Source organism: Hemitrygon akajei, chromosome 12 (assembly GCF_048418815.1).
Source record: "Hemitrygon akajei chromosome 12, sHemAka1.3, whole genome shotgun sequence".
NCBI lineage: Eukaryota > Metazoa > Chordata > Chondrichthyes > Myliobatiformes > Dasyatidae > Hemitrygon > Hemitrygon akajei.
In genome coordinates this window covers 77800033-77944211 of record NC_133135.1, presented here as the reverse complement: position 1 = coordinate 77944211, position 144179 = coordinate 77800033, and the positions used below count along the sequence as shown (strand labels likewise).

The window sequence follows — 144179 nt, the reverse complement described above, 5'->3', positions numbered from 1 at the left end:
CAGAGTGATCAAAAGGCAGGCAGCCAGAGCTCACTCCTTGCACTTGTCTCAATGTTTCAATCTCCCTCGTCCTTTAATCAGTGCACGATGGAAGCTTTAATCGGTGAAACTGAGTCTAACTGCCTCGCGGCCCATCCTGCAGCCTGCCCACTTTGAGATTCGCACACACTGTCTCTGTCTCTGTCTCCCAGAATCCTCCTGCAGACTGCAAAGCGCTGAGGCACCCAAACGAAAATCACAGGCTCCAGCAGATCCAGAATTACATCCACGAAGAAAAACAAACATAAAAGACATAAAAGAATTGAAATATGTGGTTTCATGATCTATCCAGAAGATATCGACCAAAGGAATGTTATTCGTAGGCGCCATCTTGACCTCTCCTCAAGTCAGAATTTGCGCACACGTGCATGCACACACACACACACACACACACACACACACACACACACACACACACACACACGCACACACTCACACACACACACGCACACGCACACACACACACACACGCTCACACGCACACACACACACTCACACGCACACACGCACACACTCACACGCACACACTCACACACACAACACACACACGCACACACACACACACACTCACACTCACACACGTACACACACACTCACACGCGCACACACACTCACACGCACACACTCACACGCACACACACACGCACACACTCACACACACAACACACACACGCACACACACACACACACTCACACTCACACACGTACACACACTCACACGCGCACACACACACTCACACGCACACACACACACGCACACACTCACACACACACAACACACACACTCACGCACACACACACTCACTCGCCCACACACACACACACACACACACACACACACACACAAATAAACTCACGCAAGCCACACCTCATGCAACATTTTTCAAACTCAAGCCATTCATGGGGATGTGGATGCAGGGCAAACGACCCCTCCCTCTTCGGCCTGGCTCTGTGCTTTCCCCACGGTACAGTGCAGTTGTAGCACCTCCATCTCATTCTTGGGACTTGCTGTCTCCTGCTCACTCTGGGTGATCATCATGTGCTGGTGCTTCACAATGACTGCCAGCAGCCAGAAAGCATCCCTGAGGCTCTCCTACCTCTTGGGGAACCCTACCTTATTAAGCACGGACAATACATGGTGCCTGATTTTCACCCTGCTGACATCCAACTTGTCTGACCAGTCTTCAAGCATCATGTAGTCCGCCAGTAGGTTAGTGGGAGTCCCAATTTCCGCACTGTTGTCAATCCACCCCTGGGACTCAACGAGGCTCACGCGGGGTGGGGGGGGGGTGATTCTCTCTCTTATTCATCTTTTAAAGATCCTCATCTTCTGTTCAATCACCGAGTCCTGCTGACTACACCAAACACTACAGAGAAGCAGGTTCATGGCTTTGGTGTATGGGATAGACGACACTGATTGTGAGTAAGCACGTTAACTACTCATTTAGAGGACAAACAGTGAAACACTCAACCAAGCATATAAGTCAAACAAATACTTACCTAAACCACCTGAGTTACAAGATCACAACACTAAACATTCAATGGCCATTCAAGCTAAACTCGGTTACAGATTCTTAACCTAACTGAGAGCCTGAAGTGACAGGACCAAGCAGACGCTAAACGTACACACTGAGTACTGGCAAGTACTGAGCACATGGGCATTCTGTGCTGCAGCATACCCCACACGGCCTACCATTTCTTTGGCACCATCATCGACCTGGTCTATAGTGACCCCACAGCGAAAGGGAGGCTGAATGGTTACGGCATGAGCCTTGGTGTCATCAGCTGAACAGAAGATAGTGGGAGGGGCTCTGCATGCTCTTTGCAGGGGCCAGTCCTCACCTCCCACGGGGGGGAGTGGCTTCGATGAGCAGGTGAGCTGAGACACTACTTCAACACACGCCAGGCAATACGTGCCGGGTCTGCTTTCCCTGTGAACTTGAGCTCTCCCTCATTTGAAAAATGGCACGATTCACAACGTAACACTCCAGATTAATTAAACCTTCAAAATTCTGAAAGCCTACCTGGAATCCAATGATACTGCAAGGCACTTAGAATTGTTCAGATCGGTGTCGTTTCATAAATCATGTGGTAGTTTGACATAGCCTCAGGCTCCAGCGACAAACCAATCAAACAAGAGTAAATTTGAAACATCATCCTTGACAGATTTTTATTTTAAATAAGAATCACTCCAGTTTTGCTCTTTAGGGACTTGCTTATGTCTGTGCTGGATTAGAATAATGTTTTATCTATAGAATGGGGACAGTGTATTGCAGAGTCATGACATAAAGTTCTGAAAATATTGTTCAGTGATTTGGAGGCAGCTTCAAAGTCAAGAAGAGAATGCGGGTGCTGGATTTCTCTACTACTTTGCAGTCGGAGATGCTGCAGAACTGATATTCCCTCAGGGGTGTCTTCAACTGATTGCTCAGTGATCCTTGCCAGGGAGTTGTAGCTTCATGTTATATGACTAAATCTGGCTCCTGTATTATACACAGACTTTAAACAGAATTTGTTTAATTCAGAGTCAGAATCAATATGAGGTTTAAGATCACTGGCATAATTTGTGAAATCTGTTTGCTTTGCAGCAGCTGCACAGTTCAACCCATAACATAAACTATAAATTACAATAAGAAAAATATATGTAAAAAATAAATTAAATAAGTGATGCAAAAAGCGAGGAGATAAAAATATTGAGGTAGTGTACATGATTAGTCGGGGTGTGAAAGGCTATGGGGAGAAGGCATGATGAAATGGTGAAACAGTCTTAAAGGGCCAAATGGTCTAATTCTGCTCCTTTTATCTAATGGTTCATTGTCCATTCAGAACTCTGGTGGTGGAGGGGTAGAAGCAGTTGCTAAAATATTGTGTGTGTCTTCACACTTCTGTACCTCCTACTTGATGGTAGCAATGAGAAAAGGCCATGTTCTGGGTGATGGGGTCCTTAATGATGGATGCTGCCTGTTTAAGGAATCGTGTTTGAGATGTCCTCAATGTTGATGGGGATGCCCTTGTTGGAGCTGGCAGAGGTTGCAGCTTTCTACAGCTTTTTCCAAATCCTGTGCAGTGGCCCCTCCATACCAGACAGTGATGCAACCAGTTAGAATGCTCTCCACAGTATATCAGTAGAAAATTGCTGGAGTGACTTGTGATTGCATTGATGTGTTGGGCCTAGGATAGATCTTCAGAGATGTTGACCCCCATGAACTTGAAACTGCTCGCCCTTTCTACTGTAGATCCTTCAATGAGGACTGGTGTGTGTTCCATCAACTTCCCCTTCCAGAAGTCCACAATCAGTTCCTTGGTCTTACTGACATTGTGTCTTCTGTACACTTCCTTATCACCATTTGAAATTATGCCAACAATAGTTGAGTCTTGGCAAATTTATAGATGGTGTTTGAACTGTGCCTAGTCACACAATAGTGTGTGTAGAGAGAGTAGAGCAGTGGGCTAAGCACACATCATTGAGATGCACACACAAAATGCTGGAGGAACTCAGCAAGCCAGGAAGCATCTATGGAAAAAAGTACAGTTGATATTTTGGGCTGAAACTCTTCGGCAGGAGGTGTGCTGGTGTTGATTATCAGTGAGGAGAAGTTATTACCGATTTGCAATGATTGTAATCTCCCAATTAAGAAGTCAAGGATCCAGTTGCAGGAGGAGTCACAGAGGCCGAGGTTTTGGAGCTCGTTGATTAGTACTCTGGATATGATGGTGTTGAACGTTGAGTTGTACCATTTGTAATTAATAAATAGCAAGCCTGGAATCAATCTACAGTATTGCTATTGTTCAGGTAGTCCAAGGCCAAGTGGAGAGCCAGTGAGGTTGCATCCAATGTAGACCTATTGTGGTGATAGGCAAATTACAACAGGTCCAGGTCCTTGCTTTGATAGGAGTTGATTCTGGCCATGACCAATTTTTCAAAGCACATTATCACAGCAGATGTGGTGAGCAATGGTTATTGAGGCAGCTCACCCTGCTCTCCTTGGGCACTGAAAGATTGAAGATATCCTGGAACACTCCCGCCAGTTGGTTGGCACAGGTTTTCAGTGCCCTACCAGATACACCATCAGGGCCTGACGTCTTGTGAGGGTTCACCCTCTTGAAAGATGTTCTGACTTCAGCCTCCGAGACAGAGATCACAGGGTCACCAGATGCTGCAAGCATTTGCACAGGTGTAGATTCATTCTCCCTTGCAAAGCGTGCATAAGCGGCCTTGAGCTCATCTGGGACCGAAACATCACAACCATTCGTGATGTTAGGTTTCACCTTGTAGGAAGTAATGGCCTGCAAATTTTGCCAGAGCTGACGTACATCCGATTCCATCTCTAACCTTAATCTGAACCATTTTCTCGCCCTTAAAGTACCCTTAGAAATTCAGATTTCATATGCCACCTCTTAACAAGACTAATAGCAAGGGGTGGGGGAGTGAGGTGGAATAGTGCTGGTAAAGAAAAATAAATTTTACAAGGGTTTAGGCTGTGCAATGACATGGAGTGTTAAATATCAAAAGAGCAGATGGAATTAGGTTTGAATTGTTTAGATCCTGGCTCAGCTCCTGCACAAATCAGGATATCATTAATGGGGCAGTACTGAATTCCCAATGGGAGCATGAGTGTGAGCAAGACACTGGATAGGAGCATAAGGCCTGGTGTCAGAGCTATCAGGCTGGATAGGGTTCCAGCACAGTCTCAGTATAGTGATTTAGCATTACACGGAAGCATAAGAAGGGGAACAGATGTTTAGTCTGCCTCTCCTATAATAAGTGGAAATTACTACCTCTGAACATTAGTGCAGCTTATATTTACAAAATTAGAATAGCTCCCAGGGCAGATGCACCAAGTGCTGGCTGTGTCCTTGCTCGGTTTGAATTACAATTACAGGGAGTGAGAGAAGTCGCAGAAGCACATTTGCTTATTTTTGGACATGTTGGAGGAAGACTGCTGTTTTGAAAACTATTTAGCTTGCAATTCCTATTTGGCAGGTCTTTGCCCCAGCTGATGAGGCACAGCAGAAGGCTCACAAATGGATAATCAGATAAAGATTGTTTTGTTTAAAAGAAAGATTAGATTCACCTAGATCAGGAGAAACAGGTGTGCCACCTGGATCTTTGAAATGTGTGTGAAGCTTTCATTCATAAATGACAACAATAATTTGCAATTATTTGTCTTTTATTCATCTATGCGAGGTGGCTGTCACTGGGAAGGCTGCCATTATGTGTCCAATCCTAATTTCCCTTGATCTGAGTGACTTACCAGGCAATTGAAAGAGTCATACACATTGATATGGCTTTGGGATTGTCACAAGATACATCAAGGTTAGACAACATAGACTGAATGAACTTCGAGATGATGCCAGTAAACCATTGTGACGCTCTGTGGGTTGCTTACAGAACTTCTAAATATACCTCTTCTGAATTACTCTCACTGCAATCTGCAGCATGTAATTTCCCTTTGAGCAACATACTTTTAAATTGACTTAATGAAAAATAGATTCTGTGATCTTCTGAAGGACAGTGGACTTAACTAGCAAGCAGGTAGGTACTGCACCTTGAAGTGGGTGGTTTGTCGCCATGGCTGGAAACGAGGTGGGTGGCAGGGGGGTGGGGTGAGGGGGGTGGGTTTGGTGGCTGTCCAAGCCAGGCAGAAACACAGAGGAATGAGATATCTTCTATCCAGCACCTTGCTAACAAATGTGTAGTCGTAGTTGCTGGAGAACAAAATTGAGGACATGAGTGCTATATTGGAAGAAACGAGAGACTGTTGTATCCTATGTTTGACTGAGACATGGCTTACTTACAATCACACCTGAAGGCTTCTTGATTCACAGGATGAACTGAGCTGCTGATTTGGAATAGGCAAAAGGTGGAGGTGTGTGTTTCATGATAAGCTCTCAGTGGTGCTCTGGTATAGCAGAGTTTTTTGAACTCGTTTTTCCCTCGACCTTGAGCATGTAATGAACAAACGCAGTCTGTTCTATTTAACTATGGAGTTCTCATCCATGATCCTCACTGGAGTTTACATACAACCAGCAGACAACTATAATCAAGTGTTTGAGATACTGTCTCCAAACAAGAAACAATTCATCCCGACGCATTTCAAATCATAGTCATGGTCTTCAACCAGGCATGTTTGAAGAAAACCTTACCCAATTACCATCAACATTTAGCCTGTAGCACCAGAGATCCCAACACACTAGACCACTGTTATACTAAGATAAGGAATGCCTACCATTCCATGCCTAGACTACATTTTGGGAAGTCTGATCACTTGGCTTTCCTCTCCTACCGGCATACAGGCATAGGCTAAAGAGCAAGTCTCCAGAGGTAAGGACAGTAAAGGGGTGGTTGTGGGATTGCTTCCAGTGGTGGACTGGGCCGTATCAAAGGACTCATCTGTGGGTCTGAGTAAATACACCATGGTTGTCAGGGATTTTATAAAAGCAATTGTAGATAAGTGTGTCCCCAAAAAATAATTCAAGTCTTCCCCAACGAGAAGACCTGGATGAACCATGAGATCCACAATTTGCAGAGAGCCAAATCAGAGGCATTCAAGTACGGTGACTAAGAAAATTACAAGAGGTAACAGGATCTTGTTACAAGGTTACAAGATCTCAGAAAAGCCATTGCTTGGGTGAAGTGTCAATTCCAGACTAAACTTGAATCAATGAAGGAAGCTCAACAGTTGTGACAGGGCTTGAATGCTATCACCTCTTAAAATCAGGTGACAAAGGCGGCAACAGAGCTTCTCTTCCAGATGAGCTCAATGCCTTGACCCTGCTTTGTGCAGCTGGATCCTGGACTTCCTGTCAGATCGCTGGCAGGTGGTAAGTGTGGGCTCCCTCACCTCCACCCCTTTGATTCTCAACACGGGAGCCCCTCAGGGCTGTGTACTGTCCCTTCCTTTACTCTCTGTATACCATGACTGCGTCACCACCCACAGCTCTAATCTGTAATTAATTTAAACACTACATTGATTGGCCTAATCTCAAACAACAACGAGATGGCCTACAGGGAAGAAATCATCTCTCTGACACAATAGTGTCAAGAAAACAACCTTTCCCTCAATGTCACAAAAACAAAGGAGCTGGTTATGGATTACAAGAGGAATGGAGACGGGCTAACCCCTTTTGACATCAATGGATCTGGGATTGAGACAATAAAAAGCTTTAAGTTCCTCAGCATTCACATCACTGAGGACCTCACATGGTCTGTGTACACCAACTGTGAGGTGAAAAAGGCACAACAGTACCTCTTTCACCTCAGACAGTTGAGTAAGTTTGGTATGGGCCCCCAAATCCTAAGAACTTTGTACAGGGACACAACTGAGAGCATCCTGACTGGCTGCATCACTACCTGGTATGGGAACTGTATGTCCCTTAATCCCAGGGCTCTGCAGAGAGTGGTGCAGACAGCCCAGCGCATCTGTAGCTGTGAACTTCCCATGATTCAGGACACTTACAAATACCAGTGTGAGAAAATGGCCTGAAGGATCATTAGGGAACCAAGTCATCCCAACTACAATCTATTCCAGCTGCTACCGTCTGAGAAACGGTACCGCAGCATAAAAGCCAGGGCCAAAAGGCTCCGAGACAGCTTCTTCCACCAGGCCATCAGCGTGAGTTAATCAGTCTGATGTGACTGTATTTCTATGTTACATTAACTGTTCTATTTATTATAAATTACTATGATTGCACATTGCACATTTAGACGGAGACATTTGTAACAATTTTTACCTCTCGTGTGTGAAAGATGTAAGAAATAAAGTCAATTCAATGCTGTGCTTGCTTTGACTGCCAAAACATGGAGAAACCATCACAAACTCCCAAAGGCCCGATGATCCTGTGATTTCAGTCTGAGGCTGATTTGTGAGCGGCCTTCAGCAGCGTGAATCTATGAAAAGCATCCAGCCCAGATGTTCACTGAGATCTTTAATCCCTTGTTTGGCAATCTGAGGTGCCCAACTGCTTCAAGCAAGCTTCAATTATACCGGTGCCTAAGAAGAAAGTGGTAACCTGCCTCAATGGCTATTGTCCAGTTGCACTTAGATCCACTGTGATGAAGTGTTTGGAGAGGTTGGTGATGAAACATATCAACTCCTGCCTGAGAAGGGACTTAGAAATTCTCCAATTTGCCCCAGCGCAAGAAGTCCACAGCAGATACCATCTCATTTGTTCATCACTCAACCCTGGAACATATGGACAGCAAAGATGCATATATCAGGATGCTCTTTATCAAACACAGCTCAACATTCAACAGCATCAGCAGCTCAAAACGTATCAATCAGCTTCAAGACCATGGCCTCAATATTATCCTGTGCAATTTGATCCTCGCTTTCCCACCTACAGACCCCAGTCAGTTCAGATTGGCAACACCATCTCCTCCACAATCTCCATCAGCACAGGACTGTGTGCTTAGCCCCCTGCTCTACTCCCTTTACACTTATGAGAGTGTAGCTAAGCACAGCTCCAATGTTGCCGACACTTCTGTTGTAGGCCAAATCAAAGGTGATGATGAATCAGCATAAAAGGAAGATTGAAAACCTAGTTGAGTGTCAACCACTCACTCAGTGTCAGCAAGAACAAAGAGCTGGTTATTCACTTCAGGAGGAGGAAACCAAAGGTCTATGGGCTAGTCCTCATCAGTGGATGAAAGGTGAATAGGGTCAGCAGTTTTAAATTCCTCAGTGTTATCACGTTGGGGGACCTGTCCCGGGCCCAGCACATAAATGTGTCTTGGAACAGGACCCCCTCTCCTACGGCTGGCCCCTGACTGTCCTTGGCTGCTCAGAAAGACAGTGATGGTAATCGTGGGTAAGAGTTGGATCCAAGATATCTCTTTCAGGCACCCAACATCTTTCCTCAGGTCTGAATCCTTCGCAGTCCATGAGGTATTGCCAAACAAACCAAACAGTATGTGAGTCCAAAAGCCTTCTCACCTTGAAGACCTGCTCCCCATCGATAAACCTGTGGGGCTGATGGTGCTGGGACTAAGGGGCTGATGCAGACAGATTTTAACTTAGAGATATGGAAGGTGGGATTGATCTTTGGGGTATTGGGGCTGCAAGGTGTAAGCCACCGGGTTTACTTTCCTCAGGATTTTGAAGGGTCCAATGAACTTGGGCACCAACTTTCTAGACACCACCCGGAGTGGACAGCCAGACCTGTTGCCCAGGCTTCAAAGAGGGTCCCTGGCTTTTCTTTTGGTTTGCCTTGGTTTCTGCCTTCTGGGTGGAGGCCAGCAAAATGTCTCTTGCCCTAATCCATTTTGGCCTGCAGCGTTGGACAAGATCTTTCGGCACAGGGACTCCAATTTCGGCCTCCTGTTCTGGAAAGAGAGGTGGAGGATAACCAAACTGGCACTCGAACAGTGATATCCTGTGTGCTGGCTGCTGTAAGGTGTTGTGAGTGATCAAATGGTCACACCACTCATCAGGCCTTTCTTAGGCCCGGCATCTTAGGGTACATTCTAAATCTTGGTTGGTCAAATCCCTGAGGAAAAACTTGCTGTTGCCCTAATCTGCTTACAGAACGCCCTCCAGAAATGTGATGTGAATTGTGGACCACAATCCGAGACAACGTCCACTGGGAATCCGTGGATCCTGAAGGCCTGGTCCAGGAAAATTTCGGCCATCTCCACTACACATGGTAGCTTCTCCAAGGCAATGAACTTGCAGGTTTTCAAAAATCGATCAACAATTACCATGTTGACAGTCTCCCCCTTGGATGGCGGAAGACCTGTGACAAAGTCCATGCAGATGTGTGCCTAAGGTCTTTCTGGAACAGGTAGGGGGTGAAGGAGCCCTTGAGGTCGGTGCATTGAATGTGGCTTTCCATTTATCACCGTCTTTTATATGGACCAGATTGCATGCACTCTGCAGGTCTAGCTTTGTGAGTACTCTCGCTCGATGCTCCAAGGAGGCCATATTCATGAGTTGAAGGGGGTAACGATTCACGGCCGTTATGCAGCTTAATTCCCTATAATCAATGCATGACTGCAGGCTCCCTTCTTTCTTTCGTACAAAGATGAAGCCTGTGTTGACTGGTGATGTGGAGGGCTGAATGAAGCCCATGGCAAGAAACCTCCTTTATATACCTTTCCATCTGGCTTCTCTCTGGGCCTGAGAGGGCATACAATCGACAAGTACCAGGCTGCAGGTCTATAGCACAGTCGTAGAGTCGGTGCGGTGGAAGAGTCAAGGCTTTTTCTTAGCTGAAGACCTCCTCCACGTCCTTGTAGATGGAAGGGATTTCAACGAGTTTGGGCGTTGCTATCTCCTCTGGACCTTCCTTTGAGGATGACTCCTGAGGATTCTTAGATGGCAGGGGTGATTCGACATATCTCAGAGTCCCCTCCCTAAGCTCACAAAGCTCATTCATAGAAACTGTGGCCAAGTCAGAGACCAAATCCCCATTTGTATCCGCAGGTGACAGCAGTAAGGCATTACAGATGGTCCTTGTAACCCCCACCCCGCCCCTGGGAATAGACTTCAAGGATCTGCAATAGGTGTATTTCCTTTCCTCAAGACCTGGAAGATGGATTCCTTGGACTTAGCTGCAAGTCTTCCTGACTGCTTCAGGTATCTCCTTGGTCTTTTCCTGTACAGATTCCCTCTCTCTAGTTCCTGTGGAATCCCGACCCAAACAGTCCTGTAGGACAGAACCGGCTTGTCTGTCCTTGAGGGCAGGACTAGGTCTCCACAAGGCCTCAGGCCTCAGCCTGAAGGCTGCCCCCTTATTGGTTATTGTTCTCAGGAGATCTGGACGTTGGAACACCATATCGCAAACAAACCCTCTTACAATGACTGGACCAAGCAACGATTCTCCCCTCCCTCCAGTCCACGGATGGATTATGCAGGGACAGCTAAAGGTACCCAAGGATCAGGGGTATGAGTGGAGAGTCAATAATGTAGAACTAATGTCTTCCACATGATCCCCTATCCTCATCTCCAATTCCAAAGTCTGTTGCTGGATCTGCCAAGAACCTAGCGGGCAGCCATCCAAGACAATTGCAGGCAAGGACTGGCTCATCTCTCGCAGTGGAATGTTGAGCCGATGGGCAGTTCCAAAGTCCAGAAAATTATCTACTGCCCCAGAGTCCACAAAATCTTTCAGCTGTGTTGGGTTCATTCCCCGGGTGAACCCAGTTTTCAGCACAAAGCCAGAATCCATGCGATTGGGTGTAGTGACTGCTACCATCATGGTCCTCCTGACAATGGGCGGTCTTAGCAGTTTTCCTGATGGTTTCAGCCTGGGATATTCAGCCCGTAGGCGACCTGCTTCCCTGCAGTAAAAGCAGCTACCTTGACTCTGGTGCTGGGACTTCTCTTTGGCAGAGAGTCTAGTGCAACCAATCTACCTGAGCTGGACAGGATCTTGAGCAGGAGATGGGCTGGTCATAGTCTAAGGTTGGGGAGCGGAATGTGGTGGCCCAGGCCAGGGAGCTTCCAGTCAGAAGGAAGGATTCCCTTCCATGCCATGAAGGGATCCGGAATGGCTGGAGCTCAAACGCTAATGAGCATTGAACAAGGAAGCTCCAGCAATAACCCTGGTGACTGTCGAATCTCTCTGGGGTTGGACGATGTATTGGCTCTGCAGAATGATCAACTGGCTCTTCCAAGCGTCTCTGACTTTCTTCCAGCAAATGTTGACAAATGGTTACCTGGAGGTCGTGTATCTCCAGAGTCTGTTGGGAAATCCTCTTGCTGAGTTTGGCCACAGCAGATGAAAGACTTTTATACCTTGCTGGGTCCATACTGGCTCAATCATGCAGTGACTAGAGACCTTGGCAAGGATGGTTTGGACAGAAATGCTAGAGTATCCAAAGCAGGAATCAAGATACAGTATCAAACTGGATTGAGAACTGAGCACAAAACTAACACTAGACAATATAGTTAGTAGGCTTACGATTGAGCACCAAACCTCAGTTTAGGTACTCTTTAAATACTCAATTCTTGGCGTTCAAAACCTGATTGCCCATTAGTGGGAGCATGCTGAATCCTTAAAGGGGTCACAACAGCTATCCATACTCAGGAGAGTTAGAGCATCTAAATCCCAGAAGCTGGTGCAGTTGGGGGCGTTTCATAACAAATGGGATAACTTCACTCAACTTCATTTGCCCCATCATTAAAATGATCCTCCAACCTATGGACTCACTTTCAAGGACTCTTCATCTCATTTTCTCGATATCTATTGCTTATTTATTTATTATCATTTATCTCTTTTCATATTTCCACAGTTTGTTGTCTTTTGCACACTGGTTGAACGCCCAATTTGGTGTAGTCTTTCATTGTTTCTATTATGGTTATTATTCTATTATGGATTTATTGTGTATTCCCACAAGAAAATGAATCTCAGGGTTGTATATGGAGACCTATATGTACTTTGATAATATATTTACTTTGAACTTTGAATGCATTGGCAAAGAGGTACTATGGCAAGACAAGGATGTGACTTTTAAAGAGCACCTTGAAATTGGAGAAATGGTCAGAAGCAGCTAATGAAATATTTTTCTTGCTAAATCACCGATAACATTACTTCATATTACTTCAAGTATTGGGGATGTAGTGCAGTGTCATTATATTTCAAAGGAGTTGGCATGGAAGCAGAACTCTCATTGCCGTGTCCTACCCCATGTCTTTTTTTCTTCTTTAAATAACATACATCAAAATTTCTTGTGAACTTATTTCTGATGTTTAACAAATTTGTTTCACGAAGACATGGAAGCTAGTTGCTATGGCAACTCCCTACTTTAAATGTATAATGAGATTCTGCAAAACCTTACATCTGAACTGCACTGGCCACTCTGAGAATTTCCCTCATGATGGGTGACAATATGAAAGGTTTTTGGGGACATAGAGTTTCAGAGTCTCGTGCTGAGAAGTTAAGAATCTCACGGAGTGATGTGCCAAATTAGAAGTCAGGTGTTCCCAGGACTGTGAAATTGTAATTATGAGGGAAGATTGGATAAGCTGGGGCTGATTTCTTTGGAGCAGAAGAGGCTCAAAGGAGCCTTGATGGAAGTGTATAAAATCATGGACATCCTGGATAATTTCCTACACTTCAATTAATCAGAGAATGATAGAAAACTTACCACCCAGGAGGCCAATTAAATCTGTGGTGCATGTGCCAGTACTGTTTAAATGTGATGAGGGATGTACCTATTCCATTCTCTCAGTCAGTGAGTTCCATTCCTCTCTATCATCTGGGTGAAATATTTTCCCTCATCTCTTTACTAATCCTTCTACCATTTGTTCTGAATGTTTCTCGCTTGCCTCCTCAGTAAGATTGGTCCCTCTTAGTTACTTTGAGCCCTTCACAATGTTCTCCACAATTAAGTCTCCCTGCCAACGTACTGATGTAACATATCCAATATTTCCTTGTCGCTTCAATTTTCTCATTCTCAGCACCAACCCATGAGCATCGGAAATCTTCACAACCTAAAAGGTTAACCTGTTATCTCTCTCATTAGACAGACTACCTCTCCCACTGAGATTTTACCTAGCATTTTCTGTTTAATCATTTCAGATTTCCAGAAGTATTTTGCTTTTTCTTCGTTGCAGGGACCAAAATAGAAATCCTAAAACACGGATTCTGTAAAAAAAAAAATGCACTTTGCAACCTTTCTTTTCATGGTCTTTCTTATTGTCAACAACTCAGTGATCGAACCCAACACAGTCAATTTTCCATCCAGCTGCTGCTAAAACTGTAATTGGCATACTATAGCGAAATGATTGCAATGGCTAAAGTAGAGATTCACTAGAATGATGTCTGGGGTGAGACGTTTCAATTACAAGAGTAGATTGGACAGACTGGGTTTGCTTTTCTTGGAGCAGAGGACAGGCATTGTGGGAGGACCTGACTGAGGGTGTAGAAAATTATGAGAGGTGTACATAAGTTACAGTAATAGTGAAAACTTTTTCTCATGATGGAGGACTTAAGTTAAGGGCTAGCTGGTAGAGGGGATAAGAGGAATAGACTTTGAGACAGGGTGATTTAAATCTGGAGTGCACTGCCTGACCTGATGGTGCAAGCAGGTTATTTAAGAAGTTATTTGAATCACCTAGGATTAGAAGGCTACAGGCCAACTGCTGGTGAATGGGATTAGCATAGATGTGTGGACATGAACAGGCTAGGCTTCTGGGTTGTATGAATCTATGATTTATACCAATTTTCATATTAAAATCCTGAACTGGATAGTCTAAAGGAAACATTCTTTCAGGATGATAGACACTATACCCTGCTATAAATTTTGTTTACACAAAATGCCCAAGCTAACATCATAAATCACCTGAGTTTGGGTGGAGAGGGAAATCATATCGGAGAACAAGAGTACAGACAGAATCAATGGCAGATACTAAGTGATGTAACCTTCTGTCATCTAATATAATGTAGTAGTGAATGTGAGACAGTGATAGTCCCTATTTACTGGAGGAATGCAGACTGACTTAGCCATGGCACCCATTTGATATTACTGCAATTATTTATCCAGTGTATCCTGTTACTTCTCCAGCATGCCTTGAATGCAATGAAATAATATATTAGGGATATTGGAGCATTGGTGCTGGGATTTTTTCCACAGCTTAATGCTGGAAGCTTTCCCAAGTATCATCTCATTATTATGTGCCATGTCATTTGACGTGGGCAACCATGGTCTCATGACTATGAATGTTTTTGGCAAATATTTTCTACAGAAGTGGTATGCCATTGCCTTCTTCTGAGTGGTGTCTTTACAAGATGGGTGACCCCAGCCATTATCAATACTCTTCAGAGATTGTCTGCCTGGAGTCAGTGGTCTCATAACCAGGACTTGTGATATGCACCGACTGCTCAAACGACCATCCTCCACCTGCTCCCATGGCTTCACGTGACTCTGATCGGGGAGTTAAGCAGGTGCTGCACCCTCCCCTAGGGTGACCAGCAGCCTGGCGGAGGGAGGGGGCGCCTTACACCTCCTTTGATGTAGACATATCAACACCCTGCCAATAGAGAATTCAATAAGAACATCATTGCCTTGCTTCCTTAATTAATTTCCTTGGTTATCTACCAATCATAGTGTTTATTCTCATTAATTCTCAGTGTGAGTGAGGTATCCTGGATCATAAATCGCAATAGATCCTGAAGCTGATTCCTTTTACCGTGCAGTGCACTCCAGATTCCAGTCACACTCTGTGTCAAAGACCACTTCTACCTGAGTGGATAGTGCGGGTAGGACAGACCATGAATGCCTAAACTTCTCATGAATACCTTATTTGTCGCCAATTTTGATTCCTTCACCACGTTTTATTCTTAATACTCTCCTGAAAATGTTAACCCCTGCTGGAGTTTATTTCTATCAGCCATGCCCCACGCTGGGTAATTGGCTGCAAAAGTCTTTAATCAGACAACTAATCAAAATATGTCTGAATCCTTCTCCAGATTTTCCAATGTGGAAGGCTAAAAATTACAGTGAAAAGAGCAAGTTGAGACTTTGGTACACATGAAGAGTCAAGGAGTCTCGCCTGCCAATATCTTAATAATGATAGCTCTGTTGTACCAATACCACTGTTGCCCTTCCCTTTCTTTTCAACTTGAGCACTGGCTTTCCTTTTACTTGCCTCAATTAATTTTCCATCTGGGGATTTTGCAGTCTGGATTTTCATCCTTTTATGTGTGATTCTGACTGCCAGTTGCTTTTAGCTATCTTGTTTCAAATTCTAATGTTCCATCTTCTTCTTTAATATGTGAGCTTGCATGGGGAGCAGTGACTGAGCAAACTTCTCATCTGGTGGAGTGGGGGTGGAGGGGCAGGGAGTGAATTTCACTGCATTTTTACATCATTTGACACTTTTGCAAGAGTAGCCTTATACTCTACACTTGCCAGCCAAGCTTAATTTCAGGGCTAGGGGAGAAGGGTGGGGAGGAATAACCTTCATCTTTCTTCTCTCACTAGCGCCGGCTGCAGTGGTGACTTAATCCTTTTCAGAAAGCACTTTGATTTTAATAACAACTTGTATTTATCAGGCTTCTTTAACTTAGTAACACAGTCCATCAAAGGGATGTAAAACAAAACAGTGAACCATTTAATATTTGGGTAGACAACCAAAACATTGCTCAAAGGACGAGCTTCTAAGGAGGGCTTTAAAGGCAAAAGGAGATGAGGAGTGTTGGGGACGTTTGAGGAGAGAATTCCACCGCTTAGAGCATTGCCACTTAGAGCAAAGGCGGAACAATTAAAATTCAGGATGGTCATGAGGCCATAATAAGAGGTTAGTTACTTCAGTGGTTTTCAGGACTGAAGAATGATACAGAGTGAGGGAAGAGGTGTGTCATGTCGTGAAGAATGAGAATTTTAAAACTGAGCTTTTGCTTAATCAGGAACTATTCTGTGCCAGCAAACAAAGGTATAATGAGCCATGGGCTGCATTAGGAACAAATGTTTTAGCATCTCAGACTTACGAAGAATAGACCATGGGGGAGGTCTATTGGAATATGGAATAGTGTAGTCTTGATGTAATCTTTAACCCAGCCAATGCACAGACAATTATATTCACTAATGGGATAGATACTTGTGGGTAGGATCATAAATTATGGTTGAGTTTCCTTTTCCAGCTCAAGTTACATTAACTGTACACCAACGCTACTGCTGCTGTAACTAGGATCACTAGGACAGCAACAACTTGGAACTACAAAGGAGTTCTTGTGGCCTCCATGGTGTCAATTGGGATCTATTCTTTTAAATCAATTTTGCTATGGAGAACTGAAAAACAACACCCTAAAAGTGTTTCTTGGAGAGCTGTATTTCTTTTCAACCCTGAGTCAGAGTCAAGCAGCTTGAAAACAACCTCCTCAGCTTGCAGTTCTGTGGTGAACTACACATACCTGTCTGGACACGCCCCCCCCCCCCCCCCTGCTGACTGCTCCTGTGGCTCCTCCCACAGACCCCTGTATAAAGGCAATTGGAGGCACTGCTCCTCCCTCAGTCTCCAGGATGTTGTGTGGTGGGCTCTTGCTGCTGACGCTGCTGACGGTGCTTTCTTCCAGCTAATAAAAGCCTATCTCGACTCACATCTCCGAGAGTTATTGATGGTGCATCAAGTCCATAAGGACCAGCAAGTGCCCATTGTTTTGGAATTCTAAATCAATGACAAACAGGTTATTTCTGAAAGGTTTGGACATTCATGAGCTGTCAGCTAGTGCAGTTGCTCTTGTTCAGAGATACCTTCCAAAAATTGTGGGAGACGACGTGTAAAATGCATCTGAGGAACGACTAATCTGTTTTCCAGGTTCCCGAATGCTGGCGGGCTATTTGAGAGAAGTTTTTGTGAGCTGTTCCTGTATCCTGTCAGTCACAGGTTCAAGCAATGAAGAGTGCTGAGTGAAGGGGGGAAAAAATACATTAAAGAGTTTCCTGTAGCTCATGTGAACAAAAGAATCAATAGTAGAAGAACAGAAGAGGGAAGTGAGCACTGCTCCTGAGCCATTGTGCTCGTGTTCTCCATGAGGTCAAACTACAAATCTGATTTTAAGTTTTCCAGTACCACTGGTAGGGAAAAATAATTGGCCAGTCTTTTAGCTTGTCCTTGCTACCCATTTGCCCTAAGCTGGAAGAGCCCACATGAAACTTTTTGAATAAGGCAAGATTACTCATAACTGTCTTTGGACTATTGTGTAGCATATCATCTACCTAGGCTTGTGCAAATAGAGGCCACCGGGGATTGCAATGAAGAACTATCATGTTCCAGAAAGCAACTCCATAGTGAAATTCAGTGGATTCTGGTTAATTGGGCCATCCGTTAATCGGGGAAGCAGCATACCCGGGCCAACTCTTAAAGAACAAAAAACTAAGTTAGGAAATATCTGGGATTCCCCTCATTTATTTGGGACACCATGCAGCTTAATTGGGACAAGAAACTGTTGCCAAAGTTTCTAACTAGTGTCAGCCGCGTGCACTTGTGTGGCTGTTAAGCACTACTCTGTGCTTAGAGCGAACAGTTTTTTTAAAAAAGTAGTGCCAGCTGAGTTTGTTTGTGTTCAAAAAGCAGTGATTTTTGTCGTTGATAGCTGGCACGAAATAAGCATTAAGACAATTTGGAATTGTTTTTCTCATTGCAGTTTCAAGGCTTAGAGATGCCAGAAATGGCCGGAGTTGAAAGTGAAATGATTTCACTATTTCAGCAAGTGAGGAATTATGAAGAATTTGAAGGTATTGACAATCATCCTGAAGATTGGAATGCAAATGAAGATTTGGATGATGCAATTTTTGATGTGTTGTATGAAGGCAGTTCACGATCGGCACTAGGTGTCTGTGGTGATTTTGCTCATTCAGAGTCAATCAAAAGAACACGTCTGCATACACTGGATGAATTCCTAACTAATGGAACTACAGTTTTATAGTACTGTAGTAGTATTAGTAGTTTTCTAATTTGTCCTGCATTTCATTTAAATGTGTAATTTGTTACTTAGTTAAATGGTAGGTTTTTTTAATACACTTTAAACTATTTCCAACAAGCTTCAAGAATTGGTGCAGCCACTTAATTGGGCCAAAATGTAGTGGTCCCGATATGTCTCAATTAAGCAGAATCCTCTGTCTTTACTTTACTCGGAGGTACAGCACGGAACAAGCCCTTCCGGCCCAACAATCTGCACCGCACAGCAAACCATCTATTGAACCCGAGCCTAACCACAGGACAACTTACAATGATCAATTAACCTTCTAACCAGTATGCCTTTGGGCTGTGGGAGGAAACTGAAGCACCCGGAGGAAACTCACACCGTCACGGGACGAATGTAAACACTCCTTATAGACCGGGCTGAAGTTGAATTCCAACCGGAGACACTCCAAGCTGTAATAGCGTCGCGTCAACTGCTGAGCTACTGTGACACCCTAAGTGGTCAGTACAGACTGAGAACAGACTTTGTAAAACAGCAGGACCTAAGGATACACGTACTTAGTTCCCTGAAACAAGTGACACAATTAGCTAAGTTAGAGAAGAAGGCATGTGGCATGCTTGCCTTCGTCAGTTGGGAGAGTGCACACAAGAGCTGGGATGCCACGTTACAGCTGTATAGGATGCTAGGACTGCACCTGCCAAATAGTGAGAAGATCTAGTCACCATACTATGGATAACATGTGCTTAAGGTAGACGGGGTGCAGAAAAGATTCACAAGACCGACAAGGGAACTGGACAACTTGAATAGTAATAAGAGAATGGTGGATAGCAACACATACAAAATGCTGGCCAGGTATAATCTAGTTGACATTTTGGGCCGAGACCCTTCATCAGAACTGGAGAAAAAAAGATGAGGAGTCAGAGTAAGAAGGTGGGGGGGGGGGAGGGGAGGGAGAAACACAAGGTGAAAGGTGAAACCGGGAGGGGGAGGGGTGAAGTAAAGAGCTGGGAAGTTGATTGGTGAAAGAGATACCGGGCTGGAGAAGGAGGAATCTGACTGGTAGCCTGGTTCTGCTTTCTCTGAAGCAAAGGAGACTGTGGGATCATCTTATGGGAGTTTATAAAATCATGAAGATCATAGATACGATAGATTGTCACAGTCTTTTTGTCAAGGGAGGGAAATCTAGAGGCATAGGGTTAAAGTGAACGGGGAAAGATTTAAAGGGGACAAGAAAAGCAAGTTATCCACAGAGGCTGATGAGTACATGGAATGAGCTGCCTGAGGAAGAGCTAGAGGCAGGTACAATTACAATGTCTCAAAGATATTTGGTCAGGTATATAAAAGGATAGGATTGGTGACCTGTTGCATTCCAAGCATTGGCTTGACAAAGCAAATCAAGTCACTTCACTTTTGTGCTTCTCACCTGATCCAGCACTAATGCCTCAGGACATATTAAAGTGGGTCCCTCTCATCTTTTCCTTCTGCTTGGCTTAATGGTTTGTGGTTAACTCTCATCATTTACAGCAAATGAAGTTACCTCTAGATCACGTAAGGAGCAATACCCAATGTTTGGGCTCTTCTCACATTAACCCAACCTTCTGGAGAAAGCAACACAAGCCATCAGTTTAATGTCAAGTTTAAGAAGACTGATGCCTACTGTAGTGCACAGGAATAACAACGCAGATGACATGCTCAGCTTCTGTTGTGCTCGTGACTTGATTGTATTTGCAAAGGTGCAGCAAGGTACAACTAGAAAAGAGGTAGTCTTAAAATCCCTTTCTAAGTTCCCGGATTGTCTTATGTAAACCAAACACTCAGTTTTATTCCTTTTGTTAGCAATCTAAAATAAATGAATCTAGCCAATAACTGAATGAGTCTCCCTTCAATAAGCAGTAAAGCAATGGATGGTTTCAAAGTGCAGACCGAAGTTACGCTTCACTCCTGGTGCCCACTGTGGGTTAGGGCAGGAGCCTTCAACTCTTAACTGTACACTAAGGAAGTTGTTTGTGGTTGTTGAAAGGCATCATTTCAGGAGTTCCTCAGGTATGTGTTATAGAGTAATGGAGCCACACAAGAAATCAGACCTCTCAACCCAGTTCATTTGATTCTCCCCACCTATCCATTAACTTCCCTCCAGATTCCATCACCCAGCTACACAGTAACATCAACTCACGTTGGCCAATTGACCAACCAACCTGCACATCTTTGAGACGTGGGAGGAAACCAGAGCACCCTGGGAAACGACGGCAGTCACAGGAAGAACATACACTCTCCATGCTGTGAGCAGCTGAGGTGTGGATTGAACCCAGGTGACTGGAGCAGTGAGGGAGCAGCTCTACTAACTGTGTCACTGTGCCTCTGTGCTCAGTCTTCTTCAGCTGCTTGGTTAATGTCCTTCTCTCCATCTTAAGGATAGAAATGAGGAAGTATTTGGAGTTCCATTTCCCACTCCTCAGAAAATGAAGTAGCCTATGCCTCCACACGGTTACCAATTGTTTCTAACTTGCATCTGGGCAATATATCATTGGGCAACTCAATTAACAATTTTGGACTGAGCTGCCAAGAAATATCTGTGTCACACAAGAAACAATCAAAACCATCTACAGACCAGGAGCTAAATCTAAGTACCTCTCTTAACAGTAATATTCAATAGCATGACTGTTGCAGAACCTTGAACACCTTTTTGATCATAGAAAAAACACTGGAAACTATCAGCAGGTCAGGCAGCATCAGCTGAAAGAAAAACAGAGGCAACATTTCAGGTGAGTTCAAACAAAAGGTTATTGATCTGAAATGGCTCTGTTTATCTTTCCACAGATGATCAAACGAGATTCCAGTGGCCCAATCAGAGGCAGGAGCAGGCCGCAGTGACGAGGTTTCTCACAGGTCGGCAACACTTCTTTAAAAGTACAGAAATGACAAGTGGGTGGCTATTGTTGGGAGTAGGCCTTGGTGGGAGTAGGAGTGTCAGGCTTTGGCTCAAAAGAGGCGTTGGCTCTGGGTAAGTTTCTGTTAACGTTCCTTTTTTTTCTCTCTTACTGTACCTAGTGAGGTAAATGTCCACTGTGTGTTCTTCATGCTGGATGTTGGAGTCCTGGGACACCCAGAGCGCACCCAGCCACAGCTCTTTCAAGACCATGTTTGGGATCTGGAGCAGCAGCTGGATGACCTTCGGCTTGTATGGGAGAGTGAGGAGATAATCGATCGGAGTTACTGGGAAATAGTCACTCCTAAGTTGCAGGAGGTGAGTAGATGGGTGAGTCAGGAGAAATGGAAATGTGAATAGGCAGTTAGAGCAGGGCACCCCAGTAGTCATTCCCTTCAAAAATAAGTATATTGTTTTGGATACTGTTGTCAGAGATGATCTCCCAGGGGAATGCCACAGAGACTGGATTACTGGCACTGAGCATGGGTCCATGGTGCAGAAGGGAAAGAGGGAGACGAGTGGAGTGGTAGTGATAGTGGACTCAATAGTCAGGGGAACAGACAGGAGATTCTATGGACGTGAATGGGACACCCAAATGTATGTTGCCTCCCAGGTGCCGGGGTCAGGGACGTCTCAGATCAGGTCCACAGCACTTTGGAGAGGGAGGGAGAGCAGCCGGATGTCAGCCATATTGGTACCAATGACATAGGAAGGAAAAGCAAAGCAGTCATGAAGGAAGAATAGAGAGCTAGGTAGAAAGCTGAGAAGCAGGAACTCCAGGGTAGTAATTTCTGGATTGCTACCCGTGCCACATGCCAGTGAGGGTAGAAACAGGATAATTTGGCAGATAAGCGCATGGCCGAGAAGCTGATGGAGGGAGCAGGGCTTCAGTTCTTGGATCATTGGATCTCTTCTGAGGGAGGTGTGACCTGTTCAGAAGTGACGGGTTGCACCTGAACCTGAGGAGGACCAATAATCTTGTGGGCAGGTTTGTTAGAGCTGTTGGGGAGCATTTAAACTAATTGGGCTGAAGGGTGGGAATCACAGAGAAAGGATTCAGGATAGGACAGATGGTAAAAAAGCAAAGATAGCGTGCAGTCAGACTGTGAGGAAGGGCAGACAGATGATAGGAGAAATTGCAGCCAGCAGGATGAGTATCAGTGCATTAGGGACTTCAGAATTAAAAAGCTTAGCAAATGCAGTACTCAAAGTGTTATACCTCAATGCACGGAGTATAAAAAATAAGGTGGATGATCTCGTTGCACTATTACAGATTGTCAGGTATGATGTTGTGGCCATCTCTGAATCATGGCTGAAGGATGGTTGTAGTTGGGAGCTGAATGTCCAAGGTTACACGTTACATTGGAGGGATAGGAAGGTAGGCAGAGGGGGTGGTGTGGCTCTACTGGTAAAGAATGGCTTCAAATCTGCAGAAAGGTGTGACATAAAATCGGAAGATGTTAAATCCTTGTGGGTTGAGTTAAGAAACTGCAAGCTAAAAAGACCCTGTTATACACAGGCCTCCCAACAGAAGCTGGGATGTGGACCACAGATTACACAGGAAATAGAAAAGGTGTGTCAAAATGACAATGTTATGATAGTCATAGGAGATTTCAACATGCAAATCAATTAGGAAAATCAGGTTGGTAATGGATCTCAAAAGAATGAGTTTGTTGAACGCCTAGGAGATGGCTTTTTAGAGCAGTTTGTTGTTGAGCCTACTGGGGGATTAGCTATACTGGATTGGGTGTTATTTAATGAACCAGAGGTGATTAGGGAGCTTAAGGTAAAAGAACACTAAGAGGCAGTGATCACAATATGATTAAATTCAACTTGAAATTTGATAGGGAGGAATTAAAGTCTGACATAGCAATATTTCAGTGGAGTAAAGGAAATTACAGTGGTATGAGAGAGGAGCTGGCCAAAGTAGATTGGAAGTAGCTGCTACAGGGATGACAGCAGAGCAGCAATGGTGTGAGTTTCTGGGGAAAATGTGGAAGGTGCAGGATAGATGTACGTATTCCAAAAACAAAGAAATACTCAAATGGCAAAATAGTCACACTGTGGCCGACAAGGGAAGTCAAAGCTAATGTAAAAGCAAAAGAGAGGGCATATGACAACACAAAAATTAGTGGGAAGACGGAAGATTGGGAAGCTTTTAAAAACCAACAGAGAGCAACTAAAAGAAACATTAGGAGGGAAAAGATGAAATATGGAAGTAAGCTAACAAACAATAATAAAGTGGGTAGGTTTTCTCAAGTCTGTTAAAAATAAAAGAGAGATGAGAGTGGATATAGAACCGCTAGAAAATGAGATCGTAGAAATAATAACAGGGGCCAAGGAGATGGCAGATGAACTAAATTAGTATTTTACATCAGTCTTCTCTGTGAAAGACACCAGCAGTGGGCCAGATGTTGAAGGGTATGAGGGAAGAGAAGAGAGTGCAGTTACTATTACAAGGGAGAAGGTACTCAAAAAGCTGAAAGACCTAAGGGTACATAAGTCACCCAGACCAAATGAACTGCACCCTAGGATTCTGAAAGAGGTAGAGGTAGAGATTGTGGAGGCATTAGATTTTTGATCTTTCAAAAATCATTAGACTCTGGCATGGTGCCAAAGGGCTGAAAAATTGCAAATGTTACACCACTCTTTAAGAAAGGAGGAAGGCAGCAGAAAGGAAATTATAGACCAGTTAACCTGACCTTAGTGGTTAGGAAGATGTTGGAGTCAATTGTTATGGATGAGATTATGGAGTACTTGCTGGCACTGGACAAGATAGGACAAAGTTAGCATGGTTTCCTTAAGGGAAAATCTTGCCTGACAAACCTGTTGGAATTCTTTAAGGAGATTACAAGTAGGATAGATAAAAGGGATGTAGTAGATGTTGTATATTTGGACTTTCAGAAGGCCTTTGACAAGGTGTGACAAATGAGGCTGGTTACTGAGTTAAGAGCCCATGGTATTACAGGAAAGTTACTGTCATGGCTAGAGCATTTGCTGATTGCTAGGAAGCAATGACTGGGAATAAGAGGATCCTTTTCTGATAGGCTACCAGTGACTTTTGGTGTTCAGCAGGGGTTGGTGTTGGGACCGCTTCTTTTTATGCTGTATATCAATGATTTAGATGATGGAATAGATGGCTTTGTTACTAAATTTGCAGGTGATATGAAGATTGGTGGAGGAGCAGGTAGTGTTGAGGAAACAGATCGGCTGCAAAAGGACTTAGACAGATTAGGAGAATGGGCAACAAAGTGGCAAATGAATACAATGTTGGAAAATACATGGCCATGATCTTTGGTAGAAGATATAAGTGTACAGATAATTTTCTAAATGGGGAAAAAATCCAAAACTCTGAGATGCAAAAGGACTTGGGAGTCCTTGTGCAGAACACACTGAAAGGTTAACTTGCAGGTTGAGTTTGTGGTGGGGATTTTGGCATTCATTTTAAGAGGTCTAGAATACAAGAACAAGGATGTGATGCTGAGGCTTTATAAGGCACTAATGAGGCCTTGCTTTGAGAATTGTGAATGATTTTGGGCTCCTCATCGAAGAAAAGATGTGCTGGCATTGGAAAGTGTTCAGAGGAGGTTCACAAGGATGATTCTGGGAATGAAAGGGTTATTATACGAGGAACATTTCATAGCTCTGGCTCTGACCTCGCTGGAATTTAAAAGGATGATAGTGGTGGGTGAGGAGGGATGCTCATTGAAACCTTTTGAATGTTGAAAACATTCTAGACAGAGTCAATGTATAAAGGATGTTTCCCATGGTGGGTAAGTCTAGGCCAAGTGAGCATTACCTCAGCATAGAGGGATATCCATTTAAAACAGAGGTGCGACGAAATTTCTTTAGCCAGAGTGTGGTGAATTTGTGGAATTTATCACCACAAGTAGCTTTGGAGGCCAGGTTGTTGGATGTATTTAAGGCAGAGGTTGATAGGTTCTTGATTGGACATGGCATCAGAGGTTATGGTGAGAAGTTTAAGGAGTGCAGCTGAGGAGAGGAAAAAAAGGGATCAGCCATGAATGAATGGCAAAGCAGACTCGATGGGCCAAATAGCTTAATTCTGCTCCTATGTCTTATGGTCATATGGTCTTAAGATGGCGCCAGCAACCAGCTCAGCTAACAATGATGTCCTGCAAATAGTTCACAAAACTACTTCTTTTAAATATACCCTACTCATAATCTGTGCGCAATTGGAGACTATAATTAGCATTTTTGATAATGTGTGTTTTGGGCCAACTTTGCAACCTGCCGCTTTTGCTGTCTCCATGAGAATTCAGCAAGTAGAGAGCAAGGCTGAGAATGGAATATGCGGCCCAATGGTGGAGAAGGAGCCCATGACCGGCTCCATAACTCGCCAATCTGGCCAATTAAAGTGCCATTCAAGATTGAAATCAACGAGGATGAGAATGGAAGGTGAGTGGGTGTTCAGTGCCGTCTGCCTGCCTTTGACTGGTCCTCCTCTCCCTCTCAGTTGCTGCTGCCAGTGGAAGGTGCAGGAGTCTTTGGTCTTGGACAAGGCTTGATCAGTTCGGTCTGTGGATTGGACTCATGGTTAGAGGTCTTTGCAGTCCATGTTATATATGTTTCTGGTTTCTGGTTACACCTTTCTTTATTGCTATTTTGTGTGATTTTGTTCGAGATACTTTGGCACAGATTGGTGTTTGTTCAATGAACAACACAGTGCTAACTTGAACTAAACTGAATTGCACTGAACATTCCTAGACTGTTTCAAGGACTTTGAGGTTTGACATTTAATATTCTGTGTGTTATTCACTTATTTTTTGCCATTTGCACAATTTGTCCTTTTTTTGTGCCTTGGGTGTTTGACGTTCTCTTGGAACAGATTCCATGGTGTTTCTTTATTTCGTTGCTGCCTGTGGGAGACAAATCTCAGGGTTGTATACTAAATATGCATTTTGAATCTTTGAATCATGTCAAGTCCAATCAACTCAGGCTTTTGGCTATGGGCATAAGTACAATGAGATACAAGTACAATGAAAAACATGTTTACTGCAACATCGAGGCATGTCCGTATAAATAGTACACAGAATATAAAAACTATACTTCAATTTTCCATAAAATAATATTCAGTGAAAAGAAAGACGGTGCAAAAGTAAACCTTGGTGCAAAAAGAACTAGACACAATTGAAGAGAAGGTAAAGACAAGAATTCAAAAGCTACCGGACTTGTTGTATGGTTACAGCATTTTCTGTTTTTGTATTGGTTTCTGCATCCTGCACCTTTTGATTTGATTTTCATCCTGTGATCAACATTGATCAGAAACTTAAATGGACAAGCCATTTAGCCACAGGTTATATATAAGGGAATATTGTAGCTAATTGATTGCTTAAACTTTCATTCCCATCACCAGCAGTACATTACAGTGAGCCGCTGTCCTGAATTGATTTAGGCCACAAGGTGAAGGTGCTCCCCCCTAAACTGTTTGGTAGGAGATTCCAGGATTTGGACCTGGTGACCATGAAGAAGTGATGGGATAGTTACTATTCACGGCAGTAGCTTAATGGATGTGAAGTCCTGTTAGTCGTGGTGTTTATATGAACCTGCTACACTTTTCCTTTGCTGTGGAAGGGAGCGTGTGTTTGGGAGCTGCCTCTGGAGAACCTTGCTGTGTTGCTGCCGTGCATTTTGTATCTCTGCCATTGCTTGTTGCTGTGACTTTGAAATACTACAATTCTTTACTGAACCACACTGGGGGCATACCTTTAACACAGAGCCCTGCTTTGTTCAACAAGGTAACCACAACTCAGAAGGCTTCATTACACATTGGATTTGTCAGGGTTGTCCGCATTGTGTAGAAGGAGTAAAAGATGTTATTAACCTCTCTAGATCTAACAAAGATGCCTACTTTATCAACCACTTGCCTTTATTTGATATTTAATCTCATATTAGAACATACTTTCTGTTGCATTAATATGTAATGTTACTTGGCTATTAGCGTTTTAGCAATCATTTCACTGAATGATTCCTTCTTGAAGGATAAAGCACTAGTGATCCTCATCAATATGCCAATATCTCATTACAGCACTGATTTACAGTGAAGTTAGCAACTGAGGGAGATCCCAATTTCTCTGGTCCCATTTTAGCACCCCTATTATTGATCACTATTGATACTGGGAAGTGAAAATCTATACTTAAGGATGTGACTTCTCTCCTTCTCTTTCACTGCATTGAATGTTTGAGTGTACCTCCTCCACTATCATGGTGTGCTGGACTATTAGCGCATCAAGCTTGGTTTGAAGTATTACCATTAATCAATTTCAATCCCTTACAAAATTAGCCATTCAGAATTAAGAATTAGATCACTTATTTGTGAAGAAAATTGCAAGGGAAAGTTTTATTGATGAGGCTCAACATTACAGGGAATTTTGTCCACTTTTCTAATGCAGTGAAAAGATCCTGATTACGTAGCGTCTGCGCTTTCCATCAGAAAAAATACAGTACATCACTTGTTAGTATAATCCTATGGATGACGCTTCCACCTTTGTGGTTAATATCCTGTCAAAGATAGGGACCGATTTCCCCGCTGTGACGTATGGCTTTGCTGCATTTAACCATGGCCATTGACCAGTACTGACGCTCTGCAAGCTGGAATGAGTTTTATGCAACTGAAGCAAGTAGGGGTTGGCTAATGTTCCAGGATACATCAGCATTTTTCACTCAGATATGTTGTTATATTTTCTCCAGGCAATACATTTTACATAATGGCTTGACTTCAAATAATTTTAAGAAGATATTTTGAAAAGGAGATGAGGTCATAATTTGTACTCAGCTTTAAATGTAAAGCAGAATTTAGAAGAATGTGTGTGTGTGGGGGGGTGTTTATTCACATGGAAATTAGGAATATACACTCAGTGACCACTTTATTAGGTACACATGTGCGTTTGTTCATTAATGAAAATATCTAATCAGCCAATCATGTGACAGCAACTCAATGCATAAAAGCATGCAGACATGGTCAGAAGGTTCAGTTGTTGTTCAGACCAAACATCAGAATGGGGAAGAATTGTGATCTAAATGACTTTGACTGTGGAATGATTGTTGGTGCCAGAAGGGGTGATTTGAGTATCTCAGAAACTGCTGATCTCCTGTGATTTTCATGCACAACAGTCTACAGAGTTTACAGAGGATGGTTTGATAAACAAAAAGCATTCAGTGAGTAGCAATTCTGTGGATGAAAACACTTTATTAATAAGCAAGGTTGGTGGAGAATGCCCAGACCTGTTCAAGATGACAGGATGGTGACATTAACTCAAATAACCAAGCCTTACAACAATGGTGTGCAGAAGAGCATCACTGAATGCACAACACTTCGAATCTTGAAGTGAATGGGTTGCAGCAGCAGAAGATCACACAGTGTTCCAAGGTGTACCTAATAGAGCGGCCCACTAAGTGCATATTATATAACATTTCCTTATTTTCAATCAACTTTTAGTAACTTCCAGGAATTCTCCACCTCAGAGAGTTCTCTGGCCCTCTCAAAATATTTAAGGTAAGTTTCTGAAAGATCCAATCACAAACAAGAGAAAATCTGCAGATGCTGGATTTCCAATCACAAACATCTGCACTCCACTCGCCAGAAAAAGCAGGATCGCCCAGTGGCTACCCATTTTAATTCCACTTACCATTCCCATTCCAACATGTCTGCCCATGGCCTCCTCTGCTATCATGATGAGGCCACACTCAGGCTGGAGGAGCAACACTTTGTATTACGTCTAGGTAACCTCCAACTTGATGGCATGAACATCGATTTCTCGAATTTCAGGTAATGCCCCCTCCCCCCCTTCAGCATTCCCCATTCCCATTTCCCTCTCTCACATTATCTCCTTACCTGCCTATCACCTCCCTCTGGTGCTCCTCCCCCTTTTCTTTCTCCCATGGCTTTCTGTCGTCTCCTATCAGTTTTCCCTTTTCCAGCCCTGTATCTCTTTCGCCAATCAACTTCCCAGCTCTTTACTTCACCCCTCCCCCTCCTGGTTTCACCTATCACCTTGTGGTTCATCCTCCCCCTCCCCCCACCTTCTTCCTCATCTTCTTTTCCAAGTCCTGATGAAGGGTCTTTTCCTGAACCATTGAATGTACTCTTTTCCATAGATACATTGTTGACTAAACATTCTTTTTTTGATTAAATAATTCATTACTGGTCACACATAAAAGTAAGCAAATTGCTTACATCATCACACTACCAGGTGATATGTGCGTGCTTCACTTAATGTGAACATGGAGACGGACTCTCATTTCAGACTCCCATGTCTTGCTTTGAATACTTTGAGGTTACAAAACATAATATTGCCATCATGGTACTTTTAAAATGAACCTGAGACAACTACCCACCTATTGAAATGCATTGAGCCATTCAATCTAAAAAAACACACAGTGAGGAGAGCTGAGTAAACAGCGCAGCCCAGCTTGTAGAGAGGCAGTCGAGTTAAAAAAAGGCTGAAAACAGAAGAATTCGTGGGTTCTTAAAGAATGAGTACTAGGTAATAAACATTATTTAAATAAAGCAGAAATGGCTGACTACATTTTAGAAATTGACGTGTTTGATTACACAAAAGATAACTGGAATGTTTATACTGAGCTAACTGAACACTATTTTGAAGTAAATGAAATAGCCAACGAGAAAAAGAAACATTTTTTGCTGAGTGAATATGGCTTAAAGGCATACAGTTTGCTTCAAAGTAACTACTCCAACCAAACCATCTGAAATGAGCTTCAACAGGTTGTCAGAGAAAATGTATACACCATACATCCTGAAATTTATGTTTCTCTGTAATGCCCCAAAGAATGAATGACAGCTAAACATTAGAACTCCAAAGCCCTCCCCACCTCCCTCATCCCACACACAAACAGCAATGATCCCGACTACCAGCACCCTCTACCGAGCACTCGAGCATGCAACAAAGCATCAATAAAGACACAGGCTTGTAGTTCCCCAAAAACTACTCATTCACCCGGTAATTTGACATACCACAGTCTCTCTCTCTCTCTCTCTCTCTCTCTCTCTCTCTCTCTCTCTCTCTCTCTCTCTCTCTCTCTCTCTCTCTCTCTCCTCCTCCTCCTCCTCCTCCTCCTCCTCCTCCTCCTCCTCCCCCCCCCTCCCTAATAAGGGGAAAAAACAACCAACAAGCCACCCTGAGCTTCTCTTTGGTAAAGACAGGAGAACCAGCATTGTGGTGGTGTGATTAGCTGAGACAGCTACAACTTGATTAGTGATTCATTTACTATTTGCATGCCACATCCCCTGCAATGAGGCCAACTGAAAGTGAATTAAGGAAGGTACTGGATGATGCCACAGCAGAGTTCAAGGACGGTATTGGAAAACTCGAACATATCAATGGTAAAATAGTGTTAAATGAAAATGCTGCACCTACATTTTGCAAAGCCTGTCTGGTTCCTTATACCATCCATGATAAAGTATCCAAAATCTCAAGACAGTGTTAAAAAGATTAGAAGGTTATGGGCTCAGAGCATGATAAAACAAATGTGAAATCTTTAAACCAAACCTCAATTACTGTGGTCACACTATTGATGCAGAAGGATTACACAAGTATGCTGAGAGATTTCCAGTAGTGTTGGATGAATGTCACAGTTGTGATGCTTCCTAGGACTTGTCAACTACAAGACAGCTTCCTGCCAAAACTAGCTACTGTGCTTTAGCCCTTGTACACATTGCTGCAGATCGGGAACAGTAATGGAAAAGCAGGGTGAGGTGGCTTTCAGAAAGGTAAAGGAGATGGTGACATCAGACACTGTACTCACACATTATGATCCACTTCATCCAGTAAAGCTTGCCTGTGATGCCTCTCCTTATGGTATACAGTAGGTGCAGTCATGTCCCATGTTATGAGTGATGGAAGCGAACACCCCTTAGCCTTTGTATCACATTATCTTAACACTGCAGAGCAAAATTAGGCTCAGATTGACAAAGAGGCCTTGAGTCTGGTTTGAGGAGTAAAACGTTTTAAGCAGTACTTGTATAGGGGAGAGATTACCATTGCTACTGATCATCAACCACTAGTGCCCATTTTCAGTTCATAGAAGAGGGTTCTAGTATCAACAGCAGCACAAATATGGAGATGGACCCTGTTTGTTGGAGGACACAATTACGAGATTGAATTCAAAATGATGGCTAATCATGGAAATGCTGATTTACCCTCCGTAAAGGAAATACTGGAAACTCCAGTTCCCCAGTTGTCAGCGTAAGATGAACTTGCCCTTGCTGGAGGTTGCCTTGTGTGGGGATTGAGAATTGTTGTACTCACCAAGCTGAGAGCTAGAGTGTTGGAGGAGCTACAAGCCAGTCATCTGGGCATGGTTAAAATGAAAGCATTGGCTTGAAGCTTTGTCCGGTGCTGGGATAGAGCAGGGTGAACCAGCTCGCCATACACTGTGCTGGATGCCAGCACATCCAGAAGGTGCCAGGAGCAGCACCTCTGCATTCCAGGGAATGGCCTGAAGAATTTGTGTGAATTTTGCCAAATCATTCATTGGTACAAATGTCTTAGTAGTAATGGAAGCAGCTACAAATTGGCCAGAATCATGAAACACCCCCCCCCCCCCACCACCTTTTGCCTTCTGCAATTCAGCAGACTGGTCCACCTCAGTGTATTGATGAGCTCTCAGGTATTTCCAACATATCCAGCATACCCAGAGTGAGTCATGTCTCCATGAAACACAAAACACTGCAATTCTTCATTTCCCTCTGACACAGCAATCTTGCCCTTAGGCCCTTATCCTTGTTCTCCAGTGACTGTACGTTTGCTAACTAGATGCTGGGTTGAGGAAGTTTCACTCCTTGGCATCTCAGCCTGGCTTGGAGTACTCCCCCCCTCCCTCTCTTCTGGCCATAGCAATATTCTTTCATCTACTTAGAGGTGCCGTACCTGCATGTTTGAGAGATAAATCCTCCGAGACCTTCAGAAGATCGTGAAATTGCTAGTTCATTAAGGGTTCAAATGTACATTGCTTGAAGGGCAATTACGGGCTACAGATTGCAGTGAGAGTCATTCGGAAGAGGTATATTTAGAAGTTTTGGAAGCAGCCCACAACACTTCGCCATGATTCACCAGCGCCATCTTGGTGACAGTTTTCAAAAATAATCTTGGTACAATTTTCAAAAATAGAAGTTTCCTTTTGAAGCCCGTTATTTATTTTGCAGCATCTTGCTTACTATGGGAAGAGGTCATTGCTAATTTTGAAACAGAGATTCAAACAGACTATAATCTGTGAAACAGTAATGAAGACTGCTCAATACTCTTAAACCACTGATGTTTCACTGAAATGATATAATAGGACCTTTTATCTACTTACTTACGACACCTACACTGCACCTTCTCTGTAACACTTTATTCTGCATTCTGTTATCACTTGAACTACCTCAATGCAATGTTGTAATGAAATGCTCAGCACAAATCCATGCAAAACAAATGCTTTCACTGTACTTTGGTAGATGTGATAATAATAAACAAATTCTTTTTGGTTTCCAGTTATTCCCACCACATGCTACAGGGTGTTCCCACAGCATTTTAAAGATCATTTGCTGCTTGTGTTTACAAGTGCTGTTCTAATCTTTTAAATATACTTCTTAATATACGGCAAATCTTTGTTGATTTTATTGAAGACTCTTTTTGCACTGTCCATCACACACACCAAAACATTATTCTCATCCTAAGCCTGTTCATTTCCAGTTCCATTTACAGATGGTATTTCTCTCCGTATCCACAAAAGTACTTGCAGTTTTTATCCCCTCATCCTAGTCAAGTCTGCAATTAAAAAAAAATCAATGACTGTGCATTTCAATATGGTTTTGTTGTGTGGTGGCTCCCAACACTCCTTCATTTGGCTTGGTCCCTGGGGATCTACCCTGACCATTCACTGCCATAAATTGGGATTTCTTTTCTCTTGTAGCCAATGAGAGAGAGAGAGAGAGAGAGAGAGAGAGAGAGAGAGAGAGAGAGAGAGAGAGAGAGAGAGAGAGAGAGAGAGAGAGAGAGAGAGAGAGAGAGAGAGGAGAGAGAGAGAGAGAGATAATGAGGACAAAAAGAGACTTGTAATGGAAAAAGATATGGAGAGAGTTTAGAAATTAAAGAGATTGTCAAGGATCTAAACATAATGTAAGAGAAAATCATGAAAAAGAGAATAGATTTCAAGAGGATAGGGAAGCAGACATGTAGGAGCTTGAAGGGGAGACAAGTGCACGTGTGTGAAAGAGAGAGAGAAAGAAGAAATGGGAGTGATTGAGGGAGATAGAGGTATCAATGGAAGGCCACGATTTATGAAAAACAGAGTGACGGACTGTAAAAAGCAAGACAGAAGTACTGGAAGATTGCAGTAACAGAATTAAAAGCAGACAAAGGTCAGAGTGAGAAGGAGATTCATCTTGAGTAACACTAAGGGGAAATTACAGCTGTAACAATAACTCTAGACACGTTTCTTGGATATCATCCGCCTCAGGAAATGCACTGACACATGGATGACAAGGTGCTCAGTAGGGACTTCTCACAGATGTCTATATGTAGGATCCAGTGCGTTCATGCAAGGCGGGGCTCAAATTCCCCCACAGACTGAGGACCTATTGACAGTTTAATTCATCTCCCATCCATGCCCTTGGCTGCCTCAGCATGTGGTCATTTTGCTTCAAGCTGCAAAATCAATACTGCCTGATTTAGCTAAATTGGGTAAATCAAGCAATAAAATCATTAATGTCGCTGAAGGAACCACTAATGATGGCAAATGAAGCCCAGCAGTGGTGTTTGTCTGATCATACTCAGGAGAACGAGGGCTAAGAGCCAAAGTGTAAAGATGTCATCCAAGATGAATAGAAAGGATAAGATGAATGAAAAATCTGTGATTAAATAATGCCAAATTTGGACTTCCTTGCATATACTTCTTCTTGCATAATAAAGCAGAGCTACTTCAATATTCATGATTCTCTATTTTCATAGAATATGAATAAACCATGAATAGACGATTCTTCCCTGAGTGAAAGATACCATAAACTTGCTTCTATTTTTTGCTGAAAGGAGGTTCACCCGTGATGGAAGAGATAATGAAATCATTAAAAGAGGTGACAGACAAATCAGTGGATATATTTAATCATGCAACATGTAGCACAGTTAATATTTTTAAACAGTAATTTTTGATGCTGAGTATGTCAAAATCGCAGCAAGAGAACAAAATGGGAAAAGGTGCTGTGCAACTTGTGAGGATCCTGGACATGTTTTCCAATGAGAATTCCAAACAGGCAGACACATCCCTTGAAACCTGCAGCAGTCCCTGTGCCCTGCCCAACCCGACCTTCCAACAACTAGTACCAGGATTTGAAGGAGGCAGCTGCTTAATCTAGAATTGGGATCTGACATATCTAGATTTTCCAAAGATCTGTGAAGCCCCCCCCACTTCTTTTTTGAGCAGAGTGAAAGCATTTCTGCTAAATAAGGAATAAAACTAATAAGTTAGAGCTCCACTCCCTCAGTGACCACATTTGCCAATGATTAAACGCTCCAGCTTCCTCCCATTCCTTTCAAGGATGTATTTCCAGTTTATCTCCAAGGGAGAGCGGTCACATCTTACCCACTCCTCTCCCTTCAGACCTAGAAACCCCCAACATCAATTCCACCATCACAGCTGTGGTTAAGTTACCTGGCCAGTGTTCAAGATGCATGGACTCACAATCCTATGATCTGAATTCAACTCCTACCACAGAAGGAGCGGAGTTTAAATTCAGTTCACAATTTGGAAATTAGAGCAACAATGGGTCTGAATAATGATGACCACATACACACAAAAAATTGCCAGTTTATCTGGGGGTACATGTCCACAGATCCCTGAAAGTTGCCTCACAGGTAGTCAGGGTAGTTAAGAAAGCTTATGGGGTGTTAGCTTTCATAAGTCGAGGGATAAGAGTTTAAGAGTCGCGGGGTAATGATGCAGCTCTATAAAACTCTGGTTAGGCCACACTTGGAGTACTGTGTCCAGTTCTGGTCGCCTCAGTATAGGAAGGATGTGGAAGCGTTGTGAAGGGTACAGAGGAGAGTTACCAGGATGCTGCCTGGTTTAGAGAGTGCGCATTATGATCAGAGATTAAGAGAGCTAGGACTTTACTCTTTGGAGAGAAGGAGGATGAGAGGAGACATGATAAAGGTATACAAGATATTAAGAGGAATAGATAAAGTGGACAGCCAGCACCCAGTTCCCCAGGGCACCACTGCTCAATACAAGAGGACATGGCTTTAAGGTAAGGGGAGGGAAGTTCAAGGGGGATATTAGAAGAAGGTTTTTTTCACTCAGAGAGTGGTTGGTGCATGGAATGCACTGCCTGAGTCAGTGGTGGAGGCAGATACACTAGTGAAATTTAAGAGACTACTAGATAGGTATATGGAGGAATTTAAGGTGGAGGGTTATATGGGAGGCAGGATTTAAGGGTCAGCACAGCATTGTGGGCCAAAGGGCCCGTACTGTGCTGTATTGTTCTATGTTCTATGTTCTATGATACAGCAGCTCTGCAGACTGTGCCACTCTGGCGATCCTGAGGGATTAATTATTTAAAAAATGCAGGGTGTAGCCCGCCAGTGTTGGGAGAAAGGCTATCAGAAAGGGACTGCAGATGCAGGAACCTAGGTTAACGCATAAAATGCTGGAGAAGCCCTATGAGGAAGTGTAGTTGTTTTGCTAACTCAGCAGCAATAGACTGGGACCTGGGTTGAAATAATATTCTTAAACCTGAATGTTGGCATTTTGAAATGCTTGCTTTTTTCACTGTAGGATTCCTCATCCCAACAAAATAAGCTACTTCAAGACAGAACTCCAGCCAGGAAGAAGTTCAGATTGAAGACACAAGAGACTGCAGAAGTGGCACACTGGAGCGGAAAGAAAGAAAATGAGCCTAGAGGAAATCAGCAGGTTAGGCAGCAACGAGGAGGCGAAGGGAGAGTCAGCATTCCAGGTCACAACTGATCCAGGATCTCGAACAGAAACACGGACTATCCCTTTTCCTCCACCAGTTTGTTCTTCTGAAGTACAGACTCATTGGTGAGTCCACATAGGCATCTTTAGTCTCAATGCAGCAAATATTACATCAGCCAAACTGGAAGAAAATTATCCACAAGATCCATGACCATCAACTGGCTATAAAGCAGCCCTAACTCTCCCTAGTCTCTACCCATGAAGAACGAGAGGGGCACAAATTCAATTGGGCATCCAGGAAAGTCATGGCACTGTGCTCAAGAAAGTTCCTAGAAACGTGGCTTTCTGCAATTACCCAAGATAATTTCTAAGGCAAGGACATGTTTGGCACAGCTTCGTGGGCTGAAGAGCCTGTATTGTGCTGTAGGGTTTCTATGTTCCTAACTTTTTTTCTTCTTTTTCCAAAAATACTTCATTCAGAAATATTACAAAATAAAGTTATTTACATAGAAAAAAAATTTGTTGAATCTGAGTCCTTATACAATAAATAAAGTCATTTACAATAAATTATGCATTGACTCTCTGTTCCTATTCAAATTAAAGATGTTTACAATAAAACATTCATTGAGTCTCAAACTTTAGACAAGGATTAAAGACTTATTTACAATAAAATAAAATTATTAATGATAAACATCCAGACGTTGACTCTCATTCCTTTACTGAAGTTCCTTTACGGTCTATACATTTCCAGCCTCACCCTCAGTCCTATTTATAAGCCAATGCAGGCAAAATTCCAGACCACAAAGCGAAGAGCTCGCTACGCAACCAATCAGAGATGAGCCCCCCCCCCACCACGTCACAATTGGGTTTACATAACAACAACCAATCAGCTGATTGGTGAGTATATAAAGGCCAAGCAACCAGAGGATACACCACAAATGAACAGCACACTGATGATGATGTCTCCTCGTAGGGTGACAAAACACTTGCAAATGGATTACCAAGATTGGAGAACAACTCAACCCAGCCATCAACCACCCAAGCTACACATTTCCCAAGTTATTTCTATCTTCAGTCTCAGTAAGCTGGGTTAATGTTTATCAGTAAATAGCATTCATAGCATAGAAATACTGTTTCACTTAACTGGTTTATGCCGACTTACATGAGCCTTTGTTCCCCTCTTCAATTACACCTGCCTGTATACCCTCCCACTCCTTCACTTCCATGTTTAGCAAATTTCTCCTTCACTGCATCCATGGTAGTTACCCGAACTACAATGTATTATGTGAAAGGACGAGTTCCACATTCCAGCCATTTTTTGGGGAAAGATATTCCCGGTTTGGATTGATTAGTTGAATGTCATAAATGTATTGATATATTGAGAGTCACTGCAATTAAAAACAACTTTCTGGTAACGGATATGTCACAGTGAAACACTGTTGTCATGTTGTTTAGTAATGGTATTTTACAATCAAAGAGGTTAGATTTGAGCCACATTCAAACACTTCAAACAATAATCTCTGCTTTCCTTCACTTGTACTAAAGAGACTCATATTGGCTGCAATGTTATATAATTCTGCACTACCTGTGTTGTGTATGATGCCTCCTTGCATAACTAGTTCATCTATAATTGTGACAGAGTGCTTTTCTTTGGTTAAAGAGAACCAAACTGGAATTTTCTTCTGCCGCTGGGGCATTGATTGCAGTCCATCTTCTGCAGTAATGTCTCTGCTGTTATGACATTTTACTGGATGGAAAATTCCTTTTAGAGTTTAAGATTAAGCAATGCCATTTTCCTTTCTATAAATTGTGGATAAGCACTGGAAGTCATTTTTGTTACACGTAGGATAAATGCTACCGCTCTAATGATTACGATAGACAAAAGCAGCAGAAATGAGCGACAGGCAGAATGAACTGACGTCAGTCAAAAAGCTGATTAACCTTCACCTGAATAAAGTCATGGGCTGGTTTTTAAGAGGTTTATTCTTCATGTATTTGTCAAAAATATATCTCAATCCTTGTATTTAAAATGTCTTTATAGCATTTGCAGATTTCCAAGTCAAGTTTTTACTGAATTACACCTTTGCTATCTAACAATCTCTCTCGTGCAGTGAATTGTGGGGCAGTGAGATTGTTGTTAGCAAGGCCAGCATTTATTGCCCTTCACTAATTATCCTTGAGGAAGAGGTGGTGAATCCTTCTGGTGAGGGCATTCTCACAGCACTGTTGGGTAAGGAATCCTAGCACGTAGCAATGAAAAGGAATGGTGCTATACCTCCAAGATTGGGAGTTGGAGGCCGGGGTAGACACCTGCGTTCAGATGTGCCTGCCGCTTTTGTTTTCGTTGGTGGTAGAGGTCACAAATTAGGAGGTGCTCTCGGAATAGATCAGGTAACTAATTGCAAGGCAACTGCAAATAGCGTGCATTGAAACCTTTGTGTATGTCTACACACGTGTGTGGTAAGGGAACAAATATTGAGAATGGGAGAACGATGGGAGCCATCATGTCCTGGATGATGTTAATTTTTTTGAGTGCTTTGGGAGCTATCTTCTGGGCCAAGTGGCTAACATTCAACCATTCTGCCGATATGATGGCGGAAAGACTTTGGATTGATTGATTTATCATTTTATTTCCATCTCTCCTTATCTATTTATTTATTTGTTTGTCTGCTTGTTTGTCTGTTTATCTATTTATTCATTAGGATACAACATGGAATAGGCCCTTCTGGTCCTTTGAGCCATGCCACCCAGCAATCTCCCAATTTAATCCAAGCCTAATCCTGGGACAATTTACAATGACCTACCAACTGGTACACCTTTGGACTGTGGGAGGAAACCCATGCAGTCACAGGGAGAACATACAAAATCTTTACAGGCAGTGTCAGGAATTCTCAGGAGGTAAGTCACTAGTTACTAACTGCTCTTAAATGGCTGAGCTACTTGATTTTTCAGTCACTGGTGACTCACATTCCCCCCCCCCCCCAATGATGTGAGTGGCTTGTCTGTGGAAATAACATTGCATGTCAAACATAGGTTATCAGACTTCCACTTAACATGGACAATTATTACTGTGGTGCAAATATTTCTTATCACTCTCCAGCCCGTGTCTGCTTTTGCTTTTCCAATTACTCAGGTCATTGCAAAATTGAATGTTGACCATTGTGTAATCATCAGTGAAGTTTCCCCCTTCTGCCCATGTGATGGAAGGAAGGTCCTTGAGGAGCAGCTGAAGCTGGTTGGAACTAGGACACTGCTCTGAAGGAGTCTTGAACTGATGTATTCACTCTGGAAAAGGACCTTGGCAATTGTAGGGATGACTTACAACAGACTGAAAAGCTTGAGCATGTAGACATTAAGGAAGAGGATGTGCTGGAGTATTTGGAAAGCGTCAAGTTGGATAAGTCACCAGGACCGGATGAGATGTACCCCAGGCTACTGTGGGAGGTGAGGGAGGAGATTGCTGAGCTTCTGGCAATGATCTTTGTATGATTAATGGATATGGGAGAGGTTCTGGAAGATTGGAGGGTTGCAGATGTTGTTTCCTTACTCAAGAAAGGGAGTAGAGATAGCCCTGGAAAATATAGACCAGTGAGTCTTACTTCAGTAGTTAGTAAGTTGATGGAGAAGATCCTGAGAGGCACGATTTGTGAACATTTGGAGAGGCATAATATGATTAGGAATAGTCATCATGGCTTTGTGAAAGGCAGGTTATGCCTTACAAGCTTGAGTTTTTTGAGGATGTGACTAAACACATTGATGAAGGTAGAGTAGTAGATGTAGTGTATATGGATTTCAGCAAGGCATTTGATAAGGTACCCCATACAAGGTTCATTGAGAAAGTAAGGAGGCATGGGATCCAAGGGACCTTGCTTTGTGGATCCAGAAATGGCTTGCTCATATTCTGCATGGAGGTTGGTGACCAGTGGTGTGCCTCAGGGGTCTGTACTGGGACCAGTACACTTTGTGATTTTTATAAATGACCTGGATGAGGAAGTGGAAGGATGGGTTAATAAATTTGCTGATGACACAAAGGTTGGGGGTGTTGTGGATAGTGTGGAGGGCAGTCAGAGGTTACAGCAGGACATCGATAGGATGCAAAACTGGGCTGAGGAGTGGCAGACGGAGTTCAACCCAGATAGGTGTGAGGTGGTTCATTTTGGTAGGTCAAATATGATGGCAGAATACAGTATTAATAGACAATAGACAATAGGTGCAGAAGTAGACCATTCGGCCCTTTGAGCCTGCACCGCCATTTTGAGATCATGGCTGATCAACTACTATCAATACCCGGTTCCTGCCTTGTCCCCAGATCCCTTGATTCCCCTATCCATAAGATACCTATCTAGCTCCTTCTTGAAAGCATCCAGAAAATTGGCCTCCACTACCTTCCGAGGCAGTGCATTCCAGAGCCCCACAACTCTCTGGGAGAAGAAGTTTTTCCTTAACTCTGTCCTAAATGACCTACCCCTTATTCTCAAACCATGCCCTCTGGTACTGGACTCTCCCAGCATCTGGAACATATTTCCTGCCTCTATCTTGTCCAATCCCTTAATAATCTTATATGTTTCAATCAGATCCCCTCTCAATCTCCTTAATTCCAGCGTGTACAAGCCCAGTCTCTCTAACCTCTCTGCGTAAGACAGTCCAGACATCCCAGGAATTAACCTGGTGAATCTACGCTGCACTTCCTCTACAGCCAGGATGTCCTTCCTTAACCCTGGAGACCAAAACTGTACACAATACTCCAGGTGTGGTCTCACCAGGGCTCTGTACAAATGCAAGAGGATTTCCTTGCTCTTGTACTCAATTCCCTTTGTAATAAAGGCCAACATTCCATTAGCCTTCTTCATTGCCTGCTGCACTTGCTCATTCACCTTCAGTGACTGATGAACAAGGACTCCGAGATCTCTTTGTATTTCTCCCTTACCCAACTCTACACCGTTCAGATAATAATCTGCCTTCCTGTTCTTACTCCCAAAGTGGATAACCTCACACTTATTCACATTAAACACCTTCTGCCAAGTATCTGCCCACTCACCCGGCCTATCCAAGTCACCCTGAATTCTCCTAACATCCTCATCACATGTCACACTGCCACCCAGCTTAGTATCATCAGCAAATTTGCTGATGTTATTTTCTATGCCTTCATCCAAATTGTTAACGTAAATGGTAAACAGCTGTGGTCCCAATACCGAGCCCTGTGGCACCCCACTAGTCATCATCTGCCATTCCAAGAAACACCCATTCACCGCTACCCTTTGCTTTCTATCTGCCAACCAGTTTTCTATCCCTGTCAATGCCTTCCCCCCCGATGCCCTGAACTTTGATTTTACCCACCAATCTTCTATGTGGGACCTTATCAAATGCCTTCTGAAAATCGAGGTACACTACATCCACTGGATCTCCCCCATCTAACTTCCTGGTTACATCCTCGAAAAACTCCAACAGATTAGTCAAGCATGATTTACCCTTGGTAAATCCATGCTGGCTCAGCCCAATCCTATCACTGCTATCTAGATATGCCACTATTTCATCCTTAATAATGGACTCTAGCATCTTTCCCACCACCGATGTCAGGCTGACAGGTCGATAGTTCTCTGTTTTCTCCCTCCCTCCTTTCTTAAAAAGTGGGATAACTTTAGCCATTCTCCAATCCTCAGGAACTGATCCTGAATCTAAGGAACATTGGAAAATGATTACCAATGCATCCGCAATTTCCAGGGCCACCTCCTTTAGTACCCTAGGGTGCAGACCATCTGGACCTGGGGATTTGTCAGCCTTCAGTCCCATCAGTCTTCTCATCACCGTTTCCTTCTGAATGTCAATCTGTTTCATTTCCTCTATTACCCTATGTCCTTGGCCCATCCATACATCTGGGAGATTGCTTGTGTCTTCCTTCGTGAAAACAGATCTAAAGTACTCATTAAATTCTTCTGCCATTTCTCTGTTTCCCATAACAATTTCACCCAATTCATTCTTCAAGGGCCCAACATTGTTCTTAACTATCTTCTTTCTCTTCACATACCTAAAAAAGCTTTTGCTGTCTTCCTTTATATTCCTGGCTAGCTTGCGTTCGTACCTCATTTTTTCTCCCCGTATTGTCTTTTTAGTTAAGTTCTGTTGTTCCTTAAAAATTTCCCAATCATCTGTCCTCCCACTCACCTTAGCTCTGTCATATTTCCTTTTTTTTAATGCTATGCAATCTCTGACTTCCTTTGTCAACCACTGTGGTCCCTTTCCCCCCTTTGAATCCTTCCTTCTCTGGGGGATGAACTGATTTTGCACCTTGTGCATTATTCCCAAGAATACCTGCCATTGCTGTTCCACTGTCTTTTCTGCTAGGCTATCCGTCCAGTCAACTTTGGCCAGCTCCTCCCTCATGGCTCCATAGTTTCCCCTGTTCAGCTGCAACACTGACACCTCTGATCTGCCCTTATCCTTCTCAAATTGCAGATAAAAGCTTATCATATTATGATCACTACCTCCTAATGGCTCCTTTACTGCAAGATCGCTTATCAAATCCTGTTCATTACATAACACTAGATCCAGAATAGTCTTGTCCCTGGTCGGCTCTCGTACAAGCTGTTCCAAGAATGCATCCCGTAGGCACTCTACAAACTCCCTATCCTGTGGTCCAGCACCAACCTGATTCTCCCAGTTCACCTGCATGTTGAAATCCCCCATAACTACTGCGACATTACCTTTGCCACATGCCAATGTTAACTCCCTATTCAACTTGCACCCAATATCCATGCCACTGTTTGGTAAGACTCTTGGCAGTGTGGAGGATCAGAGGGATCTTAGGGTCCAAGTCCATAGGACACTCAAAGCTGCCACGCAGGTTGACTCTGTGGTTAAGAAGGCATACGGTGCATTGACCTTCATCAACCATGGGATTGAATTTAAAAGCCGAGAGGTAATATTACAGCTTTATAGGACCGTGGTCAGACCCCACTTGGAGTACTATGCTCGGTTCTGGTCGCCTTACTACAGGAAGGATGTGAAAACTATAGAAAAGGTGCAGAAGAGATCTACAAGGATGTTGCCTGGATTGGGGAGCATGCCTTATGAGAATAGGTTGAGTGAACTTGGCCTTTTCTCCTTGGAGTGGCGGAGGATGAGAGGTGACCTGATAGAGTGTACAAAATGATGAGAGGCATTGATCGTGTGGATAGTCAGAGGCTTTTTTCCAGGGCTGAAATGGCTAACACGAGAGGGCACAGTTTTAAGGCACTTGGAAGTAGGTACAGAGGAGATGTCAGGGGTAAGTTTTTTACACGGTGATGAGTGCGTGGAATGAGCTGCCGGCAACAGTGGTGGAGGTGGTTACAATAAGGTCTTTTAAGAGACTCTTGGATAAGTACATGGAGCTTAGAAAAATAGAGGGCAATGGGTAGCCCTAGGTAATTTCTAAATTAAGTTCATGTTTGGCAAGGCATTGTGGGCTGAAGGGCTGTAGGTTTTCTATGTTTCTATGATGTCATTAAGTTGTGATATTGACCAACAACTAATATAGGTGAAGAAAGAGGAATTTACTTTTATTTAAACAATTGAACGTCATGTAAAAGCTCTACCCTTAAGATTAGTCAGCTCCAGGCAAGTGGAAAGCACACTAAATTTTGATTAAGCACCTTTTGTGTATTTAATACTTCACTAATATTTGAGTAATATTGTAAATATATTGTTTGATCAGGCATTCTTTGTTGTTTACATAATGCATGATGGATTGTATGTAAAAGTACGTAAATGACATGTGTCATTATGCCACCGTGCCATATGTGCACACCTTGCTAAAAGTAAAAACAAACTGCGTACACATTTATCCCGGTCTCCCTGTGTTTTTCTTTCGATTAGTTTTAGGTTTTGGAGTTAAAATGCATAACAGCACATACTTTTTGTAAGCACATATGCCTTACAAGATGGCTGAAATCCACCAATGACATCTTCATTTTGGAGAAATTGCACAACCTTGCTGCATTTTTCATCGTAATGAAACCCAAATCAATATTATTGAGACCAAGAATTCTCAAGCTCTGGGCCATGGGTCAAATTTGACCTGTGCCAAACTCCTCCTGCCATGGCCCACTTCGGAAGGAGAGGTGCTGACCTTCCACCACACGCAAGATCCAAGGAAGTCAGCACACCTGAACGGGTCATCCCACTTAGGGGCATGAGCCACCGCTGAAAGTGGAAGTAAAGGCCATTGTTTTGTTTCGAGTAGAAACTCAATAAGTTGGTCCACTAGCTGATCTGGGAGGTATCAATCTGCTGCTTAAGTAGATTATTCAGAAAATTGACATGTTGACGTGGTGTTGGGACTGATTGGGAGTTGAAAATAGATATGTGGAAGAATATGATTGCCTTCACCTTGAAGCAGTGGCCATGGTGCGGTCATGTAGCACCAAACTGGGCCTCAGCTTCCTGTGTGATGTCAGTAGGTTGACAGGTTCTTGATTAGTAAGGGCATCAAAGGTAATGGGGTGAAGTCAGGTGAATGAGGTTGAGAGGATAATAAATCACCCACGATGGGATGGCAGAACAGACTCGATGGGCCAAATGGACTAATTTTGCTCCTCTGTCTTATGGCCATGGATCTTATCTGTTTTGTAGGCACGGTAGGACTTTGTTGAAGCTACATCCGGCAGTCTTTGCACATCATTTCACATGCACTCGAGCATTAACAAGAATTTCACTCTTGGTGCCACTGGGAAATCGCTGACTGGCTGGGCTTCCCTGATGCAAACTGTGCTTCAGTATTGCACAGAACTGGACAGCCGGTTCAGGGTCATGTAATTACTGTCATTTGGGGAAGGCGCCTCCTGAGCTAAGCAGCAGGGGAATAGGAGAGCCAGTGGATGTTAAGAGAGTTAATGCAATTGAATGTCATTTTTCCATCCGTACACAGACTTTGTGATTGTAACAAGCTCAGTTTATGCATTGCTCCAGGGTGATTTGTGTGTGGAAATCGCTATCACAGGAAGCAGTAGAGGTGAAAAGCAGAGATGATTTTAAAGGGACAATAGTAGAGAAAGGAATTGAAAGAAACACAGTGATCAATGAAGTGAGATGAGATGAATCTTGTGTATAGTACAGTATAGGTAATTAGGGCCAAATGGCCTGTTTCTGTATGTTAATTTTACGATTCAATTTTTGTTCTCGATAGGCACAGCACTGCCATCTGCTGGTGTGTCTGGTCATTGTCTATTCTGCACTAAACTTAAGTATCCTATTTATTTGAACAGCTATCCTATTTACATTCTGGGTGGCAGCAGGGTGGAGATACATCACTGCCAAAGGAGGTGTGAAGAGTTCTTTCCCTCTGCTGGCCTTCATGTCACCCTTGGGAAGGGTGTAGCACTTGCTTAGCCCCCTGAACAGGGTCACTTGAAACCATTGGAACAGGTGGTGCATATAATAAATCCTGGTTATATGACCACTGATGCCAGGCAGACAATCTCTGAAGAGTATTGATAATGGCTGGGGTCACATGTATTTTGAAGATGTTGTCCAGAAGAAGGCAATGGCAAACCACTTCTGTATTAAAATTTGCCAAGAACAATCATGGTCATAAGACCATGTTCGCTTACGTCATATGACACGGCACATAATGATGATGTTAATTAGCAATTTTCCTTGGATAAAATGTTTTTGAAAATACAGAAACCTTCCCCTAAAATTTAGAAAGACAGGAGCCTTTCATTCCCATCACAACCAGTTCTATTGATGGTGCTGCGGTGGAGCTGGGTATTTTAGGCCAGTGTACATTTGGAAATCAGTGCTGTGTCTTTAAGACCGTGTTACCAAGAGACAGAACGTAGATAAAAGCTGTCTGCACCTGAAATCAGAAGAGTTGCAACCGTGGTGTCATAAGGCATAGGAGCAGGAATAGGCCATTCGATCCATCGGACCTGCTCTGCCATTCACATGGGTTTCCACTGGTCTCCTCCCACATGTGCAGTCAGGGTTAGTAAGTTGTGGGCACGCTATGTTGGTGCTGGAAGCGCTGCGACATTTAGGGGCTGCCCAGCACCATCCTTGTTGATTGGATTTGACACTAACAATGTACTTCACTGTGTGTTTCAATGTATGTGTGAGAAATAAAGCTGGCCTTTAATTTCGCTAACTTCATTTTGTGAAGTGAAGAACAAACAAAAATGAGCTGATTTTCTGCTTGTAAAACTCCATCAGGATGTGGGGAACTCCCCCCAAGCCATTACAGGCAAATATACCTGGTAACCACTCCATTTTCTGGTGGTGCAAAGCTTTCTTTAACCAGCTGACAGTGCTCACATCTCCCTAATTTACACTTCCCCCAGCCACAAGGATTGCCCCAGTAATCAGGCAATTACAGCAACTGGCAACATGCTTCTGCCCCGTTTGCTGTTGGAATCCACCCTTCAGGACAAAGTTCACGTCAGTAGTTGACATAAGTAACCCTGACCTTCCCTGGATTCTCCTCCAAAGTATCGTTGTGCAAAATAAAAGTATTATTTGTCTATGAAACCACTGAAACCATGATTGTGGGGTGGAGGGAAGTCCCTGCTGACTAAACAGAATAAACCACTGACAATCCATGGCCATTGGAAGAAGATTGCACCAGTGACCAGCACAACCAAGGGTGATATCCTTCAGACGGTCATACAAATACTTCAATAACTTCTTCTACATCTTCTTTTCCTTTCAAACGTGGTTCTGCTACTGTTCGAACCTGTGATCTACATTTTGGTGATGTGGTGCTTTGCTATCTCCAAGGGGCCCTGGTGAGGTTTTCAGCAAAGCGTGTGGCCTTGAGATGGCCCTGGTGAGGTTTTCAGCAAAGCGTGTGGCCTTGAGATGGCCTTGAGATCGCCGATCTCGCTGTGTCGAGGAAGACTGGAATCAATGAGGGCGAGAGCAGAAGACTGGGGGTGGGGAGAGTTTAGCACTGTCTACCTGCGTGTGCCCAGTCTCTTCTTCTTGCTTGCTACTCCAGGAGGAAGGTGCTCACATGCGTTGGTCTCTCTCCCTCTCGCCTGCTACTCCAGGAGGAAGGTGTCTGCGTATGAATAGTCTCTCTCCCCTTTTGCTCAATGCTGCCAGAAGACGAAGCTTGAGTCCAGGGTCTTGGACAAGGTTCCAGTGTGGTTTGTGGTTTGGACTCTAGCTCATGCTATGACGTGTTTCTGGTTTCGGGCCGCTCCTTTTTTTGTTGCAATTTTGTGTGATTTTTGTGTGGGTTTGATGTTTTCTTTGAAAGGATTCCATCGTTTTCTTCGTTTTCTGGCTGTCTGTGGGAAGGCGAATCTCAGGGTTGAAAACTGCTTACATACTATGTTAATAAATGTATTTTGATAATAGTGAAACTGACCCATCTATGTCTTCAACTGGAGTTGGGGCCATCTCCACTGGCAGGTTGTTACGTAAAGGCACAAGATGGGCTAACAGGTGATAGTGAAAATAGAGGTTTTGACACATCAAACTCATCATTCTTTCTCCTGCTCCCTCTCTCATTACTCAACAACCCTTCTGATGTCCCTGTCCATTGCAGTGCAGCTGACAGTGGATTCAAATTGATCTGGAACATGTCCACATCTGTTTTGAGGAGTACCAGTGTGCTGCCTTTATGGCAGTTATTTAGTTTATAATATTTTCGCTTAGTAATTCGTTTGTTAGCATTTTTTAGTTAAAGTTAGGATTGTTTAAGTAAATTCATTTGTCTGTAATATATCGCAGCTGCGATGACGTCACATCCGGTTTCGCCGCGTCTTGTGGGAAAATACTGGTTTGGGATAAATGCAAGGGTGGGGGGGGCGCTCACATGTGGCGCCACAGCGCGAGCAGTTTTCTCTCTACGCACCAGAGACACAGTGAAAGCAACGCTGTAAGTCATTAGATAATCGATATGTTGAATTAAAATGTTAACGCTGATTCTGTTAAAAGTAACGACGGTCGATAAGGTTTATGTTTTCGTTAGTTAAAGAGTCGGGATAGTTTGTGTTGAAGTGTATTTAAAGCAGTCAATGGAGCAGGTAGATTCTGACTGTATGCTGCACTTTAATGTAATGTAGTTATTGTAGTTTTACCTTTGCAAGTATTCACGACGTAAATGTGATATTTAGAAGGAAACAAACACTGTACTAATCTTGTATTGTTTTATCAACAGTTTTCACCATACGTTAATGTGAAGAGTGAACAGTAAATGGTTAATCTTACTGCGACCTTGTTTTCATTGACTACGGTTTAACTCGACGTTTAGTTCGGCGTTCCGTTACACCCGAGCGAGAACATTACAACCAGCATGACACATATAGACAGTCCATAATTCAGGGGCATAGAGAGGATCTGCAAATGCAAGGGAGAGGGTTTATTCAGCTATAAGAGCAAATGGAAGTCATGTTCATTCAAGTTCAAGTTTATTGTTGACATAGGCATCCATACCCAGAGTATAAATGCAAGGAAATATTACATTTGCAACAGCAGCAAAGTGCAAGGGCAAACATAAGCTAACATGAACTTAAATTAACATAAGCTCTACACTTGCAAAATAAACAACAAAATAGACATGACAACACTAGAATGAATACGCCAAGTTAGCAGAAGCGTTTTTCAGGAAGATGGTGGCACTGGGGAAGAAGCTGTTGTCAGACCTTGAGCTGTTGGGCTTCAGGCTCCTGTACCTGGAGGCAGTATTGAGAAGAGGGCATGGCCATGTTACTGGGGTCCTCGTCAATGGGTGCCACCTTTCTGAGACATCACTTCTTGTTGATGACCCTGAAGGTGGAGAGAGCTGTATCCATGATGGAACTGATAGAAGTGCTTTTGTACGAAAGGGAAATGAGGTACAACTCATTCATTTTGTTGGTGTTCATTCTCAGATGGTGAGGACGCTATCTTTGCACATAGAATATTCAGTACGGCAGCAACAAGCAAGGAATGGACTTGATTGTATTCTCCATTGAGTAAGGGTTTACCTTAAAGGACCATGAACTGGTCTTTTGCAACAGTCCAGCAGTTTTCAGTTAAAAGGAAAACATAAGAAATCTGGAATTAAATCTGGACACATGCAGCAGGTTAGGCAACATCTACAGAAAGAGAAGCAGACCCATTGATTTGGGTCAGTGACTTGTCTTCAGAATTCCAATGTTACGTCGTCTGCTGCTAATTCACACACAGACAAATATATCAACTTTAATATTAACTCAAACACTTGCTTTAAAAAAGAGGGAAGGTAGGAAATGTGGGGAGAAAAGGCAGGGCATGGACTTTGTGAGGATTTTTTGATTTGTGACCTTGTGTTAGGGTCCGGTCTGGAGCCCGCCTTCCGGGTCTTGCTCCGGTCCACGGACTCCGGACTCCGGGCCTTGCAGCCAGCCCTCCAGTCACCCGGAGCCATTGGATCATCTTGGCTTAAGGAGGTACACCTGTCACCTATTAGGGGGCAGGTGTTTATAAGGGGCTCGGGGACTGAACCTGGGTGGGTGCTCTGCTCCTGTCCAGGTTTGTCTTGGTTTTCTGCTTCTTGCGCACGTGCTGGTCCTGCTGTTTTCCCCTCTCCCCTCTCCCCTCTCCCCTCTCCCCTCTCCCCTCTCCCCTCTCCCCTCTCCCCTCTCCCCTCTCCCCTCTCCCCTCTTACTGGTGTATCCTGGTTGTCCTGCTGCTCACCCTGGACCCAGCTCCCTTCTGTTCCCTTGCCTCTGTTGGGTAAGCTAGGCTGTCTGCTGTTGCCTGGTGGGGGGACTTGGTCCCCTTCCTACCCTTCACCTCAGATGGATTGTGCCTGGTACCTGCCCAGATGTCTGTGCCTTGCTCAGGCCTCTGTGTCTCTGCCTGGGAGGTGGCCCTGCCCAGGATGTGGCCTGCCCTGAGGACTCCTACCCTTTCCTCACCTTGTTTCTGATGGGTTGTGCCCTGTACCTGCCCAGGTGTCTGTGCCTTGCCCAGGCCTCTGTGTCTCTGCCTGGGAGGTGGTCCTGCCCAGGAAGTGGCCTACCCCGGGGGATCCTTCTGCCTCGCCTGAACTCTGGAATCCTGCTCTGCCTGCCTGATGTTGGGGATCCAGCCCTGCCTGCATTACCCCTTTACATGCCATGGCATCCCCATCCTGTCCTACCCCTAGTACTTCAGTGCCTGTGTCCTGCATTTGGGTCCATTCCATGTCTGCTCATGACACCTTGACTAGAAGCTGCCAAGATTTAGCCCTAAGGATACCTGGAAGGTTCTCCTGGAAGGCTAAGGATCTGTTGTATGAAAATGTGTCTGATGTAAGATAGGTGTACAGATTGGAAACCACAGGGATTTGTGTTAAGTGCTGGATTTCAAGGCCAGGGGAGTTGTCAGAACATTGGACTCTAATGCAAGAGTGTGGTGGATTAAGGTGTAAATTGTTACTTAAAATGTTATTTTTCTGTAATTTGAATTTCTTTATGCTTGCTTGTGTATTTGTATAATCACCTGTTGGTACATTTTAGTAGACTGTTAAGTTTCTTTGTAAGCCTGAGATGTCATGGCAGCATAAATCAAAACTGCTTTTGTTGTTCACAGATTGTTTCTCTGAGGGAACTCCTTATCCAACCAACTTCAACTCGTTTTCGGTATTAAGGGAGAACATGAGGTCTCCGGTCATTTGTTACTTTCCTTTCTTGCTTTGCTTGTTGTTTTTGTTACTTCCAAGAAGACACAGCTTGATCTGTACTTTGATAACATCTAGTAAAATGTCTGTAACCATAAGATTTTGTACCTCATCCTTGACTTCCAAAGCACTTTCTGGATGATATCATCTCCAGATCCAGCAACTTGGCTTTGTTGGCAGGATAGCTGAGAAGATTAGGGACATGGGAGAATCCCAGACAAAGCGGAAAGCTTCAATGCATATATCTAACAGGAGATAAGACCTTCCTCCTTACACTCCTGATCACCAAAGCAGCATCTAGTTCTTACTTCAATACACTATGTAAAGAATGTCGAAGAGAGACGTTAAAACTCATTTTCTATTCTACTCTGTTCTATCCTTTAAGTAAAGTTAATTCATATTCATCAGCTGTGCATAGTTGATTTATTAGGATATGATGAGGTGTAACCTGATTAACTGTGCATGGTATGTTTGATGTTTGGCTGTGCATTCTAGTGATGCTGACCAAGGGAACTCCAGTAAGTGGGAAATTAATAGCCCTACGTATAGCAGGAGGAGAATTAATGCCGTGGCCAAATTGGAGAAGAATCCTATTAGGAAAAGGAACAACTGAGCCTCCATTTGTAATGTGTGAGCAGATGACTGAGTTTTTATCCAAACATGGAATTCCAACTGGATAAGATTAGTGAAGAAATCAGATCAGAAATTAGTGAAGAAGTCAAAAAGAAATGTATCATCGATGCTGAGCCTGATGGAATTGGCTGCTAGATGAAAGGGCACAGGAAGACCTCCAGAGAAGGTCTGGGAGGAAGGAGAAAACTGGATGAACATTAACAGTCATTTCACAATTCAGAAAGAGAATGTGTTCAGTTACAAAACTAGTTCAATATGGTCTGTGGAAAAAATACAAAGATCAGATACGTGTTTTAACTGAACAAGTGAAAAAGGAAAAGGAGAAATGTGACAAATTACAAAATCAGTGTGACAGAGACAGTAAAAACTCTGAAGAGTAAACTGGTGCAAGAACTGAACTACTGAGAATACAGAGTGTAATTGAATCGAAATGACCTATACAAACTGGAATAGTACGATGGACCACAGAATCGTCCTCAGATGGGTGATCCTATCACTGATCCTGCCCCTTGGGATAAACCCCCTACACAGGACAATAATCCAAAAAAACATCTCTATCCAAACTCAGGAATTGCAGAATGGATATGACACTGATGCTACAGCGCCCTCTAGTAATCGAAATGATGACAGTAGGATTGGTAGCCAGGGCTGGTCTATACAGTGCACTCTACTATAGAGCAAGCAAGTGAAGTTGAACAGCAATGGCAATGGATCCAATGAAAGAAGTGTTTACTCACCAATCTGCTGAATCTGAGAAAATTATTGGTAAAATGGGACTTTGAGCTAAAAGTTGTTGGCCAGAAGTCAAGGTAGTTAATAGAGACAGGCTTGACCATAAATTTACCTATCTGCTCTACCAATGGTTAAGAGTTTAAATGACTCATGGTTAAATAGTAGATGATCTTTGTTCATTGCTATATTTGATTTACTCAATATTTTTGCCCTGATGGACCAATATTTTTTGACTAAGAAATCCTGTCTTGGAAATCTACGGGAATTGAAATAGCTCTTGCTAAGTGGAAGGAATGTTTTGCCATTGATCCTGGCAAAGTTCATCGCAGGTACAGTATTTTCCCATGTTGATGGTATACAAACACAGTAGCGTAGCGGTCAGCATGGTGCCGCTGCAGTTTGGGGTGTTTTGAGGTTCAGTTCTGTAAGGACGCTGTATGTCCTCCCCTTGGAGTGCATGGGTTTCCCCCGGGTGCTCCAGTTTCCTCCTGCAGTTGAAAGACATACTGGGTAGGTTAATTGGTCACTAAATTGTCCCTTGATTCAGTCGGTTCAGATCCCGCAACCCACCTATGGGTCATAAGGGTGCTTTCGCACATCTTGGGCTAGTGAGGCCTGGCGATGACCGTCCCTCTCCAGGCCAGGCCACAGCCGATGACCTTCAACTTGATGGCTCACCCTGATCTCAAACAAGTGGCCATTGCAGTTTTTCAAGGAACTCTTCCACCCTGGCTGGTGACTTCATTGACAAGGTCCTTCGCCTCGTCGTGCCGTGTTAACACCACCCCGTCACGTCATTTAGCCTGCCAGCTGAAGTGGTGTACCAGGGTGTGCCACTGGGAGGTAGAAGTGAGAGAGATTTAGGAGATGGATGAGGAATGGTGATGCCCGTCCACCCCATAAGGTAGAGTGCAGCTGCCACACATCAAAGGTACTACCTCTATTCAGAGCCCCTACAACCAATTAGGGTTAATTGGGTTTGTCGGGGGTTACTGGGCTGGACAGGCCTACTCTGCGTTCTATTGCTAAGATAAAATAAAATTCAAAAATGTGGGGACCGTCAGCTTTACTGGCTGAATTAGTTCATGTTCTGTGGCAGTGGTTAGTGCTCTGTCAACAAATGTTTCCTTTCAACCCTGTTACATCGGTTAGAATAGGAACAGCAGTCGATGTGTATATCAGTTATCGGGCAGATTAGGTTCTCAGAGTTTAGAAATATTTTTAAGGGGACATAATGGAGATTGCCTCAATTTGTTGGGAGAACAAAGATTCTCAATGACTTTTTTCAACTTATTTCTGCTTTTTTTTTTAGGAACCTCGGTTTCGGTTGCATCAATCCTCTCAAAGCAGTCTGAGTTATCTTTTTGGGGCATTTTCATATATTTCCGTTCAGCAACTTGTTTTTTTTTTAAAAAAAAAAGTAAAACCAATGCTGGAATCCTTATCTGAAATAGAAGGCAAGACAGGCTCAGTTAATGCAAATAAAGCAGATCTTTGCCAAATAGTAGTGTAACATGCTGTAAGGTTTCACTGCTAATGTAATGGTTTCTCTGTAGCAACAATGTTTGGGTTATGACTAGAGATAAAGGGGGCTTTGGAGTATGCGCCGTCCAGTGAGAGGCATGTTGTTCTTTCTAGTTGGTCTGAGAGAAAGGATTTCGCGGTCTTTTGTCGGCGAGAGATGAAGAGAGAAGATGCGAGTGGAGAGAGTTGGTAGACCACCGGACGGAGTGGACTTGGAGTGAGGGTCCAAGGGTCCACAATGCTCGGCGGAGGTCGATGGGGAACGAATGGATGGAACTGTGAGCTTCAATGTGCACAGTAGACTGTTTCATGTGAATGGGCCCTTTTTTTTGTTTGTTTCTTTACTAACCTATAGTCAAATTAAGAATTATAAAGCCCAGCTGTTTAATTGCATATTGTGAACTGTTTGTTATTTTGTGGTTCTAATCTGTAATGGGGAACCTCTCATGCAGCTTCCACCCAAACAAGATTTCCCAAGTTTGGCCAGGCCGGAGGCTGCCTTCCCCTAGATTAATCCGCTAGCCGATCCTGAGGGTTACAGTAGGAAATAAAAACCCACCAAAATTTTACCCCATCTTGCTTGACATAAACGAGATATTTCAAATTGATCAAAATCCTTTGCCAAGTGTCCAGCATCAGCTACTCTCCTGTGTGATGGACAACAGAGTAAAATCTATCCATCGTTCACGGTGCATGGAGAAACAACTTTAAAGCCAGATCATTGGCACCCCAACCAGCCAAGGGTTCCCAACCTGGGGACAATGGACCTCTTGGTCAATGGCAGGTGTCCATGGCATTAAAAAGTTGGGAACCCCCTACAACCAGCTACCATTGGCACTGCATTAAGAATATTACTGAGGAATATTTAAAATGTGAATATATAGGATATGTGGTGGCACTTTAGTACTCGTATCAATAATGGTATATGCTGTAGAGGGAGAATGATGGTTTTTGTCTTATTGGCTTCCCAGTGGGCATCTAATGAACTGTAATTCAAATATATTCAATAATGTCCATAAAATTGTTACATCTGTGGATTAACATTTGTTATTGAGGTGAAAGGGATATTGGAAAATTGAAGACAATGAAATTATATCTATATCACTGTGTAATGTAACTTTGATTTTATTGTCAAGTTTGGATCCTATTACCATCTCCACAGAAAAGTGTCCTCATTCTTCACCCTTGTCATCTGGTCACCTAACAAAAGAAATTTGTCTTCATTTCAGTCCTAATACCTTGTGATCCATGTTCCGGATCCCACAAATTGAGTAAACAGCCTTTTGACATCTACTTGGCCAGGCTCTCTAAGAATTATATTGGCCAAGAAATCCTGATGAGTGGGAAAATGAGCATTCTAGCAGCATAGGCTTCCTGATATTCTGGGGCATATTGATATAATGGTTCCTTAAGGTTGCTATAGATAGGAGTGATAGTGGGGATAAACTCCTTCTACCTATTAAATCTCCCAATGACGTGTGTCTCTAATATCCTCTGATAACCAAGTCCAGCTCCTGGCCTTCACACATGACGTGGCTATTAATCCTGGCAGAACCGTTTCTACTGACAGGAGAAAGGGCAACAACAGGTTACTGGTGCCTTAAAACCAGTTGCTTCAGGCAGATGGGGATCCTCAGCCGTGGTCGGCAACTCATCTCGGAGAAGGAAAACTGATGCCAAACCTCTGCTGCCTTGCGGCCAGACCCACTCATGGGAAAGGCTTCGGGAGTAACCCCGAGGGGGAATCTGGAGCTGGAATCCCTAAGGAAGTTTATATTCGGCTCAATACTGACTGTAACACCCCTGGTACCAAGCTGTATCAGTCTCTGCTGTTCCTTTGGAATCGTCAACTGTGAGAGGGGGAGCCTGCTACGTGGGCAACAGCTTACTCTCCACGTCATACTGCCCTGGCTTGTGTATCGTGTAGACAGCTGGAATGCAACTTCCATGCCGACTCCCACCAACGGAAGGCCTCTATTGATGTATTTTTTTTTAAAAGGTTTTGTGTCTCTTGAAGAATATTAAGATGGGTAAGTCCTCAGGCCCTGATGGGATCTGTTGTCCATTTACCAACAGAACTAGGTTAGGAAACTCAACGACACAGCTTTTAATTAAATTTAAGCTCGCACTTTATTGTCTCCTCACCAAGAACAATGTAATTATGTTGATCCCATGACAATAACTTAGAACATGAATTCTACCATTCCCTTTGTATGAATACTGACTCAGACCACTTTCCTGATTTATAACTCCGAAACTGGAACCTCCATTAGCCAGATAATTGATCCTATCTTCTCCCAGCCCCTAGGGTGGGGTTTCTTCCTCACGATGGTGATTCTTCAGAAAATGTTATCACTGATAGCACAATCTAAGTGTCCACTTTTATATTCATTCCTTATCAACTCAAACGTAGCATTCCAGAGTCATTGGATATACGTATATCGCCTGATTGACCCACAACAACTTGTTATTGGCTGTGGTTCAGAACTACAACCAACGTTGTTCCATAGTTTCTGCCACCCTCCCCACCCCCCCAACTCCCACCTCTAACCTCATGTCTTTGTTCCTTTCAACTCTGACTGGTTCAAACCAGTCAAACTAGGTGACCCAGACACTGACGAGACTACAGATTGCTTCTCTGGTGGGTCTGCCACTTTGCGTAGTAAATATCTAGTTGTCTGAAAATGGTCTCAGGTTTAGCAGGTCATTAGCTGAAGCCCCTTTCGTTCAATTGCTCTGTTTATATTATTTCAAAGCAAGAATCCGTTCAGAGTTCATAAAATGGGGGGGGGGGTGTGGGGAGGAACAAGGACAATTGATTGGTCTACACCAATGTGCTTGATCTATTCAAGTTCAATGTTTTCTTCCATACTTTAAATCCACCATGGCCAACAGGATCTACCCTAGATTATTGAGAGAGTCAAGAAACACAAATGATGGGGCTCTATCAGAAATCTTTGTATCCTCTTTAGTCAAAGGCATGGTGCCAGGGAACAAGAAAGTCACCAGTATTGTTCCTTTGCTTAAAAAGGGCAGTACAGAAAATATAGGCCAATGAACCTTACATCATTATTGAAAAAGATTCTTAGGGATAGGATTGATTCATATCTGCCAAAGCATTAATTTATTAAGAATAGTCAGCATAGCTTTGTGTGGGGGAGGAGGTGATGAATGAGGGCAGGGCAGTGGATGTCATATACATAGACTAGTAAACAAGTTGACAAGGTCCCTCATGGTAGACTGATCCAAGGTTAAGGCACATGGGATCCTTGGTAGTTTGGAATCAAAAACCTGGCTTGACCATAGATGATAGAAGATATTGGTGGAGGGGGTGTTATAATGACTGAAGGTCTGTGAACAATGGTATACCACAGCGATCAGTGCCTGAACTCTGTTGCTTATGATGTACAGTAGATGTAGGTGGATAGATTGGTAAGTCGGATGGCACAGAAACGAGTGGATAGTGAGAAAGCTACAGGATGATATAGGCCAGTTGGAAACATGGGGGGTGAAATGGCACATGGAATTTAATCTGGAAAAACGTGATGCATTGCTCTGTGGGAAGTCAGACATAAGCAGTAAATGGCAGGTATTTCAGGACCATTAATGTACATAGGGATCTTGGGGTACAAACTAATGGGTCTCAAAGTGGCAACACAAGAAAATAGAGTGGTAAAGAAGATGTACAGTATACTCGTCTTCATCGATGAGGACACTGACTGGAAAAATTGCGATGTCTGTTCAGGGGATACTTGTGCGGAGTCCTGCGTAGGTACATTCAAATGAGACAGGGAAAGGATGGTAGTGTACAGGAACCATGGTGTACAAAGGCTGTTGTAAATCTAGTCAAGAAGAAAAGAAAATCTTACAGAAGGTTTAGAAAACTAGGTAATGATAGAGATCTAGAAGATTATAAGGCTAGCAGGAAGAAGCTTAAGAAAGAAATTAGAAGAGCCAGAAGGGACCATGAGAAGGCCTTGGCAGGCAGGATTAAGGAAAACCCCAAGGTGTTCAACAAGTATGTGAAGAGCAAGAGGATAAGACGTGAGAGAATAGGACTGATCAAGTGTGACAGTGGAAAAGTGTGTATGGAATCAGAGGAGATAGTAGAGGTACTTAAGAGAACTTTGCTTCAGTATTCACTATGGAAAAGTATCTTGGTGATTGTAGGGATGACTTACAGCAGACTGAAAAGTTTGAGCATGTAGATATTAAGAAAGAGGATCTGCAGGAGCTTTTGGAAAGCATCACATTGGATAAGTCACCGGGACCAGATGGGATGTACCCCATCTACTGTGGGATGTGAGAGAGGAGATTGCTGAGCCTCTGGTGATGATCTTTGCAACATCAATGAGGACGGGAGGGGTTCCAGAGGATTGGAGGGTTGCGGATGTTGTTCCATTATTCAAGAAAGGGAGTAGAGATAGCCCAGGAAATTATAGACCAGTGAGTCTTACTTCAGTGGTTGATAAGTTGATGGAGAAGATCCTGAGAGGCAGGATTTATAAACATTTGGAGAGGCATAATATGATTAGGAATAGTCAGCATGGCTTTGTCAAAGGCAGGTCATGCCTTACGAGCCTGATTGAATTTTTTGAGGATGTGACTAAACACATTGATGAAGGAAGAGCAGTAGATGTAGTGTATATGGATTTCAGCAAGGCATTTGACAAGGTACCCTATGCAAGACTTATTGAGAAAGTAAGAAGGCATAGGATCCAAGGGGACATTGCTTTGTGGATCCAGAACTGGCTTGCCCACAGAAGGCAAAGAGTGGTTGTAGACGGGTCATATTCTGCATGGAGGTCGGTGACCAGTGGTGTGCCTCAGGGATCTGTTCTGGGACCCATACTCTTAGCGATTTTTATAAATGACCTGAATGAAGAAGTGGAGGGATGGGTTAGTAAGTTTGCTGATGACACAAATGTGGGAGGTGTTGTGGATAGTGTGGAGGGCTGTCAAAGGTTACAGTGGGACGTTGATTGGATGCAAAACTGGGCTGAGAAGTGGCAAATGGAGTTCAACCCAGATAAGAGTGAGGTGGTTCATTTTGGTAGGTCAAATATGATAGCAGAGTATAGTATAATGGTAAGACTCTTGACAGTGTGGAGGATCAGAGGGATCTTAGGGTCCGAGTCCATAAGACACTTAAAATTGCTGCACAGGTAGACTCTGTGGTTAAGAAAGTATACAGTGCATTGGCCTTCATCAATCGAGGATTGAGTTTAGGAGCCGAGAGGTAATATGGCAGCTATATAGGACCCTGATCAGACCCCACTTGGAGTACTGTACTCAGTTCTGGTTGCCTCACTATAGGAAGGATGTGGAAACCATAGAAAGAGTACAGAGGAGACTTACAAGGATGTTGTCTGGATTGGGGAGCATGCCTTATGAGAATAAGTTGAGCGAAAACGGCCTTTTTTCCTTGGAGCAACAGAGGATGAGTGGTGACCTGATAGAGGTGTATAAGATGATGAGAGGCATTGATCATGTGGATAGTCAGAGGCTTTTTCCCAGGGCTGAAATGGCTAGCACAAGAGGACACAGTTTTAAGGTGCTTGGAAGTAGGTACAAAGGAGACGTCAGGGGTAAGTTTTTTACATCGAGAGTGGTGAGTGCATGGAATGGGCTGCTTGCGACGGTGGTGAAGGCAGATACGATAGGGTCTTTTAAGATACTAAGGGAGAGGTACATGGAACTCAGAAAAATAAAGGGCTATGGGTAATCCTAGGTAACTTTTAAGGTAAGGATGTGTTTGGCATAGCTTTGTGGGCCGAAGGGCCTGTATAGTGCTGTAGGTTTTCTATGTTTCTATGTATGAAGCTTTGGTTAGGCCACTTTTGAGGTATTGTGTACAGTTCTAGACACTGTATTACTGGAATGACGTGCTGTATTTGGAGAGATGGGTAGATAGTCAAAGTATTTTTCCAAGGGGAGAAAATGTCAAATGCTCAAGGGCATAGAGATAAGATGAGAAGGGGAAGGTTTAAAAGAGATTTATGAGACACGTCTTTCCTCAGGGAGCTGTAGGAACACACTGCCAAGGAGGTGGTGGAAGCAAATACAAGAACATCATTTAAGAGGCACTTGGGCTGGCACAGGAACAGGCAGGGAGTTCATTTATATAGACCATGTGCAGGTACATTGGTATCATGGTTGGCACAGGTATTATGAGGTAAAAGGTCCATTCCTTTCGCCATGCACACAGTACAAAGGGCCTCATCAGGTATGATGAGCCTTATACACCTCTCTGCGACTGTACCCCCTCATCACAGAGGAAGTATTCTGGAGATTAGTTTAAGGGTGGGGAAAGTCTAGGTAGTATGAGCAGGGTTCTGCAGGGAGAGAAAGCGTGGGGGTTCAGAGGTGAGATAAGTTGGGATGGGGGAATTATCAGGGCAGAGGCAGCCCCAGACTCGGAGATGATCAGGTGGGTTTGATGACTGTGGCACAGCTTTGTAGAGGGATGGCCCCAAAGATCAATGAAAAGTTGAAGAAGTACAGGGGTTCCCAACTTTTTTTATACCACGGACCAATACCATTAGGCAAGGGGTTTGTGAACTCCAGGATGGGAACTTCTGAAAGGAAATGGGCTTCCTGGCAACACCCCATTAAGGAACAATCCCTAGAACTAATGTTGAATGATGGTATGATCGTCCATTGAATGAGGCCTTCGTGAACAATGGAAATGTTCTCAAGCAATGTCAAAATGAAAATTGTAAATGATCTGATGTCATTCTATTTGCCTTGCATTGAGAATCATTGGGCCTGGTTCAGAATTTGATAAATGCACCATTGGCACACAAAGCACCTGATCAAATTTCTCAATTATATTTAAAAACATATGCAATAATATAGATATGGCACAATGCAATAACAATTCTAGGTCCATATAATTCAGTGCAATCATTCAATTTTTTGACACTTTGAGACATGGATATTGTACATGCTCCCCCTCATAGGGAAAACCTTACTTCGGGTATCAGATTGGGAAATGCCCCTATGGCAAGTGTATCTTCCCCAAAGCAAGAAAATCAAAATAGTATGCAGTGCTCCCAGATGCAAATTAACCAAAGCTATGCATAATCACAGGAAGCCATCCTCAAACTTCTTCTCTTAAAGGGTTAACATACCATGAACCTTACTAATTTCCTTCTCCGGCTGTGAATATCCTTCTCATTTTGAACATTTGTTCAGCTGTCAGTATCTGCAGAGCAGTGACTCATCTCAGTGAGTAGACTGGCAGATGTACAATGCCTCTACAGTGTTAGAAAATGTAAATAGGTTTGATACTGGAAAAGGATTAAATATTTCAATGTAGCATTTTTTCTTCTCTGCTGACGGGTTTTAACCATATGAATTAAATGTACTGCACTTATGATTTTCTGGCATGTTTCCTCAAATGAAATTGCTTGTTAAGATGTAAGTTTCATCATGAACCATGTAATTTCACAGCAGGTGTCTGATTTCAGTATGTAATTGCACAAAAACTCCTAATTTTAACCATTTTAAACTCAGTCCTAAAGTTGTGGATCTTCTTCTCAGATGGGTTGATCTACTTCAATTAATGACGACAGAAACATTTTACAGAAATGGCATCCGTGGCATCTTGCTGCTGCTTTTGATAGGTGATTTCACAGAAATGACGCTGGCACTTTAGTGTGCTCTGATCTCCCTGCAAGACTTCCCTATTCAGTGTTTGGAAGATTTCCAGTTCAAGGTTTTATGATAATGCTTGTCTGTTGAAACATATTCAGATAACAAACCCTATGCTTCAAAAACATTGCGAAATGCCTATAGTCATGTTGTCTTGCTGGAAGAGAATGATAAACAGAATGGTGTCTTACAAGAGAGGCAGAAATCAAAAACGGTCGCTATGTTAGTTGTTACTGTTTTATTTTAGTAACCTTTCTGATCTGATAATCTTATAGCAAGTATATAAAAAAAGACCTTAATGATGTCTTGCAAAGAACACCTTCCTGGTGCCAAGCAAGCTCCCAAGTGCGTTGTTTTTCTAGGCCTGCAATGATCCTCTGAAGACCAGATGCATTTTTCTCTTGAAAGTCCACTCTTAAATGTCTGAAGGAGCCTTGTAAGATTTTCCGCAGTGACATACACGAAGAAATACTGTAAGATACAAATGAACAACTTGGACTTATGCAGGTCTTCAATGATTTGGATCCGTGGTTCTCAAACTTTTTTGGGGTTTCTGCCCCCTTGGCTCCCAGACCACATCCCCAGTGCACCCCCCACCTCCCTTTCCGGCCATTACATAAATAGTACAAAGTAATTTGATTTACGATGCACGGAGAAAGAAAATAATAACTGCAAATTCAGAGCAGTGATGAACAATTGCAAAAGTTATTGTAATCTATTTAAAGCTACAGAAATTATTTCTTTATTTAATTACAGTAAAAACTATTTTCATCAACAATTTTAGTGTGTATACTTGTAGACCAGCTATTCATTACTTCATTGCTTTTTCACCTTACAATTTGGTGAACAGGCCTGGTGCACTGATTTCAACTTCTCAATATCAGGCTGAATGTCTCTCAGAAGGAATCTCAGATCCCCATGTTCAGTAATTTTCAATGTTTCATTGCTTTAAAAGAAGTTCAGCAACTGCACACAAAGCATGCTCCTTTAAATTTAATGTTGGAAAGGCAATAATGAACATCTTGATCTTTTTCGACAGTACAGTGTTCAGAGATTTCTTTCTGCAACCAGATGTCTTCATATGATTTTTTTGAAACTTGGCTTCAGTTCAGTCATTTTGTAGCAAGATGACTTCTTTCTCCATCCTTCCTGTTAATCCCTCATTACAAGTGTTAAGGAATGGATTTACTGACCTATCTGGAATTTAGATTGAAAGAAGATCCTGAAATCTCTGACGTCTTCATGCAGCTCACCCAGATAGGCACAGTACGCTTGAAGATCATCATCTGATATTCTATCCCTTCCAACTCAGGGAGGCCCAGAAATTGGGAAAGATAGCGATGGACAATGTTGTGCTTAAATAGACTTAACTTGGACAGAAATGTGGAGATGAATGATTTGACTTTGATAAGATTCACGTAATTTCCTTGCAGTTGAAGAATGATTTCATTCAACTTTGCAAACAATTCTGACAAATATACAATGTCATGCCTAATATTAATTCCACTTCCCATTCCTATTCCAACATGTCAGTCCATGGCCTCCTCTACTGCTGTGATGAGGCCACACTCAGGTTGGAAGAGCAACACCTTATATTCCATCTGGGTAGCCACTAACCTGATGGGATGAACTTTGATTTCTCCAGAAATTTCTTCCAGTAATGGCCCCTCTCCTTCGCCATTCCCCATTCCTATTACCCTCTCTCATCTTCTTACCTATTCATCACCTTCTCTGGTGCTCCTCCCCCTTTTCTTTCTTCCACGGCCTTCTGTCCTCGCCTATCAGATTCCTACTCTCCAGCCCTGTACCTCTTTGACCAATCAACTCCCCAGCTCCTTACTTCACCTATCACCTTGTGTTTCTTCCTCCCTACCCCCACTTTCTTACTCTGACTCCTCATCTTTTTTCTCCTGTCCTGATGAAGGGTCTCAGCCCAAAAAGTCGACTGTACTCTTTTCCATAGATGCTGCCTGACCTACTGAGTTCCTCCAGCATTGTGTGTGTGTTGCCCAATATTCTTGAGTTTCATTACTGAATGAAGCATTCAAGTCTTCAAAGAATTTTATCACAGTTTCAAAAAGCACACGAGTGTCTCAGGCAATTTCCTATTGAGAGCCACCTGACTTCTGTGTTCAAACTGTTCATTATCCTCAATACAAAGTTCTCGAAATAGTCTAGAATTGAGAGCATGAGGCTTGATTTTATTTACCACTGTGATAACAGTATTTAATAAATTTTTGTAACAAGGTATTGTTTGTGAATCATACAGGAAATGATACAGTAAATATAAAAGGTACAGCTTTTTTCAGTAAAGTAATAACCCCATAGTGGAGTCCTGTCATTGATGGTGTCCCATCTGTTGCACATGGAAGAATGTTAGTGAACGGAATGACCTTTTCTTTGAAGAATTGCTCAACAAGCCAAAATATGTATTCCGCTTCATATCTGTTTCTAGTCCCCTTCCAAATAACAACTCTTGAATCACTCCTTTCATCTTTTATGAATTGAATATAACCAAGAAGCAAAGATTCATTGCCTGGCAAAGTTGTCTGATCCAACGGCAGAACAAATTATGTTGTTTTGAGTATGTTGCACATTGTGTCTTCCACATTTTTAGGCATTTCATTTATTTCTCTCTGAACAGAGTTGTCATTGAGCAGAATTGCTTTAATTATTTGGTCCGGTGACTTATATAAAACGGTACTCAGAACCTCCCTTACTGCTGGCAGAATCAGTTCTTCCCCTATTGTATGCGGCTTTGAATTGTAGTATGAAGCATGCAAATTGTCACTGGCATGTTGTGAGGTGCTGACAAAGTTATTTAAGTGTTTTCCATTTCTTCAAGTTTTCACAAAATAAGCCAAGTTCTTGTTTGTTTTATCAGTCTATTGCCCCCACTTTACAGTGAGCTAAATAACTTCGCAAAATTCACTAAAGATAGAAGTTTTCTTCAGGGTCCTTAACTAAGTCTCTTATTTGTGAAACTGCAGGAAGTTAAGTAAAATATGTATTAAATTCAATACAGAAAAGTCAGTGCATGCCTGAATATACTAATACTATCGATTAATCTCACAACCAGTGTTAACTGAGTTAATACACATGGACAGCACTCCATAACTATGTAGTGTATACAAGAGTAAACTAGTGCTGCAATGATAAGCTTAAGCATAATACATCTACTGTTTACCAATATTAACAGAAACTTAAAGACTCACAGACATTGCTGTTTTAATGGCAGATAAAGACTGAGGATGTGTACTGTATTCCCACTGTGTGCTCCAGATTGAATCAAAACTAACCCGCAGAGGAAATGACAAAATGACATCTTACTAGAAGGTGATGCTCATACAAAATGAACTGTGCTTCTAGAGACCAGAACAATTGGAGTATGTTCACTTCACATGTTGAAGGGCCTGGACCATTTCATTGCTTCATTTGTGAAAAAAAAACCTTTTCACATAACCAACTCCTAGGCTGCTGTTGGTTGCTTGGTACTGGTATAAATCCATATTTCAGATACTGTCTACATATTTTCGTTTGGTCAGCTTCTGCCATTTTTGTTTTTGATTAATAACCACGATCAATTGCCTATTCAAGTCCAACCCTAAGCGCTACAATCAATAAAGGGGAATATTATGACTTCATCATAACTCAAGCTGATCTGACTCTCTGCCTGAAGGTACATAAAGTGGGGCAGCCATATTTCAGTTGGGCCATGGACTAGAGAAATGTGATCAAGACCATTCCAAAGGGCAGATTCTGAACTTTACCCCACTGAATGCCATACCCTAATTCACAGAAATCGTGTCAATGTGTGATTAGAGTATGGGAACTAAACTAACTAACATTGTACCACAGTATTGAATGACAGTAATGATAGATAGATAGATAGATAGATACTTTATTCATCCCCATGGGGAAATTCAACTTTTTTCCAATGTCCCATACACTTGTTGTAGCAAAACTAATTACATTCAATACTTAACTCAGTAAAAAATATGATATGCATCTAAATCACTATCTCAAAAAGCATTAATAATAGCTTTTAAAAAGTTCTTAAGTCCTGGCGGTAGAATTGTAAAGCCTAATGGCATAGGGGAGTATTGACCTCTTCATCCTGTCTGAGGAGCATTGTATCGATAGTAACCTGTCGCTGAAACTGCTTCTCTGTCTCTGGATGGTGCTATGTAGAGGATGTTCAGAGTTATCCATAATTGACCGTAGCCTACTCAGCGCCCTTCGCTCAGCTACCAATGTTAAACTCTCCAGTACTTTGCCCACGACAGAGCCCGCCTTCCTTACCAGCTTATTAAGACGTGAGGCGTCCCTCTTCTTAATGCTTCCTCCCCAACACGCCACCACAAAGAAGAGGGCGCTCTCCACAACGGACCTATAGAACATCTTCAGCATCTCACTACAGACATTGAATGACGCCAACCTTCTTAGGAAGTACAGTCGACTCTGTGCCTTCCTGCACAAGGCATCTGTGTTGGCAGTCCAGTCTAGCTTCTCATCTAACTGTACTCCCAGGTACTCATGGCCTGGGCCCAGAAATGACATGATTTCTTTAGTCTAGATTGCTCATGACATGCCAAATACAGGAGTGTCACATTTCTTTTCAACTGTAAAGTGCTTCATGCAAAGTCTAATAGAACGGTGTGTCAGCAAGAGATGAGGTGATTACGTTATCATTGTAATCAATTATGAAGCACTGAGGATCAAATGCTTGTAAGTAATTCAGTTCTTCAATTAAGCCTGTAACCCCTCAGCTGCCCTCCTTGCTACTGAGCACTCCCACCACCCCATTTATCTTTATAACTCCTTTAGAAACTCCAACCCTCCCTGGGGTGGGGTGGGGGGGGGCAATATCATCCACTTTAGGAGCCACTGCTTTAGATCTAAAAAATAATTTAATGGCAAATTGACTAAGATCACAAATGGACTTCACAGTTATGACAACAGCTATCTTCATTATAGTGCTTTTAACTTGGTAAAATGCCCTAGGATACACCATCAAAAGTAGGTGAGTAGAACATAATAGGCAAATATACCAGGGACATTTAAGAGACTTAGATAGGCACAAGGCTATGGAAAAATGGATAGCCATGTGGGAGGGTAGGGTTAGATTGACCTTAGATAGCTTAATGGGTCAGCATAAACATCGTGGCTGAAGGGCTGCACTTTTCTACACTCTGTGGCCACTTTATTAGGTACCCCCTGTACCTAATATAATGCCGATTGAGAGTACGTTCATGATCTTCTGCTGTAGCCCATCCACTTCAAAGCTGAACATGTGCATTCAGAAATGCTCTTCTCCACACCAGTTGGGTGGTTATTTGAGTTACTGTCACCTTGAGCCATTCTCCTCTGACCTGTCTCATTAACAAGGTGTTTTCATCAACAGAACTGTTCTTGCTTATTGCATGCACCACTCTCTAGGGCAGGGGTTCCCACCATTTTTATGCCATAGAGTCTTACCATTCACTGAGGGGGCCGTGGGCCCCAGGTTGCCAACCCCTGCTCCAGAGACAGCTGAGCATGAAAATCCCACATCAGCAGATTCAGATCACTCTGTCTGGCATCAACAATCATTCCACGGGAAAAGTTACTTACATCGCATTTCTTCCCCATTGTGATATTTGGTCTGAGCAACAACTGAACCTCATGACCATTTCTGCATGCATTGAGTGACTGAAGCAGATAGTTACTCAACCAGAGCAGGCATACTAAAAGTGGCCACTGAGTTTATGTTCTAATTTAATCCTGCAAATTAGATGATCAGAAGCTTAATCGGAATGGAAAGCCTAAAAAGAGGAAGAAAAGGTGAAGATGATTGTAGAGAGAATTCTGGAGATTCAATATATGTCAGCAAGAGGTGACGGGGAAAGGGGCTTGAGATAGAGGCAGTAGTGATCTGGTTAACATGAGAATAACAATTGCGAAGTGTGTCAGTTTGTTGGAAACACTCTCAGACGCTACAGCTACCTCGCACATTCAGAAACAAGTTTTTTGTATAGTAAGCTCTGTTTGGATGTTCATTAAGTATTGGATTTTGTTTTAGATACCACACTGCAAGAGGGACTTAGTGACCTACAGGTTGGATGGAGTTATAATCCCTTGAGAGTCATTGAACCAAACAGGGCAGGCAAGGACATGATTCAATCACACTCTTAATAACTGAATCACTCTGCAGGCTCAGAGAACTGAATAGACTACTTTAATTCCAGTTGCATATCCTTAGCAACAACACTGCAAAGTCCATGCAGACATATTATACATATTGAAATGGCAGTTCAAATTGTGCTAGGAAGTCCCTTACCCCATTGTGCTCACACCTCTACTGTATCAATTGTCTTCAGACATGACTTTTCTAGGAATTACTGCTTTGCTGATAAGTGGGTCTCATTCCCGATTGCTTTAGATAGTAACTTTTTTTTTGACATAGCTATCTGTGAGCAGGGTGATCAAGCTTACACAATATTGTCGAACATTTTGGGTGCAACAATTTTACATTTGAAGCAGCCTTGCATTTATCAGTTGCTTTAACTATCCAAAATAAATGTTCAAAGCTGAAGGAATTATTTGTGGAAAAACACATGCAGTGTGAAGCAAATGAGCAGCTCAGATCTGTAAATTACCTTTTACAGATCGAAGAAAACAGAAGTGATATTTTCCTAAACTTGCAAATCTTTCCACCTGCTCACTGAAGTTCCCATGGAAATGAAACCTTTGACCTCACTGTGATTGCATCTTTAACACCTGCTGATAGACCAGGAAAAATGTAAAGAAGGGAAGTCAATAATAATTACCTGGAAGTAATGAAAATGTCTTAAACCCATTTCATCTGTTAAATATTGTAAGCTTTCTTATGTTTAACTTGGCAAAATGTAGGAATCCAAAACAAAATTGCTGGTGGTATCAATTAAGGACATATACAACACTTATTCATTTTTCTTTGAAAATATCAAAAGGTTTTCTTTGAAACAAGCTTCTTGTTGACAACAGAATCTATTACTGCATGTAAGTGATAAGTCAATATGTTCAGGTTAAAAATGACATTCAAAATTCATTTACTATATAAAATTCATATTTTATTCAAGCTTAGTGAGTCATTCCTTCAGCTTTTCACACTCTGTGGTTGGAGACTAACATACAGTACATGGAAAAACTATGTAGGTGTGAAACAAAAAGTAAAATTCAACTTTTCCTGCAACAAAAAGTTACCTGCATCGTTACAAAAGCAAGAAAGGACCATTTTGGTCAAACAGAACAGCAGGCTAATAAATTTCTTTTTCAAGTTTAAATCTCCTTTACAGTAGTAGCAGGTGTAACCAGAAGATGCACAACATTTTGCAAGCAGACCAAAACAATATAAAATTCGTCCATCAAACAGAAAATTTGACAAAATATGATCGTACTGGTCCTTAGTAATGAACAGTAAAAGAATTACCAACTTTCCAGTTTTAGGCTTTTGCATCAGCCATCATCAATACTTGCATTAACAGTAGACTGTACACTGCTGGCTTTCCCTAGTCAGTAACTTGTAAATACCATGCAGGGTTGGTATCCAATGCTAACTTAAATTCCTCCAAACCCCCCTCAAAAAAAAACACTCCAGAAGAGGCTTAATGCAACTCATGTGTATTAAATAAACCGAAATGCAGCTCTGCAAAAAAAAAAAAGTGCTGCTTTATCCTGGAACAGGTTACATAAAGTTTTAAAATGGATCAAAGCAGGACATGCATTGCAGCTTTTTTTTTAAAGAAAAGCTATTTTACAGCAATCCAGTTAAATGATTGAGTTTAAAATGAATACTGGTATGAAAAGAAGCTTTAAACACTATAAAGTAAATAAGCAAAGTCAGATGTACAATCGGGATTAAATTAGAAAGTCAATCAGCATCTAAGTAAAAAATTTGCTTTGGGTGCAACCTTTCATCAGAACCAGGAATTGGAAACAGCAATAAATGGATTTAGTAGACAAAACTGACAGACAGATCACATGGAAAACAAGTAATTTTGCATCAGCTTCTTTATTTGATGGCCTTAACAGAAGCAACTTTCTCCCAGTTTTGATGGGAAGTCTTCACCTGAAATTGTAATCTGAAAAGTGGTCTAGGAACTTTCTCATGCTTGGACGTACAAAGTAGTTAAGAAAAATGAAGAGAAACATAAACCCTGAGGTGTAGGACTAGTGGGAAACACCTTAAATGTTTACAAACAAAGACTACCATCAGGATATTGAACTAAATTACAGGCTTAAAAGACCTACATTTTACAATGGGGGGGGGGGGGGGGGGAAATAAATGTGGTCCAGCAGGTTGAGCAGGGATAAAGTGAAGAAACTCCGACTTTTCCCAGAAGTGTTGCTTGTGTAACATTTTAAAGCTGAGCTCACTAAGAATTCCAATATCCTTCCCACTTGGTCATGCAAGTTCTACAAGTCCAACTCCATCTTTTTTCAGAGGGTCTATAATTTATGTAAAAAAATCATCCTCTGGCACATCAGGTTAGAAGATAAAGCCATTCAGTGCAATTAAATACAGTACAGTGGATTCTGGTTAATTGGGACACATTGGGACCAGTATATTTTGGCCCAATTAAGCTGCTGCCCCAATTAGCTAGTTTCATAAAAGTAGCTAAAAAGGTATAAAAAGACTGACTACCAGTTAAAGAGTAACAAATTATGTATTTAAATGAAATACAGAACAAATTAGAACACTACCAATAACACTACAGTACTTTGAAAGGTGTATTAGTTTATCGATTGAGGAATTAATCCGGTGTTCGCTATCGTGTTCGTTTGAATGACTGTACATGAACAAAATCAGCACAGATACCCAGTACAGATAATGGACTGCCTGTATACAATGCTTTCAATGATTGCATCTGCCAAATCTTCATTTTTATTGTAACATTCAAGATGATTGTCGATACCATCAAGTTCTTCATGGTTTCTAACCTGAAGTAGTGAAATTATTTCATTTTCACTTTCGGCCATTTCTGGCATCTCCTAGCCTAAACGCTTGAAGCAACAGTGAGCAAAACAGCTCTGAATTGTTTTGCTGCTTATTTTTCCAGTAACAATCAGTGACAAAAATCTCTGCTTTTTGAACACAAACACACGCAACTGGCACCAGTTAAAAATTGTTCACTCTAAGCATGGTGTAGTGTTTAATGGACACACAAGTGCACACGACTGATGTTGGTTAGAAATTGTTCAGCAACAATTGCAATTAAGTGGCACAGTGTCTCAAGTAAATTAAGGGAAAGGGAATCCCAGCTATTTTCTCTATTAGTTTTGTCCTTTTAGAGTGTCCCAAATAAGCGGCTGGCCCAATTAACTGGAATCCACTGCATTAATATGCTGCACAGGCATTAATACCTGGCATTATTTGTAACATTGAAATTGTTCCCAGTATATTTCTCAAATCAAAGCTAACCTATAAAAGGACAACATTTGTCTTATTATATACATTTCCATCTAAACACAGACGTCCTTTGTTGGATTGCAATTCTTTGATAAAAGACAATTGCTTGAGCATGAACATTTAAGAACTCAAAAGGCAGGATGTCACTCTTAAGTTACACAACAAACAAAATAAAATTGGCAAATTAAATACTTCAGGAAAAATTCCATTTTGGTGGCAGAAGTTAAGTTTGCTTTGAACAATGCTATAAAACCTTGGCAGCTTTCCCTTTTCCCCAAACAGTAAATGGTAAGGTCATGCTAAACTTCATGGCAAGATTTCACTCTCCTCAATCTTCAGTCAGTGTGGTCTGCTATTGGAATCAGAAGAGTCCCTCTTGCATGGTGTGCTATATCCATTCAAACAGCCATTTTGGCGCTTGCTCAGTCCACCGTTGAGAAGGTCTTGAATGTGTTGCACTATCAAATTTATGGCAACTGGCATGAAGGAGAAAGACAAGAATTATTTCAGCAGATTAAACAAATACATGTGACTATATTTAACAGACTTTAAAAGACTTCTTATGCCAGCACTCCCTATTCCCACAGATTCACCTTGCTAGGAAAAACTTTAAATAAATAGTTTTCCAATTTGCACTTCTCTTTAAAATATAATTTATGTTTTAATATTTCAGGATCAGTGGCTAAATTACTACTGATCGCTGCAATTTGACATTGAGTCTATAATTAAGTAACAACAACAACCATGTAATGAAAGTCAAATCACATGGACAGGTAATATAAGCAATCATTTTCACAGCACAGATTCTAACAATTATTCAGAAACATTTCCATCCAAAATACAGCATTTATATTCAACAAGTTGTAGAATTTCTAGCAGGGTAGACTCAAGGTTATAGCTTGTCTGCCAAGTTACCTTTTGCACTGTGCCAATTTCAATGCATGCAACAGGCCAAAACAAGTTCTTTATTAGTTTACTGATATCCTCAAAAATCATTCCCTTACTATACACAAAGAATGAAGGCAATTGGAAGAGATTTCAACAGCAGCATCATTATATTTTTACTTTACTGTTCCTCAATATAACATTTCTAAACTTATTCCTTTTTTTCATTTGTTACATTTCTACCTGCAGGCACAATTCCATAATAGATCAGTGTATAAAATGAATATCTGTAGTAAGATACCCCTTTTGCTCAATTCCCTGATTGTGTTTTACTGAATCCAATTAACTGCACACAGACAAGTGATGCATGTCAGTTCTTTAAGACATCTAATTTCACAAGTTTATCACCTCATTACCATAGATACCTTTATTCAAAAACATTGCTTCACAATTAAGTTAGCTGAAGCATCAAATCAGTCAAGTTATTTGCCAGAAGCAGTTACAACTCCCACAGCATTCAGCTCTTGAAATGTAGCAGGGTGAAGCAGTCCAGAATCAGAATCAGGTTTATCATCACCAGCAGGTGTCATGAAATTTGTTAACTTAGCAGCAGCAGTTCAATGTAATGCATAATATAGAAGAAAAAAATAATACTAAATAAATAAGTAAATCAATTACAGTATAGATATATTGAATAAATAAAAATCATGCAAAAACAGAAATAATATAATAAAAAGGTGAGGTAGTGTTCAATGTCCATTTAGGAATAGGATGGCAGAGGGGAAGAAGCTGTTCCTGAATCACTGAGTGTGTGCCTTCAGGCTTCTGTACCTCCTACCTGATGGTAACAGTGAGAAAAGGGCAAGGCCTGGGTGCTGGGGGCCCTTAATAATGGACACTGCCCTTCTGAGACACCGCTCCCTGAAGAAGCCGTGGGTACTTTGTAGGCTGGTACCCAAGATGGAGCTGACTAAATTTACAATCCTCTGCAGTTTCTTCCAGTCCTATGCAGTAACCCGCCCCCCTCCCCCCCAACCTCCATACCACACAGTGATGCAGCCTGTCAGAATGCTCTCCATGGTACATCTATAGAAGTTTTTGAGTGTATTTGTTGACATACCAAATCTCTTCAAACTCCTAATGAAGTATAGTTGCTGTCTTGCCTTCTTTATAACTGCATCGATATTTTGTAACCAGGTTAGGTCCTCGGGGACTTAACCAGCAGTTTGACAGCTACCTCTTCCAGTTGAATGGCTGCAGTTTAGGGTGCTGGACTCAACTATTCCGGCGGCTGCTGAAGCTTGTTTAGTTCTATGCATTGCTAGTTTATATACACTTGCTCCAGGTGAAAAGCTTGGAGATGAAAGAGCGGCCATTGCAACAGAATCCTCTGCTCTTTGTGCAAAGATTGCCAGGGCACAATTGTACATGCAATTTGATAGTGACTTTCAGGATTAAAACTAGTCAACAATTTAGCACTAGCGATGACAAGGTCTTGTAAAAGGATGCCTACTCCTTCAATTATTCTGACAGAGTAGATGGCCGATAAAGAGATCAAGTAGAATCAAAGTATGAATGTGTCACAGCTTTCAGGTCAGATGCTAAGATTAAAATAAAGTTATCCCATTAACCGAGTTCTCACAGAACATAAAGATTAGCTCCACAGCACAGATTCTGATTTTTATTGGCATATTAGCATCAAGGGTATTGAAGTTAAATTCAATTCCATAAAGTGCAAATACAGAATTAATTTAACATTGTTAAAAAAACTGTCATTTCTGATTTCTAATAATAGGTCACTCATTGGACCTGCATTGGAGAGAGGATATGGGGGCAAGAAATAGTTCTCTGATGTAACCTAAAAATCATTATTTTGGATCACCTGGTTACCATCCTTTCATTATTATCAATGATCATCTAAGACTTTGTCAAGGAAGTTCTCGTTTGATGCAGTTGTGACTAAACACACTTAAGATTTTTTAAGAGAGCCTTTTGCAGTGCAGGCAATAAGCCAATGTGGATGTGTCAGGGGAAAATTAAAACACAATGCCAGTTGGCCAATCTCTTCCAAGGTCATCTATAAAACCAAAGTAGGATGCTAGCAGCAGAGGAATTATTGAAAAACTTAATTAAAAAAAGCAAAGAGAAATTTCATACCCAAGTTTTCTGCTCCTCTTGGAATGATGACATCTGCATATTTCTTGGTCTGTTTGAAGAAGCACATTTGGTACATCAGATAAATGATGATGATTTAACATGTGCATCCACAATAGATGAAGCAAGAGTAGATTAGCCAAGGTCACTGTTATTACGCCAAAGCCATAAAGAAGAAACTAGTAAAACAGACATGAAGCTTTATCCATTCATCTTGCATGACTTGTACTACTCAGTGAAGCAATTTATCAGATGATACGAGATACCTTAGCCATTCTATTTGCCAGGTACATTTAAAATTGATGCATACAGTGACTATACTTGGGTATGCTCAATGTAAAATAATATCTTTCAAAATTTCTTTAGCAAGTATCATTTACAAGATGACTTAACATTTTTAAACTTACTACATGAACTGCAGCATTTATGCTTACTGTTGCTTGAACCAAGGCATCTTTAAATGCAAATGTCATGATAAAGCTGCACAGACGTTTACATTTTACAATTACATAGAATTTACGGCACAGAAAGCTACTATTCCATTCAGTCAGTCTATTCCAGCATCTTGCTTCATGGAAGCCTCTTTTCTCTCTGTACATGTGAACAGTATCAGGATATTCCTCATATTTTGCTGGCCTGCCTGAATGCTGTTAAGTACTGTATCTGCTTTGCCATTCAATATGATCATGGTGATCTGTATCTTAACACACATTCTTATATCCCCAGCTTCCCTTAATTTCTGAAAATCTTGGTCTTGAAGTTGGTCAGTGACCTAACCAATGCTGGGTAAATTATTCAAAAAAGTCACTACCCTCTAGCAGAAGAAATTTCCCCTCATCTGTCTAGAACAGCAGGCTCTTTACCTTGAGATTTGGTTCTAATCACCCCAGCCAGGGAAAAGATCAATACCCATGACCTTATTTGTTAAGAATTCTGACGTGAACAGCTTGCATTCTTCTAAACTTAAGATAGCACAGGCCCGGTCTCTATAACTGTTACTTTAATAAAGGGAAACTCACTACCCAGAAGCCTTCAATGCACTCCCATCACAAGCACATCCTTTCTTTTTCACGGTTGTTCAGATGCTGTCTTATCCAGGCTTCATATAGTTGTAGCCTGACATTTCTACTCCTATAGTTAGTCCTTCTCAATAAAGGCCCACAAACTAGTTGCAGATCTTCTAAGTAGGCTTTCAATAATTTGTGAATGAAATCTCCACCTTATGGACATTAAAACCTTTCATACTCCCACCAATGGAAAAAGTGAAATTTTTTTGACTTAAATGGATGAACTTTTATTTTTCTAGATTATGTACTTGCCTACTCACTTAACCTGTCTACATATCCCTCTGAAGCCATTCCACATCCCCTTTACAGGCCACACTGCCACCCAGCTCTGCATCACTGTCAAACCTGATTTCCCTCGGGATCAATAATGTCTGTCTGTCTGATGTAGGTGGAGCTCAGGAAGGTGCATGGCATCTAATGGCGACTCCTTTGCTTGCATCCACACAAACAGCTCTATTTCCATCTTTAATATCCCTATTTTTCCCTTTCAGGGTTCTTTTGAAGACCCTGACCCAGAGTTAAATGCTGACTACGGTTCTTTGCGGGAATGGGGTTCCACGATTGGCCGTTGTTGTTCAGCACACCAAAGACTTGGCCCGAGAGTCTGGCTCGGATTCGGAAGCCTAGGATCTCGGGGCTCCGGGTACGGGCGGATCGAGAGTCGGTGTCACGACAGGAGACTTGTGTGTTGCTAGGGGAGTTGGGTTACCTGCGACTGTGTGCCTGGAGACCCTGGATCTTTAGGCACAGAGCTCAAAAAAAGCAACGTAATGGAAAAAGTCTAGCGTAAACCAGCGAGTTGTTTGTAATGCCTCCCTGCTCGCTGGGAAAATGGAGACACCTCTTCCTCCCTTATTAGGGAGAGAGAACTTGTGGTATGTCAAATACTGGGTGAAACACAAAGTCTTTGGGGTAACTGCAAGTCCGTGTCTTTGCTATTGCTTTGCTCACACTTGAGTGCTCGGTGGTGGGTGCCGATGCTTTTTTTTGGCAGTGGGGGGAGGGGGGTTGTTGGTCGCTGCCGCTTATGTGCGGGAGGGGGGAGCTGGGGGACTCTGGAGTTCTAACATTTAACTGTCATTCATTCTTCAGGGCTCTCTGTTTTTGTGGATGGTTGCGAAGAAAAATCATTTCAGGATGTATCTTGCATACATTTCTCTGACATTAAATTGTACCTTTGAACCTTTGAGAATTTATAGATTGTTAACAAATAGCATTCCAACACAAATACCCTATTCACCCCAATGATCAAAGCTTCCCAGCCCAAGATAGACTTGTTCATTCCTGTTTCCCTTCCATTATCCAAACCTCAGTGCATATCAGAACATTACCCCAATACCATGTGCTCTCATTGTTTTTCACAATTTTGTCTGTGGCACATTATCAAAGATCTTCTCAAGGTCCAAATAAACCACATCCACTGGTTATTCCTTATCCATTTTGAATAATTAAAAAAAATTTGACAACTTTGTCACACATAATTTACCTTTCATGAACTCACATCAACTTTTGAGTTTCACCTTGGAATAGCGGGAGCGAGAACCATTGAAAAGAGCAAGTCTCGTCGTTTGTAAGATGCACTTGGCCGAGTAAAAAGTAGTAAGGTTTAAGTGGTATTAAGTGGGGGAACTGAAGCATTGGCAAAAGGAGGCAGTGGACAAGGACCTGAAGGCCAGTTTGAATCGGCCGTTGTGTGAGTGGGCCAGTATAGGAGTATCGGTCTGTGCCTTCAGCAAGGAGTATAGATGAGTAGCAGGCAACAACAGGCACAGTTAACTCAAAAAAAATTACAGCTAATTAAATAAAGAAGGGATGCAGGATCAGGTGATCCATTGTAGTTGCATGATGTAGGAGCTAATGGACCCCATTGGGCATGTCACAGATCCTAAGGAGATGCTGGCACGGGCCAATAAAAAGAAGGTAGTCTTAAGCCGAGCAGCCATAGTGCGAATGGGCCAGTGTTAGAGTGGGGAGCTCAGACTTTGGTGAGGAGAGGCAAAGACTATAGGTAGAATTTCTCATTTAATTTTTCTTTCTTTCTTAGAGCATTGGGGATGCCAAGCAGGAAACCTGAAGTGTCCAAGATGACTACAACTGCAAGGAGTGCATCCAGCTGCAGCTTCTTTCAGACCTTGCTGAGGAATTAGAAGCAGAACTGGTTTTGAACTCTGGATCATTCGGGAGGCTGAGAACACACAGCCAGGTAGTGCAGGACAGGACTAGCAGGAGGATGAAAGGGGATAGGCAGCCAGTGCAAAATACCCCTGTGAATGTTCCCCTCAACCACAGATATACCACTTTGGATACTCTTGGAAGGGGGTGGTGGTGGTGGGTTAACCTCGCAGAGGAAAACCACAGCGGTTAGCTCTTTGGCACAGTATCTGCCACTGTGGCTTAGAAGGGAAGGGAGGTGAAGAGAGTCTAACAGTCATAGGGGATTCCATAGTTAGAGGAGCAGGCAGGAGATTCTGTGGATGTGGAAGAGACACCTAAATGGCACGTTACCTCCCAGGCGCCAGGGTCAGAGATGTCTCAGATCGGGTGCACAGTATTCTAAAGGGGGAAACTCAGCAACTGGAAGTCGTGGTACATAATAGTATTAATGACATGGGCATGAAAAGGGAGAAGGTCCTGAAGAGAATATAGGGAGTTAGGTAGAAAGACGAAAAGTTGGACCACCAGAGTCATAATCCCTGGATTGTTGCCTGTGTGACATGCTAGTGAGGGGAAGGATGATTTTGCAGAAGAATATGTAGCTGAGGAATTGGTGCAGGGGGCAGGGTTTCAGATTCTGGATCATTGGGATCTCTTCTGGGGAAGGGGTTACCTGTCCAAAAAGGATAGTTTACACCGAATCTGAGGGTGAGCAATATCTTTGAATGCAAGTTCACTAGAACTGTTGGGGAGGATTTACAGTAACTTGGCAGGGGGTGGGAACCAGAGTGATAAGACTGAAGATGGGCAGTTGGTATCCATCTAGATGCAGCATGTAGTGAGACTGTGAGGAAGAACAGGCAGTTGATAGGGCAAACTTGCAGTCAATGGGATGACAAGGTGTAACAGGGGTTCAATTTAAGAAGGGTGATAAATTCCAGGCTGGAGGTGTTGTATTTGAGTGCATGCAGTTTACAAAATAAGGTAGATGACCTTGTAATGCTCTTGGAGATTGGCAGGTATGATGTGGGTATCACAGAGTCGTGGCTGAAAAAAAAATCATAATTGGAAGCTTAGCATCCAAGGATAAACATTGTAACAAAAGGACAAGCAGGTATGCAGGGGGCTGGGGTGGCTCTATTGGTAAAAAGTGAAATCAAATCCTTAGAAAGTGGAGACATAGAATAGGAAGATGTAGAATTGTTGTGAGTGGAGTTAAGAAACTACAAGGGTAAAAAGATCCTGCTGGGAGTTATATACAGGCCTCTGAACAGCAGCCAGGATGTGGGCTATAAATTACAACAGGAGATAGAAAAGGCAATGTTACTATAGTCATGGGGGATTTCAACATGCAGGTAAATTGCAGAAAATCACATTGATGCTGGATCCCAAGAGATGGAATTTGTAGAATGCCTACTAGATGGCTTTTTAAGAGCAGCTGTGGTTAAGCCCACTAGGGGAAAAAGCAATTCTGGATTGTGTGTTTTGTAATGAACCATTTTTGATTAGGGAGTTAAGGTACAGAAACCCTTGGGAGGTAGTGATCATAATATGATAGAATTCAGCCTGCAGTTTGAGAGGTAAAAGAAAAAGTCATGTAGATCTGTACTGCAGTACAGTGAGGGAATTAGAGGCATGAGAGAGGAGCCAAAGTTGATTGGAAGGGGATACTAGCAGGGACGATGGCAGAACAGCAATGGCTGGAGTTTCTGGGAGCAATCTGGAACCTGCTGTATAGATACATCTCAACCAAGAAGTATTCTAAAGGGAGAATGATGCATTCATGGCTGACAAGGGAAGTCAAAGGAGAAGAGAAGTCATATAATATAGCAAAAATTAATAGGAAGTTAGAGGATTGGGAAGCTTTTAAAAAAAACAGAAGACAACTAAAAAAAGGCCTTAAGGAGAGAACAGGAAATATGAAGGTAAGCTAACCAATAACAAAAAAAAAAAAATGCAAAATGTTTTCTTTCGATATACAAGGAATAAGAGAGGTGAGAGTGAATATTGGACCGCTGGAAAATTACGCTGGAAAGGTTGTAATGGGGGTGGGGGGGGGGGGGAGGCAGAAGGAGAAAAACAAAATCAAAGATATAGTGGTTCAAAGTTAAGTAAAATAGTTATTAAATCTTCACTGTAGAAGACACAAGTAGTACGCCAGAAATTCGAAAGTGTCAAGGGGCAGAAGTGAGTGTAGTTGCTATTCCTAAGGAGAAGGTGCTTAGGAAGATGAGAAAGTCTCATGATAGATAAGCCACCTGGACCAGATGGACTACACCTTGGGGTTAGAAAAAGGGGTAACTGAAGAGATTGTGGAGGCATTAGTAATCTTTCAAGTTATAACAGATTCTGGCATGGTTCTGGAGGAAGCATTGCAAATGTTGCTCCACTCTTTAAAGAGGGAGGTAGAAGAAAGGAAATTATAGCTCACTTAGCCCGACTTCAGTGATTGGGAAGATGTTGAAGGGGTCTATTATTAAGGAAGAGTTTTTCGGGTACTTGGAGACACATGATAATATAGGCCAAAGTCAACACTGTTTCCCTCAAGCAAAATCTTGCCTGACAAATCTGTTGGAATTATTTGAGGAAATAACAGCCAGGACAAAGAAAGGAGAGCCAGTCGATACTGTATACTTAGATTTCTAGAAGGCCTTTGACAAAGTGTCATGCATGAGCTGCTCAACCAAAGCTCATGGCATTATGGGAAAGAAACTGGCATGGACAGAAGACTGGCAGGAGGCAAAGAATGGGAATAAAGAGGGACTGCTGGTTGACTAGCAGCAACTAGTGATGTTCCCCAGGGGTAGGTGTTGGTACTGTTTATTTTCACATACGTACATGATTTTGATGACGGAATTGTTAGGTTTTGTCCATGTTTGCAGAAGATACAAATATAGGTGGAGGGGCAGGTAGTGTTGAGGAAGAAGGGAGTGGGTATAAAGAGGGTCCTTTCTGGTTGGCTACCGATGACTAGCAGTGTTCTGTAGGGGTTGGTGTTGGGACCGCATTTTTCATGTTATATGTCAATAATTTTGATGACAGAATAAATGGATTTGTGGCCATATTTACAGATAATATGAAGATAGGTGGAAGGCCAAGTGGAACTGAGGAAGAAGGGAGTTTGTGAAAGGACCCAGATAGATTATGAGAATGGGCAATGGGCAGATGGAATATAGTGTAGAAAATTATATGGTCATGTACTTTGGTAGGAGAAAAAAAGGCATGGACTATTTTTGAAATGAGGTGAAAATGAAAAAAAAAAATCAGAGGTGCAAAGGGACTCGGGAGTCCACATGTCCAATTCCCTTAAGGTTAAGTCAGTGGTATAGATGGGAAATGCAATGTTAGCACTCATTTCAAGGGGACTAGAATATAAAAGCAAAGATACAATGCTGAGTCTTTATAAGGCAATGGTCAGTCTACACTTGGAGTATTGTGAGTAGTTTTGGACTCCTTATCTAAGAAAAGATGTGCTGATGTTGGGGAGGGTCCAGAGTAGGATCACAATAATTATTCCAGGAATGACAGGTTAATGTACACATGAGGAGTGTATGATGACTCTGAGCCTGAACTCGCTGGAGTTTAGAAGAATGGGGTGGGGGGCGGGATCTCATTCAAACCTATCAAATATTGAAAGGTCTGGATCGAATGGATATGGAGAGGAGGTTTCCTATAGTAAGGGATTCTAGGACTAGAGGGCATAGCCTCAGAATTGACAGACCTCTATTTCAAATAGAGATGAGGAGGAATTTCTTTTACCAAAGGGTAGTAAATCTGTGGAATTACCTGCCACAGATGGCTGTGGAGGCCAAGTCATTGGGTCTATTGAACATGGAGTCTGACAGGTTCTTGATTAGTGAAGTTGTCAAAGGTTATGGGGAGAAATCAGGAGAATGGAGTTGAGAGGGATAATAAAATCAGCCAATATGGAATGACTGAGTAGACTCGATGGGCTGAATGGCCTAATTCTGCTCCTATGTCTTCTGGTCTTATTACGGTCCTGGATATCCATATTTACAGCAAGTGCTGGCTGCTCGATGAACTCATGGTCTAACTTGACCTGGAAATGGAGCTTAAAACACAGAGTTACCTTGACACTGTTTCAGAGGGCAGTCACTCATTGGATTAACTCCAAGTTCAGACTGTGGTCAGGGGGAAGAGCGTGTGACTGATTGAGGAAGATACGAGGATCTGAGTGGTAGTGCTGGAGAAGCCTCAGCCAGTGAGCTTTTCCAGCAGGTCTGAGATTGTGGCTTGTGGTGAGGATTGCAAGTGGGTGAGCGACTGAACTATGGCATCATGCGTCAGGAAGCCATTCAAAAAGGGGGAGAGAAGTATAGCCGTAAGTGGGGATCCAAAATAGGAATATATACAATTCTCTGTTCCGAGGGCTGTGTTGTTTGCCTGATGCCCAGGTCCAAGACATCTCATTGAGGAATTTGGCATGGGAGAGAAGAGTTCAGTTGTCATGGTCCATGTGGATATCAACGTCACAAGAAGAACAAGGAAAGAGGTTCTTTTGCAGGAATTTGAACAGCTAGGGACTAAATTAAAAATAAGATCAAAAAATGTAATAACCTCTGGATTGGTACCTGAGCCACGTGCCAATTGGCACAGGGTTAATAATATCAGCGAGCCAGACGTGTGGCTTAAAGATTGGTGTGGGAAGTGGGTTTGAACTTGTGAGATATTGACACCAATACTGAGGAAGGAGGGAACTGTTCTGATGGGATGAGCTCCACCAGAGCCTCACTGGGACTAGGAGCCTGGTACATGGCACAACTAGGGCTGTGGATAGGGCTTTACACTATATAGTAGTGTGGTAGGTTCAACAGCTTAAAAGGTGAGGATAATGTAAAAGGGAAGGAGAGTGCAGGAGAGGTCTCCAGAATAAACAGCAAGGTATAGTTTATAAAAGGATAAAAATTTAACTTCAGGCAACACCTAAACAAAATTGAGAAGACTACTTTGTCTTATGCATAGACTGTATTATGTATATTATTTCATAAATTCTATTGTATTTCTTCATTTTCTTGTAAATGCCTGCAAGAAAATGAATCTGAAGGTAGTATATGGCAACACAAGTACTATGATAATATACATATTTTTTTTAAACCTTACTTTTCCTTTATCAATCCCTTAATTCTTCTTCACTAAATCCTGAAATCTTCACAATCTCTAGGCTTCACGAGGAAATCTGCAAATGCTGGAAATTCAAGCAACGCACACAAAATACTGGTGGAACGCAGCAGGCCAGGCAGCATCTATAGGGAGAAGCAATGTCGACGTTTCGGCCCGAGACCCTTTTTCTGTAGGGAGAAGCAATGTCGATGTCCATGTTCCAAGCCTATACGGATATCCGCACCCCTCTTTTCCTTTGCTACATCGACGACTGCATTGGCGCTGCCTCCTGCATGCATGCTGAGCTCGTTGACTTCATTAACTTTGCCTCCAACTTACACTCTGCCCTCAAATTTACCTGGTCTACTTCTGACACCTCCTTCCTCTTTCATGATCTTTCTGTCTCCATCTCTGGAGATGGCCTATCTACTGATATCTACTATAAGCCTACAGACTCCCACAGCTACCTGGACTATTCTTCTTCCCACCCTGTCTCTTGCATAAATGATATCCCCTTCTCCCAATTCCTCCGTCTCCACTGCATCTGCTCTCAGGATGAGGCTTTTCATTCCAGGATGAAGATGTCCTTTTTTAAACAAACGGGCTTCCCTTCTTCCACCATCAACTCTGCTCTCAAACGCATCTCTCCCATTTCCCGCACATCTGCCCTCACCCCATCTGCCCACCACCCCAGTCAGGATAGGGTCCCCCTTGTCCTCACCTACCACCCCACCAGCCTCCGGATCCAACGTATAATTCTCCATAACTTCCGCCATCTCATCTTGCTCTCCCTCCTTCTTTCTGCTTTCCGCAGGGATCCTTCGCTACGCGACTCCCTTGTCCATTCATTCCCCCCCCCCATCTCTTCCCACCAATCTCCCTCCTGGCACTTATCCTTGCAAGCAGAACAAGTGCTACACCTGCCCTTACACTTCCTCCCTCACCACCATTCAGGACCCCAGACAGTCCTTCCAGGTGAGGCGACACTTCACCTGTGAGTCGGCTGGTGTGGTATACTGCGTACGGTGTGGCCTTTTATATATTGGTGAGACCCGACGCAGACTGGGAAATCGTTTCGCTGAACTCCTACGCTCTGTCTGCCAGAGAAAGCAGGATCTCCCAATGGCCACACATTTTAATTCCACATCCCATTCCCATTCTGATATGTCTATCCATGGCCTCCTCTACTGTCAAGATGAAGCCACACTCAGGTTGGAGGAACACCACCTTATATACCGGCTGGGTAGCCTCCAACCTGATGGCATTAACATTGACTTCTCTAACTTCCGTTAATGCCCCTCCTCCCCTTCTTACCCCATCCCTGATATATTCAGTTTTTTTTGTTATTTTTCCCACCTCTTTTTTTTCCTCTTTCTGCCCATCACTCTGCCTGTTCTCCATCTCCCTCTGCTGCTTCCCTCCCCCTTTCTTTCTCCCTAGGCCTCCCATCCCATGATCCTTTCCTTTCTCCAGCTTTGTATCCCTTTTGCCAATCACCATTCTGGCTCTCAGCTTCAGCCCACACCCTCTGGTCTTCTCTTATCATTTCGCATTTTCCCCTCCCCCTCCTACTTTCAAATCTTCCTTTCAGTTAGTCCTGACGAAGGGTCTCGGCCCGATACGTCGACAGTGCTTCTCCCTATAGATGCTGCCTGGCCTGCTATGTTCCACCAGCATTTTGTGTGTGTTGCTTCAATCTCTAGGCTCGCTGTTTAATTTGTTGGCAACGTTCTCAGTCTTTTGACTTCTTTTCAAAGACATGGCAGGACCACATTTCTATTTATTTTGCCCTTAATAAATAAACCTGCATGTAATATATTTTTTAATTCTTTTAAACTTGGCCATAGCTTGTTTACCATACTTCTTCTGTAGTGTTTCACTTTACAATAATTAACTGATGCCTCACAGGTTTAAGATTCCAGTTTCAGATTGAACAAAAACCACTTTAATTTTTTTTTACATAAAATTATATCATATTATAATCCCACGTCCTTGAAAGTCCCTTACTCAGAACGATCAAATCCTTTCTCATTACACAATAGCAGATCAAAATAGCCTGCTCCCTTGTCAGTTCCTCAATAAAACAGTCTAAACAACTATCTTCACCCATCATGTCAACTCATTCACCATGTTTTTTGGTAAAGTTGGTTTGCCAGAATTATGTAAATTAAAGTGTCCATGTTTATTATTTTACCTTTGTTACATCCTACATTACTATTTTAGTTCAAAGGCCTTTATACACAATTCCACCAGCTCCCTCCAAAATGATTCTAATTCATTTCTGATATTGATTCCTCCTACTGCCTTTAAACCTTTCTTTAAAATTGGGCTATTCCACATCATTTTCAACTTTTCCTCATGTCTATAAGTTTATGGAATACTTGATTTCAACTCGATCACTGAGAACACTGAGGCTGTCTACAAGAAGGGTCAGAGCCCTCTCTACTTCCTGAGGAGACTGAGGTCCTTTAACATCTGCTGGACGATGCTGAGAGTGTTCTACGAGTCTGTGGTGGCCAGTGCTATCATGTTTGCTGTTGTGTGCTGGGGCAGCAGACTGAGGGTAGCAGACACCAACAGAATCAACAAACTCATTTGTAAGGCCAGTGATGTTGTGGGAGTGGAACTGGACTCTCTGATGGTGGTGTCTGAAAAGAGGATGCTGTCCAAGTTGCATTGCATCTTGGACAATGTCTCCCATCCACTCCATAATGTACTGGTTAGGCACAGGAGTACATTCAGCCTGAGACTCATTCCACCGAGATGTAACACTGAGCATCATAGGAAGTCATTCCTACCTGTGGCCATCAAACTTTACAACTCCTCCCTCAGTGTCAGACACCCTGAGCCAATAGGCTGGTCCTGGATTTATTCCCACTTGGAATAATGTACTTATGATTATTTAATTATTTATTGTTTTATATTGCTATATTTCTACACTATTCTTGGTTGGTGTGACTGTAACGAAACCCAATTTCCCTCGGGATCAATAAAGTATGTCTGTCTGTCACTTTGCAACCTTGTTTCCACAGTCGCTAAGAGAACATTTTCCATATTCCTATAAAGAATGGGTGCTGTTTGAGGCAGTCAACATACTTCAAACAAAATTAATAAGGTAAAGCTTCATAAGTATAATTACCAATAAAAAAATAGATTTCTGTAGTTTAAAATTTAGATGCAAGAAAGCAAATGTACCTGATTTGTGAAAGTATTTCATTATTGGAAAAATTTTAAAAGAAGAATCCAATTACCAACAGGTACAAGATTTGAAGCTCCTTGGATGAATGAAAATCATCTAAGAGTGGGAAGTTTATTTGAGTCAAGATTAATATTGAAAAATTTAAATGGTCTAAGCCTTGTAGCTTTCCTAAGAAATTTCTGGGGTAGGAAATGTATACAGTGTTTATTGTTATGAAAGAAAAAAAAGAGAATTAGACAGGTCAGTTGAAGTCAGTACTAACAAAGTTATTAAAACCATCGAAATCTCTCAAGGACGGCAAATTTCAAAATAAGGCTATTTTAACTTTGCATCAAAGATGATACGAAAAGCTGTGTCTGCATTAATGTACTGAATTTTGGAAACTCAACTGTTTTGATCAAGATTTAATGATGAAGAAGTGAACAGGATTCCAAATCTTGGGGAAGCAAATTTAGAACTTGAGAAAAAGTGCTGCATGTTATAAAGTTATGGCCATGGTAATAGAATGACAAGATCCTTCCCAGTCCCTCTCCCAGGAGAATAGCTATAGGACAGTTGCCAACAGAACAATTCCTCTCTGTAATAGCATAATTGATCTAGCACTCTCAGATTGAGGAGTCTCTGAAATGGTCCTGGTGAGACTGATATTTTTGTTATATTTCAGAATGAGTTGAAGAAAATTTTCTTTACCCAGAAAGTAATGAACCTTTGGAATACTCTGTTTAAGAGGAGGATTACTTTTTGAGTACATTCCTAACAGGTCAATAGGCTTTACGATATCAAAGGAGTCAAGGAGTATGGTATTAGTAGAAGTCTCAAAGTAAAAGATTAATCAACACTTATTAATTATTGAAGCAGACATGAGAGGCTAAATGGTCTGCCCTTGCTCCTATTTCTTATGATTATATGTTCTCAAGTAACTTAGTTGACCAAGTAACTTCATATATTTCCTTTTATTTAATTTCCAAAATGATTGCATGGTAGTTGTACAATTGTTATACTTACAGGGAGGCAGAATTCTTCAAAAGCTGGCTTGACAAATGTTATGTACTGTGTTAAAACTTGTTCTAGGTCCCGCTGCCTTTCACTGATGTCTCTTAATACTGAAAACAAGCAGGAGGTACAAAGTGAATATTCAGAGAAATCATTCAAAAATAATTTCTTCTTACCTTTAGTTCTACCTTTCTCATCCCGTTTTACTTCCTTCAAATGTGAATATCTCCAAATGTTTCATTATTTCTCATTCAAGAACAAACATCATTTACTGAAATTACTGCACACCAGTTAAAAATGCATAGATCCATTATTCTTTGGATTTTAAAAAGGAAATTAATTGCCTAACCTTAGGCTGTTGATTATATAAAATGCTACTGAATGACAGGTAACACTGGATAAAACAAACTTTTGAGTTTTATGCATCCAAATCCTAGAAGTCTTCCATTAAAGATTCAGTGGCAACTTAAGAGACATGGAAGAGGTATTGACAACAGACTAGCCAGTAATATAAAGCAGAATATTACTGAAATGTTGTTTCATTTTTTAACTGCATTGCAGTTGTAGTTTCTAAATGACAATAAACCGAAATTCAATTCAATTCAATACCAAAAGTTTTTTCAGTTATATAAAGAGAAAAAAGGGAGGTGAGAGTTGATACTGGACCACTGAAATTTGCTGGTGAGGTAGTAATGGAGGATAAAGAAATGGCAGATGAACTTAATGAGTACTTTACATCTGTCTTCACTGTGGAAGACGCTAGCAGTGTGCCAGAGTTCCGTGAGTGTCAGGGAGCAGGAGTGAGGGCCATTGTTGTTACAAAGGAAGAAGTGCAAAGCAAGCTCAAAGGTCTTAAGGTGGATAAGTCACCTGGGCCAGATGGACCACATCCTGAGAGATGTTGCTGAAGAGGTAATGGATGCATCGGTTATGATCTTTCAAGAATCATTTGATTCTGGCATGGTCCCAGAGGACTGGAAGGTTGCAAATGTCATCCTACTCTTTAAGAAGGGAGAAAGGCAAAACAAAGGAAATTATAGACCAGTTAGCCTAACCTTGGTAGTTGGGAAAGTACTGGAGTCTATTATTAAGAATGAGATTTTGAGGTACTTGGAGACTAATGAAAAAATAAGTCAAAGTCAGCATAGATTCCATAAAGGGAAAATTTGCCTGACTAATCTGTTAGAATTCTTTGAGGAAGTAGTGAACAGGGTGGACAAAAAGAGGCAGTGGGGCAGTGGATTTCATTTACTTGGAGTTTCAGAAGGCATTTGATAAGCACACTTGAGGATACTTAACGAGATAAAATCGAACGACGTTACAGGAAAGATACAGGCATGGATGGCAGATGCCGAATGCATGGATACTGAATGTTGAAAGGACTAGATAGGGTGGATGTGGAGAGGACGTTTCCTATGGTGGGAGTATCCGGAACTAGAAGGAACAGCCTCAAAATTGAGGGCGACCCTTTAAAACAGAAGTAAGGAGGAATTATTTTAGCCAGAGAGTAGCGAATCTGTGGAATGCTCTGCCACAGACTGTGGTAGAGGCCAAGTCCGTGAGAATATTTAAGGCAGAAGCTGATAGTTTCCTGATTGGTCAGGGCATCAAAGGATATAGAGAAGGCAGGTGCATGGGGTTGAGAGGAACGGTGGAGCAGACTCGATGGGCTGAATGGCACAATTCTGCTCCTGTGGAGAACTCTCTACAATCAGAATTTCCATTGTTTCTTTATGAATCCTCAGGGCAAATGAACGAGATCCATTTTATAAATAACACATTTTCTTTGCATCCTGTGGCACAGCCAAGACTATTCCGTATTAGGGCCTGATCCATAATTTCTGGTATCAGTCTAATACTCCTAAACTTTGTCCACCCACCTTCAAGGAAGGCAGATGGTAAAGTAGAACTTTTGAATGGGCCAAGTGAAAGATGGCCAAGGGCCCAAACTGAGCCGAGTCCAGACAATGGGTTCAAGCAACATGGTGCTCTCTCTTCCAGAGTCCTGCTCACAAATGGTCGTCATAGATCTGTCTACTGATATTATCACTGATTTTTCAGAAACCAAATATAGTCGGCCCTCCTTATCCACAGGGGACTGGTTCCGAGACTCCCCCCCCCCCGCCCCCGTGGATACCAAAAAACACGGGTGCTCAAGTCCCTTATTTAATCTGTCACAGTGCGGTGGTCTTTGGAACCTAGCGGAACCCCGGACTTTATTTAACATGTTCAATGCAGTGGACATTAGGACCCGGCAGTGAAGCTCTGAATCCGCGGTGTTTCTGTTCACGAAAATAATCACGATCATGATTGAAAATAAGGTGGAAGTAATAAAGCGATCGGAAAGAGGTGAAACACCAATCGGAAAGAGGTGAAACACCATCGGTCATTGGAAAAGCGTTAGGCTACAGTCGGTCAATGACCGGAACAATTTTAAAGGATAAAGTGAGAAAGGCCCTGCCCCGATGAAAGCTACAATTATTACTAAGCAACGCAGTGGTTTAATTATTGAAATACATATATTTCTTAAGTGTTCTATATGCATAGAAAGGTAAAATATATACTATACACTAAGAAAAACGTTTGACTAACTGACGCTAAATACAGGTGTCCCCCATTTTTCGAATGTTCACTTTACGACAACTCGCTGTTATGAAAGACCTACATTAGTACCTGTATTCGCTTTTACGAAAAAAAGACGCCCGCTTTATACATGTGTTTACCCCAAGAAAGACTACAATGACCGCGAAACCTTGTGCAGGCAGTTGTTTGTGCATGCGTGTACATGCGTACGTGCCGATTTTTTTCCTCCAAATCGACTTTGGCTCGCTGTCTTCCCGATTTTGATAAGTGAAACTACACCGTACATACAATATTTCTACTTTATATAGGGTGTATATTTATCATACCATTCCTGCTTTTACTATATGTTAGTGTTATTTGGCATGATTTGGTAGGTTATTTTTTGGGTCTGTGAACGCTCAAAAATTTTTCCCATACAAATTAATGGTAGTTGCTTCTTTGCTTTACGACATTTTGGTTTGCAAACGGTTTCATAGGAACGCTCTACCTTCGGATTGTGGGGGAAACCTGTAATACCATATGTACCTGTACTGACTTCAAATCCGACTTAAAGACGGACTTAGGAATGGAACTCATTCATAACCCGGGGACTGCCTGTACTTTTAAGTTATTTCTAGATTACTTATAATACCAAATACAATGTAAATGCTATGTAAATAGTTGTTATACTGTATTGTTTAGGGAATAATGACAAGAAAAAATAGTCTGTATATGCTCAAACAATGAGTACTGGAGAGAGAACTTCTGGGTTTTCCTGATCCACCGTTGGTTGAATCCGTGCATGCGGAACCTGCAGATAAGGAGGGCCGACTGTACATCTTATTTGAGATCAAGTCATCAATTGTGGTCCTCTGAAAAGGGATGAACTTTGATCCTTTTTTGTTTTGGGAAATCAAATTTATACAGACATCATAAAAACAAACCACATCACAATAGTTTCTACCTGCCCTGTACCTCTGCGTGACAGTCTGGTGTCCGCATCAGTGTCCACAAACAGCTTCATCTGAAACATGTCCCGGATATCCTGCATGTAAAAGGCCAAGATGCCTTCAAATAGCACCACATCTGCTGGGTAGACAGTCACTGTTTCAGATTTTCTGGAAAGCAAACAGAAATAAATAATCGGAACATGGAAACTGGAAAGTGCTAACAAGTAATTCCATCATTACCACTGAACTCTCAGACACTAAATGCAGATTCCATTGATTGAAAAAAGATGCATTTTAAATCTCTCCTTTATCTTGCCTCTCTTTGCATTCATATTTGTACAAACTTCTTTCTTGGTTGTAGTTCAGAACACGAAGTGCATTAAGTTTCAACTGCTTTGGCCTCCTACTTTATTGTGTCCAGAAAAGCGCGTCTCTTTGCTACTCCAAATACAATATTTCTTCCAACAGAGATGGCAGCATTACCCAAACCCAAAACATGGTTTGAGTGTAGTTACAACAAGCCTAGCAACCTGATGATGAATTTTCTATAGCTATTAATGATACAACTCAGTTTTGCACACAGATTAATGACATTACAAATTGAACAGGTTAAGACTAAAGTTGAACACATTGCCATGTTAGAAACAGAGATGGAAAAGCAACTTCAATTTCCTTAAGCACAGGAAGTAAAAAGACACAATTCAACATAAACTTACTTTAAAAATCCCCAACACTATCTATGACAACACTTGACAAATTCTGAACAGAAAATTTTGGTCACAGTGACCCAAATTGGTGATGACCTGAAAATTCCATTCCAGCCACTTAAAAATAAAAAGCAGAGTGCGGCAAAATCTAATCCAGAGGAAGAAGAACAATCCATCCCGAAGGCAGAGAAAAATTACCAAAACCCAAATCCAAAATCTAAACCCAGATGGAAGAAGATGCCGTGCAAGAAGAGACAAAGCTGAGGGGGGAGTTAGGGGGAATTGGATATAGTAAAAAAGGTGGATTTGTAGAAGCTTGATGAACAAGCTTGCTTCTAAGCTCAGAAATAAATGAAAAAAAATTCTTCCTCTGTCCAAGAAGCTAGACATCACATATAATCACTTGATCTTTATTCTGGCTATTTCAGCATAGGTTTTCAATTAGATATGGTGTTACACCGCACAGAAGCAGGTCTTTAGTCCAACATGTCTTAAGCCACCCTTGCAGCTCTCTAAACTAATCCTATGTACGGCCATTGATCTGTGCCAAGTCTGCACATTTTTCACTTTGCCCAGTTCATTTACAGTCACTCTGTGGCTGATTACCATTGCACAATCCTTGTTTAGTTGCCCCTTTGCTTCGTCCATCCTTGCAGTAGGTTCACCCTATACAGTCCACCGGGTCACCATCCTCTTAGGTCCGCTTGAGCGCCACCTACCTTCTGCCTTCTGTGTCAACTTGAGCTCCAGCCTGCCATCTTCCTTTCAGGCCACCCTAAGCCACACTCTAACTTCCCCTTTTCAAATCCACTTGAGCTCCATCCTGCCTCCTCCCTTTCACGTCTGCTTCAGTTTGTCCACTGTCAGTTTGTCATTTCCGCTAAGAAGCATCCTCCTACTTGGTGTGCTGGCTCATCAGCCTGAACTTATTGAAACTGAGATTAAACTTAACAAGTGTCCTAACTGGTCATTTCAATTGGGCAAGGCTAACCCCAAATCAAACTGTCATTTGGCCTTCATAGAAGACTGCAGATAAATCACACATGGAAGCTTGGGGAAAACATTAATGTTAACTCGTGCCCAGCACTCCAGACCATGACTATTCAAAGGGAGCCAAAATGAACAAACAGGAATGCATACTGTACCTTCAACTATTTGGTAAAAGAAAATGTGTACTATTTTTAACATCCTTGTGACATTTAACACACAAGACTGTACAATCATTTCCATTTCTTCTCAAACTCTCTTGGCCTAGACACCCTAAATTTTTACACAACATCTGATTATTTTGATTTGCATTTTTATAGCATTTTCAGTGCAGCAAATGTCCCAGTGGGCTTTAAATGAACTTCCAGACAAATTCAACAATGAGTCATGAAGAGACAGAAGAGTTGACCAAAATCTTGCTCGAAGAAAGTGGTATGGGGAGCATCTTCAAAGTGGGGTGGCAAGCTTCAGCAAAGGAGTCGGAGCCATGACCATGACATGATTAGCAATGGTAGAGCACAGATGGAGAAAGAGAATGGATAAACCCATTCTGAAATTTTATAACTTAGGTTATTAGACTGGGAACCAATATAAATTAGGGGATATATAGGTCATGAGTAAAAGGGACACAGTGCCAACTGAGTTAGAGACCACAGAGGTTTAGTTTGAGCTTAGGCCTGCAAGAATACAGGAATAGTAAGTACAGAGGTCACAAAGATATGGGTTTTAGCTTTTCTGAAGTAAATGATGGCATGAAAGATACAAGATAGACTGAATGGAGTTATAGAATGAATGGGGTTAGATATACGAAAACATACACACTTTTGATGATCAAAAGGACTGGAAGCTCAATTCAAAATAAACAAGTTGTGAACAATCTTCTTCATGTTAACCAGGTCTTAGTTGTTGGCAAAGGAAGAGAGCTTACCAGGGCACAGAACAATTTGGGATTACCACAGACTGTCTAGTCACCAACCAGGAAGTTTTGCTAAGAATACCAGAACACTACAATGTCATGAAAAAGCAAATACGCGGAAAAACAAACTCAAGGAGGAAACAATTACACCCTTCCAGCCATGCTGTGGAACCACATTTTTGCAGCATTTTGCAGTCAAAAGATCAACTCAGTCAAAAATCCTTGATTTTCAGTGCACTGCTGAAGAAATGCTGCAGCAAGGTGCATTTTCAAATACGGCATTAAATCAGCACAGCATAATTTTCACAAAACTATTCAAAAAGGATGGCAGTTGACCTAGTATCTTGACCAACATTCATCCCTCAGAACAGGTGAGCTAATCATTATTGTTTGAGATATTCTAGTTTGACACTTCCTACACAACTGTGGCTACATTTCAAAAAAAATTTTTTTTTTTTTAAACTACAAAGCCAAAGCTGTAATTCTTAAAAAAATGTTGCACTTTCACACAGATCATTAAATTTAGCACACATCAGGCATCAATTTCTGGATCTTGCTGCTCTGCAAGTATGAACTATTTATTGCATTGTCCACCCATGACATGTTTATCAATTCCAAAGTCCAGCTGACGTGTGTGCATTTTTCATTGATGGAAAAAGTAAAAAAAATATTTCTATAAAAAGCAATTTACATTTACCTGGAGTGGGAAACAAAGTCATATACAGGAATCTCAACTATTTTTCCTTCAATAATATCTCTCAGGGTATTGAATATCAATTCGTTATCAAAGGCATCTGCAAGCAAAAAAAAATAACTGCAGTTCCAGTAGATTAGAAATCAAAACTATGCTTTCAATTGAAAACTTATTTATGATTTACATACCTGGGTGATCAAAGTTAAACTGACCCTTCATTGCTTTTCCTTTCTGTTCAGGCGTCAGGACTCTATAAAAGCTGTCTTGGCTCACGATAACCACCTGGCGTTTGTGATGGTCGATCTCATTTTGACCAAGTAACTGGACTATTTTCGTACAAACTGAAGACTACCTCAGAGAGAGAAAAAATGTGATACATAAGCTGTGATTACTATATTGGGGCCTTCCCTAACCCTTCCCTAAAATCCTTGGTATTGAGCTGCATTCAGATCAGAGTTAAATTTGGAATTAAACCAATGGTGTTTATTTATCTGATGTAGTTTTTAAAATAAAAATTTGTTACAATATTCAAGTAAATTATACTGAAATTATGCAAAATTTAAAAGCTTTTTACATGGAGTTTTGACTTATCAGGTTTGTGAATATTTGGAAATATTTTTCAAAGAGTCGCTTGCTTCAAAAAGCTATTATTTCAGAAATTTTCAGAATGGAGATTTTCTGTTGCATTTCCTGGAACAAATTCACATAATAGAAAAATTACCAAGCACTGTGGTGAACTAATCTTAGTATTTTCCACTTTAGTACAAGTAAAAGCTATCAATCATACACAGCAAAAACCACTAGAACTAATTTTTCTTTCATTTTCTGGACTCATTTTGCATCTGAGGCAGAGTGGAGTCATTATCAACAATAGACTTAACAATACAAGGCCAATCACTGCTGAAACACAGTTATGTCTATTAAAAGTTAAGCAATTTTGTCTTTTTATTTTTGAAAGAATTGCGACGGAACAATTTGCAGTCACTGTGATTTCAATACAGTGAATGCGTAGTATTTTCCCATCAGTCATTGACAGGCACTTGTCACCCTTCCATCAGAATTTGATTTATTACATGTCATGTAATTTGCTGTCATGCCACAGTGCAAAGTCATTCAGTACTGGAGTGCCTACGACTTTTGCACTGTACTGTATTTGTCAACATGAAGTGCTGCAGGGGGGCGTGGAACCGGCAGCAGAGGAGTGCTAGGGGTGGGGTGTGGTGTGGGTGCAGACAAGGTCACCAGGCAAGGTCATTTGAACAATTGGTTTATTGATCATTACAGAATGTTCTTTCGTGCTTCTCGCTCCCTCCCTCCCTTTTCCCAACCATGATTCCCCTCTCCCAGTCTCCTTCCCACTCTCAATCCACAACAGAGATCTAATCAGAATCAGATTTATCATCACTCTGATATGTCATGAATTTTTTTGTGGCAGCTGTAGAGTGCAATACATAAAATTACTACAGGACCGTGTAAAAGTCCAGGCACTCTAGGTATGAATATTTGTGTCCATAGATCATAAAGAGAATATAAACTTGCCCATTTATTCAAAATTTAAGGATGATTTAATTTATGTTTATTACTGTTTTTAAGAGACAGTAATTAGTATGGGAGAAGGTGGGGAATGACTGATTAGACCATTAAGACCTAACACCACAAGATATAGGAATAGTATTAGGCCATTTGGTCCATAGAGTCTGCTCCACCATTTCATCATGACTGATCCATTTCCTTCTCAGTCCCAATCTCCTGCCTACTCTCCGTAACCATTCATGCCCTGACTAATCAAGAGTCTATCAACCTCTGTCTTAAATATACCCAATGACTTGGCATCCACAGCCACCTGTGGCAACAAATTCCACAGATTCACCACTCTCTGGCTGAAGAAATTCCTCCTCATCTCTGTTCTAAATGGTATCGCTCTACTCTGAGGCCGTGACCTCTGGTCTTAGGCTCCCCCACTATAGGAAACGTCCTCTACACATCCATGCTATCGAGGACTTGCACCATTTGATGAGTTTCAATGAGATCACCCCCCCCCCCCCCCACAATCTTCTAAATTCCAGAGCGTACAGGCCCAGAGCCATCAAATGTTCTGCATAAATCAACTCTTTCAATCTTGGAATTATTTTTGTGAACCTCATCTGAACCCTCTCCAATGCCAACACAACCTTTCTTAGATAAAGTGCCCAAAACTGCTCACAATAGTCCAAGTGAAGCTGCACATTAAGCCTCAACATTACATCCTTGTTTTTATATTCTGGGTCCTCTTAAAATGAATGCTATCACTGCATTTCCCTCCTTACCACAGATTCAACTTGCAGAGTAACCTTTACAGAATCCTGCATGAGGCCTCCCAAGTACCTTTGCATTTCAGATTTTTAAATTTTCTCCACATTTACAAAATAGTCTACGCTTTTATTTTTTCCACCGAAGTGTATGACCATATATTTCCCAAGTCTGTATTCCATTTACCTCTTCTTTGCCTATTCCCCAATCTGTCCAAGCCCTTCTGCAGCCTCTCTGCTTCCTCAACACTAGCTGTCCCTCCACCTATCTTTGTATCATCCGCAAACTTGGCCACAAAGCCAACAATTCTGTTATCCAAATTATTGACATACAAGGTAAAACAAATCAGTCCCAACACAGACCCGTGGAACACCCCTAGTTACCAGAGCTAACCAGTAAAGGCTCCCTTTATTCCCACTCTTTGCCCCCTACCAATCAGCCAATGCTCTATCCATGCCAGCATCCTACCTATAAATGCATGGCTCTTAACTTGTTGTGCAGCCTTGTCAAAGGTCTTCAAAAACCCAAGTACAGAACATTCACCAATTCTCCTCTGACTTTCTTGCTTGTTATTTCTTGAAAGCATTCCAACAGATTTGTCAGGTGAGATTTTCCCACGAGGAAACAATGCTGACTATGGCCTATTTTATCATGTGCTTCCAAGTACCCCGAAACCTCATCCTAACAGTTGACTCCAATATATTTCCAACCACTGAGGTCAGGCTAACTGGCCTACACTTTCCTTTCTTCCTTCTTGAAGATAGCAATTTTCCATTCCTCAGGAATGAAGCCAGAATCAAAGATCATTACTAATGCCTCCACAATCTCTTCAGCTACCTCTTTCAGAACCCTGTAGTGTAGACCATGTGGTCCAGGTGATTTATCTACCCTCAGACTTTTCCGTTTCCCAAGCACCTTCTCCCTAGTAATGGCAACTTCACTCACTTCTGCCTCCTGACACTCTTGAACTTCTGGCATGTCTTCCACAGTGAAGACTGATGCAAAAGTACTTATTCAGTTCATCCACCATTTCCTTGTCCCCCATTACTACCTCTCCAACATCATATTCCAGTATCTACTCTCGACCCTCTTTTATACTTTATATCACAAGAAACTTTTGCTATCTCCTTTAATATTATTGGCTAGCTTACATTCGTATTCTATCTTTGCCCTCATTATGACTTGTTATTTCTGCTGGTTTTTAAAGCTTCCCAATCCTCTAACTTCCCATTAATTTTTGCTCTATTACAGTATCTGCCCACTCCTTGGCTTTTATGCTGGCTTTGACTTCTCTTGGCAGCTATGGTTGCATCATCCTGCATCTTTTGAGTTGTTCCCATAAACTCCAGCGATTGCTGTTCTGTCGTCATCTCTGCTAGTGTCTCCTACCTATCAACACTGGCCAGCTCTTCTCTCATGCCTCTGTAATTGACTTTACTCCATAGTAATACTTATATATCTGACTTTAGCTTCTCCTTTTCAAATTGCGGGGTGAATTCTATCATATTATGATCACTGCTCCCCAAAGGTTTCTTTATCTTAAGCTCTCTAATCAATTCCAGTTCATTGCACAACACCCAGTCCAGAAGACCTGATCCCTTAGTGGGTTCAACCACAAAGTGTTCTTAAAAAGCCACCTTGTAGGCATTCTACAAATTTACAAATTCCCCTTCTTGGGATCGAGCACCAACCTGGCTCTCCCAATATACCTACATATTGAAACCAACCTCTCCCTCCATGACTATTATAACATTTTTGGGCTTTTTGACATGTATTTTCTAACACCCATTGTAATTCAAAGCCCACATCTTTGCTACTTTTCAAAGGCCTGCATACAACTCTCATTAGGGTTTTTCTGATCACATGTCACCTCTCTCCAAAGATTTGATTTCATTTTTTCTCCTTCTCTATGACTTTCCGCATGCAGCTACACCATTTTAATAAATCTCAACACAAGTTGCCTTTTGCATGAAAACTCCAATTTTTCCATTTAATAACAATATATAAGGCTGTTCCATACAAAAAAAATTCATGAAATTGGCTGTTTGAAACAGGGATTAAATAAAAAAAAGGAACAAAAATGGGATCTGTGTAGCTCATGATGAGATCATGCTCAATTTAGTGCTGCAATCAGCATTTTCTCTTCAGAGGGGCATCAGATCTGAAAGCAAAACGGACTGTGGCCAAGAGTGCACAGAATGGCTGCTATAGAGCACAGGGCACAGCAGAAATGAGGAAAAGGGCTTCACAACTCACAAAGCATAATACTTGAGTCCTGGTGCACAAGATAGTGATCAGGAGGGATACCCAGTGCAAATGGAATAGGGATGGGCTGAAGAGTGGGCAATAAGGTGTTGGTGCAGGGCAGCATTTTGGCAGGCACACCATTAGAAGTGGCTGGCAAGATGTGACTGGGATAATACCAACCAGGAAATAGAATTCCTCATTTATAGAGGTCATTCGTCACAAGTCATTCAGTGATCTTACAAGTTAAGGCCAATGTGAATATTAATGTTCCACCCTTGCCTACATTATTCTCTGTCCTTACCACACATAACACTCCCAACTCCCACAGAGAGGTCAAGCTGCCAAAGTAGCAATAACGAACAATGTTTTTCACCACCTCCATTTGGACAGTAAAAGTGGGTCAGACAGCTCTTGTAATTGTAGTCTGCACCAGACAGAGATGACCAACTAGTAATGAAAGTCAAGAGGGGTCTCCAGGCCATAAACCAGCTCAACATTTAGAAACGATCGGCAGGATAACGCCCAGCACTATCAATTTAAAGTGACATAAGGGTCTGCAGATGCAAGAATCTGGAGCAAGAGAAAGCAAACTGCTGGAGGAACTCAGCAGATCAGGCAACATTTGTGAAGGCTAAGATATCGTCAAGGTTTTATGTCAAGATCCTGCAACGGAATTGTTTGCAGAGGGGCAGTGGACAGTATAAAGATATTAAATTTATGGCAATCACTTCAATCAACTGTATGCATCACCGTTCCCAACTCCCTCTGCAACCTCATAGGCAGCATACTTTCATTGGCAGCTCCCTCATCCCACCATCCAATTTCCATCACCCAAGGAAAGCTCTGCTCTTTCCATTAATCCTTGGCATAGTCAAGAGGCCAGCAACAGATACTCATGGGTCAAAGTTGTATGTGCACACCGAAGAAAACGGGAACATCTTCCACTGAAACAATGATAGAAATGATAGAAACAATTCTATCTAATGAAGGAATATTCAGTCCCACATACAAGGGTGATAAATGGAAAAACACAAGGCATTAAAACACAGACTCAAAAACTTATGGTTCTGATTTTTGTTTTGTTTTGCAACAAAATTCTGAACATAACAAGACTAATCCTATGTGACAAATAACATTCTTCCTTTTTCAAAGATGAGTCATACTGGAGTGGAACCTGCTGGCATTGCAGCAGTCCAGCCCAATCCCGATGAGACCACAAGGTATATGGCTCAATATGCTCCTTCAGCCCTTCAAGTTGGCTCCATCATGGCTTATTTATTATCCCCCTTAACTCCATTCTCCCGCCTTCTCCCGGTAACCTATCACATCTTCACTAATCAAGAACCTATCAATCTCCGCTTTAATGACTTGGCCTCCATAGCCATCTGTGGCAATGAACTCCACAGATTCAACACCCTCTGGCTAAAGAATTTCTTCCTCATTTGTGTTCTAAATAGATGCCCCTCTATTCTGAAATTGTACTCACTGGTCCTGGACTCCTCCACTATAGGAAAATCATCTCCACATCCACCCCCTATAAGCCTTTCAATACAGTATTCAATAGGTTTCAATGAGGCACCCCCCCCCCCCCCCCGTCCAAATGCTGTAAACTCCAACAAGTGCAGGACAAGAGGCATCAAATGCACCTCATAATTAAACTCTTTTGTGCCTGGAATAATTATTGTGAATCACCTCTGGACCCTCCCCCATTCCAGGACAGCTTTTCTCAGATAAGGGGTCCAAAACTGTACACCACACTCAAAATGCAGTCTGACCAATGCTTTATATAGCCTCAGCGTAATATCCTTGCTTTTATATTCTGGTCCTTTCAAAATTAATGCTAAAATTGCATTTGCCTTCCTTACAACTGACTCAACTTACAAGTAAATCTTTAGGGAATCCTGCACAAGGACTTTCAAGTCCCTTTGCACCTCTGATTTCAAAATATTTTCCCCATTTACAATACAATCTACGCCTTTATTCATTCTATCAAAATGCACGACCATACACTTGCCTGCACTGTATTCCATCTGCCACTGTTTTGCCGATTCTTCCTATTTAAGTCTTCTGCTTCCTCAGCATGACCTGCCCCTCTACCTGTCTGTGCATTGTCTGCAAACTGGCCACAAAGTTATCAATCCCATCAGTAAAATCATTTACATATAATATGAAAATAAGTGGTCCCAACACCAACCCCTGAGGAACACCACTAGCCAACCAGAAAGGTCCCCTTTATTTCCACTGTGACTCGAGAGTCGATCTTATTTTATTTAGCGATACAGTGCTGAATAGGCCCTTCCGTCCCTTCAGGCTGAGCCACCCCAGCAACCCCAATTTAACCATAACCGAATCACAGATTGACCAATTAACCTTAACAATCGACTCCAACATCTTCTCAACCACTGAAGTCAGGCTAAGTGGTGTATCTTCTGCCTCCCTTCCTTCTTAATTTGTGGAGTGACATTTGCAATTTTCCACACCTCCAGAACCATTTCAGAATCTGGTGTTTCTTGAAAGATCATTACTAATGCTTCCACCGTCTCTTCAGCCAGCTTTTTCAGAATCCTGGGGTGTAGTCCATCTGGTCCGGATGATTTATCTACCTTCATACCTTTCAGCTCCCTGAGCACCTTCTCCTTAATATTAACGCCGACACTCACTTCTGGCCCCTGACACTCTCACATTTCTGGCATTCTGCTACTGACAAGTGAAGGCTGATGCAAAATACTTATCAAGTTATTCTGTTGTTTCTTTGTCCCCGTCCCCCCCATTACTACCTCTCCAGTCGTCTGATAGCTACTCCCACCTCTCTTTTACTCTTTAGATCTGGAAAAACAACTCTTGGTATCCTCTTTAATATTATTGGCAAGCTTACCTTCATATTTCATCTGTTCTCTCCTTACGGCTTTTTAGTTGCCTCCTGTTGATCTTTAAAAACTTCCCAATTCTCTAATTTACTACTATTTTATCTGCCCCCTTTTTCTTTTATGCTTCTTTGAATTCCCCTGTCAGCTACAAATGTGTCATTCTCCCTTTAGAATACATCTTCTTGGTTGGGATGTATTTATACTGCATCTGCTGACTTACTCCCAGAAACTCCAGCCTCTGCTCTTCTGCGCCATCCCCGCTAGTGTCCCCTTCCAATCAAGTTTGCCCACCTCCCCTCTCGTGCCTCTGTAATTCCCTTTACTCCACTGTAATACTGACACATCTGACTTTACCTTTTCCCTCTCAAACTGCAGGGTTAATTCTTTCATATTATTATCACTGGTTCCCAAGGGTTCTTTTACTTTAAACTCCCTAATCACAACAACCAATCCAGAACTGATTTTCCACTAGTGGGCTCAACCACAAGCTGCTCTAAAAAAAGCCATCTGTAGGCATTCTACAAATTCCCTCTCTCAGAATCTTTTTGTACAGGTTACACCTTTCCCAGAAGGGACCTAATTGACTCAGAAGTCTGAAATTCCATCCCCTGCATCAATCCCTCAGCACCACATTCACCTGCCAAATCATCATATTCTTACCCTCACTGGCATGTGGCACAGGTAGCAATCCAGAGATTACTACCCTGCTTTCCAGCTTTCTACCCAAATCTCTATATTCTATAATCAGGACCCTGTGCTACTAATGGCTTGCTGTAGTACATCATTAGGGCAACTGTTGAATCAGCATTTCACCACTACATGATGGATAAAGCACTCCATTGTCTTTTAACAGCTTGGACTGTGAAAGATGCTTGAGTAGTCCGTAGGGTGGTTTATGACTCGCAGTCAGCAAATATTCCCTTGAACTAATGATAAAAGTAAAGCACAGCAACGTCTTCCTAGTTTACTGGAATTAACACCAGTCACACAGTGGAGCTCAACGATGTCAATTAGGGACAAAGCTTATTGCAGGACTACTAATGATAACTGGGTACCTGATGCTTGGAACACTATAAACAGGACTCAGATACTGACACTACTTCGTCCAGAAAAAGTTTGCAAGTGCCTTCCATTCCAACTTAAAGTTACTTCTGCAAACAACTGCTAATTAAACCAAATTTTGAGGTCATTTTGTTCCAACAATTTCAAATGAGTCTGCTACTGTAGCTTTCACCTCTGAGGCACTTGTTCCACCTTTGGCTTACACTGTCATCAAGCTGTTGTAGTTGCTGAAAATATATTCAAATATAAGCAGAAACTATGTGCTGGCTTCTTGCACTTAACCTATTGTAATAGTCTTCCATATCTTGACTGCAGAATTTTTCTATTCAAAATGAGGAAATTGGATTTCACAATTAATCTGTGAGAATTTATAACAGCAGGAAAAACTGAACAAACAGAAGGTCTACAGTATTCACCACAGAAAGATACTCTAGCAGAAAAGCTGAGGCAAATAACCTGGCTTCTGACCTGAAAATTCTGTCTAATGTATAGATGCAAAGATATGGGGTTGTGATTTGAAGGCATTGTTACAGACATGCTGCTTGAATAGACTGCAAATGGGAAGATGATGGCAAATTAAGAAATTAAATTGGGTACTGGGCAGTCAATTGTCGAAAGGTTCAGGAATAGTCAAGACTAATTGGCTAATTCTTGTTAGCTACATGGGAGTCTAATGTCTAAGGATACAAATTGTATCAGAAGGACAGGCAGGAAGGTGGGGGAGGGGGAAGGGGTGGTGTTGCTCCGTTGGTAAAAAATTGAAATCAAATCATTAGAAAGAGGTGACATAGGATCAGAAGGTATTGAATCATTGTGGATAGAGCTACAGAACTGCAACGGTAAAAAGACGCTGGTGGGAGTTGTATACCGACCCCCAAACAGTAGTAATGATGTTGCCTACAAATTACAACGGGAGATAGAAAATGCAGTTAATGTTACAACGGGGGAATTCAATATGCAGAAATTGGGAAAATCAGGTTGGTGCTGGATTCCAGGAGGGGGAATTTCTAGAGTGCCTATGAGATAGCTTCTGAGAGCATCTTGTGGATGAGCCCACTAGGGGATCAGCTATTCTGGATTGGGTGTTGTGCAATGAACCTGAATTATAGAGCTTAAGGTAAAAGAACCCTTATGGGCAAGTGATCATAAAATGATCGAATCACCCTGAATTTTGAGAAGGAGAAACTGAAATCAGATCTATCAGTATTCCAGTAGAGTAAAAGGAAATTGCAGATATGAGAGGAGTTGACCAGAATTGATTGGAAAAGAACACTGGCAGGAATGATGGCAGAGCAGTAATGGCTGGAATTTCTAGAAGCAATTCGGAAGACACATGATATAAACATCCCAAAGAGGAAGAAGTATTCTAAAGGAAAATGACAAAACGGTGGTTAACAAAAGAAATCAAAGCAAATAGAAAAGTGAAAGAGAGGGCATATAATTGAGCAAAAATTAGTGGGAAGTTAGAAGATTTGGAAGCCTTTAAGAACCATCAGAAGGCAACTAAAAAGTCATTAAGGTAAAGAAAGTAAGCTAGCCAATAATATTAAAGACACCAAAAGTTTTTTTCAGATACATAAAGTGCAAAATAGAGGTGAGAGTGGATATTGGACCACTGGAAAATGATGCTGGAGAGCTAATAACAGGGGACAAAAAAAAAAACGGCAGACGAACTTAATAAGTATTTTGCATCAGTCTTCACTGATGAAGACACTAGCAGTATGATCGAAGTTCCAGGTACAGGGATTATGAAGTGTGTGAAGTTACCATAACTGGATTGTAGTAGCACGAGTAGTGAATTTCCAAGAATCAATTGATTCTGGCATAGCTCCAGAGGACTGGAAAATTGCAAATGCCACTCCACTCTTCAAGAAGGGAGAGAGGCAGAAGAAATGAAATTATGGGCTAATTAGCCTGACTTCATCTGTTGGGAAGATGTTGGAGTCCATTGTCAAGTATGAGGTTTTGGGTTACTTGGAGGCACATGATAAAATAGGCCATAGTCAGCATGGCTTCCTCAAGGGAAAATCTTGCCTGACAAATCTGTTGGAATTCTTTAAAGAAATAACAAGCAGGATAGACAATGGAGAATCAGCTGATGTTGTGCCCTTAGATTTTTAGAAGGCCTTTGACATGATGCCACACATGAGGCTGCTTAACAAGCTACATGCCAATGGTATTTCAGGAAAGATTCTAGCATAGATAATGCAGTGGCTGATTGGCACCAGGCAAAGTAGGAATAAAGGGAGCCTTTTCTGGTTGGCTGCTGGAGACTAGTGGTGTTCCACAGGGGCCTGTGTTGGGACCAATTGTTTTTAAGTTATATGTCAATGATTTGGGTGATGGAATCTATAGCTTTAGTGCAAAGTTTGCAGACGATATGAAGACGTGAAGGGTCAGGTAGTTTTGAGAAGTAGAGAGGCTACAGAAGGACTTAAGACAAATTAGGAGAATGGGCAAGAAATGGCAGATGGAATACAGTGTCGGCAAGTGTATAATCATGTAATTTGGTAGATGTAAGGGTTGGCACTTTTCTAAATGGAAAATAGAAAATTCAAAGAACTGAGACGTGAAAGGACTTGGAAGTCCTTGTGCAGGATTCCCTAAAGGTTGATTTGCAGGTCGAGTCTGGTGAGCAAGGCAAATACAATGTCAGCATTCATTTCAAGATGACTAGAATTTAAAAGCAAGGATGTAACGTTGAGAATTTATAAAGCACTGGTGAGGCTTCACTTGGAGTATTGTAAGCAGTTTTAGGCCCCTTATCTTAGAAACGATGTGCTGAAACTAGAGAGGGTTTAAAAGGAGGTTCACAAAAATGATTCCAGGATTGAATGGCTTGTCATATGAAGAGCGTTCGCTGGCTCTGGGCCTGTATTCATTGGAATTCAGAAGAATGAGGGGTGACCTCATTGAAACCTATCGAATGGTGAAAGGCCTTGAGAGACCAGAAGCTTTCAGCGTTGGGAGAGTTTAAGAGCAGAGGTCACAGCCTCAGAAAAGAGGGGATGAGGAGGAACTTCTTTAGTCAGAGTGGTGAATCTGTGGAATTATTTCCCCACAAACAACCATAGAGGCCATGTCTTTATGTATATTTAAGGCAGAAGTTGATAGATTCTTGATTAGTCAGGGCATGAAGGGGGATTGGAGCCGAGAGGAAAAATGGATCAGCCATGACGAAATGGTGGAGCAGACTCAATGGACCAAAAGGCCTAATTCTGCTCCTATATCTTATGAATCTCAATCTAGTCAAAGAAGGACCACTTCCTCTTCAGCACATATTTCACTATTAGGCACACGTGCCCCTGCCATTTATCTGCTACAGCTCTGCACAGAACAGATCTATGCACGGAAGACAATAATTTTTTTTTTAAAAAGAGCCAGGAACAGAACATGATGCACATTAATAATTACTGAATATTAAATGTTTACAGGAAAGTGCCAGATATTTCAAACAACTGCTTGAAGAATACAATGAAAACATTCTTAAATGCCATTGCATGTATTCACATCATTTCTCCCCAAGTGCATGATTGTCCGAAAATACCTCCCAATACACAGTATGTTAAAAACCCTACTGCATGACCCAAAATTATTTTAGGACTTAAATTGCCACAATTTAAAGCTAGAAGTCTTCAGTTGGTTGTGAAGGGATTTAAAGATATGCAATATAATCAGCAGGATTTAGTGCATTTAATTTTTTCCAGCATCTGGGAATCTTATAAATATTGATAGTATTGCCCTGTTCTAATTTCAAATGGACAAGGTCAAATAGTTAAAAACAAAAAAAGTCAATGCAGAAAAAAAAATCCAAGGTTAAGATGCAAAATATTTAAAAATACAGAGTTACTGGTAAACTGGTAGAATGCATAACTCCCAAAAGTATGTCAGCTGATCTTATAAATACTTCTTTTAAAAAACTTCTTTGTGCCATGGACAAAGAATTAAAAAGAAACCTTAATGTTTGCACAAGGCACACATTTTCGAATTAGCCAAACCCCTAAACTGTGTCAGATGTGTTAAAACACTGACATTTATCCAACAAAATGTAGAAAACTGCTCAGCTTGTCCTGTTCATAAAAAGGCAAGGCAAATCTAACCTATCGTAGCTAATTACTATCCATTACACTCTCAGTCATCACCAAAATGGTGGAAGGTGCATTAAAGAGCATCAATTAGCATTTACCAAAGAAAGCCCAGGTTGGGATTTGCCAAAAACACTCAGCTTCAGACTTCATGACAGCCTTGGTCTAAACGAGAATCAGAACTGAAAACCAGAAATGAGGGCGTTTGACACAAAGGGAACAGCTGACTGAATTCCAATATTAAGGAACCTCAAAAGCCGAAAGCAATAGGCAAAGAGAAAACACTCTAATGGCTGGAGCCATCCCATGCACAAAGGAAGATGGTTATTATTGTTGGAGGCAAATAATCCAAGCTTAAGGACATCACTACAGGTGTTCCTCAGGGCAGTCTCGTAGGTCCAACAATATTTAATTGTTTCATCAACGACCTTTCTTCTGGTCATAAGGTCAAAAGTGGGGACCTATACTGATGGCGTACTATTTTCCACTCCACTTGCAACTTCCTGAAAAATGAAGCAATTCGTGCCCACATATGTCTAGATATGGACACTATTCAGGCATGAGCTGACCTTCACAGAGCAGAGTACAGAGTCTAACCATCCACCCGATATTCAATGGTACTAATCATTACCCAAGTCACCATTGACCATAAACTCTCCCACACTAACATTGTGCCTACAAGAACAGGTCAAAGGCTGGGCATTCTCTGATAAGCGACTCAATATCCACATAGTGTGGCAGGAATGGTATATTTCAAGTTAGGATCACATTTCTCCTAATCTATGATCTATAGTGAAATTAAGGAATCCAAGATCTGCCAATTTGAAGGCTAATGACACAAGCTTCATTCACTGAACAGCTAAAGCTTGGAATTCTTTAAGAACACAGATGGAGAACAAATAAAAGGGATAATGACAAAGCATCATACAAACTGAACATGCCAGAAATACAGATAGAAGGCAGATACCAAAGGCAAGGTAAGAGGCAGATAATACAGGGAGGAAAAAATCTTTCATGCCTATGACATGAGATAATAAAACATACCACATTGTGGCAGAATAGATTATTCTGCTAAGTATCCAGTTTAGGTCTGGCTAGATCATTGATTTAGACAAGTCGTTGACAATATCAGATGTTAAAAGGTCATTCCTTTAGCTCAACAGTTCTGGGTTGGATCCTAATAATTTGCTAAAAAACTAGGTTTGTAAATGTTAATTGATTGAACATTCTGCAACACTGCTTTATACTACCCTCACCTTTCATATTATGTAGTGCTATTGTTTTAATTTTGATCAAAAGTCTGTTTGCAATTAAAGAAACATCTATTAAGGTTAAAAAGGATTTAAAAAAAATAAAAGTTAGTGGTCAATTATCACATCCTGAAACACTTCAAATACTCATAAACAGCAGTACTGTCATTGATTAGGGTCATAACTCTTCTCGGATTAAGTTTACAGACACAAAATCTAGTTCAGAGAAGAACTGTAAAGATCAGGCTGCATCTGCAGAGAGTAGAAGATAATGAAATTTGAAAAAAAAGACATGGATACTTTGCTAAGGGTAGGGACTACATTAGAAACATTACCTGGATGTTTCCCCTGACTACTTCAACTGAACCAGCATTTGTAACTTTAATCACTAAATTAGAAATAGTGCTTTGACACATGAAAGCCCAATGAGATGAATGAGTGTGAGTAACATAAACAACATTACTGAAAAAAAAGGGACACAATGAAAGCTGGCAGGACACCTTCAATGAGCGGTGCCTCAAAAAGGCAACGTCCATCATTAAGGGTCCCCATCACCCAGGTCATACGTCATACTGCTACCATCAGGTCGGAGGTACAGAAGCCTGAAGGAACACACTTAACAATTCAGGAACAGCTCCTTCCCCTCTGCCATGAACACTACCTCACTGATTTTTAATTACCTTTTTGCGCTACTTACTGATTTTAACTTTACTGTAATTCACGTTTTTTTTCTATCATATATTGCATTGTACTGCTGCCGCAAAGACAGTGAATTTCGTGACATATGCCGGCGATATTAAAGCTGATTCAATGAGTGTATCTTTCTAGACAAGATATTTTTGTAACTTGACCTCCAGTGAGTCAAACTGTCAACTGCCAGACAGAACAGTCAGCAGATCAGTGAAGTACAGGATGCTGAACTGACCAATCTACCTATTGCAGCCAATACATACTGGCTATACAGCCAAGACAATTATATTGCAGCATTCAGCATAATGCAGTATAGCATTAAGCAAGACACAACTGTGTCTGAGTGGCAGGGATGGGCTGCAAAATTATTTTACACTAATCCTACTTTCAGCTTCAAGTAACAAGTATAAACACTAACTTACACTCCACAGAACTGTCACAGCTATTACAGAACAGTAAATAGGATCCAGTGACCACATATTATTAGAATTGTAGAAATTCTATAAAACCAATTTAAAGGGAGTTAGAAATTGCTAAAACTACACATTCAGAAAGGGAAACAAAAATATGTTAATAAGTATGTTGCATATTTCTGTATCTTTTAAACATCCTAACTGCCTATCACTACTAAGGTCAAAAACAAGCCAATGACAATACCATAATCTGCAAGTTCTCCTCCAACATCTATCCCATCGTCGCTGGATCTAAATTCTGGAACAATTCATCTAACAGCACTGTAGGACCACTTTTACCACACTTCTTGCAACAGTCCTTGTAAGGTGGTGGTGAACTAGTCACTGGCAATTAAGTATAGATAACTAATACCTAATTAGTTAGAATGCAACATAATTTAGGGCTATAGATAAAGTGAATGCAAGCTGGCCGTTTCCATTGAGATTGGGTGAAACTAGAACTAGAGGTCATAGGTTAAGGGTGAAATATTTAAAGAGAGCATGAGGGAAACTTTTTCACTCCGAGTGGTGCTGAGTTGCCAGCGGAAGTGGTGGAAGGGGGTTCGATGCATCATTTCAGGAAGTTTGAATAAGTACATGGATGAAAAGGGTATGGAGGGCTATGGTCCAGGGGCTGGTCGATGGAACTATGCAGAATAAGTTTGGCACGCACTATATAGACTGAAGGACCTATTTTTCTGCTGTAGTGCTCTGACTATTACCAACATCATTCACATTCCAAGAGCAAGTTCAGTTCATACCAGCTATGAATTTAATCTTTTAATCGGTTTGAAAAGTCATTTTTAAGCATATTCCATACTATTAAGTAACAAGGTCAAAAGCATCAGCAGGAATGCGCTTTTCTTGTACATAGATATCTTGACAATTTCCTCAAACACGTTATAATCCATGCAGAGATTATATAAGTTACTGCTTAATGTTGGCGAATGTGATGCAAAATTTTAGCAATAATTTATTTATCAAGCAATAAACTAAAGCCTAATTTTAAATCCGTAATTTCAAGAGCCCTTTTTGCCTCTGGCGCAAGCAAACACTATTTCGCTTTGGGCAAAATTAGTTTCTGCGCCTCTCAATGAATATCATGAATATATTATCATATAAATGAATATAGGGAATAAATATTTCAGTCGCTAATCAATGGCTTAGTTTAACTTATTCCAATATTTTAAGAATGCAACACAATGCGTTTTCCTTTGGGTACACCTTTGCTTTAGATAGGGCAGGGAGTCCCAAAATTGTCTACGGCACCAAAAAAGGTTGAGAACCCCAGTTTTAAAGGGAGTACAAGTAACAATGAAACGGTCCAAACTGTGCTTAGCTAGTTTTACGCGTCAAGTTATTCGGTCTAGCTGGACTCCTCGGTATTTCTCTTAAATCGGGCACTACTTTTACGATAAAATTAACTACTCGAAGTATTTCTAGTCGTAGAAACATCCTGGTTTAGAAAGAAGCTGGTGCTTCTTTTCAGCCGCTCGGAAATTAAGTTTGTGACTAACCTTGAAGAAATTCTAAAACACACCCAATGGGAATTTAACACATGGCGGGAAGACCGGACACAACGTGTAAGCGTGGAGAACAAGGAAACAAATGTAATGCTTCTGGGATAAAACAAGAAGCGCCGGAAACATTCGACAATAATTCAAACAACTGTAGCATTTTCCATTTTGATTTTAGATGTCCAAAATCTATATTTTTCTTTTCGCTTTTTGATTTGTTCTGGGTTCAGATTTGAAGCAACAAAGTTCAAATGTGATTTCCTGTCTCTCTCAATCCCCTCCTCCTCAGCACCCCCTCGCACGTTTATAACTCAGCAGTATATAAGCACGAAAGGCATTTATCCGCAACAGAATGCACCCAATACTCCGCTTCCATCCCGACAATTCCTCCCGTGAAATCACAGCGTGATATGCCACATTTTAAAAACGCGTTGGTCTCGAAATTCCCATAAAGACAAAGGATGCGGATGCAGTAACTGCAGAGGGTTGGACCAGCTTCCCCCTATGCTTCAGACTTCGGTTTTCCTAAGCCCCCGCCACGGGTGGCTAAAACATAGATTTATAATACACGTAACCATTGATAGAAATCACTGTAATTCCTGCTGCATCAAACAATACAACTCATCGGCGAGTCACCGTAACCAGGCGAGAGAATCTGCACCCATTCCCTCTCTGCTCGGTTTACTCTATAATGCCGCTGTAAATTATACAAGTAGAGAACCTAGCAGCGAGGGCAAACAGCTGGAAGCTTGGAGTAACCACCCAGTGCCGCCGCCGCCGCTTTAACCCGCGCACCAATCACTGCTGAAACGCGTCAATCGGAAACATAAGCATACTTTCCCGCTGGCGGTGCCCCCTCCAACCCCAATTAGAAAGGGTTTGCGAGTCTGGACCGTCTGATCGCTGTCTCCTGCCATGATGCACACCAGTTCTTGAGGATTCCCCTTCCCCCCACCACCTTTTCGAATCCGGTTTAGTCTGGCCCCAATGAAAAAGGGCTATCTTGACTGGAATTTCTCAAGCATTTCTGAAGAATACCCGAATCTATAACACTATACTTTGCTACAAATGCCCCGATATATTTCCTAAGATGAGCCAAGCCACTGATTCAGACAATCGCCATTCTCATGAACACTGCCTAGGCTGTCTAACTTTATATTGAAAGAGGGGGGCGGAGCAATGAGAAAACAGCCATTCATAGCTCATATTATTCGGAAGAACCAATCAATGACACCTAAAGTAGCGAGTCATATACAAAAAACCTCTGTCATGTTTAAAAATATATTTGTAAAAATATTTATTTCATAACTTTAGAAAAATCTCAAAGTGGCCATAAAGTTAACTATTTATTGTAAATGTTACTGACCATAGTTTAGCTCGAAATCGCTTCATTCCATAATTAGGTTCCAATAAAATGCTATAAAATACTTTAAAAGTGAAAACACACACAAAATGCTGGTGGAACACAGCAGGCTAGGCAGCATCTATAGGGAGAAGCGCTGTCGACGTTTCAGGCCGAGACCCTTCGTCAGGCCAGAAAAGTGAATATATTGCTTTCTTCAGTATTCACTGGTGCAATAAGTCCAGTGTCGCATATAAACCATTAAATACAAGTGGATTGTAAAACTAACGTACTTTGGATTCTGGAACAACCTGCTATATGGCCTAATTTTCTGTAACCTATCCAAAATATATCTAGGAAAATATTCACAATTTCATGATGAATGCTAAAAAAAAACCGTATTTATACGTGTTAGATCAAATACTTATCCAAGAATCCTCCCTATCTGGGTCATGTACTCTTTTCGCTGCCAGCATTGGGAAGGAGCTTTGGAAGACTTAAGTCCAACACTCTGGTTCAAGTACCCGATGATTGCTTTCCCTCAATCATCAGGTTGATCCCTCTGCACAATCCTAATCCTACCTCAACATCCGATTGTTTTGCATTAATGTCTTGTATTGGTATTTTTTTTCTCTTCACTGTCTTTTATAATTTATCCATAATTTATATTCTATGTGTTGTCTGAACCTATGTGCTTGTAATACTGCTGCAAGCTTTTCATTGTACCTATACTTCACAGAACTTGTGACAATGGCAATAAACTTGACTTAATTTCACCTCAGTTCAACCAAAACATAATTTTCTACTTTGCACTTTGTACAGTAGTGTGGTTGGTGAAATTACTTTGATAATTTGCAAGCAATTTTATTTTATGCAATAACTGGGCTAAGTGCAGAATTTGATCATCTTTCTGGCTTTCTTAATCTTGTCAGAATTAATATTGATTTTCTTAAATTATCTAGTATGAGCTTGAATATGTCCTTGCCATAGCTTACAAAGCAGGCATGATACGGAACTCAATAAAGAAAAAGTTTAAGAAAAAATATATACCGGTAGTAATTGGATTGAGGATGATTGAAGATGTAAATAGACCCAATAGAAAATCCAATATATTGTCCTTCTGAACCTTATATATACACAGTATAGACAAACTCAAGTTTATTTTCTTAAGAACAAAACAGAACTAGAACAAAAAAAAATCAATTTTATTGCAAAGTGAATAAAATGGTCAAATGTTGCTGTACTCTAGTGATAGTGATTCAGCTTTACCGGTTGGTCCAAGAACCAAATAGTTGGAAAGAAGTAGCTGTTCTTGAACCTGGCATGTAGGTGTTCAGGCTTCTGCACCTGCTGCCTAACAGTAGCTGCAAGGAATGCATGACTCAGATGATGGGGATCTTTGATGTTGCCTTTTTGAGTCATTGCCTCATTTAGATACTGCTGATGGTGAGGAAGACAGTGCCTGTGACATATTGACCAGAGTCTACTCTTCTCTGAAGCTTCTTACATTTGAATTGCTGTATCAGGCCTAATGCAAACAATTAGGATACTTTCAATAGTACATCTAAAGAAGTTTATAGAGTATTCAATGATATGCCAAATATCATTAACCTTCTAAGAAAGTGAAGACATTGTTGTGCCTTCTTTATAAATGCTTGTACAAAAAAAATAAAATTTTAGAATATATATTTTGCAACGTATATCAATGTGACCTATATAATTTGACCGCCCTGAAATTAAGCTCTCTGAAATTTTAAAGTCTGCAGAGAAAGAGGGCATTTTATCTTGTGCTTCTGTTCAAACCTATTAATTGGCGAGCAAATCACCTCTTAGGACAAAATTATGTCCAAATATAAAGTGCTTGCATTGTACCATAGAAAAGAAAGATTGACTTTTGTCATTTATTGCCAGCATTTAGGGCTGTTTTTCATTATGCTTTCTGTCAAAAAACCCATATTGATCTGGTACTTTCAGTGATGATGCAAACTCATTTCTTTGTAAAATAAAGGGAATCGGTCTAATTTGGCCCAACATCTTTGCTCATATGTTAAAAGCTTGAATTTATCAAAATAATACAACCAATCTTGGGCTCCTTATTTTAGACAGGATATACTGACATCAGAGAGGGTTCAGAGAAGATTCACGAGAATGATTTCAGGAATGAAAGGGCTACCTTATGAGGAATGTCTGGCAGCTCTTGGGCTGTATTCCTTGGAGTTCAGGAGAATGAGGGGGGAATCTCCTAGGAACATTCCAAAAATTAAAAGGCCAGAACAGATTAGATATGGCAAAATTATTTCCCATGGTAGGGGAGTCTAGGACAAGAGAGCATAGCTTCAGGATTGAAGGATGTCCATTTAGAACAGAGATGCTGAGAAATTACTTTAGTCAGAGGGTGGTAAATCTGTGGAATTTGTTGCCACGAGAGGCTGTGGAGGCCGAGTCATTGGGTATATTTAAGGCAGAGATAGATAGGTGCTTGATTAGCCAGGGCATCAAAGGGTATAGGGAGAAGGCAGGGGAGTGGGTATGAATTAGATCAGCCCATGATTGAATGACAGAGCAGACGATGGGCTGAATGGCCTACTTCTGCTCCTATATCTTATGGTCTTATCTTCAATTTTTTTTGGCAGTATCATCTGGCAACTGTTAGGTTTGTCCCTGACTCATAAGAGTTCTGCAATTCAGGATGGCTAAGGACATTGCTTCATTAAAACATCAGCAACAGGAAGAGGTCATTCAGATCCTCCAGCCTATCCTGTCGTCAATTACATCATGGCTAATTAAGTATGAAGTTCCATAATCAGCAGTACAATGGCCTCATGCATGGCACCATGACAAAAAAAAGGATTCATACAATGTGCCGCTTTCAGTCTCAAAAGATACTGTTGTGTGTAATCAGAACAAAAATGAATAGCTTATGAGGAGAAAATTGGAAGAAAAATAACCTTAGATTATGTTTATGTTCCATCTCTTCACATTCATACACAAAGCAGGAGGCAGAGATACTGGTTGAGCAGTAGAGGAGAAAAATAATCTTTACAATCAAGCCACTGATTCCATGAACTTGTAACTCCTATCACTTTATTGTGAAGGAAATAATGGAAAAAAATTGAAAGTATTGTTCAAGTAGTTTACTAAACATCTGGATAAGCAACAAATGCTTTTGTGACGCTCATGCTTGTGATAATACCTAATTAAATGTCAAATTACTAACAGATGAAATGTTTATTTTGTGGGTGGTCTCAGTACATGTGAAATGCTGACGGTACACAGAAAGTATATAATGGCAAGGATGCCCACTAAGTACATACATATTGCACTCAGCAAACATTCAACATGGCATCAACTACATTGCAGTATAAGACAGAAAACATAAGTCATATCGTAATAGATTTGTACACTACAATACTGGATCAGTGGGTAAAAATTCCTCTGGTGACTCCAAACAAAACATCATGTGCAACTGCCTATTAAATGGAAATATCCTATTTCTCCCTAAATGTGCACGAGAATGATTAGTGCATGAATGTCAAAATTCTAAAGTGGTGTACAAAGGGCTCTGTTTAGAAGCTGTGGTGAACAGATGGGAGGATAATTTTGTCATTATGCTGTTCTTGGCATGGCAATGCATAAAACAGGGAAACATACCGGTAACTACCCTAGTTAAAAGAACATGATCTTCAATGAACAAAATGAAGTCACAGCTTATATGACAAAGCCTTGAGCTTAGGGGGATTTGAAAGCAAAAGTTCACCTGAGAATTTTGAGGCAAATCTAGCGAGTTAAGTACTGTACCGTGAATTATTGTTTAGTGTTAAATGAAACACTATTATATAAACTTAATTAATGAAATCATTCTCAACTAGTAAATACAATTAAATTTATGCAATCTTTATTATGTAGGTGATATATATTCTCAGAAAAAGTTTTCTATACATCATAATTTAAGATATGCTTATTACAGGAACATATTAACACATAAATAACAGCCAAAATACATTGATAAATTGATTTTAATCTAACTAGAAATAAATTCTGATAAACAACTGACCATTGCCCTTGTTCAAGTATGGACACGTACCTTACAGTCTGAAGATTTTCATCACCACTCGTTTTTTTAAACATAGTGTTCTGTACCTAAATTTCTGAGAAACACGCACCTAATTATTTTTTCCGCCCTCTGTGGGACAAAAGTTTGATCAGAGTGCCATTACACATGTTGCTCAATTCCCTCATACTATCTAGGCGTTCAAGACTTCAGTTTTGATGTTAAAGAAGGACTACCTCTTGAATTTTTGTAACTCTATTACAGTACTTAACTGGCTAGAATTGCCCCAAAAGTGAACTTTTGATTTCAAATTCCCCTAACCACGAGGCTTCGGTATATGACTTGTGACTTCATTTTGTTCGGAGGATCATGAGTTTTTGACTAGGGTAGTTACGCTTTTAAATTTAAATGCTGCTCGTTCGCTGGACATTACAGTACTCATTCAAGTTCCCCCCCCCCCCCCCATACCACTTTGATTCATGGAAATCAAGCAGCAGAACGCAGTCAATTTTTTTTTAAAGGATGTGTGTAGTGGTGATAATGGAAACAATCGCAGTTTTACTCCCCATAGGCCGAGTGATCTTCACAGAAATCAAACGCCCATTATTGACGCTTGCTACACAGCGAAGAGTAAAGGAAGGGGCCATCATACAGTCTGAATCACCAACTGTTATGCCGTCTTCTCTAACGCTCCCTACCCTGCTGAATATTTGCAGCAACAGTTCCTATTGAAATAAGCCAAATATCCCAACAACTACCTAACACCGCCATTTTATCCAAACATGGAATAATGGCTGACGCGCGTGCGCTGTCCCGCGCATGTTAATGTTCACCAAAAACAAGCTGGTTAAAATATTTTTCAGATATCCATAGGAACACAGGGGTTCATAATGCATACAGAAGAATAAAACAAAGTAGTTAAACCGGACAATAGTTTATGCCCTTCCTCCCATGAGCCACCGCGGCGCGGGCCGGTTGCCGGGATCGCTCCGTCTGACCCGGGTTTTGTCCTTGCACCCGAGTGACCGGTTCACCGTTCGCGGCCACCATGAGCACTATGTGCGCTGACACCATCCTGATCGTCTTCATCTCGGTCTGCACCGCGCTCCTGGCGGAAGGTGAGTGGCCTTCGTGCAGGCGACCAGCGCTTCGGCCCCTGCGCTGTTTGTAATGGGGGAGGGGAGGGGAGCGGAGAGCGGCTGAATGCTCTCAGATGTTGTGCGGAAACTGGAAATATTTGTAATGCAGTAAATGTTTTTCCTACTTCTGCGCAAATTCAGAGGTTGTCGAAGCCTATGGAACAGCTGGACATATTTATCAAAGAAGGGAATTTCTGGTTTGGGCATTTCAAGAGGTCATCATAGAAAAAATGAATAAATAAAGTTAATGACCATTTATTGGAACAAAAGGAGAGGTTTGGAAATCAAAAGTTTTTAATAATGGATAGAAGTGGGAGAGGATAACCCAAGCAATTTTGTGCCACTGACAAGGAAACCAAGAGAATCTTTAATAATCCTTTATTTAAATTTAAGTTTAAATGGGTAAATAAATAAACACAATGGATAAAGCAAGTCTGTTGCCTCGACTTGAGGACCTGAGTTATTAGGAAAGGTTGAATAGTCCCTGGAGCATAGGAGAATGAGGGGAGATTTGATAGAGGTATACAAAATTATGAGGGGTATAGATAGGGTAAATGCAAGCAGGTTTTTTTCCACTGAAGTTGGATGAGACTAGACCTAAAGGTCATAGGTTAAGGAGAATATGTTAAGGAACTTCTTCACCCAGTGTGATTGTGGAATGAGCTGCTGGTGGAAATGGTGACTATGTATTTGATTGCAACATTTAAGAGAAGTTTGGATATGGATAGGAGAGGTATGGCGGGCTATGGTCTAGGTATAGGTCAATGGGATTAGCCGGAATTACAGTTTGGCACGGACTACAAGAGGGCCTATCTCCATGCTGTAGTTTTCTAAGACTCCAAGAGGGGAATTTGAGTGCTTTGTGACTCTGCATGATATCAGAGCTATTCACTGAACCCTCGGAAAAACTTTAAAAGCCAGGTGAGCCAATAGCCTTTGCCTGGTCCCTGAACCTCAATAGTTGCTTTTATGTAACAGTATAAATTACTCTTACATATTGTTGGCTCTTCAGTTTAATAACTGTGGCATTTTTGAATTGTCTTTGATGTACCCTGTAGAGGAAGAAAAAATATACATATGTTCACCTTTTATTTACAGGCATCACGTGGGTGCTGGTGTACAGAACTGACAAATACAAACGGCTAAAAGCTGAAGTGGAAAAACAGAGCAAGAAGTGTAAGTATTAAACAATAAAAAATAGAAAATGCTGGGAATATACAGCAGGTTAAGCAGCATATATATGAGAGAGAGAATAACTTCTTAATTGAGGTGATTCTTCAATCAGAGGTTGATGCTTTTATTTGGAGTTAGGAAAAGTTAGAAATAAAAGTGTTTTAAATTGCAGATGAGTGGGTAGAGAGAGCAAAAGTCTAATTAAATAACTCAGAGATTGTGATGCAGTAACGGTGGTCTGAAAGAGATGGTGAAGGCTTGTCAATTGTAATTGATCGGTTTGAAAAATGATACAGGTAGGTGCTGGAGGAGGCTGCAGATGCTGGAACCTGGAGCTACAAGCGATGATCTGAGGAGAAATGTGGGTCAAGCAACATCTATGGGAAGTTGTCAATGTTTTGGGTCGAATCCTGGCATCAGAATTTATTGGAGACGAATGATAGAGGGGAGGAAAAAATGTACTGGAAATTGGAAATAAAAGATAATGCTGGAAATATCCAGCAAGTTAAGTAGATTGTCAAGGGAAAATAAATTAATATTCTAGATTTATGCTCTGTCATCAGAACTGGCCAGTTCAAAATCAGCTGTGCTGCACTTAACTACATTTTTATATTTGTATATTTTTTTTGCAGGAAATGATAGATTCATCATTTCCTGTATCTCATACCTAATGCTACTTCCCAGTTTTTCTTGCTGAAGCCTAGTTGGTAACCTTTGCTCTGTGTCACCCTGATAGCATTGTTGAGCATTGGATAGTCAGTGCTTTTGTGTTTGTAGGTACAAGCAAGTACGTTTAATGCTGGGCACTTTGCAACAGCTAATGTGCAATGTGCTAACTGTTTTGTTCAACTAATTTCATCATAGCATCACTCTACGTGAGGGCTGACGAGTAAAATTCTAAGTGCTTATATCATATCATTTAATGTTTAGTTAAATGTTTAATGTTCAGTATTTAGTTAATTCTGCAGTTACATCTGGTCTAGCATACTTTGTCAAAATGAATCTGTAAAGTTGGTTTAAGAAGTAAAAATTTTTCAGCCACCCATTCACACTAAGCCTATACAATCCCATTCTATTCCCTCTATGTTTCTGTTAACTTTTCACATGACCTTCCTCCCCCCCACCCCAGTTCCTCAGGGTCAGAATTGAACAGCCAGGGTCTTTGAAAGTTGGAGGCAGCAGTCCTTCTAGCTGTGCTACCCTAGTTCTTGGTATTTTTTATTCTGAGAAAGTGGCACCAGGATGTCTTGAATTACTGCCCTTTATGTTACTCTATGTAGTGCCAGGAGTGGCGTCACTAGCGGTGTCACTTGAAGTATCACTGTTTTAAAGGCTTCTGAGGAACTTGGAAGCTGATAGTTTTCTCACGCCATTGTTGCTCCAGGCATTCTCTGGATGGTAATATTCATGAGAGAAATGCTGCTGAACTGAATTGCCACAGTTCATCCCATAAATTATTCACAGCTGCAGTGCACTGCTAATTCAAGGCATATTCATTAACAGGGGTACCCATTTAATAAACTATTAAAATGTAAAATTCTCAGGTAAAATGCAGTTTGCTTAAATCGTGCATGATAGAGGCTTTAAATAGTGAAGATATGACATAAACACTTGGCCTCACAATCTACCTGATCATTGCACCTAATGGTCTACATGCTCTGCACTTTGTATGTACCACTGTATTTTGCATTTAGCTGTTGTTTTTCCCTTGTACTACCTTAGAGTACTTGTGTTCTGAAATGATTTTTATACACGTTCCCCCTCCCCCCACCTATAAGGAGTTTGTACGTTCTCCCCATGACTGGGTGGGTTTCTTCCAGGTGCTCCGGTTTCCCCTCACGGTCCAAAGACATACTGGTCAGTAAGTTACCGTAATTGGTCATTGTAAATAGTCCAGTGATGAGGCTAGGATTAAATCGAAGATAGCAAGGTGGCGTGGTGCAATGGGCCGGAAGGATCTACTCCACCCTATGTCTCGATCAATAAATAAATGCCTTGCAAAACAAAGTTTGTCTCTGTATCTTGGTGCATGTGACAATAATAAACCAACTAATAATAAAACCAAATAATAACAAGTTTTCAATCTCAGCCTTGCTTTTGTAGGTATATTGTTGAAATGGTGAATTTAATTCCATTCTTACTCAGAGCAATCCTAAAATTAGTGGTGAAGGAGTTAATAACATGTTTCTTTGAAAGTTTTAGGAAATTGACCTTTTAATTTTGTACTTGTGCAATATGAATATTATCTGTCAATTAACCCTGCATGGACATTAGTATTAAATAGGAACATAATGGGGGTAGTTTGATGTCCACTTAATTCAATTTCTGGTGATTATGATTTGTTTTATTATTTTCTTTCTCAACAGTAGAAAAGAAGAAAGAATCTATTACAGAATCTGCAGGGAGGCAACAAAAGAAAAAAATAGGTAATTATCAGCACAGTATCTCAAGGTGACAGTTTCACTTTTAAAGAATTTTCTTATTCAAAATATGAGAAATTTCACAAACAAAGAAAATTAGTTTGTCTTCTTACTATTCTGTGAGTGACTGTTCCTTCAGATTGTTTTCAGTGGGGTTGTACAGCAGGCAGTTTCTAATCCTAAATTGGAGGATATCAGTGCTGTGGTGTAAGGTGTTGTGCGTTTTAGAGATGCTCTTCTTCACACCACTGTTGTAACACATGGTTATTTGAGTTATGGTTGCCTTCCTGTCAACTTGAATCAATGTGGCCATTTCTCTGCAGATCTCTCTCATTAACAAGGCATTTCACCCATGGAACTTGTGTATGTGGCCTGGTTACACAACTATGTTATTAGTAAAAACGCTGGAGACAGAAACTAAGTCTCATGGTTCTTTTACTGGTAGAGTCCAAACCTGACACACACGTACAGATCAATATGCGCTTAATGGCGCGTGCAACGACATGTTACTAAAACATAAAGTAGTCCCTTATAATGTAGGCTATACAGTACACTCCTCCCCTTTTATTTTAATAGTGTATCAACTTTGTTTTGCTGGGGCACTATGCTAAACAAATATGTTTACTAGCTTTGCATATGTGGCCCTGTTAGCCACAGTTTCTGCATTCTTTGTCTTTAAACCAACAGTCCTCAGGATCATGTGACATTGTTCCTACAATGGTAACATTTCTTTCCTTCATTTCTGTTCACTGACATTATATTTGTAGCATATTCCAGAAATTTTTGTTGTATCTCTGAAGCACCCCATGCTGCTGTTTTCCAAAGATTTTGCAATGTTCAGCGCCTTTTCTAATGTAAGGTCTTTTTTACACAGGAGCTTCTGTGTGGTTTCACAGTGCATGCCACACACTAACCTGTCCCTCAATGCATCTGATAGACCTGCTCCAAATTGACAATGTTCTGATAATTTGCACAATTCAGCACAATATTCAGAAATGCTTTCATTTTTGCTCTGATTCTGTTTGTGAAATTTAAATCTTTCAGCAATGACCAGTGGTTTGGGGTTTAAATGCTGTTGGAGATTGTCTACATTATTTGCTTGAACGTTTTGTCAGCTGGCTTTTCAGGGGTTAACAAGCTCTGTAGTCGCCCTTATGTTTTTACTCCCGTAACACTGAGGCTATGTCCACACTAGACAAGATAATTTTGAAAATGCTGGTTTCGTGTAAAAACGATAGGCATCCACACTATGTGTTTTTAAAAATATCTCTATCCGCATCGAAACAGTGATTTCGGTGAATCTCCTCCTCCTGCGCATGCGCAGGACACATCTACTGAAAACAAGCAACATGTTTGGTGTCGAATCTTGCCGTAAAAGTGCGCGTTTGTGTAGTTACAGACTAGAAAAACTTAAAACGACGGACAGCTATTGGCTTTCGCACAGGAGAACTTAAAAGTTAAAAAAAAACAAATACTGGAGCATATGGAGGCAACTGACAGGGAGTTCACCGACAGATTGACCCGACTGACGGCGAACATTGAAAAACTGACGAACTCTGTTGCATTAATAAAGCACCTTGTTAAATGTGTAAAACATGTCTGCATCAGTGTTATCTTGTATTTCCATACAATGTTACGTTAGGCTGTTACACATCTATTGTCAGAGAAGTACTTGCATAAATAGGTAAACCACCTTCATATGAGCAAGGACAGAAAACAGGGCAAAGTGAGTATACTTATTTATTCAGTAAGTTATGGGTCAAAGTATTTGGTGAGTACATTTCTAACTCTTCTGGCGTCAGTTTTGTTGCTGTTTGTTCTGAAATTGTTAGGTTGCGTTCAAGAAAACAATGAAATAGCGCGCTGCTGTCTGACAGCGTTTTCAGAAGTCTCCGGTTACTCCATCCACACTGATCCGGCTAATCCGGCGTTTTCAAAAATACACACTTTGGAGAGCGTTTCTGAAAAGCTCCGGTTTCGGGGGACGAAAACGCCATTTTATTGTGGACAAAGGGTAATAACGAAGAGAAAAAACTTCGGTTACGGATTTATCTGGCGTAGTGTGGACATAACCTCAGTAAGATGCTGGCTTTCTTTTCATCATTAACACCGTTAGCATCACAATATAACTTCACTCATTCAATGTAAGTTACCCAGTTTTCAATACTACTATCGAATGCTCATCTGATCATCACCATCTTTGTTATGTTAATTTAGCCCCGTTTTTCCTTGTTTTCTGTTTTTTAGCTAGCTCCTTGCAGTCACTGCACGTTCCACTTGATTCGTGTGTCCTTTTTGCTAGCGCCACAAGGGCACTCTGTCTAGATGCACATGTTGCTCCTTTTCATCTCCCTTCTCTCTCTTCTCCGAGTGTTGTTACCAACTAAAACACGGCGTTCCGATAAGATGTAGGTTCATAATTCTCATCATCAATTTGTTGTGTACATGGCCTGGTTACACAGCTATGTTATTAATAAGAACGCTGGAGACGGGAACTAAGTTTCATAGTTCTTTTGCTGGTAGAGTCCGAACTTGACACACATGTACAGATCAATATGCACCTAATAGCGCACGCAACGATGTATTACTAAAACATAAAGTAGTCCCTTATTATAATGTAGGCTATACGGTACAGAACTGCTGCCCACTGGATGCTTTCTTTTGTTTTTCACACCATTCTCTGTAAACTTGAGAGACTTTTACACGTGAAAATCCCAAGAGATCTGCAGTTTCTGAGATACTCGTATCACCCAGTCTGTCATCAACAATCATTTCACAGTCAAAGTCACTTAGATCACATTTCTTTACCATTCTCATGTTTGGTCTGAACAACAAATGAATCTCTTGACTATGTCTGCAGGCTGTTGAGTTTCTGCCACATGATTGGCTGATTAGATATTTGCATTAATGAGCAGGTGTTCCTACTGAAGTGGCCATTGGGTGTAATAGACAAAATGGAAATATGCAGGAATCTATATATAACCCTATCCTTTTTGATGTTATTTTCAGAAAGACAAGAAGAAAAACTAAAAAATAATAATCGGGATCTTTCCATGGTAAGTTCATTTCACTTTCAAATGACAACATACAGATTATGTTGGTTCATAGAAAATGTAACTGTTTCATTTTGGAGAATATCCATCTGCACAATCTGCTAATTATACATTTTGTTTGTTTAATTCTGCTTTATTAACACTGGAAACTGTAACAGTGAATCGTAATGAAAGAAATACAGCAAGGACTCTTTGAGATTATATTCCATGTTGTAATTTAAACAGAAGCATTTTCCATATAAAAGTTGTAGGGCCCATATGTCCAAAGATAAATTGGCGCATATTTTTCCAAATATATGCCCTATTTGTGACAGATGTAACGCAGAAGTGGCTACTCTAACCCATATGTTTTGGTCACGTGTAAGTTTAAGTAATTTGTGGAGGGATGTGTTTAGAATATTATCTAAAGTTATAGATATGGATGTTCAACCTAATCCACACAGCAATTTTTGGGATTTTTCCAGAGGAAGCAAGCAAAGTGTCTGCTTCCGCCCAACATGTGATAGCTTTTTCAACTTTACTGGCTAGGGGAGCTATTTTGTTACACCGGAAAGAATCTAACTCGCCTACTGTTTTCTATTGGCTCTCCTCCATTATGTCATGTCTAAGCTTGGAGAAAATTAGAAGCCGGACATTTGATACTTCCTTTGATTTTGAACAAGTCTGGCGACCCTTTATTCAATATTTTCACATGATTTAATGTGCCTTTATTTATTTATTTTTCTTTATTCTCTTTGGAGAATATCCTTATCCATGAAGGTTCGGAGATGACTGGAAGGATGTGTTTTTTTCCCTCTTTTTTTTAAGTTTATCCTTAATTGGACTGCCCAATCTTTCTTTTTCTTTTTTCTTTTTTTCTTTCGCTTTTTTTTTCAGTTTAGTTAGTGGGGTTTTTCTTTCTCTATCAATAAAATTTCCAATCTTTTTATGATTGCTATGAGGAGTTGTAGTTTCCTTTTGACCATTGTATATATAACAGCATAATATTTTACTTATTTGATTTTGACATTATATACTTTCTGTTTTTACTATTGCTGTTTATATGTCTTTTATATTATCTACTTGTTAAACTCTTTCAATTTGTATATTCTTTATTTGAAAATCAATAAAAAAAAGATTTTAAAAAAGTTGTAATTAATCTAATCAGCGTGGAATCAGTCTCCAAACTAATATATGGTTCTTTAGAAATTACTTAATTATTTGTTAATAATTTTCATGCTTTTGTTAGGTCCGAATGAAGTCGATGTTTGCTATTGGATTCTGTTTCACTGCTTTAATGGGCATGTTTAATTCTATGTGAGTATTCCCAAAGCAAATTCCTGCTTTTGAGTTGGTAATCTTTTGTAGTTAAACAAATTGTTACAAATCTGTGTAAGGATCAGGAAACTGAGTTTTATTTGTGTATTTTTCAGAATAGACAGCCTTGGCATCGCAGAATTTTATAATAGATAACTGTTGAAGTCAGTTTCTGCTTTACTCTTTATGTTTCTCAATACTACCTTTGCAAAGTTAACTTTAGTACTCTAGGTAGCAAAATATCAGTTGATATCACTTTGCCTTGATTTGATAATTTCGTAGACAACTTGTCGACATGATATTCACTAAACTTCAGATGAGAGAGAGATCATTTATTCTAATTAATATGTAATCATTTTATTAAAAGTACAGTGGACTCCAGTTAATTGAGACACAACAGGACCAGTACATTTTGGCCCAATTAAGTGACTGCCCCAATAGGCTGAATTTTCACGGAAATAGTAAAAAGTTTTTAAAAAAAGATGTTCTACTGTTTAACTGAGTAATAATTAATGTATTTAAATGAAACGCAGTACAAATCGGAAGACTACCTCTACAGTATGATAGAACTGTGTATTAGTTCCTGATAGTCATCAGTGGAGGAAATCACCTGCCGTGTAAAGGACAAAATCAGCACGGACACCTAGTGCAGATAATGGACTGCCTTGTTACAATGCTTTAGACAATTGCATCCTCCAAATTTTCATTTTCATTGTAACATTCAGTGTTAACACTTTCAAATTATTTGTAATTCCTAACTTGCTGAAGTAATGAAATCATTTCACTTTCATTCCCGGCTGTTTCTGGCATCTCCAAGCCTGAATGCTTGAAACAGTGGTGAACAAAACAATTCTGAATTGTCTGACTGTTTATTTCTCACCAACTATCAGTGACAAAAGTCACTGCTTTTTGAACATAAGCACATGCAACTTATGCTATTTAAAAACTGTACACTCTAAGCATAGTATAGTGTCTAATGGCCATGCAACTTCACATGACTGATGCTAGTTAGAAACTGTTTGGTGACAGTCTCCTGCCCCATTTAAGTGGCATAGTATCCCAAGTAAACAAAAGGAATCCTGGCTATTTTCTCGATTTAATTTTTGTTTTTTAAGAGCTGACCCAAATAAACAGCTGCCCTGATTAACCAATTGCCCAATTAAGTGGAATCTACTGTATTCAAAATGATTGCTGCTGCTATTGGATTTATAAATGAGATTATGTTGTTATTGCTGAAAACATAAAGAATATATGCAAGCATCTGGAGTTATTGGTTTGCTTGTAGTACCCAGTGATACAGATTTATATGGACAGCAAAAACACAGGTATTTTAAGCGTCTGACTTTCAATTGCTGCAATGGCTAGTTTACAAATGTCTTTCAAATAATTATTGTGTCAGTTATGTAAGTACAGAATCATTTATATTAAAACAGTCTCAGCAACTGAGTCAGCTGCAGTGACATGTTTCAAATTTTCATTTCATCTTGCATGAGTTTGCAAAATTGAAAGGTGAGACAACCCTGATGATCATTGAATTTTTTCTAGTTATTTTCCTCTATTTGCATACTTATTCCTGGAGCTTTTGTGGCTTTAGTCCTTTCCTTTTTCATTAAATGCTGGATCATTGGGAAATAATTCTTATGATCTTGAAATGGTCCTCATTTAATATGGTATGCTTTATTACCTAAAGCCATTCTGTGTCAAACAGCCAAATATTTTACAATAGGATTCACAAATTGAAAATATTTGACTACCTCTGCAACCTGTGTAATATGGTGCAGGTTGTAAATTTCTACATGCCAATCATGTTCTGTTAATCATTATACACAGTGGGAGGCAGCCATTGGTCAGGGTCAACCATGGATGTTGCATCCTAGCTGTCTAGATACGCAAGCCAGGTCAGTGAACTATAGAGAACAAGCTGTTGCCCGTGTAGCTAGCTCCACCTCTCCATGTATCTGACGAGCCCAAAGGAACCATTTAGATTGATACAGATTAGCACGAGTGGTGTCGCAGGAGTTGCCAGTCAGTGTTGGAACTCAACATAGGACTGCCTTAGGGACTCCTGTTCTGATTTTTCCCTTGGGGTTTACTCCCAAAGCTTTCCCCATGAGTGGGTATAGTCACAAGGCAGCGGATGTTTGAGATCAGAGTGTTCCTTCTCCTAGATGAGCTGCCGACCAAGGCTGATGAGCCCCATCTGCCCAAAACAAGGTGTCGGTAACCCACCTTCACCCCTACTCCTTTCAGTAGAACCTGTTCCATCGGGCTTAGTAGCTAAGCTACATTTGATGGCCAGGAGCTGGACTTAGTTGTCAGGCTATTTGAGGTGCATGCCATTGGGAGCAATTACCAGCCTCCTCCCCCAGCTAAACAACCTTAAGTATATAGTAAATATTAGATGTCACATTTAGCTCCTGCTTTTTGTTCACCAATCCATGAAGGTTCTCCCACAGATGTAAAGGTGTAATTCACATTTATGAGCAGGAAGAAATTTAGATTGTTGTGATATTTTGAACGTGGGCTGCTGCTAAAAGTATTGATAAGTGGAAATCAGTAAATGATTCCATATCAAATTGTGTACAACAGCTTGTATGATTTAGCTTGGCTTTTAACATGAAACCCTGTTAACATGAAATAGTTGTTGCATTTAAGAACATTGTTTCATATCAGAAATAAGTTCTGAAGTTTTCTGTTGGTGACTTTGAACTTTTAACTTTTACCATTCCTAAGAGAGCAGCTATTGCAATAACTGAAACAAGAGATTCTAGTAATAGAAGTGGAAATTGCTTGGTAAGGAAATTGTGATAAAACTTCAAGGTCAAGTTCACTTATGAAGATCTTTGACCTAAATCTTAAAGTGTTTCTCTTTTCATAGATGCTGCCTGACATGCTGAGTTTTTTAAGCATATTCTGTTTTTATTTCAGGTTTTCTTTGTCTAGTTTTGACATTTAATGCCATATATTATTGCTCTCCCACACCATAATTTTTCAATGGGGCACTTTTGAACAGAAACCCATTTGGGTCAGGCATATAAATATCAAGGCTCCAAGAGCTGATCAGAGGCTGATAACCCTGCAGTGAGTGAAATGCCTCCTCATATCCTTTTCACCATCTACACAGCACAAATGAAAAGAGTGATGGAATACTTTCCACTTGTGCAGAGAGTTCAAGATAGATTGAGTGAGAACGGGTTTGGCAGACAGAGTATAACATTGGTAAATGCAAGGTCATCCACTTTGGAAGGAAATGTAGAAGATTAGGCTATTATTTAAATGAATGCAATGTGCTATTATGCAGCAGGACTTGGTACACAAATTTATTAAGTTGGCTTGCAGGTGCAGTAGGTTGTTGGACACCCAAACTCAAGTTCCAATAAATGTGTCTTTTTGGGTGCAAAATCAACTTTGCAGAGGCAGCTCAGAGCTATGAAAGACCAGTGATGGATGAACAGGACCAAGGAGTTAGAAGCCTTCGCTGACTGTAATCACTCAAGAATCTTCTATGAAGCAATCAAGGTTGTGTATGGTCCATCAAAACAAGGTACCTCACAGCTCCTGAGCAAGGACAGTACATCCATCTTTACTGAGACGTCAGAGCACGTGAAGAGATGGCAAGAACACTTCCACGAGCTGCTGAACAGACCAGGAACCATCACCGAAGAAGCACTGGGCAGAGTACACCCTCGACCCATACTGTTTGAGCTAGATGCTCCCCCTACTCTTCACAAGGTCATCAAAGCCATCAAACAGCTAAAACCCAACAAAGCACCAGGGACTGACAGTATCGCAGCCGAGATCTACCAGTATGGTGGTAACACACTGACATCATGCCTACACCAGCTGTTCACAAAGTTGTGGGGAGCTGCAGAACTACCACAAGACTTCAAAGATGCATCAATCGTGACCATCTACAAGAACAAGGGAGACAAGAGAGACGGCAACAATTACCATGGCATCTCTCTTCTGTCAGTTGCAGGAAAATGCCTCGTGAAGGTCATCCTTAGACGCTTGGTGTCCAACATCAGTGACATCATCCTTCCAAAAGCCATTGTGGTTTTCAAACAGGCTGTAGTACAGTGGACATGATCTTCTCACTGAGGCAGCTCCAAGAGAAATATGCTGAGCAGCAGAGAAGTCTCTATGTCACATTTGTTGATCTAACCAAAGTGTTTGACGCTGTTGGCAGAGATAGCCTGTGGAAGCTGCTACCAAAATTCGGTTGCCCCCCCCCCATGCCTAACCGACATCATTCGTCAGTTCCATGAAGGCATGGAAGGTTGCATCAATATGTGTGGTGAGTTGTCAGACCTATTTCCCATCAGCAACGGCGTAAAACAGGGTTGTGTTTTGGCTCCTACTCTGTTTGCACTGTTCTTCGCTGCTGTTCTTCAGGATGCCACATCAGACCTGAAATCAGGGGTCTTCCTACAAACGAGGGTTGATGGCGGCTCCTCAACCTCGCAAGGCTGAGAGCAAAAACAAAAGTCAGGGACATTGTGGCGCATGAGCTACAGTTTGCTGATGACTGTGCACTGGTTGCCCACTCTCTCGAAGACTTACAGGAGATCGCCAGTGCAGCCAAAAGCCTCAGACTGACAATCAGCCTGAAAAAGAAGGAAGTTTTGTACTAACCGGCTCCTGGCTCAAGCTACAAAGAACCAACTGTCCTCATTGATGACACTTGTCTCAATGCTAGTTTCTACCTGGGCAGCATAATAACATCCTCAGCTTCTCTGGATGTAGAGATTGAGTCAAGAACCAGAAAAGCCTGCTTTGCCTTTGGTCAGCTGAAAGATTGAGTTTGGTCACAGAACATCAGGTTGGCCACCAAGTGCAAGGTATACAGGGCCGTTGTCATATCAGCCTTGCTTTACGGATGTGAGACGTGGTGCCTATATCAGAGTCACCTACGCCAGCTTGACCAACTGCAGCAGCGTCACCTACGTCCTCTGATGAAGATCACCTGGCAAGACAAGGTCTCTAATACCGAGGTCCTCTCTTGAGCCGGAATGCCAGCAGTTTCAACCTTGGTGATGTCAGCCCAACTGCGCTGGGCAGGACATGTTGTCAGAATGCCTGACGGAAGACTGCCCAAGGACATCTTGTACGGCTAACTGTCCAGTGGTACCCGAAAACGAGGAGGCCAGCGACTATGGTACAAGGATGTTCTGCACAGGAGCCTCAAGAAAGCTGACACTGCCCCATCAAAATGGGAGGATCTGGCTCAAGATTGCTCACAGTGGAAGGACGCCATCAGAAAAGGTGTGGACGCTGCTGTGAACAAGCTCAAAGAAACAACAGAGGAATGGCACAGGAAGCGCCACAACAGAGCTTCTGCCCCTGCTGCCCCTCCAGGCCTCACCTGCCAAGTATGTGGCAAGCAGTGCCTGTCAAGGATCAGCCTGTACAGCCACTCCAGGACGCACATATCAAACCCCACTAACTGACTAAAAGGAACCATCATCAATTAAAACCAGCATATAAAGTGGAGATCCTATGGGATGGATAGCCAGAGAGAGAGAGCAGTAGGTTGTTAAGAAGGCAAATGGAATGTTGGCCTTGTTTGCTAAAGGGATTGAATTTCAAATCAGGAGGTTATGCTGCAGCTCCTCAGGGTACTGGTGAGGTTGCACATAGACTGCTGCATGCAGTTCTGGTCTCCTTTCTCAAGAATAAAAAGGGATCGTACAGAAACATAAAATAATGAAAGGCATAGATAAGATAGAGGCAGAAAAGTTTACACTGCTACGTGAGAGTAGAACTAGAGGACTTGGCCTCAATATTTGGAGGAATACTTTGAGGACTGAGATGAGGAGGAACTGCTTTTTCCAGAGAGTGAATCTGTTAAATTCTCTGCCCAGGGAAGCAGTAGAGTCTACCTCATCGAATATATTTAATACACACTTAGATAGATTTTTGCATATTGGGGGAATTGAGATATATGAGGTAAAGGCAGGTAGGTGGAGCTGAGTCTGTGACTAGATCAGCCATGATCTTATTGAGTGATGGTGCAAGGTTAACGGACAAGTGGCATGCTTCTCCTTATGTTCTTATGTTGTATGGATGATAGCAGCAGCAGGAATTCTCAAGAAGTTCAACACTACTTTGTAAAACTCAAATCTGACTGGCATCATTACTCAAGCTAAACATTCATTCCCTCTGCAGTAGTTATGTGTGTGCATCTTCAACTTGTCCTTTCTTCTCTGAGAGTATCTCCAAAGACATGGTATTTACTATCAAGAAGGACAAGAGAAGCAAATGATTGGGACACCACTGGTTGCAGGTTCCCCTCCAATTTGCATATTCAGCTGACTTGGAAGTATATTGTCTTTTTTTCCCATATCACTGGTACTGATACTTACGTGACCGGTCTAGTTGAGTTTCTTGCTTAAGGTGTCCCTGCAGGATACTTATGGTGAGATGATAGCAGTCTTGGAACTTCCAATGTAATAGCACTCTACCTTCACCAGAAGCACTGTAAGTGATTGATGACAGCAGCTAATCTCCACTTTATATGCTGGTTTTAATCGTGTCCAGATTACAAAAAATCTGGACATAATCTGGGTGTGGTCATGAACCAGAGCATCAGTAGTATCTTTATTTGATAAGCTTTAGAAAAATTAACATTTAGAGTGAGAAATGGCACAGAATCGGGACTTTCCCTAAACTGATTGTATGGAACGATGGGGTATATTTATAGTATGTTTCTTTTATTTGCTTTCTCTTAGGAGGTTGATTTGACTTTGTTTGATTTCCTATGTGATTATTTCATTTTTAGTCAAAGCTTGACGATCACGTATTAATATGAAATGACACTACCCACTCATCTGAGATTGGATATTTTCATGAGAGGACTTGACAAACTTTTGTCAAGTTTGAGATTGGATTCTCTTTGAATTTAATCTCAACATCCTATTTTAATAAGGGATTGTGAATTCAAACTCTTACACATAATGTTAACTTTAGAAAAATAATATTTCTTGTACCTTGTAAAACTTTATTTTTGTAAATTTCATTTGTATTATGCAATTGGCTTTGTTTATTCCCTTTCCTTTGCAATACTTTCACTCCTTCCTTTGCTTCCCTGTATTTTTGTAAAGTACAAGAAATAAGGACAAGAATTTACGTAAGGAAAAATGAAGTTGATTTTTTCACATTTTTTCAATACTTGATAGGTCTTCTCAAGTGTTTCTTATTTGTAGCATCAAATAAGCTCTCATCCATGTGTTGATTCTTCATGTGGCATGCTTTTGTTGTCATTGATTATATTTTCATGGGATAAATAGAATGGAATTAGCTGGCTTGCTCAGTGGTTTTCAGTTTATTTGATCACCATCGCTAGAAATTTTGAATGATCTTGTTTTCTCTTCCTGTCTTTTTGTGAACTCAGGGACATGGTGGAAAAGTAGATCAGTTAACATCAAGTAAGTTAGAATGAGGAACTCTGCAACTTCAGTCAGTGGTTCAAAACATCTTCCATTCTGAGCCACATTGTAGATCTTCCTTTATTCTCCATAACAAACAATGCCCATGTAATGTTTTGATATCAGCTGATTAATTAGTTGCCTGTTGTTCATATATGTCAGGATTTCCAAATATTTACAATAGTTGAGTATTAGTTCCTTTGAATGAATAACATGACATGTGAGAACAGTAATTAATCCCTTGTGAAAGGTGCATTGTTTGACTGTGAATTTTCGAAGTAGTTAATGCTTCAGGACAAATGACTTAAGAATAATTAGATTTTATTGCTATTATTTTTATTGTAGTATATTTGGGCTCAGATGATACAGGATCTGTGCTCCAGCTGGAGCACGGTAACAAGAAGTGTTCAACTGCATGTGCTAACCTGATCCGAATGAATCAACTCTCCATAACTGAGTCCTTCCTTAATGCATAATGGGCATTCGGTGGTGGCTTCTGATAACCTGCTTACAAAGGCTTTTGAATTACTTTATATGTCTGTAATAATCAAGGCTATTTCAAATAGCCGTAAATAATTAAATATAAAGTTCTAAACATCCAGTTGGGACCATCCTAGAAGTCCCAAAAGTTAGAAACAATCTGCTAACCATTTTACAGTCAGTGACCTCATTCAAATGAATGGAATCATACTGTGGCTGCGGTGAAGTTGGTAGATATACGCTTGGGACAGAGCAGAAGACCAGATGTGTTGACATCTGACCTCTAGTTTATTTCTGACTTTCAAAATTCAATGAACAGGAGTTGACTAGAAAGGTTGACATATAGCTGACAGTTTTCTACAGAACCACCAGATGATCTGGCCCTTTATGCAACAGTTTTTCTGAGTATGTGTGAAGTGTATCCATAGGTTCCTTCATGTTTTTGCCACAGCTATACAATTTTCAAAAACTATTTTTAATGTGTTAGTATGTTTAGAATAAGTTTGAGTGGAGAATGGTTTCTCTTTCTGTCCAAAACTGAGTTTAATAGTAACACTAATTCATTCCAGTCACAATTCTAGACTAGGTACTTCCAGTTGAGTTCAATGCCAATGTATCTGACATACTTTGAGGTTCAGAATCTTTCATCTTGCTTATGTTTAAGCCCCTTCCATTGTAACGTGGATATCAACTGTTGTCAAATATTCAGAGTTACTTGTGATTTAAAGGACACTGCTGACATGTAAACAAGGCTGATCCAAAACTGACTATAGGCCATTTAGATTCCACAATATATGCTTAAAAGTAGCACAAAATGTAAGCTTAAAGTTCAAAGTAAATTTATTACCAAAGTAGGTACTGTTTATGTTACCATTTACTACCTTGAGATTCATTTACTTGCAGCCATTTACAGGGAAAAAAAGGTATGTACAGTTTTTCCTAAAATTCTACCATAATCAGACTGACAAATAACCAAAAGAAGACACTGCAAATAAAATACAGAGGACATGAGTTGTAAAGAGTTCTTGAAAGAGAGTCTGTGTCTTGTAGATTCAGTTCAGAATAGTGGTGAGTTAAATTATCCACTTCGGTTCAGGAGCCTGATAAATGTAGAGTAATAAATTTTCCTGGACCTAGTGGTGTGGGACCTAAGCTTTGTATGCTCCTGCCCAATGTAGTAGCAAGAAGAGGGTATTACTTGGATGATGATGTATGCTGCTTTCTTGTGGTCACCTTTACGATACTTCAGTGCAGGTCCCAGGTTAGATCTTATGATATTTTAATACCAAGCAATTTGAAGCTACTGACCCTATCCACCTCTTTTCCCTTAATGAAGACCGACTCATTGACCTATGGTTTCTTCCCGTAGTCGATAATCACCACTTTGGTTTCACTGATGCTGAGCGAGAGGTGGTTGTTGTGGCACCAACCAGATTTTCAGACACCCTCCTGTGTGCCAATTCATTATCACCTTTGGTTTGTTCCGAATTCAGCCTGGTCTCATTGATAAACATAGTGGTTGTGTTTTATCATTTCTTTTAAGGGCCCAAACACTTGACCTGAAATGTTCACTCTTTTTCACACTTTAGATGCTGCCTGACATGATTTCAACTTGTATTTCTCGTAACTGTGTCATTGTTTTTTTGCTTTTAGAAGATGTTGAATGTTATAATTTTTCCAGGAGGGATTAAATTGGCATTAGCAGTTCACACACGATGTTTTAGTGTTCTGAAAAGAGACGCACTCATTTTTTTTATAACTCATTCATTCAAGGGATGTGGGCTTCATAAGCTGAACTATCTTGTAGACCATAAATATACAAACAGAATTAGGCCATTCGGCCCATTGAGTCTGCTCAATGCTTCCAACTTGGCTGATTCATTATATCTCTCAACCCCATTCTCCTGCCTTCTCTCTGTAACCTTTGATGCCCTTACTAATCAAGAACCTAATCAACCTATGTTTTAAATATACCCAAGGATTTGGCCTCTATAGCCATCTATGGCGATGAATTCTGTAGATCATTACCCTCTGGCTAAAAAAATTTTCTTCATCTCTGTTCTAAGGAGACGTCCCTCTATCCCAAGGCTGTGCTCTCTGGTCCTAGACTCCCACACTACAGGAAACGTCTTCTCCATGTCCACTTTATTCCTTTCAATATTCGATAGATTTCAGTGAGATTCACGCTCCGTTCGTTCTTCTAAACTCCAGTGTGTATAGGCTCAGAGCCAACAAACACTCCTCGTACATTAACCTTTTCATTCCCAGGATCATTTCATGAACCTGCTCTGACCCTCTCCAAAGCCAACACATCCTTTCTCAGATAAGGGACCCAAAGTTGCTCACAATATTGCAAGTGCGGTCTGATTGTAATTCCCCTTAAGATGGTGATGAGCTGCCTGCTTATACCTTGAGGTATAGTTATACCTACAATGCTTTTAGGGAAGGCAGTTCAGGATTTTGACCCATTGCTGATGAAGGAATGGTGAGGTATTTCCAGGTCAGGATAGTGTGTGCCCTTAAAGGCAACTTCCATGTGGTAGTGTCCCCATACTTTTACTGCCCTTGTCCTTCTAGCTGGTAAAGATTGTAGATTTGGAAAATGCTGCCTAAGAAATCTTGGTGAGTTGCTGCAGTGCTTCCTGTGGATGGTACAAACTGCTGCTCCTGTGTGTCGGTGGTGGTGGAGTGAATGAATGATTATGAATGGGGTACCTATCAAATGGGCTGCTATGTTCTGTGTGGTGTCTTTGAAGGTGCAATCTTCTGAGCAAGTGGAGAGTATTCCATCACACACTTCGTCAATTGTGTGCTTGGTGTACAAGCTTTGGGAAATTAGGAAGTGAGTTACTCACTGTAGGATTTTTGCCTCTCACCTGCTCTTGTAACAACATTGTAGATGTGGGTGCTCCAGTTCATATTCCAGGCACCATATTCTTGTTTTATACACCTTTAACTTTTAGTTTTATGGGTGTCTTAAATGTTTTTTAATGGTTTTATTGGTTTGAATGTCTTCTTAGTAGTAACAATATAATTCTCTTGTATTTTCTCAGTCATATGTTCTTCAATCCTTTTAATATAAGTTGTTTTATTTTATATGCATAATAACAATGAAACTTAAGTAATTATAAGTAATCATTGAAAATTTCTGATTTATCAAGTCTATGCTATGGTGTTGTGGTTTAAGTATGACTGATTAAATCACTTAATATTTGCTTTCTATCATTTTTAGATTCATAAGCTGACAAATATTATGCTAATACATGCTGGGTCTTTGATTATCTTTACTATTTTATGTGCACTAACCTTCACGTGCCTAGTCATGAAGTTATGAACTTTTTATTACCATATGTAAATTCTAGTTGTTTTCTTCTAGATTTGATGGCCGAGTGGTTGCAAAACTCCCATTTGTTCCATTGTCATACATCCAAGGATTATCCCATCGCAACCTCCTTGGAGAAGATTACACGGACTGTTCTTTCATCTTTTTGTACATTTTATGCACAATGTCAATTCGACAGGTAAGCATTGTTGACTTCAGGAATAGAAAATACAGATTAGAAATGAAACAAAATGTGGGAATTAAAGTCAATATGTAGACAGCACTAGTCCGCCAGATGCAACAGGAAAGTAAATTCTAATTGGGTATCAATCTGTAAACACACAGTTCACATAATAATTGATTTTTAATAGTTATTTCAGCGTTTGAGAGCTAATAATTAATGTAATAAAATTCTAGATGTAGAAGAAACTGTAATGCCTTTGTAATTTGGATTTTATTTTCATTTAATGTCAACTTAAATGTCATACTAATGACATCTTGGTACACTTCTGTTCTGATATGATTTGCACAACATGGTATTTCGTGTAAGGGATGGCCATTTTAAAATCAACACATTTCTCTTGAGTTTATATAACTTGAATTGTTAAAATTATACTTCACTCCTTAATTTTGACAGCATCCAGCCATCATTCACCTGCCACAATCTTCCAACTCCACCATTGTTCATGTCTGCAACCTGGTACTACCTACTTGCTTTTCTCAGTCCACCGATTGCCTTGGAATCCTTTCTTACCAGTCCCCTCCTTGTCTTTATGGTGGTCATCTTACCACTTCACTCTCTATCCTGTTGCAGGGTTTTGGCCTGAAACTCCAACTATTCCTTTCCACCCACAAATGCTGCATGACCTGTTGGGTTCCTCCAACAGAATGCTTATTGAACTAAAATTTCCCCATCTTTGTGTGTATTAATTCAGTCTTTCTTTGATTATATTTAAAAGTTTCTTGTTTTGCAGATAGAACTAAATTTATTTTTTGTCATACAAAAATATTATTTTAAAAGAAAATATTTGCAATTTTAAAACATCGTTCCCAAGTCTAGAATATCTTAAAGTGGTTTACACCCAATGAACTGCCTTTTGAAGCATCGCCATTGTAAGGAAATGACACCCAATTTGCACATAGCTAGATACCATGAGAAGCAGTACAATGAGTCTGCATTTAATTATATTTATTGAGGAACGATATTGACTCGAAAATGAGACAGAACTTCCCTGCTTTTCTAAATATAGTGGTGGAATAATTTGCATTCAGCTAGAGAGGTACCTGAAGCCATGATTTGGCATTTTTTCTGTAAAAGCTGCAATGTTGCATCAATCCTGTAAAACATGACATAGCAATTTATAGTTTTGTGCTAAAGCCTTTGAAGTGGAACTTAAAACCTTTTGGCACAAGACAAGGATGCTGTCAACTGAACTACTACTGACAAACAGTTAGTTTGCAAGCCCTTGGTTATTAGGATATGTTGTTAAGCTGAGTACAGATGTAAACAATTTTTGAAGTATTGTACACTCTATAGTATGTTTGCAAAGCCAACATGATTGATACTGTATATTAGCAAAATATTCAAATATAATTTAGTAACTTATAATTAAAAATGGATACAATTGGAGTAAATCAGAAGGGCCAACGGTCTTTGAGGGTTGTTGAAACTGGACAGAACATGTATTAAAACTGGAATGATGCAAGGCCCCTGCACAAGCATGACATGCAAATTCATGAAGCTGTGCGGTAGTGTAGCAATTAGCAAACGCTGCTACAGCACCAGCGACCCAAGGTTCAATTCTGCCACTGTCTGCAAGGCATTTGTATGTCTATCAGTGACTGTGGGTTTCCATTTCTGTTGCTTCCCACATTTCAAAGATTTACAGATGAGTAGGTTAATTGGTCATATTGGGCAGTATGGGCTTGTTGGGTGGGAAGGGCCTGTTAATGTACTCTACTTCTAAATAAAAATAGACAGCATAAATTTAATATAATTAGTAGATTAAGAGAGGCAATGAGGACCTTTTCTGATGTGAAAGAGTGGTATGAATAAGAGCTCACCCTTAAAAGGTCAAATGTCAAAACCTTATTTAAGTGGTATCTTGTATACTTGGAGAATTTTAACTTGAGGTAACAGTATAGAAAGGAGGAATGAAGTTGGGTAGCTTTTTATTTTGGACCAGCTTAAACATAATGGGCCAAATGGTCTCCACTGGTGCTGTTAGTTTTTTCATTATGCTTCTATACTAACATAGTATATAAAAATGTTTGTGCCTCTTTAATGAAATATCTTTAATTGGGTGTATCTACATTTCTAGGGAATCATTTTCACCATTAGTCTGCATAATTTTCTGAGGCCATAGTTAAGAAAGATTCAAGCGTTTGCATTGTCTTTAAGTATAATTGCTTTCATTGTTTAAATTATAGGATCTAATTATATTCAAGATATACTTGTGATTTAAAATTTTCCTTTCTGCTTCTCAGAATATTCAGAAACTACTGGGTCTGGCTCCATCCCGTGCAGCAACCAAACAGGCTGGAGGGTTCCTGGGACCACCTCCTCAAACTAGCAAATTCTCATGATGGAACTGTAAAATAGTATTGAGCATCAAATGTCAGCTGCTAAGCCTCTCCACAGCTAAAGAGTCAATTTAAATTCTTCCTCTTTCCATCAGTAAGTGAAATATCTCTTGGATGCCGGTATGTTGAAAGGCTTTTGTGTAAAATGTAAATGAAATATGATGGTTCTGGAAACAAAAAAAGATACATATATGATTTGCAGTTTAAAGTTTGTTCACATTGTTAAACAGTCTGTGCTGAAGGCAGGTAAAACTTAGAAGTTCCAAAGCATGAAGGTTATTCCTGATGTTTGCATCCTGTTTACATCAGGAGTGTGATGTACACATTGAACAAAACCATGTTTTATCTGAAACAATATTTTTTAATGCATGGACCTATCAAATGCAAGATTATTTTGTGTCAGCAATGAATAAAAATATTAATTTAAAATTCTAGTTGTGGACAGTTTTTTATTATCATAATATTAAATGAATAAAGTTAATTTTGCCTTCACATTACAGTTTGCAATGGATCCGAGCTGTTGGAAAGGTAACGAATGTCCAAAAGCCAAAAGAGATGGAAATTTAATGTGGGAGCAATACAGGCAGTATTGAGAAACAAGTGTTTTTCAAATTGTTATAGAGCTGATGAACATTTGCTCCAGTAAATTTAATATTTTTCCAGCTTCACATACAGTACTAAGAGGCTGAGCATAACATAAGTCAGCTGCAAACTTGGTATTAATTTTAATTACATAATGCATCTGAAATCTTCAGAGAAAGCTAGCCAGTATAGCTGTCTCTTAGTTTACATCTAAGAAAGTACATGTATTATTAAATTATGTATACTATATACAACATTGAGATTTTTCTCCTTACGGGCAGCCACAAAACAAAGAAATCCAATAGAATCCATTTAAAAAGATCATCAAACACCCAATGTAGAAAAAAGAACAAATCGTGCAAACAATAAGAAATAATTTAGTAACATTTTACAAAGGTGAGTTCATACCCACGAAGTCAATCATCAATGCAGCCAGTCCAGGAGCTCATTAGTTGCAGGTCACAGCACAAAGACAAATAAACCTTTCCGAATGGACGTGGCACAGTGGTTACTTCTTTTAAGGTGTTGAAGCCTCTGCAATTTTAATGGGAATGCTCCAAGAACCTGCTTTACTTGATGGGCTAGTTGACCTTCTGCTGTGTCATTGTATTTAAAAAAAACATGAGGGATTCAGATTCAGATTCTGTTTATTGTCATTTAGAAACCACAAATGCAATGCAGTTAAAAAATGAGATGACGTTCCCCCAGAATGATATCACAAAAGCATATGACAAAACAGACTACACCAGAAAATCCACGTAATGTTTGGCAATCCCCAATCCAGAGTCCGGAGAGGCTGCTGCATATTAATATTGCGCTACCGTCTAGCGCGTTCCCCGGAAAGGAGCTCCAAATCCACCAGACAAAAACAAGACCAAAAACAAAAGCTACAAGACCTGCACAAAACCACATAATTACAACATATAGTTACAACAGTGCAAACAATAGCATAATTGATAAAAAAAACAGACTATGGGCACAGTAAAAATAGTCCAAGATGTTAAAGGACTGTAAGTTCAAAAGAAATCACCACAGTTTCCACAAGTCCCCAGGGTCCCGACAGACTCACCATCCCATGCCAGCGGCAGAAGGGAATACCCCCGCTATGGACTTCCAAGGCACCGCCCGACTCAGCCTCGCAGACGCAGCACACAATGGAAGCTCCGTCAAAACCAGCCTCGCAGACACAGCACACACCGAAAGCGTCCTGAGTCCGTCGAAAGGACTCCAAGCTCCATCCTCTGATGAGCGTATTAAGACGGCCCCGCCAACGGCCATCGGTAACGTGACCCCGAGGACTGGGGGCCTGTTCTTCCCAGCAGAGTCCCGGACCTCACAGCAGCAGCAGCAACGAAGAAGGTCTTCCTGGAATTTCCCGATGTTTCTCCGTGCTTCCACGTCTGTTTTCAATCGATTATGATTGCGCACGGCACCCCACTTCACAAATAACAGATAATCAGTTCCGGAGTGGCCGCTGCAAGCTGCGTCGCGCCGCCATCTTGGATCTTAAAGGAATGAGAAGCACCTTGCTATTGTTTACATCTAATAGTATGTCACATCCTTGGCACAGGCTCCTTGTCTTTTCAGCTGGGGACTAATACATGAAGATTTAAAGGAGAATGCTTTGACAGCTAGCATAGAAAGAATCTGTGGAATGACATCCTGTAGTAATGAAATTATGAGGTTAATTTTAAAATTATACGTCTGCATATTTGTGACAGTAGAAGATCTGAAGGTATTACTTTAAAAAATTCTCTTAATTTCTTTACACACCATTGTGTTACGAATGTGCCACAGCTCTGAGGGGCCGAAGGGTGCGGGGTAGCCCCCTCCTTTGTGAGAATCGCAAGATCACTATTAAGTCAGTTCAGGGGACACAGGAAATGAGAGAAAGACATGCAAAATCCACAAAAGGGTTGGAATGTGTCCTGGCCTCCGAAAGGCGGACCCATTGATACCGGCTATTGTCTCTTGGAGACAGACTTGTGTATTGCATACTGTACTATGCATCGAAGCCCCAGGCAATGAACCGAGGAGGAGGTTGGTGGAGGGATTGCATCATCCCAACCTGATTGACACCTGAGACCCTGTGAGTCAGGATAAAAAGAGGGTCTGTGGGAACAGTCCCTCAGACGCACCAGAAGAAACGCTAGCGATCCCGTAATAGCGAAAGCCGGTGGAAGGCCACGTGCGTCCGCTTCCATTTGCCCGGAATCGGTGGCCTTTGCCACGGAAAAATGGTTTTTTAAGCTAACAACGAGGAACTCAACTCCCAACGACTCTCGAAGGATTGACATCATAAAAGGAATGGGTAAGTTTTAACCCGTCTCTCTCTCCAACCAAAGGCTGAAGCCTACAGCTTGACTGAACTAAAGTGACTTTTATATTTCCATCGGACAATACATTATCCCCTAGACAACGATAGAGCTATTTCTTAGTGATTATTATTATACCCGCGCTTTTAGATTTAGTATTGAGGACGTATATTATCTGTGTGTTTGCATTGATATTGTTTTTGTGTATTTCTATCAATAAATACTGTTAAAAATAGTACCATCAGACTTCAACGGACCTCTCTATCTTTGCTGGTAAGTGACCCAGTTACGGGGTACGTAACAATTGTTAATTATTATATTGTTTGTGGACTATACTGTCTGTCTAGACAACTTTTAGGAAAATAGCTCATCAATATTCAAAGTACATTTGTTATCAAATACTGGATACAACCTTGAGATTTGTCCTCTTGCAGGTGGCCACAAACAAGAAACACAATAGAATCCATTAAAAAAAACCCACACAACAAAGACCTTCAAACTCACAATGTGTGAAAAAAAGAACAAATCATGCAAACAATTAAAAATTAAATAAGTAATACACAGAAGATTAACTACAGAGTCCCCGAAAGTGAGTGCACAACCAGTTCAGTGCTGAGTCAAGTAAAGCTGGTCTAGGAGCCTGATGGCTGCGTGCCATAGCCACGGAGTCAGTCCAGTGCTGAATGAGTAAATCTCACAAAGCAGTGAGCTGAACACCAGTTCGTCCTTGATGCCTTGATCAAATCATGCAAACAATAAAAAAAGGTTAACAAAAACACATGGAACATGAACTACAGAGTTCCCATAAGTGAGATTACAAAGTGTAATATTAAAATACATTGGAATATCTTGTGCATGACTACTGTGTTTTTTGCTGAAAATTTTTGTTAAAGATATTACTTAAATCCAAGTTAATTGTATACACTGTTACTTTAAAGTTTACACTTCATGTGCAAATAGTTCCTATCATCCTTCAATTATACTGTTAATTTAGCGGTATTGCTGGTTTAGCAGGTAATTAAGATAAATTTGATTTAAAGTCCTGGAGTGGAACACACCATGTTAGCTATTTTTTCCCTCAGAGTTCATACAGGTCATATACTGCACCCTTTGCTTACAGAGGTGATGACACAATAATTGCATTTTCCCACATTCTCCTCTGATTTCCTACCCAGCCTCCACCTGAGGTTCTACCATTCACCTGCACGCTGGGAGTAGTTTCTCATGCCTATTTGAGCTACCAGCTTTTGTGTTTTTGGAATGTGGGAGGAAGCCTAAGTGATTGCAGAATGAGCAAACTCCATACAGACAGCATCAGAAGTGAGGACTGAACTCACATGTTCAAGTTAAAAGACTGCAGCTCTGCTAGCAGTGCTAAACTGATACCCAAATTGCTGTTCATTTTTATAACTTAATTCTTAAGAAACACAAAGTAGTAGTGGTTAGCACAATGCTTTGCAGTGCCGGAGATCAATGGTAAGGATTCAATTGCTGCTGATGTCCGTCAGGAGTTTGTACGTTTTCTGCTTGACTGCATGGGTCCCCTTAGGATGCTCCAGTTTCCTCCCACATCCCAAATTTGTACAGATTAGGGTTAGTAAGTTGTGGCTACGTTATGTTGGTGCCAGAAGCATAGCGACACTTGTGAGCTGCCCTCAACAAATTCTCAGACTGTTGGTCATTGATGCAAATGACACAATATGTGGATTTCACAATATGTTTTACATACATGTGACAAATAGCTTATCTTTAGCCAAATACTGCCACATTCTGAATCATTTCAAAGTATACTGGAGATATTCTCTCATATACACAACATAATAGTTCTGATTTTGTATTTACATAGTATAGGCTCAGATTGAGCATATTTTGCTCCTACATTCTAAAGCAGAAAAGCTTAACATGGGCATATAGCAAGTGCAATTCAGCTATTGAAGAAGCAAAATGCATTTATGCTGTCACAGCCTCATCAAAACCTTTTTGTTTTCTTATTTAACTGAGAGGCTTGAAGAAGCTAGTAGGTCTAATTGTTAGAGGGACATTAGTCAGCCTGTCAAAATTGGCAATGATTGTGCTGATGAGTAACTATTCCACGCATCATACTGTAGCTCTTTCTGAATGGGACTCAGTTTACATTTAATGTTCAAAGCTATTAAATAATTGAAATGAGTGGAAAGGAGTAGATTTGTCTAGTGGACTGGATCTCTTAAAATAATTTAAGATATAGTTTTCTATAATCAAGTATGTAATGATGTAAGAAATGACTTTTTAGTGTAAAGTGAATTATTTGCTAATACTGTATATCTGTAGTGGAACAGCGATCTTCATGGATATAATTCCTGAGGTTCCCAAACCAACAGCACATGTTGATCTTGCTGGCAACACACACAGCTCATAAGTGAATAAAAGAGAAAACAGCATCTACTTCCATCATATGTTCCAAGTTTTCCTACAGATGCAAACTGCAGCGGTAATTTGAATAAAGAGGAAAATCTCAGTAATGTCTTTTACAACACACATTTGATTTTAAATGTAATTGATTTACTTCCATGGTATACTATTAAAAGTAATTGTATCACACATCAGTGTAATTTTAAAATTTCTGAATCAGAACTGCTTTCTTGAACTAACCCATATCTCCTGCATTTTTCCACATTATGTTGTATCAGTCATATTCTTAACCATTTACTTGTCTTTATTCTCTCTGATAGACAGGATTTATGAACATTTGTTGATATATGATTAGGAATAGCAGCATGGCTTTGTCAAAGGCAGGTTGTGCCTTATGAACCTGATTCATGTTTTTGAGGATGAAATTAGGACGGTAGATATAGTGTATATGGATTTCAGCAAGGCATTTGATAAGGTATCCCATGCAAGGCTTATTGAGAAAGTAAGGAGGCATGGGATCCAAGGGAACCTTGCTTTGTGGATCCAGAATTGGCTTGCCCACAGAAGGCAAAGAGTGGTTGTAGTTGGGTCATATTCTACGTGAAGGCTGGTGACCAGTGGTGTGCCTCAGTGATCCGTTCTGGGACCCCTACTCTTCATGCTTTTTATAAATGACCTGGATAAGAAAATGGAGGGTGGGTTAGTAAATTTGCTGATGACTCAAAGGTTGGGGGTGTTGTGGATAGTGTGGAGGGCTGTCAGAAGTTACAGTGGGACATTGATAAGATGCAAAACTGGGCTGAAAGATGGCAGATAGAGTTCAAGCCAGATAAGTGTGGGGTGGTTCATTTTGGTAGGTCAAATATGATGGCAGAATATAGTATTAATGGTAAGACTCTTGCCAGTGTG

General features: G+C 41.1%; 2 protein-coding genes across 3 annotated transcripts; one reads left to right on the top strand and one right to left on the bottom strand.

The window, feature by feature from the left end:
- Window positions 1–68487: 68487 nt before the first annotated feature.
- uck2a (uridine-cytidine kinase 2a) lies at window positions 68488–110853 on the bottom strand. 2 transcript variants are annotated; one of them, XR_012101083.1, is made up of 8 exons: window positions 110533–110853; window positions 93426–93585; window positions 93241–93337; window positions 89959–90101; window positions 86434–86531; window positions 76441–78155; window positions 73891–73939; window positions 71250–71324 (listed from the first exon to the last, which is right to left on the bottom strand). XR_012101083.1 is itself a non-coding variant. In XM_073063553.1 (7 exons), the coding sequence occupies exons 1-7, from the start codon at window positions 110611–110613 to the stop codon at window positions 71188–71190; spliced, it is 765 nt and encodes a 254-aa protein (XP_072919654.1). In that variant the 5' UTR covers window positions 110614–110853; the 3' UTR covers window positions 68488–71187. The 2 variants fall into 2 exon arrangements, 1 of the variants encoding a protein (XP_072919654.1); XM_073063553.1 differs by lacking the exon at window positions 76441–78155 and having other exon boundaries at window positions 68488–71324.
- A 5169-nt stretch (window positions 110854–116022) lies between these two features.
- On the top strand, window positions 116023–138411 carry tmco1 (transmembrane and coiled-coil domains 1). Its single transcript, XM_073063554.1, has 7 exons — window positions 116023–116207; window positions 117327–117404; window positions 119768–119827; window positions 122831–122877; window positions 124103–124170; window positions 135454–135598; window positions 137887–138411. Exons 1-7 carry the CDS (start codon window positions 116138–116140, stop codon window positions 137983–137985), a joined length of 567 nt encoding a protein of 188 aa, XP_072919655.1. The 5' UTR covers window positions 116023–116137; the 3' UTR covers window positions 137986–138411.
- Window positions 138412–144179: the final 5768 nt, after the last annotated feature.

What these genes read in the sequence shown, in the direction of transcription:
- uck2a (XM_073063553.1), bottom strand. Translation starts at nt 110,613, where the DNA reads ATGGCAGGAGACAGCGATCAGACGGTCCAGACTCGCAAACCCTTTCTA. An exon ending in GTTTAACTTTGATCACCCAG is followed by an intron (nt 93,338 to 93,425) that starts GTATGTAAATCA and finishes TTTTGCTTGCAG; the next exon opens with ATGCCTTTGATAACGAATTG. An exon ending in TTGAAGAATTCTGCCTCCCT is followed by an intron (nt 73,940 to 86,433) that starts GTAAGTATAACA and finishes TTCTTCAAACAG; the next exon opens with ACCAAGAAATATGCAGATGT.
- tmco1 (XM_073063554.1), top strand. Translation starts at nt 116,138, where the DNA reads ATGAGCACTATGTGCGCTGACACCATCCTGATCGTCTTCATCTCGGTC. An exon ending in GGAAAAACAGAGCAAGAAGT is followed by an intron (nt 117,405 to 119,767) that starts GTAAGTATTAAA and finishes CTTTCTCAACAG; the next exon opens with TAGAAAAGAAGAAAGAATCT. An exon ending in ATGGGCATGTTTAATTCTAT is followed by an intron (nt 124,171 to 135,453) that starts GTGAGTATTCCC and finishes GTTTTCTTCTAG; the next exon opens with ATTTGATGGCCGAGTGGTTG.